At 44.0% G+C, this 144,179-nt stretch overlaps 3 protein-coding genes and 1 pseudogene across 3 annotated transcripts; all 4 read left to right on the top strand.

Annotated features, from left to right (window-relative positions):
- The first annotated feature begins 10,665 nt into the window (after window positions 1–10,665).
- Spon2 (spondin 2) lies at window positions 10,666–17,456 on the top strand. Its single transcript, XM_004656050.2, has 6 exons — window positions 10,666–10,984; window positions 11,519–11,744; window positions 12,178–12,401; window positions 12,476–12,667; window positions 13,253–13,427; window positions 16,758–17,456. Exons 2-6 carry the CDS (start codon window positions 11,522–11,524, stop codon window positions 16,940–16,942), a joined length of 999 nt encoding a protein of 332 aa, XP_004656107.1. The 5' UTR covers window positions 10,666–10,984; window positions 11,519–11,521; the 3' UTR covers window positions 16,943–17,456.
- A 24,269-nt stretch (window positions 17,457–41,725) lies between these two features.
- LOC101593494 (transmembrane emp24 domain-containing protein 11) lies at window positions 41,726–81,257 on the top strand. Its single transcript, XM_004656131.3, has 5 exons — window positions 41,726–41,861; window positions 59,072–59,172; window positions 79,285–79,410; window positions 80,141–80,287; window positions 81,108–81,257. The coding sequence occupies exons 1-5, from the start codon at window positions 41,726–41,728 to the stop codon at window positions 81,255–81,257; spliced, it is 660 nt and encodes a 219-aa protein (XP_004656188.1).
- Window positions 81,258–83,517: 2,260 nt separating this feature from the next.
- Rnf212 (ring finger protein 212) lies at window positions 83,518–131,221 on the top strand. The gene is made up of 12 exons (XM_045161798.1): window positions 83,518–83,645; window positions 90,137–90,198; window positions 100,905–100,979; window positions 108,200–108,256; window positions 110,373–110,431; window positions 112,533–112,585; window positions 112,692–112,734; window positions 113,431–113,473; window positions 118,152–118,215; window positions 124,312–124,384; window positions 126,417–126,580; window positions 131,109–131,221. The coding sequence occupies exons 1-12, from the start codon at window positions 83,537–83,539 to the stop codon at window positions 131,219–131,221; spliced, it is 915 nt and encodes a 304-aa protein (XP_045017733.1). The 5' UTR covers window positions 83,518–83,536.
- Window positions 105,601–107,583, top strand: LOC105943850 (annotated as a pseudogene).
- Window positions 131,222–144,179: the final 12,958 nt, after the last annotated feature.

The raw sequence follows: 144,179 nt of genomic DNA, 5'->3' as shown, positions 1-144,179 counted from the left end.
GAGAGAAAGAGGCAGACAGAGAGAGACAGAGAATGGGCACGCCAGGGCTTCCAGCCACTGCAAACGAACTCCAGACGCATGCGCCCCCTTGTGCATCTGGCTAACGTGGGTCCTGGGGAATTGAGCCTCGAACCGGGGCTCCTAGGCTTTACAGGCAAGCACTTAACTGCTAAGCCATCTCTCCAGCCCATATTTGATGTTTTTTGTGCTTCCAACTGAATTTAGGATTTTTTTTCTATTTCTGTGAAAAATTCGATTGGAATTTTGATGGGGATTGCATTAAGTGTGTAGATTGCTTTTGGTAAGATTGCCATTTGCACAATATTGATCCTTCCAATCCAAGAACAAGGGATATCCTTCCATTTCCTAGTGTCTTCTGCAATTACTTGCTTGGGTGTTTTAAAGTTTTCATTGTAGAGATCCTTCACTTCCTTGGTTAGGTTTATTCCAAGGTACTTCTTTTTCCTTTCTCTCTCTCTCTCTCTCTCTCTTTCTTTCTTTCTTTCTTTCTTTCTTTTTTTCTTTTTTTGGATGCAATTGTGAATGGGAGTACTTCTCTGATTTCATTCTCTGTGTGTTTGTTTCTAGCATATAGGAAGGCTAGTGATTTCTGTGTATTTATTTTGTATCCTGCTACATGGCTATAGGTGTTTATCAGCTCTAACAGTTTGCTGATAGAGTTTTTAGGTCCTTTATGTACAGAATCATATCATCAGCAAATAATGATAATTTGATATCTTCCTTTCCAGTTTGTATCCCTTTTATGAGTGTCTCTTGACTTATTGCTATGGCTAAGACTTCCAGTACTATATTAAATTAAAGTGGGGACAGTGGACACCCTTGTCTTGTTCCTGATTTTAGTGGAAAAGTTTCAAGTTTTTCTCCATTTAGCATTATGTTGGCTGTAGGTTTGTCATAAATAGCCTTTATCATTATTACTTCTTCCACTGAGTAAATATGAGAAGGCTCTCCACTTGTTGGGTCTTAAATTTCTTCTGATACTCTGTAGTTTGTAGTATACAAATCTTGCACTGCTTTGACTCAAATTCAAGTGTTTTATCCTTTCTTTAAAAAAAAAATATTTTAAGGCCAGGCATGGTGGTACACATCTTTAATTCCAGCACTTGGGAGGCAGAGGTAGGAGCATCACCATGAGTTCCAGGCCACCCTGAGACTACAGAGAGAATTCCAGATCATCCTGGGCTAGAGCAAGATCCTACCTCAAAAAATTTTTTTATTTATTTATGAGAGAGGAAGAGAGAGGAGGGGGGGGACGCATGCCAGGGCCTGTAGCCACTGCAAACAAACTCCAGATGCATGCATTACCATGTACATCTGGCTTACGTGGGTACTGGGGAATCAAACCTGGGTCCTTAGGCTTCACGGGCAAGTGCCTTGATTGTTAAGCTATCTCTCCAGCCCCACTTTTTTGTTTGTTTGTTTGTTTTTTTGTTTTTTGAGGTAGGGTCTCACTCTGGCTCAGGCTGACCTGGAATTAACAATGTAGTCTCAGGGTGGCCTTGAACTCAGAGCACTCCACCTACCTCTGCCTCCTGAGTGCTGGGATCAAAGGTGTGTGCCACCATGCCTGGCACTTTTTTTTTTTCAAAGTGGAGTCTCATTGTAGCTCAGGCTGGCCTTGAGCTCATGACAATCCTGCTACCTCAGCTTCCTGAGTTCTGGGATTAAAGGTCTGTGCCACCATGCCTGGCTATTTTATTCTTTTTGATGCTACTATGAATAAAATTGTTTCATAATGCATTTTCATACTGTTCAGTGCATAGAAATACAGCTGGGTTTTGTATAGTAATCTCATATCTCCAACCTTGCTGAACTCATTTGCTAGCTCTAATATTTTATATGAATTTCTTATAGGTTTATATATGCAACTATACATAGTTTGACCTCTTCTTTGTCACCCCATTTGCCTTGAATGTCATTTTCTTGCCTAACTTCTCTAGTTATGTGGGTGAACATTCATGTCTTGCTCCTAAACCTAAGTGGAAAGATTTTAGTCTTTCACTGTCAAGAATATGATGGTACATGCAATTTAGATGCCATTTGTTAGGTTGAGGAAGTTTGCTTCTACCTTATTTTATTTTTTATCATGAAAAGTGTTGAATTTATCAATTAGTTTTGTGCTTTTATGAGAAGATAATGTAGGTTTTAAAACTTCTATGTAAACTTCATGTTGACAACCTCTATACATGATCATGTAGTTTTGTCCTTTATACAAACACAGTACACTCTAGTGTACTGATTGATTTCCAAGGGTTAAACCAAACTTGCATTCATTGCGCACAATCTTTTTAATGTTACTGTATTCACTTTGCTGGTATTTTAAAAATATTTTTATTTATTTACAAGAAAAGAGTGCGAGAGAGGAGAGAAGAAAGAGAGAGAGAAAGAGGGGGAGAGAATGGGTGTGCCAGGGCCTCTTGCCACTGCAAACAAACTTCAGATGCATGCACCACTTTGTGCATCTGGCTTTATGTGCATCCTGGGGAATCAAATGCCGGTTGTCAGACTTTGCAAGCAAGTGCCTTAACTGCTGAAATATTGTTCCAGCCCATTTTCTCTCTCTCTCTCAAAATTTATTTATTTGCAAATGCAGAGAGAAAGAGAGGAAGAAAGAGCTAATGGACACATCTTCTCTTACTTTGCAATGATTTTTCCCTCCTTTTTCTAGTTTCTTTACATGGAAGCAAGCTTAGGTCATGGTTCTGAGGCATTATTGTTATTTAATGAAGATATTTGTTTAGCTTCATCACTTTTTTTTTTTTTTTTTTTTTGAGGCAGGGTCTCACTCTTGCCTAAGCTGACCTGGAATTCACTATGTAGTTTCAGGGTGACCTGTAACTCACAAAATTCCTCTTACCTCTACCTCTGCCTCCCAAGTTCTGGCATTAATGGCATGCACCATAACACCAAGCCCCAAGTTTTAATATGTTGTGCTTTCATTTCTATTTATCATGATATATTTTCTTTTTTCTTTTAGAGAGAAGGAAACGGGAGGAGAGACAGAGAATTGGCCGGCCAGGGCCTCAGCCACTACAATTGAACTCTTAGACTCTTGTGCCACATTGTGGGCATGTGCGACCTTGCCTCCCCTGCATCTGGCTAACATGGCATCTGGAGAGTCAAACATGGGACCTTAGATTTTACAGGCAAGCACCTTAACTGCTAAGCCATCACTCCAGCCCTCATGAAGTATTTTCTTTCTTTCTTCTTTCTTTCTTCTTTCTTTCTTTCTTTCTTTCTTTCTTTTTTTTTTTTTTTTTTTTTTGTTTTTCGAGGTAGGGTTTCACTCTAGCCCAGGCCGACCTGGAATTCACTATGGAGTCTCAGGGTAGCCTCGAACTCACAGCGATCATCCTACCTCTGCCTCCCTAGTGCTGGGATTAAAGGCGTGTGCCACCACGCCCGGCTTTCTTTCTTTTTTTTTTTTTAATTAATTATTTATTTATTTGAGAGTGACAGACACAGAGAGAAAGACAGATAGAGGGAGAGAGAGAGAATGGGCGCGCCAGGGCTTCCAGCCTCTGCAAACGAACTCCAGACGCGTGCGCCCCCTTGTGCATCTGGCTAACGTGGGACCTGGGGAACCGAACCTCGAACCGGGGTCCTTAGGCTTCACAGGCAAGCGCTTAACTGCTAAGCCATCTCTCCAGCCCTCTTTCTTTTTTTTAAATGAAGTATTAACTTGTGATTTTTACTTTGGCCCTTACTTACAAATGAACATAATTTAAAATTTCTCAAATTCCTTTCTGTTACCTATTTATGATCCATTCAATTTTGGTAAGAGAACATACTTTGCATGATTTCCATCATTTAAAATTCATTAAGATTTATTTCATGGCTTCTGTAGAATGTTCCATATGGCATGCTCTATGGGAGATTGCTGGGTCTGTTTGGTTGACTGTACTAGCTAAGTCTTCCCTTTCATTCTGATTTTCTGTCACATTGCTCTATCCATTACTGAAAATGGGCTATTGCAAACTGAAAGTCTCAATGATTGTTGTTAGAATGTCAATTTCACCCTTCATTATTTCTTCATTATTTTGGTTTTTGCTTCATGTATTCTGAGGATCTACTGTGAGTTGTTTGTAATGGCTCTATCTCCTTGATGGGTTTATCCTTTGCTCACTATAAAATGTCCTTTGTAGTAATAATTTTTGTCCTAAAGTCTATTTTTTTTGCTTCATGTTGTGTATCCAGTTCTCTTCTGCTTACTTTTTCATTTTTTTACTTTTAATTTATTTGTGTCTTTCAAGGGCATTTAACAAATAGCATATGGTTAGATCATAACTTTAAAAAAAAGAGATCTATTCATTGTCTTTCTTCATTTTTCCCTTATGGTTTTCTAAAATATTTTATTTATTTATTTAAGAGAAAGAGAGAAAGGAGAGGCAGAGAGAGAGAGGGAGAGAGCACAGCAGGCATCCTACCACTGTAAATGCACTCCAGATGCACACACCACTTTGCGCAACTGGCTTTATGGGAGTGCTAGAAAAGCGGACAAGTGTCTGTAACTGCTGAGCCATCTCTCCATCCCTCCCTTTTGGTTTTTAGAGATAGGATCATATGCAGCCAAGGCTGGCCTTGAACTCTTGATCCTTTTGCCTCTACCTCCCAAGTGCTGAGATTACACACACATGCTACCATGCCCAGTGTATTCAGTCTTTTCAATTTTTCAATTATTTTGATCTCTATTACCCTGGCTGGTCTTGAACTCCCTGCTCAAGTGATCCTTTCACCTCAGTCTCCTGGGGTGGACTACAGTGGTGCATCATCATGTCTGGTCATACTTTTGTTTATTTTTTTCATGTGTATGTGTGTGGTATGCATGCATGTCTTGTTAGGGCATGTATTTGTGCAGCTGTGTGTGCATGTGAGTGTGGAGACCAGAAACCAATACCGAGTGTCTTTCTCAGTTGCTCTCTATTTTTTTCTGAGGTAGGGTCTCACTCTAGCTCAGGCTGAGCTGGAATTTCCTATGTAGTCTCAAGGTGGCCTTGAACTCCTGGCGATCTTCCTAACTCTGCCTCCTGAGTGCTGGGATTGAGGCGTGCACCACCATGCCCAGATCTACCTTATTTATTTATTTTTTTAACATTACATTTATCTATTTTATTTATTTATTTGACACAGAGAGAGGGAGAAACAGAGAGAGATAGAGAGAATGAGAATGGGTGCACCAGGGCCTTCAGCTATAGCAAGTGAACTCCAGACACATGCACCACCTTGTGCATCTGGCTTACATGGGACCTGGAGAATCAAACCTGGGTCCTTAGGCTTCACAGGCATATGCCTTAACTGCTAAGTCATCTCTCCAGCCCTCTACTTTATTATTATTTTTTAAAAATCTATCCAGGCCAGGTATGGTGGCACATTCCTTTATTATTATTTTTTGTTCATTTTTATTTATTTATTTGACAGTGACAGAGAGAAAGAGTCAGAGAGAGAGAGAGAGAGAGAGAGAGAATGGGCATGCCAGGACTTCCAGCCACTGCAAACAAACTCCAGATGCATGAACCCCCTTGTGCATCTGGCTAACGTGGGTCCTGGGGAATCGAGCCTCAAACTGAGGTCCTAAGGCTTCACAGGCAAGTGCTTAACTGCTAAGCCACCTCTCCAGCCCTCTCTACTTTATTTTTTGAAGACAGGGTCTCTCACTGTGATGGCTAAGTTCTGTTGTCAACTTGATCTGATTAGGAATGCACAGGCAATCTTCTAGAGTGGGTCTCTGAGGTTGCTTCCAGGAAGGGCTGACTGAAGGAGGAAGTCCTTCCTCCAGAGTGAGCACTCCCCACAGTGGGCAGTCCTCCTGGTGGTGTGCTTTACATAAGGAAACCCTGAGAGAAAAGACCCCCTTCCTCCCACCTGCCTGTGGTGCTGCTTGCTGGTGAGCGCCTTTACTTGCACGTGCATCTACCCTGTTCAGCTATCCTTCCTCAGCATCGGAACCGAGCCTCCTCAACCCTCCAGCGTGGGCTGAAGAGCAGCAGCTCTCCAGAAGCCTCCAGGCCTTTAGTGCTGGATTGGCACTGCTGAGGCATCCAGCCTCGTGGACTGAGCAGCTACTGGGTTCCTTGACTCTCAAGCCCGCAGATTGCTATTGTTGGACTGCCATAAAGTAATCCAATAAATTCTCTTTTTAATCAACTTATTCTATTGGTTCTATTCCTCTAGAGAACCCTAATACTCTTGCTGAACCTGGAGCTCAGATTCCATCTAGCTAGTCAGGTAAGCAAGCCCCAGGGTCACCTGATTCTGCCTTCCCTAGTGCCGGGACTACAGGATAAGGCACCTTGCCGAGCATTTACATGGGTACTGGGAATTGAACTCAGGCCCTCATGCTTGTGCAATAGATTCTTTATCCACTGAGCCATCTCCAGTCTGGTACTTACTGTCATTTATGTAGTCTCAGGCTGGCCTCAAACTCACAGTGATCCTCCTAGCTCTGCCTCCTGAGTGCTGGGACTGAAGGCTTGTGCCACCACATCACTGTCTTTTAATTGGAGTGTTTAATTGATATTTGGTGCTGAGCAATGGTCTTGTTCACCTAGAGGAAGTATCCGGGCATAGCTTCAACTTGCTTTACTCGTCAACTAACATGGCAGGTGGAAATGGGCGCTGTGGCTCAGCTCACTCCCACCTTCCTCCTAGGTGCTTTCCAGACAGCAGAGGTCACAAGGCTGAACCCAGAACTTGATTCCTGGACACAGTTCAAGCTCTGAATCAGAAGTGCCATGTGAAATCTGACCCAGAATGGAGGCATATGAGGCCACGAGGGAGAAAGGAGTAGTGCGGGCCAGTAGTGCCCTGTGGGACAGTTCCTGAGCAGGTGGGGCCAGCAGCCAAACTAGGCAGCCCATCCGGCTGCACAGCTCTGGAAGTCATGTCTGGAAGCCTAGTTCAGAGTCTGCCTTCAGCCACTAATGCTGCTGTGAGCACTTAACACCCTGCAGCAAATCTTTTGCTATTTACTTACATGGCTGGGTGGATTTCCTTCTCTGCAGGAGCCACAATCAAAAGTAAGGCCAGGAAGTGAGCCCAGGGCATGGGTGAGCAGGTGTTCCCCTAGGCCAAGCAGTCCGCAGGATGTCTTCCTGAGACCTGAAACACTTGAAGCCCGGAGTGAAAAGAGCTCTTTAGCTACAGAGGCTGTAAGCAAAGACCCAGGGCTGGGAGGTCAGCACAGGCCGAAAGGGGAGGGGGAAAGCTTACAAAGAAGAGCCAGCCCGGTGGCCCCATTCCTAGGATACAACCCCAAGGGTTGTCTTTGGAAAGCATGTGTGTACAAAGACCACGGAGCCTGGCAGGAGCCAGCATGCCAATGAGTGAATGAGTGTGAGCCTGTGTGGACTGGCCTGTGCGGTATCTGCGGGTAAGGTTATAATGTGTACAGGCTGCCCTGGCAGCCAGACATGTCACAGAGCCTGCATGCACTATAGAAGATAGACACCCTATGGGTGGGGATCCCAGCCTGAGTCAGATCTGGTCTGTGATTGTTCCTCTGCCCAGGTCCGGCCTGGGGGGCCTATGACACACCCAGGAAGGGGCTTGAGTAGGCCCTGAAAGAGCAGTTGTTATGCCAGGCTTAGAGTGTGCCCTGTGCCAGCCAGAATCCAGACAGAAAAATGTAAGAGACTTCTTCTTTCCTAGCTGGAACCCCTGAATGCCTCAAGAGCCCTCCTGGGTGCTGGTGGCCACAGTCCAAGTTCAATAGAGTATGACCACACCATGGGTCAGGAGTGGAGAAGGCACTCAGCAAGCATTCTCCTGTGTACCTGCTCTGTGCAGCTTGAACACTCCCCCCCCCCCCGCCGCTCCGTGTGCCTGTGCAGATCCTCAGAGGAGCCCTACCTCCCCCCACCTCACAGAAGGGAGCTTTATAGGGCCTGTGCAACTCCCTTGGGTCAACAGACACCTTTCAGCATTGCCAGCGCCTTGGGTGTGTCAGCTACTCATACTATACACTCGCAGCAAGACTAGAGGGTGTCAGAGACAAGGTGATGGCCTCTAGGACCATGGCAGGAACAGGCAGTCCTGGAGCTGGGGGCAGATGGGGACACCAAGAACTGGTTTTGAAGGCACATGGCCCATAGCCTCAGCTCTGCCCACACTCCCTTGGAAACCAACCCAGGCCAGTGACTACAGAGGGACTTCTAGAAAAGCCCCAGACGTCAGACCAGACCCTGGCACTGGATAGCAGAACTCAGTCTACAGATTGTATCATCTCCACCCTAGACCCTGCAGCCTCAGGCCTATTGGTGTCATTTTGGTGTCCCTGTCTTTGAGATATAGGAAGTGCTCAACACCTGTTCAGTGAATGAATTTGCCATGGTGCGTGTGTGTATGTGTGTGTGTGTGTGTACAAACCCTTTTGTTTGTGAGGACACCTTGTGAAGTTCTACCTCATGTGGTCCTCAGTGGGAGGTAGGCTACAATATCCCGGTTTACAGGCGAGGGGCCTGAGGGTTAGCCGGGCTGAAAGCCCAGAAGTATACACCTCACCACTGCTGGTCAGATTCCTCCCCTTAGCCCACAACCAGTACCACCTGAGCCTGTAGCCCAGCCTGACCCAAGAGGCCACAGAGCGCAAGAATTAAGCTCACCTGTCCTCAGGCCTTGCAATGCCTGTCTCTGAGTACAGCAGAGACTTCCTATGTCCCATCATGTCCAGGAACCTTTCCAGGCATGGCTTTTCAGGGGCACTCCACCACTGAAGGGAGTTTCTCTCTGGCTACCCTCCCACCTGGCCCTTCTAAGGCAGTCCTGAATTTGCCTGCTATAGCCCTGCCTGGAGGCACCTGGCTTGGCCCCCTCTGGTCATATATCCCAGCTGACACACAAGTCACAAAAGCTTCCTGGGAAGGGGCTGAGAGAGGAGACTTTTGCCATTACTGGCCCTGTTTCTGCTATCCTTTGTTCTGTAGAATGGAGTGAGCCCCGAGGTCACTGTTGGACTCGGAGCAGGAGCTAAACTGGAGCTTCCCACAGTGACTTCCGGCCCATCAAGAGGTGGTCCCATCTTCTATTTCCTGTCTTCAACCAGCACCTGCCTCTCCCCAGAAGTCCATGTTCCTGGAGGTGGACACAGGTCTGGCTTGCTGGCTGGAGTCTCTCCTCCTAGCACTGGCAGACGTGGTAGAATAGGATGGCATGCATCTGCACATGCACATGCACATCCAACCACCTGCTTAAAAAGCACCGGCTTCACTGACACAGCTAGTCCCTCTCCAGTGACTTTGAAGGCACCCCAGGCCATACTTCCTTGGGAGCTCTTGTCAGCAATAAGAAGCATAGCTCCTGGGACCCACAGGGTCCTATTGTGCATTCTCAAACACAGGGTATGTCAGAGGGAAAGAGGACTCTCAACTGGATGTCAGCATTTGTGTGGAGCCATAGGGGTCCTTCAGGGACACAAGGTCAAGCCAGGCTCAGAAGAGCACCCTTCTACTCTTGTTCTCTGGAGAGGGATGTGGAGCATTACAGGTTGCCTCTGATGGTAACCGGCATTTGACAAGGGGAAGAAAATCCCTTTCCCAAAATCCACTCAAGGCTTCCATTTGTCAGCTTCAATCAACATCATCAGGATGGCTAGAAACAGGTATGACGTCTAGCTAGCTTCTGTTACGACAAACAGTAAAAGGATTTGCACCAGTGAAGAACCAGGCTATACTTCTAAATGTCAGGCCACATTTTATTTATAAAGTGTATGCTCTACATAAAACATGATGCAACTTATGTCAACATATAATAGCTTCATTTTGCTATTTCAAGTGAGTTAATAAGTGTTGAGGTAGAATTTCTCTTTGGCCTCAGTGTTCATAGCTACCCTCTGTGGCTATGGCTGCGTCATTTATTTGAAACACGGGTGAGGTCATTTGTTTTTGTTTGCATTCTATCTTTGTTGATTCTATTTATTCTCTCTCACTGTCTCTGTCTGACTCTGTGAAATACTGACCGTGTTGTTCCAAAACCCAGGATGTCTTTATTTAGGCTTAATATTCAGAGGCTTTAGCTCTCTGGATATGGCAGGGAGGAGGGCTCAGGGCTGAGCAAGACATCTCCATTCTCCTTCCTCTTGTAGTTCCTAGACTCCATGACAGTTCTGCAAGGATTTTCCCATCACTGGGCTGCACCAAACTCCAGAATCTGTTTGCTTGTACAGAAGAGGGGAAGTGGCCTGCACCTACCTCCAGCGTCATAGGCACAGCCACAGAGGACACGGCACACTAGTGGGGAGTCGTGGGGAGAGCAGCTCATGCCTGACCCTCTTGCCTGGTTCTGATTCCTGAGGAAAGGAAGCTATCCAGGACACTCTCTGGCTAGCAGTGTGGGGTGAGCCTCCATTGTTGAGCAGGTCCAGGACTGCTGGAAAAGCTGTGACTGTTTGGCAAAAGCCCAGAGCTCTAAAGTCTCGTATGGCCAAACTGTAGTTCTGGGGCTCCCCAACACAGTCTCCACACTTTAGGTCAAGTGGAGAATGTGGCTTTTAGGTCTCACCTATGGTAAAGTAGTGACAGGGCCCCCTGGGGCTCATGGCCCCAGGCTGCTTCTAAGTACAGAGCTCCTACAGCACCACCCAGTTAGAGGGAGGGAAGAGGGTGGAGAGAGGGGAGGGAGAAGGGAAGACAAAGAAAGGGGTGCGGCAGCCACCAGCCTGAGGGGCGGAGAGTGAGCTCAGCCTGGAGCAGGTCTGCTGCGGAGTTGCTGGAGAGTGTACAGTCACTCCAGCGCCTCCAGCAGAGAAGTGCCTTTCTCCCTTGTCCCACGTCCCTTCTGCTGCTCTCTGGGACCAGTCGCTGGGGTGCTGCAGACAGGAGGAACTGGGGCACAACGCACAGGAAGAGTTGGGACCTCTTGGCTGGCCAGAGGTGCTAACATCAGGCATAAATAGCGCTGGGCTCTCATTGAGACCAGCCTTGACTGACAGCCCTGAAGCCTGTAGTCTGCCCCCCACTGCTCCTGCCAGGTGAGTACAGTGTGCCCTGGGTCCTGGACGTACTGACCTAGAGAGGGCCTGGGACTCCTGGAACTTTCCTCCAGGCCCAGAAACCTGTAATATTTTAGACAGAGAGCACCTTGGGGATTGGGTGCCACCTGAGATTTGCTGGTTAGTCACAGCTAATGCATGAAGTTTACATACTGGGTCCCCAAGGTTCTAGCCCTGGTGGTGGCACAAGAGATCTGCCAAGAGGCATGAGACGCCTACATGTTGCACCCCAAGCAGAGCTAGCTGTAAGCCTGCTGAGCTCTATACTCTGGGCCGCGATCCTGGGGACTGGAATTTGTAAGTGACACTGAGGTCCTTGCAGACCAGCAGCGCACATAGTCATGCGCCCTGCGACCTGGTGCCCCTCCCTCCCTGGATGGGATTTGAGCAGGAATGCTCTGGGGATCAGGGGGTGTACTTGCAGGCACCTTGATGACCTGCTCCCACCCTGAGCTATGTGGACAGGGGCACCTGGGGACTAAATGTGTCAGCACTCTTCTCCCTCTGCTATAGGTGATGGAAAGCCCAAGTGCCACTGCTGCCCTGGGCAGGGCTCTCTGGACCCTCCTCCTGGCCATGCTGGGCTCCACTGTGGGCCAGCCACTTGGGGGAGAGTCCATCTGTACAGCCCGGCCTCTGGCCAAATATAGCATCACCTTCACTGGCAAGTGGAGCCAGACAGCCTTCCCCAAGCAGTATCCCCTGTTCCGGCCCCCGGCACAGTGGTCCTCTCTGCTAGGTAAGGACACCTCTTCTAAGCACAGGACACATTCAGCAGTGATGTGGATCTCCGGGAGCCAACAGGGAGGGAAGCAACACCTGGCAGCTGCAGTTTCTCACAGCATGGGGCACTCTTACCCCACAGACTTCAATGAAAGACACTTGCTAAGCACCTACTGTACTGGCGGGTGATGGAGGGCAGGGTAGCCAGTCATGGGGAGGCTGGCTGGATACCAGTCACCCAACCAAGTGTCCTGGTAATGTGAGCACGCAGGATGTCACAGTCTACACATGCCAGGAGGAGCTGTGGCTTCTTGCTATGCAACCAGGGAACTGAGGCTTGAGGTGAGAGGGATGTGGTGTCCATTGGGGTGACCGACTAGGATCTGAGCTTGCAGACCCACTACCACCCATCCCAGCTGGCTGCTCATGCAGTCGGGCCTTCTGCACAGGGGCAGCTCACAGCTCCGACTACAGCATGTGGAGGAAGAACGAGTACGTCAGCAATGGCCTGAGGGACTTTGCGGAGCGTGGTGAGGCCTGGACACTGATGAAGGAGATCGAGGCTGCAGGCGAGAAGCTCCAGAGTGTGCATGCGGTGTTCTCAGCCCCTGCTGTCACTAGTGGTACGGGGCAGACCTCCGCAGAACTGGAGGTGCACCCCAGGCATTCTCTGGTAAGTTGTGGCCAGCAGAAGGAGAGGGTGGTGTCCTGAGGCTGCAGCTGGCTGAGTGTCCTGGTCCTACCCAGGTGTCCTTTGTGGTGCGCATCGTCCCTAGTCCTGACTGGTTTGTGGGTGTTGACAGTCTGGACCTGTGTGAGGGAGGCCGCTGGAAGGAGCAGGTGGCCCTGGACCTCTACCCTCATGATGCGGGGACAGACAGTGGCTTTACCTTCTCCTCCCCAAACTTTGCGACTATCCCTCAGGGCACAGTGACTGAGGTAAGTGGCCCATCACCCCTGCACTGCCCTGCCCTGCCATTCCCCACTGTTCTGAATCCTTTGGCTAGAGAAGGTGGCTATCCTGGCTGGGAGGGCACTGTCTGCTCCTAAAGTCAGGGGAAAGGCTTTGTCCTGCTCAGCACTCTTGACACCCCAGCCATTTGCTCCCATTTAGGTAATGGTCCTCCATCTGGTGCCTGCAGGGAGTGGGGGAATGTTGTCCTGCCTGGGAACATTACTGGGCAGAAGAACAATAACATATAGGGATCTTGCAGAACCTCCATTTTCCAGCCTCTGTTTCTAAGCCTCCATTTTATGGGGCTGCAGTAAAGAGGGTCATGTCCTGACATGGTCCAATGTCTCAACTGAACCATGTGCTGCTGATCTGATAGGCAGAGGACATGACTAGCCTATCCTATCCCAGGGGAAGGTCACATGAGCACCTCCAACTTTGTTGGGCTTTGAATGTTGCTCAGATGAGGCCCGTGTTGGAGTGTTTGCTGGCATTGCCTTGCTGGACACTAGGTATGGGCGTAGGAGGTCACATATACACAAAGGTGTCAGCTCCCTTCTTCCTCCACCCAGATAACATCCTCATCTCCCAGTCACCCAGCAAACTCCTTCTACTACCCACGGCTGAAGTCCCTGCCTCCCATTGCCAAAGTGACACTGGTGCGGCTACGACAGAGCCCCAGAGCTTTTGTCCCACCTGCCCTGGACCTGGCCAGTAGGGGCAATGAGATTGTGGACAGCCTTTCAGGTAATGCCCAAGTTTCTCATCCTCAGACTGACAAAGAGGTTGCCATAGGCTTTGCCAGGTACCTGGTTGCCAAGGTACACATGTTGGCACTTCATGCCACCACTATCTGAACTAGGGGGCAGAAACCACTGCTGAGTTTGTGTCCTGGACCCTATGTGACATATGCCACCCAGTGACACTTCCTGGGGCCTCAGTGAGGAGGTGTGTGCCCTGTCATGAGAACAGGGCGGGAGGTCTGTGGTCCAGTGCCTCAGCTGAGGCTAACCTTGTGTCAGGCACAGCATGTGAGTCCTTCTATGTGCCAGGTTAGCCCTCATCCTTAATATAGTCCTTCACAGACGGTGTCTGCCAGGCCCCTGTGAACTCGCCTGCTGAGGGTCATGGAGAGCTTGAACCTTCATGTCATTCATTGTAAGATGTTGTTAAAAGGGTTAGGATTTGGTTGTTTCAAATGCTGGAGATTTAATTCTTCCATAATATCTGCAGTTTGCAGCATGTTGAATAATGAAAAGAGGCCCCAGAGATGTTTGAGAGATAATGTCCATCAGAAATGCACCCATAGTGTCCAGCTGACAGGGGTGGATGTAAGAATTTGCTGAGTTGGGTCCCAACTGTCCCCACACCGCCCAAGGTAGCAGAGGACAGTTGTGGAGGCATCACAGTGTCACAGTGCTCCCAGGGGTCTTGGGCCTGCCCTGTCATGGCCAGTTTAGGGACCCCACCTCACCAAGGCCAACTCAGGGTCTTCAATCTGCCACAACCAGTTTGAGGCTCTGTTAACAGGTACCTTGTCCATGACCTGAGGTGAGGCTAACTGCTCATCCCTTCGGAGCTACACAGCAGCCTCCAGTCAGTTGGAGGCTCAGCAGCCCTCACGTGGGAGTAGTGAATAGAGCAAATGAGTCATGTGGGGCAGACTCTCTGCTGTTCTGGACACTAGGGAGGGTAGAGTGAGCCCCTGTCTGCTGATAGGCCTCAGGATGGGCAAGAGCTTCTTCAGACAGACACAGCACATTTCCCTGAGGTGTGGAGTTGATTGAGATCTGGCATGCTGCAGAACCATTTCCACACTGCTAGCCAGAACTGAAGGAGGCTAGGTGGCCACATCATGCCTCTGCCCACCCAGGAGGGCTGCTACCTGACTTGTAGCCAGACCAGAGTCAGACAGGCAGATGATCTCAAATGCTGCTGAGCTACGCAGCGTGGAAGTTTGAGATGGAGCCGTGCTCCCAGCAAGCTCATCCCTTCTGCCCTTGCTCTCAGAGGACAGTCCATGGACATCAGATGGTAGCGCCATCCTGCCTCAGCTCAAGTGTGGTCAATCCTCATCTTTCTGAGTGGACAGGCAAGAGTCACTCATTCATGGCACTAGTCACACGGGCAGGGACCACACTCTGGCAGGAAGAACTTCTTAAGTGGGCAGGTCAATGAGAGGTGTCATTAGCTCCCACTATGTGGTAGTCAGCCACCTGATCAGGGCTGGGCAGTGAGCTTGCTGGAAGCAAATGGGCACTGCAAGGGAAGGGCAATTGGGGACAGTACATAGGGGACGAGTTGGAGAGGAAAGGGTGGGAATGGACAGAACCAGCTGTGCTGGCCTAAGGACCACATCTCTGATAACAAGGAATTCTTCTCAGAGCTGTCACTAGATGGTTCAGGAGCTAAGCTAAGCAATTCTCCAAACCCAACAGCCTAGTATGTCTGGGGATCACAATGTGGCACCCTGCCCCAAGGGATACCTCCACCCTGCGAAGAACTGTGGAACCTCCTTTCCATAGTAGGAGCTCCTCACATCCATCCATCTGACATGCCCTACCTCATTCTCTCACGCCCTCAGTCATCTCTGCTTTACCAACACCAGAATTTGGGGCCAGAATACCTGGTATACCCACATGAGTCTTTCCTAAAGGCAGGGGTTAGACTTGATCCATGGTGGGCCACTCAAAAAGCTCCCACGTGGAACACCCTGGCCTGCTCCTCCTCACAGGAATCTGCAGGATCCAAATGCCCATTCAGGAAGCCCTCCTACAGACCAGGGCTGTTGCAAGGATGCACAACCCAGGCTGAGGCTCAGACTACCACTTCACTGTCTGGAAGCTGGGAAGGACTTATGTGGCAGATATGGGCTCAGACATCCCACCCAGGCTGTCTGACTAGAGCCTTTGCTTTCAAGCAGGGCTCTTTGCAAAGATTGGCTCTGTCCATCTTTCTAAAGACTCAGCAGGTCCTGTTTCACTCTCTATACTGTAGAGAGGGCTGCTCCAGGTATGGGCCTTGCTGGAGCTGATAGAATATTCTAGGTACTGCACCCATCATCTTCAACCCCCTTCTCTATTCCCTGTTCCTTCCTGAATTCTTCTGATACACACCTGACTTCTTTCTGGATGTCTCCTCCATGGATTGAGGCAGGATAAGGGCAAGATGTGCAAGAATGAGTCCCTTCCCTAGGAGCTTCCAGCCTTGTAACTGCCATAGTGTCACCTGGTTCTGGTCCTCATGTGCACAGCAGGAAGCTGGGCTCCTGACCCACTGTATGTGACTGTCTCCTGGCCTGGCCTCAGAGACATGCTAGCTTTTGTTGTGCATATAGGAGCATATGCATTTTGCTTTGGAAAATGGAAATCACCAGGTTATTTAGACATAATCCCAAATTGATTATTTTCAAATTTATAAATATAAAGGAGATAGGATACATCATAAAAACCATACTGAGGGCTGGAAAGATGGCTTGGCAAGGTACTTGCCTGTGAAGCCTAAGAACTCATGTTTGAATCTTTAGGTCCATGTAGCTAGTTGCACAGTGACGCAAACACGCAATGTCACACATGTGTGACAAGGGACGCTCTCCCTGTCTCCCCTCGCCTTGTTTCTTTCTTTCTTTCTCTCTCTCTCAAAATAAATAAATAAAACCATATTGAAATATCTGAGTCCCAAGAGGGGATGGGATCCTGTGGCTCAAAGGCTCACTGGCATCTACAGGTTTTCAGCAATGTCGGTTATGCCGGTCACAATAGCCAGAAGGCTGGGTGTAGTTGGACACCTGCCCACAGACAGCTCCCCCAACAGCTGTAGTGCCTCATACTGTGACAGCAGGGACCCTAGACCTTATACTGTCATGAGACACATGAGGGCTTGTTTCCCCAAAGCCAAGGACACCACAGACCCTTAGTCTAGGAAAGGACAAGTTTGGTTGTTTTGTGAGGCTGTGTCAGTGACACCCATCATGCATCTTACTCTACCGCAGACTCTGAGGTGGAGTGCACATGTGGGACGGGGTCCCTCACATGGGTATGAGTGTTCATATGTTGGTCTTCCTTGTGCTTGATCCAGTTCCAGAAACGCCGCTGGACTGTGAGGTATCCCTGTGGTCATCCTGGGGACTGTGTGGAGGACCGTGTGGGAAGCTGGGAGCCAAGAGCAGAACTCGTTATGTCCGTGTCCAGCCTGCCAACAATGGGACCCCATGCCCTGAGCTTGAAGAAGAGTCTGAGTGCACCCCTGATAACTGTGTTTAAACCTAGAACCCTGCATCCTCCAGGACCCCTTGAGCCTCAGGCTCAGATCTGGGTTACAGAGGGCTCCCAGGAGGCCTAGGGCAGGCATCTTTGCTGACCACAGGCTGCGCTGAGGAATGTTTCCTGAACAGAGGACCAGGGACAGGCAGGGGACATCTATGCACAGGTTCTTTCCACTGGCATGTTAATCCCTGGAGCTCATAGATCTACTCTAAATTATGTCCCCTATAATTTATTGCCAAGGCAGGAGGCTGCCTTTGACGCGGAGCACATGCATAGGGCCGTGTGAGAGTGCTCACTGAGCCCGCGGGCCCCAGGCCTACACCTGTCAGATACCTCAGACCTGCCACTACCACACCTGCTCCCAGGGGCCAAAGCTGCCATTTATGCTGCTCCCAGACTCGAACAGAAGTGACCATGCAAGAAGTGAATGTAGAGGGGTGGATCTGGAAGCTTGGCACCCTCATGCCACTGATTTTTTTTGCAGTTGAATAAAAGTTGTGTTTCAGACAAATACAAGGCCATCCTTCCATCTTTCCTGGACTCTGTAGCAAAAGGGCTCTGGGGCGTGTATCAATGGGGGACACACATTCTTAAGGCATCTGTGGTACTGCTCTGGCTGCAAGGTGGGTCATGGGCTCTGGACTAGAGAAGAGGACATAGACCCCATGACCTGGGCAGAAGCTTCAGATCAGCATCAAATATGGTGCCGACTCATCACAGACTCCAGCATGTATGTCCAGCAGGAAGTGACAGGAAATTCAGAGCAGCTCCCTGAGACGGCCACAAGGAACAGCCCTGTTGGCCACAAATGGGTGCCTCTTGGGAAACTGAGCTCAGGAATCCCAATCTCAAGTATATTCCTTGTGTTAGCTAGGTTTCTGTTATTTTGACAAAGTACCCGATATAATCAACTAATAAAGAAGAAAGGGGGCTGGAGAGATGGCTTAGCGGTTAAGCGCTTGCCTGTGAAGCCTAAGGACCCCGGTTCGAGGCTCGGTTCCCCAGGTCCCACGTTAGCCAGATGCACAAGGGGGTGCACGCGTCTGGAGTTCGTTAGCAGAGGCTGGAAGCCCTGGCGCGCCCATTCTCGATCTCTCCCTCTATCTGTCTTTCTCTCTGTGTCTGTTGCTCTCAAATAAATAAATAAAATTAAAAATAAATAAATAAATAAATAAAAAATTAAAAAAAAAAAGAAGAAAGGTATATTTTGACTCAGTTTGAAAATTCTGGTACGTGGTCCTGTGTTTGGGGAGGCCTGTGGGTAGGCAATATAACATAAAATGAATGCATAGAGGAGCAAAGACATGCCTCTCATTGCTATCTCCTTCAAGGATACATTCACTTGGACCTAAGAACCCCATTAGGCCCTATCACTTTTGAGAAAAAAAAATGCTTATTCAAGAGAGAGTGAGAGAGATAAAGAGGCAGGTGGATATCCAGGCCATCTTGTGTCTGGAGGAACACATTGTAAGGAGTCCTACACTTTCTTTAGCTCTTACATTCTTTCCATGACCTCACAGTGCCTGACACTACCTACACAAGACCATCATAATAGGAGGAAAAAATGATGATGTCAAAATAAAAGAGAGACTGATTGAGATGGGGAGGGAATATGATGGAGAGTGTAGTTTCAAAGGGGAAAGTGGGAGGAGGGAGGGTATTACCATGGGTTATTGTCTACAATTATGGAAGTTGTCAATAAAAAATTAAAATCTGAAAAATAAAAGACAGAGAGAGAGAGAGAGAATGGGTGTACCAGGCCCCCTAGCCACTGTAAATGAACGAACTCCAAAACTCCACCTTGTGCCTCTGGCTTTATGTGAGTATTGAGGAATCAAACTTGGGTCCTTAGCATTGCAAGCAAGTACCTTAACTGCTAAGCCATCTCTTCAGCCTGGCCCTACCACCAAATATATATATATTTGTTTTGTTTTGTTTTCAAGCTAGGGTCTTGCTCTAGCCCAAGCTGTCCTGGAATTCACTATGTAGTCTGAGACTGGCCTTGAACTCATGGTGATCCTTCTACCTCTGCCTCCTGAGTGCTGGGATTAAAGGAGTGTGCCACCACACCCAGCTTGGCCCCACCACTTTTTAAAAATATTTTTATTTATTTATTTGCAAGCAGAGACAGAAAGTATGTATGGGCACATAAAGGCCTCTTGTCTATGAATTCCAACTGCATGCAACACTTTGTGCATGTGGTTTACATGGGTACTGAGGCCATCAGTCTTTAAAGAAAGCACCTTTAAACCCTGAGCCATTTCCCCAGCCCCTCTCTCCACTTCCTAAAGTTTACACCGCCCCACAATAGCACCACTCCAAGAATTAGCCTTTAACACATGGGCTTTGTGGATATTTCCAGATCCAAACTATAGCAAGCCCTTAAGAGCTCAGTTTGATCCATTGTGTACCTTTTTATCTCTCTCTCTCTGGTAGATTCCAGAGTCATCCTGGCATCTGACTCCAGGCCGGACATAGTTTGGGGGTGAGTGGCAATCAGAGGGCATCCTTCCAGCCCTCCTCTAGCAGCCCAGACACAGAGGCATGGGACCACAGAAGTGGAGGGCATGTCCTCCTTACTCTTCCAGTGGGCTGAGGTCCCACCCCTGACATTTCCAGAGTCAGACCCTAGGCCCACTTTCTATGACTGGGTATCCTATTAGTCTTGAACATTCCTAAACAAAATCACAGGGTTGTGAATCCTGAAGTTGCAACAGAGAGCTGAGAAACTGGTTTAAAGTTTTCTGTAAACATTTGGGATGTTAAAGTAAGAAAATTCTTCATGAGTTTGAGGGCAGCCTGGGCTATGGAATGAGACGGTCTTTAAGGGTAACAGCAGAAGCACTGGGAGCAAGGAGCACAAGCCTGCCTGGAGGCTGAACTGGAATGCGCCCCCAGGAGCATGTGGGAACCAAGCCATCACGCAGATGCCAGCCCTGATACCCTCAGCTGTGGCACTGGCAAATCACAAGATTAGACTGTCTGATCTACTAAGATTATCTGACCCAGGAGGTCAGGAGAGTGAACCACACCACAAGCTCAGAACCTAAAACTACACTAGGAAGGTGTCAGAATGATAGATTTAAACCCTAACAGATAGTCTCAATGTTCCAGCCAAACGGTAATGATGATGATAACAGATTCACAAAGCCTGACACCATGCTGATTGGGCCACGAAGCCAATGCTCTGTACTTAGTAAGGGGATGTGAAGAAGAGTTGCCACAGAATGCCTTCTTACCCCCAAGGTGGCCTCCAGTTTCCAACAGTCATAAGCGGGCAGTAGTGGGACCCCAAGACTAAGGAACAAGAAAAATCATATATTTGCATACATGTGGAGTTTTTTTGTTAGAGGAAAATTCTTTCTTTTTTAACCTACAACTTAAATGTAATAATGATTTTAAAAATAGTTTTGTTAGTGATTCTTTCTAAAACCATCTTTATTGAATTTTAACATATGAACATATTGTAATTTGATCATCATATTGCTGTTCTCTCTCTCTCCCTCTCTCTCTCTTTTTTTTTTTTTTTTTTTTTTTTTTGAGGTAGGGTCTCACTCTAGCACCAAGGTGGCCTGGAATTCACTCTGTAGTCTCAGGCTGGCCTGGAACTCATGGCGATCCTCCTATCTCTTCCTCCCAAGTGCTGGGGTTAAAGGAGTGCTCTACCATGCCTGGCATTCCTATCCTCTTTTGTTTCCTCTCCCCTACATCTCTTCCCCTAAGCACTTCCTTTTTCTTAGTCCTTCTATATTGATGCTCAGTTATTTGTCCTCCTTTGTCCTCTATGTCAGTTTTTGTAGAATTGTGCAGGTCTTGTGGGGACAATGACAATCACTGTGAGGTTATGAATGTACCAGTAGGTTCATGACCAGAGGACAGTGTCTCAAAGTATTCTTCCCATTCTAGGGCTCTCTCCCTCTTGCACAATGTTCCCTGAGGCTTGGAGGACATAATGGAAATGTCTTGTTTGGTCCTGAGCTCTCAACAGCCTTTTGTTTTCAGCTTTGATGCATTTTGAATCTCCTCAGTATCTACCACCATCTCCATAGGGAAACTTCGCTGGCTGGCAGAAAAGCAGTCCTAATTAATATTCCTTCTGCCACCTCCTATGCAATGTTTCCTGAGTCCTACTGGGTGTGATAGAGAGCACTTGTCCAGTGCTAAGCACTGGGCTTTCACTTCTCATCCCCCTTGATGAGTCTTGGGTCTCTCCAATATTCACCACCATCTGTAAAAAGAAGCTTCTTTAACCAAACATGAGAATAGCATAAATCATTGGGCAGAAACATAGACATTTAGGAGGCAATTGGCTGTGCTCAACATATCAATTTAGACACAGAGCAATGGTAGCGTCCCTCTAGTGCCTATGTCATTCCAACCCTTAGACATTTGACTTGGTTTTCAATACCAGACATGAATTTACTCCCATCAAGAGGGCCTTAAATCCAACAGAGCTGCTGGTTATTCACATAATTAATGTGCCACTATTGCCCTAAAGGCTTATCTTGCCTGCTAGTTTATTGTGTCTTGCAGGATCTACTGCTCGTTGGGACGATTGATGGCTTTTCTCCCCCAGCAGTCTGCATAATACTTTCCATCCCTAAAGCAGTTATCTAGCAGAGAGGTGGCTTCTAGCCAGTTCCATCTTGACTTCTCAGTTTCCTACAACCACAGTATGTGGAGTCTTCAGTAATAGGGTATTACCATCTAGTCCTAGTGAGTATCCAAGAGCATTGACAATAGCGTGTATTGTTTTGGGAGCCTTATGGAACTCCTTGACCAACAACTCACTAGAGATAGGGTATCCCTGACATTGGGATTTACCTGCAACACCCTGTGACTTCAGGGTAAAGCTTTCTCCATCCCTGCTCAGTACTTCTGCCTAAACTCCCTCTCTTTCTCTCTGTCTATATATATATATTTACATATATACATATATTTTAGTTTTTTGTTTATTTATTTATTTGAAAGTGATAGACAGAGAAAGAGGAAGAGAGAGAGGGAGAGAGAGAGAATGGGCACACCAGGGCCTCCAGCCACTGCAAATGCACTCCAGACGCATGCGCCCCCTTGTGCATCTGGCTAACATGGGTCTTGGGGAATCGAGCCTCGAACCAGGGTCCTTAGGCTTCACAGGCAAGCTCTTAACCACTAAGCCATCTCCCCAGACCTATAGTTATATATTTTTTGAGGCAAGCCCAATAGACTCCCTTTTTTTTAAAATTTTTTTATTTATTTATTTGAGAGCGACAGACACAGATAGAAAGACAGATAGAGGCAGAGAGAGAGAATGGGCGCGCCAGGGCTTCCAGCCTCTGCAAACGAACTCCAGACACGTGCGCCCCCTTGTGCATCTGGCTAACGTGGGACCTGGGGAACCGAGCCTCGAACCGGGGTCCTTAGGCTTCACAGGCAAGCGCTTAACCGCTACGCCATCTCTCCAGCCCTAGACTCCCTTTTTATGTGAGAGTGAGATAAAGAGACAGTGTGTGAGAGAGAGGGCCTCCAGCCGCTGCAATCAAACACCAGATGTGTGAGCCCCCTTTTGTGTGTGTGAGACCTTGTACACTTGTGTCACTGTGTATCTGGCTTACATGAGACCTGGAGAGTCAAACATGAGTCCTTAGGCTCCGCAGGTAAGCCCCTTAGCTGCCAGGCCATCTCTCCAGGCCTCATATTTTAAAAAATATTTTATTTATTTATTATTTCATAAACAGAGAAAGAGGGAGGGAGAGAAAGAACAAGGGCGCCCCAGTGTCTCTAGCCACTGCAAATGAACTCCAGATGCAAACACCACCTTGTATATCTGGCTTTACATGGGCACTGGGAAATCAAATCTGGATCCTTAGGCATTTCAGGCAAGTGCCTTAACCGCTTAGCAATCTCTCCAACCCTCATTACATATTTTTAATTTTTTTTTCCTCATTATATTTTTTAAATATTTTATTTTTATTTATTTTTCAAGTGGGGAGGAGAGAATTGGCACATCAGGGCCTTCAGACACTGCAAATAAACTCCAGATCCATGCACCACTTTGTGCATCTGGCTTTATGTGGGCACTGGGGAATCAAACTCAGGTCATTAAGCTTTGCAGGCAAGCACCCCAACTACTGAGCCATCTCTCCAGCCCAGTGTCTGTTTTTCACTACCTCATTTAGTATATTTTTTTCAAACCCACTTTCCTACAAATTTTGTAAGTTTTTTCTTTACAGCTGCATAAACCTTCATTGTGCATATGTACTACATCTTCATTATCCATTCAGTTGATGGCCATCTAGGCTGATTCCATTTCCTAGTTATTGTGAGTAGAGCAGCAATGAACATGGCTGAGCAAGTGTTGCTGTAGTAACATATAGAGTCCTCAGTGTATGTGGATACACACACACACACACACACACACACATATATATGTATACATATATACATACATACATACATACATACGTACGTACATATATATATACATACATACATACATATGTACATATATATACACACACACACATATATATATACACATGCAATATAGCTGGCTAAGATGGTAGTTCTATTTTTGGGGTTTTGAGAAACCTTCATAATGATTTCCATAGTGGCTAACACCTATAGTGCATCCCTGCATCTTCACTTGGTATCATTTAATTTTTTGATGATAGCCATTCTGACCAGTATGAAATAGAATCTCAAAGTTGTTTTAATTTGCATTGCCTTGATGAGTAAAGATGATGAACATTTTAAACATTATTTATTTATTTATTTGCAATCAGGGAGAGGGATAGAAAAGATAGAGAGAATGGGCAAACCAAGGCCTCCAGCTGCTGCAAACAAACTCCAGATGCATGCAACACTGCATCTGGCTTTTCATGGAAATTGAGGAATCAAATCGGGGTCATTAGGCTTTGCAGGCAAGCACCTTAACCACTAAGTCATCTCTCCAGCCCAATGATGATGAATATATGAACACAGTGGGCTTTTTTTTTGCCCATTGTATTTCCTCTTTTGAGACTATCTATTCATTTCCATGGCCCACCTTTTCTTACTGAGTTGTGTGGTAGTTTGAATGTGATAGTTTGAATGCATGGATCCATAGACTTAGGTGTTTTACTAAAACTGGGTTCGCAACTTGAGCCCCTAACAAGCAGAACCCTGCTACAGGAGGCATGTTACCGCTGGGCAGTGAGTTCCTTACATAGTCTAGACACTGCTCCCCTGTCAGATTATAAATGGTGAAGATTTATGTCATCATCTAGGTTGTCTCTTGCTTGTGTTGACAGTTTCCTTAGCTGTACAGAAGTATTTTAGTTTCAGGAGAAGCGATTGGTTGATTGTCTATTCTCTGGGTACTAAATACCTATTCAGAAAGTCCTTTCCTATGGGTTTATCTTAAATATTCTCCTGATTTTTTCCTTTAGTTGTTTCAGGACTTCAGGTCTTACATTGAGATATTTTTATTTTTATTTTTTGGTTGCTTTTGAGGTAGGGTCTCACTCTAGCCCAGGCTGACCTAGAATTCACTATGGCTGGCCTTGAACTCATAGCAATCCTCCTACATCTGGCTTCCAAGTGGTAGGATTAAAGGTATGTGCCACCACACTTGGCCCATGAATTTTTTCTATTTCCGTGAAGAATATAGCTGGAATTTTTTTTTTCTGTCATCAATAGCGTTTATTATATTTTTTAGAGAGAGAGAGACAGAGACAGGGAGAGGAGAGACTGAGAATTGGCACACCAGGCACAGCCGCTGAAATCAAACTCCAGACACTTGTGCCACCTAGTGGTCATGTCTGACCTTGCACTTGCCTCACCATTGTGCATCTGGCTTACATGGGACCTGGAGAGTAGACCATGGTTCCTTAGACTTCGCAGAAAAGCACCTTAACTGTTAAGCTCTCTCTCCAACCCATAACTAACATTTAAATGTTTCTGGCTTGGACTTGTGGTGTAACTCAGTGGTAGAGCACTTGTCTAGCATGCACAATATCCTGGGGTCAATCCCTAGCATCACAAAAAAAAGCAAAAATTATCTCTAGGGGCTGGAGAGATGGCTCAGCAGTTTAAGGTGCTTGCCTGTGAAGCCTAACCACCTGGGTTTGATTCCCCAATACCCACATAACACCAGCTATATAAGGTAGTGCATGCGTCTGGAGTTTGTCATGGCTAGAGACCCCCAGCACTCACATTCTCTATCCCTTTTTTTTCTTCCAAATGTTTATTAACAACTTCCATGATTATAAAAAACAGCCCATGGTAATGCCCTCCCTTCCCCCACTTTCCCCTTTGATACTACATTCTCCATCATACCCCCTCCCCATCTCAAATCAGTCTCTCTTTTCATTTTGATGTCATGATCTTTTCCTCCTCTTATGATGGTCTTGTGAAGGTAGTGTCAGGCACGGTGAGGCCATGGACATCCAGGCCATTTTGTGTCTGGAGGGAGCATGTTGTATGGAGTCCTACCCTTCCTTTGGCTCTTATATTCTTTCTACCACCTCTTTGCATTAGACCCTGAGCTTTGGAAGATGTGATAGAGATATTGCAGTACTGAGCACTGAGGTCATTTCTTTCCATCACCATGATACCTTCTGAGTTGTCCCAAGGTCACTGCCATCTAAAAAGAGAAGATTCTCTACCAAAAGTGAGAGTAACATTAATATAAGGGTATGAACATTAAGAGAAGTGCTTACTGAGCAGTTTGATAAGCACAGTATATACATTTAGCCAGACAACAGCAAATGTTACACCCCTAGGGCCCATGACTACCTCTGTTTTAAGTTTTCAGTATCAGGGATGTATTCCCTCCCATGGAGCAGGCCTCCAGTCCAATTAGGGGGCAGTTGGTTTCCCCCATAACAGATGTGCCACTATTGCACCCATTGGTTCATTTGGCCTGGCTGGCCAAATATAAGGCTTTCCATGTCCACTATTGAGTATCTTCACTGGTGATTTCTCTTTCTCCCATTGAGCTGCATGCAGAATGGCTTCTTCCAACTTTCTGGCAGCTGATCTACATGGAGGAGGTTATCAGCTCAGTTCCAGAAGGAATTCTCAGTGGCCTTGCAGCCCAAGTATATGGAGTCTTCAGCAATAGGGTCTTACCATCTATTCCTGGTAGGAAACCAAAGGCCTCGGCAATGGCCCATAATGTTTTGGGGGCCTCAGGGACCTCCCTGGCCAACAACTCACTGAAAGGTATCTCATCCCTGGCCCTGAATATTTTCTAGCAACAATCTATGGCTCCTGAGTGTTCCATTGTCCAAAAAAGTAGGATTCCATATGATTTATTTATATCCTCTTAGATTTTGATTAGCCCTCCCTCCACCTTTCCTTTACTCAATTTCTTCCTCTGACCTCATTTTGGGCCTTTTCACCCCCATTAATCTATTCTTCTTCTTACATATATACAATTCCATCCTATTAAATACCCCCTCCCTTCCTTTCTCTTCCTTTTATATCTCTTTTCTAGCTTACTGGCCTCTGCTACTGAGTTTTTTCCTTCTCACACAGAAGCCCAGTCATCTGTATATAGCTGGAATTTTTATTGGAATTGGATAGAATCTATAACTTTCTTTTGGTACATTTCTTTTTTTGGATTTTTTTTATTTGAACTTAAAAATTATTTATTTATTTGTAAGGAGAGAGAGAGAGAGTGAGAGAGAGAATGGGCACACCAGGGCCTCTAGCTGCTGCAAACAAATTCCAGATGCATGCACCACTCTGTGCATCTGACTCTATGTGGATACTGGGGAATTGAACCAGGGTCTTCAGACTTTGCAGGCAAGTACCTTAACCACTGGGCCATCTCTCTAGCCCTCAAAGATGAATTTTTAACCACCCTGCATCTGCCTTGCCAGCATGCTGCTAATTCCCAGAAATAGATATATTTCATTAATTTTACTTATGCTGTCTTTACATACTCCCTGCTGTTCTGCTCTGTTTAAAGGGCTGACATGTTGCCTGAATCTTTTCCTATCATTTCTACATGCAGTACAGTCAGAATCTTTCCTGATTCCTTCCTGTCTTCTCTTTTTTTAATTTTTTTTTTAATTTTTATTAACACTTTCCATGATTATAAAAAAAATCCCATGGTAATTCCCTCCCTCCCCCCCCAACACTTTCCCCTTTGAAATTCCATTCTCCATCATATTACATCCCCATCTCAATCATTGTACTTACATATATACAATATCAACCTATTAAGTACCCTCCTCCCTTCCTTTCTCTTCCCTTTATTTTATCTCCTTTTTAACTTACTGGCCTCTGCTACCAAGTATTTTCCTTCTCACGCAGAAGCCCAATCATCTGTAGCTAGGATCCACATATGAGGGAGAACATGTGGCACTTGGCTTTCTGGGCCTGGGTTACCTCACTTAGTATAACCCTTTCCAGGTCCATCCATTTTTCTGCAAATTTCATAACTTCATTTTTCTTTACCGCTGAGTAGAACTCCATTGTATAAATGTGCCACATCTTCATTATCCACTCATCAGTTGAGGGACATCTAGGCTGGTTCCATTTCCCAGCTATTATAAATTGAGCAGCAATAAACATGGTTGAGCACGTACTTCTAAGGAAATGAGATGAGTCCTTCGGATATATGCATAGGAGTGCTATAGCTGGGTCATGTGGTAGATCAATCTTTAGCTGTTTTAGGAACCTCCACACTGAGTTCCACAATGGTTGGACCAGATTGCATTCCCACCAGCAGTGTAGAAGGGTTCCTCTTTTTCTACATCCTCACCAACATTTATGATCATTTGTTTTCATGATGGTTGTCAATCTGACAGGAGTGAGATGGAATCTCAATGTAGTTTTAATCTGCATTTCCCTGATGACAAGTGATGTAGAACATTTTCTTAGATGCTTATATGCCATTCATATTTCTTCCTTTGAGAATGCTCTATTTAGCTCCATAGCCCATTTTTTGATTGACTTGTTTGATTCCTTATTATTTAACTTTTTGAGTTCTTTGTATATCCTAGATATTAACCCTCTATCAGATATATAGCTGGTCTTTTGGTATATTTCTTTTGGATCATTTTCATGATGTTGATTCTTCTAATCCATGAGCATAAAAGGTTTTTCAATCTTCTGGTATTTTCCCCAACTTCTTTCCTCAGTGTTTTAAAGTTTTCACTGTAGAAGTCTTTTATTTCCCTAGTTGTGGATATTCTGAGATATTTGACCTTTTGTGACTATTATGAATGGGATTGTTTCCTCAATTTTTTCCTCAGCATATTTGTCACTGGTATATAGGAAAGCTATAGATTTCTACGTGTTAATTTTGTAACCTGCTACTTTGGTGGAAGTGTTCATATCAGCTCTAGTTTTCCAGTGGTCTCTTTATGCTCTCTTTAATACAGAATCATATCACCTGTCATGTTTTGGAAATTCTCACAATATTTCAAATTTTCCCATTATTATTCTACTTGGTGGAGTATATCACCAATGTGCTGGTGAATTCATTCATAATTTCTATGTGCATTCTAAGCATGTCACTGACTGGCTATCCTTTACCTCTCTTCTTCTCCTTGAGTCTTCCTGTCCCCTGAGGACACAGCAATATTGAACTAAGACAATTAATAACTCCACAATGGACTGTAAGTACTGAAGTGGAAAGTAGCTGCAAATCTCACTTAAATAATATAAAATAAAACTATAGGGCTGGAGAGATGGCTTAGCAGTTAAGGCGTTTGCCTGTAAAGCCAAAGGACCCAGGTTCAATTCCCCAGTACCTACATAAGCCAGATGTACAAGGGGGCACATGCATCTGAAGTTTGTTTGCAGTGGCTGAAGGCCCTAACACACCCATTCTCTCTCTCTCTCTCTCTCTCTCTCTCTCTCTCTCTCTCTCTCTCTCTCTCCCTCTTTCTCTCTCACTTCTCAAATAAATAAATAAAAATTTTAAAAAAGAATTTAAAAAACATATATGATTAAGTTTGGTGAGGAATGTGTGCTGGAAACTGGGACAGGCCTAAAGTGACACATCTTACATCAAGCAGTTAGCTATGTTGTGATACAAAGGACAAGTTCTTGGGGGAACTTAACACAAAACACAAAGGTGACAAAAAGCAAAGCAGCCTATGGATGGTAAGGAAGAAGTTTCAGTGGTGACTAAAGATCAAACTAACAAGAGTATACTATAAGACTCAGGCAGTCTTCATGCCTGTGAACACAACGGCCTTTCTGCAGTGCCAGGATCAAGGCATCATTGTCTCTCAAGTGTTCCCTGAACCAACAGGAATCCAGAGCAAGACCCAGTTCTAGGAAGTCTGACAAGTGAGGAATCTGCAGAAAGAAGACTTGGCAGAGGTATGTGAAGGTTTTGAAAAAGAAGCTGTCTCCATAAAATAAAAGTGCCAGGCGAAGTAGCTGGTGGTGATGAGGAGGCCGCAGCAAGTTATCTGGAAGATAACAGAACTGAGGAAGGAGGTTAGTTCACACAGCAGACTGTTATTGCAGATGAAACAGCCTTGGAGGACTGTCCCAGCTATAGAGAAGTCAGTTCCTGGCTTTCAGGGTCTCAAAGGACAGGTGACTCTCTCATCAGGAGCTAATGTGGCTGCTGATGTTCCATGGAAACCAGTGCTTATGTGCCATTCCAAAAACACTAACGCCCAGAAGAAAGACACGAGATCTACTCGGCCCATGCTTATGACTAGAATGAAGCATGCTTTAAGCTCACTTCTTGAGACTTACTGCTCAGGAAAAATACATTCATTTGGTAATATTACTGCTCATTAATAATGAACCTGGTGACCTTAGAGTTCTGATGAGATATGCCGTAAGACTCAGGCTGTCTTCATGCCTGTGAGCACAATGACCCTCTGTAGCCCTGGAATCAAGGAATTGTTTTGTCTTTCAAGTTCTTATTATTAAGGAAATACATTTTGCAAAGGAATAGCTGATATAAATAGTAATTCTTCTGAGGGTCTGGAAAAGCCAGTTGAAAACTCCACTGAGATGAACTTGTCACTCTAGATGTCCTTAAGAACCTCCATACCAACTCACTACTCTGGTGCTGAGTTCAAAGCCAGCTTGTGTAACTTAGAGAACTCGTCTCAAGAGCTGGAGAGATGGCTCAGCAGTTAAGGTGCTTGCCTGTAAAGCCTAACAACCCAGGTTCAATTCCCCAGTACCCACGTAAAGCCAGATGCACAAAATGGATCTGAAGTTCATTTGCAGTGGCCAGAGGCCATGGTGTGCCCATTCTGTCTATCTCTTCTCTCTCTCTCTCTCTCTCCTTCTCTCTCTAAAATAAAAATAAATAAATAAAGAGTACTTGTCTCACAGTTTAAAGGGATGGGAGATGTAGCTGAGGGGTAGAACACTTGCCAAGCAGGCACAAGACCCCAGGTCCCACCACACACACACACACACACTCAACATTAAAAGAAGTTTAAAGGAAGTTGACTGTATATGTCATGGATAACTTTGAGGGGTTCAAACCTCAGTGGAGGAAGCACCTACAGGTGGAAAAGCAAGAGGTCTTGATTCAGAAGAGGAACTTGAAGATGAGACGGAAGGGCTGCCATGTCAGGATGGAACGTGACTATGCTGCTTCCCATGGAAGGACAAAGAAAGTGGCGTCTCAAGCTGGAACTCTTCCCTGCGAGGCAACGACAGCATAGAAGTTAGACCATCAGTAGTTGGAGAAGCCCACCAGGGCCTGGGAAGACTGGTTCCAGCTTTGGGTATGACACTGTCAAACAATGTTGCATGCCACAGAGAAATCTTTCAGGAAAAGACATCAACTAAGCAAGCAAACCTCTCTGTTGTCTTGTTTTAAGAACCTGCCGCAGTCACACTGACCCTCAGCAGCCACTGCTCTGACCAGTCAGCAAGAGGCAAAACAATCCACCAGCAACTAGGCTGCAGCTAGAGGAAAGCTCAGATGCTCATCAACATGTTTAGTGATGAGGTTGTTTTGGTTTTGGTTTTTTGAGGTATCCCAGGCTAACCAAGAATTCACTATGTAGTCTCAGGCTGGCCTCGAACTCACAGTGAACCTCCTACCTTTGTCTCCCGAGTGCTCAGATTAAAGGTGTGCACCATGACACCCAGCTAGGGATAAGGTTTTAAAATTAGTGTTTATATACATTTTACACATAATGCACCTAAGGTACTATGACAGTGAATAAACAATTTTTTATTTACAAAATATTTGCATTTATTGAGGTATGACAAAATTCAGTTTATTGTAGGGGTGTGTTGGGTTTCCATCACGATAGCAAAATTCCTGAATACCTGAGATAATTCATGTATAAAGAGAAAATGATGCTTTTCTTCACAGTTTTAGAGGTTCTTATTTACAGACAGATGCCCCAAGAAGCAGCCATTCAGTTGTACCCCCAACTCTTGGTTCTGTGGAACAGAAGACTTGCCTCCAGAGGTCCTAAAATTTCACCTACATAGCCCACTGGCTGCTGCCTCATATGGATGCAGTGTTCCAATCTAGTCTCTGTATGGCCCTGAGGCACTGACAAGCACCCCATCCTGCTAGTAAGCATGCAGCACCACCCACCCAAGCCCACTGGGGAGGCTCTACCCTCACACTCATGTTACCCAGGAGCGGACAGATTCCCCACACCCACTGTTGTATGCCCGGAGCTGCCAGTGACCCACTCTATATGGGAACTATGCCCAGTTGGCAGTACAGTCCCACAAACCTGCAGTCTGGACCCCTGGACCACCTGCTGACATCCCCAACATTGATTACAGCTAGAGATGCTTCAGTTTAGAGCCTGACTGGCAGCAGTGACAATGCATCCTAGCCAACTAAGACCTGTTGCCTTTATTATGAACAGAGCCTTTTTATTTTATTTTTTTTAAATATTTTTTTAAGAGAAACAGAGAGAACTAGGACCTCCAGCCTCTGCAAACAAACTCCATACACATGTGCCACTTTGTGCATCTGGCATACATGGGTAGTGAGGAATTGAACCTGGGTCCATAGGCTTTGAAGGCAAGTGCCTTAACCACTAGGCCATTTCTCTAGCCCCAGAGCCTATATTACAAATGTGACCCACCAAGTATACAAATACTAACATAGACATGGAGAAGCATGAAAAGCAATGAAACATGATTCCCATAGAGGAACAAAATAGCTCTGCAGCAACAGCCCCTCAAAGAAGGGAATTTGAGGAATTGCCTGAGAAAGAATACAGAAGACTGATTCTAAGAAAATGTAATGAAAAAAAATAAAAAGAAAGAAAACTTTATAAGCTATTAGAGAATGCACACAGACAACTCAGTAAAATTAGGGCAACTCACAATATAAATGAGAAATTCAGCAAAAAGACAGAGATCACAAAAAAAAAGAACTATCAGGAATCCTGCTAAAGAACTCAATGGTGGAGTAAAAACTACAGTGATCAGCTGAATAGCAGAACTGACCAAGCAGAAGAAAAAATAGGCTTAAAAAACAGATTTTTTAAAAATCTGTTTTATTTATTTATTTGAGAGATGGGAGAGGGAGAAGGAGAGAGAGAGGGACAGAATGGGCACGCCAGGGTCACCAGTCACTGCAAACAAACTCTAGATGCATGTGCCACCTTGTGCGTCTGGTTTACATTGGTCCTGGGGAATTGAACCTGGGTCTTTTGGCTTTGCAGACAAGTGCCTTAACTACTAAACCATCTCTCCAGCCCAAAAACGGATTTTTAAAAGGAAAAAAAAATATAAAAGAACAAAGGAAACCTTTAAAATCAGTGAAGTACCATTAAGTAAGTAAATATTTGAATTTTGGCCATTCACTAGAATGAGACTCTGCCTCAAAAAATCAATAAAATAAAATAAAATCATAGATGAAGAAGAAGACATAACAACTGTTATCACAGAAATATAAGGATCATTAGGGATGAGTATGCACAACTATGCGTGAACATAATGGAAAACGTAGAGGGAATGGGTGAACTTCTGGACTTGTTTGTTATAGTCAGTTTCACATTGCTGGGATGAATATCCATACCAGGCACAATTTGGGGGAGTAAGGGATTTATTTCAAGCTCACAGATCCAGGGTGGGGGAAGAAGTTCCACGAATGGCAGAAGAAGCTGCTTCCATACACCCAAGCAGAAAGCAACAACCAAACAGCCCACAAAACAAAAGTAGCCAGACATGTGGCACAGGCCTTTAATCCCAGCACTCAGGAGGCAAAGGTAGGAGAATTGCTGTGTGTTCGAGGCCACCCTGAGACTACATAGTGAATTCCAGGTCAGCCTGGGCTAGAGTGAGAGCCTGCCACAAAAAGCAACAAGCACTAATGGGCAGCAAATAGCTGGGACACAGCAGATCTCAAAACCTCTCTAGATGCCTTTTGGCTAGAATTCAGATCCACTCCCAGTGACACCTTAGGGCTAGACTCCAGGATCTACCCCTAGTGACACCTCCTGCAGTCAGGTGGCTGGAGACAAGCTTTAATAAAACACCTGAGTCTATGGGGACATACATTCAAACTACCACAATATCTAAGTTACCAAAACTAAATGACAGACCAGTAACAGGTAACAAGGCTGAATCAGTAATGAAAAGCCTATTATGGTGGTTTGATTCAGGTGTCTCCCATAAACTTATGTGTTCTGAATGCTAGGTACCCAGCTGGTGGCAGTTTGGGAATTAGATCATCCTGGAGGTGCTGTACTGTACCCATGTAAAGCCAGATGCCCAAAGTGGCACATGCATCCGAAGTTCATTAGTGCTAGTGCTCTCTCTCTCTCTCTCTCTTTCTCTCTCTCTGTATGTGTCTGTATTTTTCTACTTGCAAATAAAAATAAATAAATCCATTGATTTTGCCAGATGTGTGGTGTATACCTTTAATCCCAGCATTTAGGAGGTTAAGGGAGGAGGATCACCATGGTTCAAGACCACCCTGAGACTACAGAGTAAATTCCAGGTCAGCCTGGACTACAACAAGACCCTACTTCAAAAAATTTTTAAAAAGAAAAGAAAAAGATTATATACCAGGCATAATGAGGCATACTGTAATCCCAGCACTTGGGAGGCAGAGACAGGAAAATTGTGAGTTTGAGATCCACCTGGACTATTGAGTTCCAGATCAATCTGGGCTGTATAGCAAGACCCTGTCTGTGAAATAAAAAAAATTTAAGATTATATATTATGATCAAGTGAAATATATCTTTAGAATGCAAGGATGATCAAACATATGCAAATATATACATACATATATTACTTCACAGTAACAGAAAAAAGTTTAAGAATAGTTTCTGTCTTGACAGAAAAAGCATTTGATAAAATTAAATAATCCTTTTATGATGAAACCTTAAAACTTATACTGGGAAGATTGAAACTCAACACAGAAAGAACTATATATAACAAATTCATAACCTAAATTACATTGAATTGGGAAAAACTAAAAACATATACTCTAAGATCAGGAATAAAACAAGTATGTCCTTTTTTTTTTCCTTTGACTTTTCGAGGTAGGGTCTCACTGTAGCCTAGCCTGACCTGGAATTCACTCTGTAGTCTCAGGGTGGCCTTGAACTCATGGCAATCCTCCTACCTTTGCCTTCTGAGTGCTGGGATTAAAGGCGTGCACCACCATGCCCAGCAAGTATGTCCATTTTTACCAACGTTATTTAATATAGTATTGAAAGTCTTACCCAGGGCAATAAGACAAGAGAAAGAGAGTATTAAAGTAGGAAAGGCAGAGTCAAGTTATCCTTCTTTGCAAACATGATTCATAATACCCAAAGCAATTTGCTATTAAAAGCATTTCTACCAAAATATCAATAATATTCTTCACAGAAATAGGAAAAAGAACCCTACAATTTGCATGGAAACAATTCAAGTAGCCAAACCAATCCTCAGTAAAAAGAACAGAGATGGATATATTACAGTGTCTGGTTTCAAAATATACTACAAAGCAGCATGATACTGCCATAGAAACAGAGTCATTGGCCAATGTTACAGAATATGGCATGCAGAAATAAATTTGCATGTTTACAGCAAACTGATATGTTACAAATATACCAAGAGCCTCCACTGGAGAAAGATAACTCTTTAATAAATGGTGCTGGGAAAACTGGATATTTATATTATAAGAAACTAATCCAGTATCTTTCAGGATATAAAAACAACTCAAAATAAATTTGATTTAAATGTAATACCAAACAGTATTAAACGTCCAGAAAAACAAATAGGGGAAATACTTCAGGACCTTGGTCTGGACAAAAGCTTTTGGATATAACCCTAAAAGCATGGATAACAAAAACAAAGATTGCTAAATGGAATTGTGTCAAACTAAAAGGCTTTTTCACAGGATAAAAATAATTTATAGAGTGAGGAGACAACATACACAAAGGAAGAAAATATGTTTAAACTATTATTTGACAAGAGATGCAGTTACAGAAATATATAATGAGTTCTAACAAACCAATAGCAAAACAACAAAGAATTCAGTTGACATTTCTCAAAAGATATATGAATATCAAACAAGTATATGAGAAAAACCTCAATATCAGTACTTACCAGGAATATGCAAAACAAAACCACACTGTGATATTATGTCACCCCAAATTAGAATGGCAACTGTCAAAAAACAAAACCAAAAAATATTGAAAAGGAAATGGAGAAAGGAGTTCTCACATTGGTAGGAATGTAAAATAGTATACCTAGGACTGACAAGATGCCTTAGTGGTTAAGGCACTTGACTGCACAGCCTAAGGACCCAGGTTCAATTCCACAGTACCCACATAAGTCATATGCACAAGCTGGCACATGCATCTGGAGTTCATTTGTAGTGGCTAGAGGCCCTGATGTGCCTATTCTCTCTCTATCTGCATTTCTCTTTCTCTCAAATAAATAACTAAATAAATAAAATCTTAAAAAATATTTTAGGAGTTGTGGAGATGGCTTATTGGTTAAGGTGCTTTGTTGGGCTCTGAAAGGCCCAGGCGTGAGGCCTAGTGGAACTTCCTGAGCCTAGCTAAAGTTTGGCGACCTGTCTCTGACCAGCTATGACTCAGCAAGACGCCTAATGGCTTCTGGTCTGCCACTTCTGCGTGGTAATTGTAATTACCATTTCAATAGTTAAAGTTTACTATTGGCTCTTACCTCTTCTCCCATCCAAAAATCCCCGCCTTCGTCCCCAACATGATATAAGCAACTGCTCAGAGTAATAAAGCAAGTTGTTTCTGTGAGTTCCTGCATCGAAAAGACTCCCGACTCAGTGTGGTTTTTCTCTGGTGGCCAGGAGAATTCTGGGTCATCCGACACTCATCATCCTTCTCAACCTGTAGGGAGGAACCAGCAGGCCTGGTCCTTCCCTCGGAACTACCTGCCTGACCGGGAAGTAGCCCCACAGTGCTTGCCTGCAAAGCCTGAGGACCCAGGTTGGATTTCCCAGTACCCATATAAGTTAGATGCACAAGGCAGTGCATGCATCTGGAATTCATTTGCAGTGGCTGGAGGTCCTGGCTTGCCCAATCTTTCTCTCTCCCTCCCTCCCTCTTTTTCTCTCTCAAATAAATAATTTAATTAAATTTAAAAAACAAACTCCTAAGCCAGGGTGGTGGTGCACGCCTTTAATCCCAGCACTTTGGAGGCAGAGGTAGGATGATCACAGTGAGTTCGAGGCCACCCTGAGACTACATAGTGAATTCCAGGTCAGCCTCGGCTAGACTGAGACCTTACTTCAAAAAAAAAAAAAAAAAAATCTAAAATAATTTTAAAATAGTATACCTATCATTAAAGAAATAGTATGGCGGACTGTGGAAATGGCTTAGCAGTTAAAGCATTTGTCTACAAAGTCTAAGGACCTGGGTTAGATTCCCCAGGACCCACGTAAGCCAGATGCACAAGGGGGCATGTGTTTCTGGAGTTCCTATGCAATGGCTAGAGGCCCTGATGTGCCCATTCTCTCTTTCTCTCTATCTGTCTCTTCCTCTCTCATAAATAAATAAATAAAATATTTTTTAAAAAATAGCATGGAGGTTCCTAAAAAACTATAAATAGAACTACCATATGATCCAGCAATCTTATTACTGGGGATATGTCTATAGTGGTTTGAACATAAAATGTCCCCCAAAGGCTCATGTGTTTGAACACTTGGTCCCCTGCTGGTGGCATTGTTTGGAAAGGCAATGGAACCTTTAGGAAGTTGGAAACTTGGAGGAAGTGGGTCACTGGGGGCCGGCCAGGTCTCATTTCCTGTTTACCCTCTGCTTCCTGACTGCAGAAGCTGTGACCAGCTGCCTTCTGTACCTGCTGCAGTGCCTTCCTCACCATGATGGCATGGATCTCTGGAATTATAAGCTAAAATAAGCCTTCCTTCCTTAAGTGGCTGTTGCAGTTATCTCCTGATTGCTGGACAAATGTCTAACCAGAAGCAGCTTATGAGAAGCAAGGGTTTATTTCAGGCTTACAGAATTCAGGGGAACACCATGAATGGTGGAAGATACTGGCTCACATCAGCATCCTCAGCAGAGACAAACAGCTGCCAGTAACATCAAGCTCACCAGTTGGAGCTCCAACTTCCCTGCACTTACCTTAGGGCTGGACTTCAACAACACACCCCGGTAGCAGAAATCTGCCTGCTAGGGGCTCAGATTGCAAGTTCAAGTTTAATAAAACATCTGAGTGTATGGGGCCATACATTCAGACTCTCACATTCAAACTACCACAGTTTGTTTTGTTTTGTTTGGTTTTTGGTCAGGTGTTTGGGCACAGCAGTGAGCAAAGTAATTAATATGATATCCAAAGAAACTGGAATAAGAGGCCTGAAGTGATAGCTCAGCACTTAAGGCACTTGCCTGCAATGCCTAACAACCTGAGTTCAATTCCCCAGAACCCACATAAAGCCAGATGCACAAAGTGGTGCATCATCTGGAGTTCGTTTGCATTGGCTAGAGGCCCTGGCACACCTATTCTCTCTCTCTCTCCCTCTTTCTCTCCTTGAAAATAAATAAATATTTTAAAAATGAAGAAGAAATTGGATCAGGGTGTAGAGACATCAGCATTCACTTTTTTTTTTTTTTTTTTTTTTTTTTGTAGCACCGGTCTCAATAGCCACAAACACGCACACACACACACAAAAAAAAAAAAAAAAAAAAAAAACAAGCGTCCAGGGCTCATGTGCTTGTCTAGCATGCATGAGGTCCTAGGTTTGTTATGTCCAGTTCTCAGCGCCGCCAGTGACCACCAAGGAGAACCAAACACGCATGCAAAGGCAAAGAGCTTTATTTCGGGCTAAGCTTGGACTCTTGACTTCACCACAGCACAGTGGATCCATATAAGAACACGGAGTAGCACCAGGGCAGGGTTTTTATAGGGATTTGAACAAAGAAGTAGGGGGCAGTTACCTGATTGGTTGGTATAAACAGTAACTGTACTTGCATTCTTTTGATTGGCTGGGGCAGAGAGGCAGAAGGGACAAGTCTTGGGCAAGGCTTGGGCATGCCCAGACATGTCTAGAGGGCTGACTCAGGTCCTTTGCCTAAGCAGGAGTTTGCAACTTGCAACTTAGGCCTAGCTGGGGCAGCGCCTTATTAAGCCTGTCATGGCACCAGTCTGGTTTCCAGGTCTTTCAGATTCATTCCCGATTACTGCAAAAAAAAAAGGGGGGGTGAATGTGTGCAAAAACTCGTGAAGTCAGCATGATTTTGACATCCTATTAATTGCACTGTGCCAGAGCCCAACACCCAGCTTCAGTAATGCAGCCATGGAGCTGCTGTCATTCAGCTGCCTGGGGTCCTTTGCTCTACCCAGACAGAAAAGTAGTTGAGGAGAGCTTTTCCAGTGCTGGCAGTGCTGGGTCCTCAGTGCTTTTTCTGTTAAAGGGTTTATTTAAAAAGACAAAGAAAGTTGGGCATGGTGGTGCACACCTTTAATCCCAGCACTCGGGAAGGCAGAGGAAGGAGGATCACCATGAGTTCAAGTCCACCCTGAGACTACATAGTGGTCAGCCTGGACTGAGTGAGACCCTACCTCGAAAAAAAAAAGACAGAGAAAATCAATTCTAGAAGGATGCCATTCTGTGGAAAGGCCCCCCTTCCTGAGTCTGCTGTCCTTGAGACCAAAGGTCAACAATACTGGAAACGAAAGCTTCTAGTTCTGCATTTGGCAAAAGGTCCCTAAATCTTCTATTGCTTTAGGTTTCCCCTAGAAACGGCATCATTTTTATATTTTTGTCAATCATGTAAGAGTGTGAGGTTGAGCTCTTTGAGACACAGGACTCATATGATAGGGAATTAAAACCCTCATCTCCTGCTGGTGTGCTTTGCGTGCCTGAGCTCTTTAAAGGATACACATCCTTATACAGAATGAAACATTGCCTTGCCAATATACCTTGGATTGTGTGGTCATTCCCAGACCCCAGCCTCATTTCTAACACTCCTCTGCTAGTGCTCTGTCTGCTGCCACTTCTATCACCTTCTAGCCCACTCTCCCAAGGATAAAGATGAAAGTAGGCAAGTAAAGTCCATTCAAGAGAAAACTTTTATTGGGCCTAATGTTACAATATTAGAGGGTAATACATGGGCAGTGTGTTCTGGATGACTCAAAAAGTGAGAACAGCCTGTCTATATAGTCAGAAGGAAGGTGTGGTAAGAGTGCACCTCTCACAGCAGAGCCTCGGGCGAATCAGACTGTTTGCACCAATCACAGTACAGTTCCTCATGGAAGTGAGTGCGTGTGCACCAATCACAGGCCTTCTGCTAGGGCCAGGGGAAGTGCTTTCCCTCTGGCCTGGTGCAGGATTATCTAGAGCTCAAGGAGCTTATCTTGCTTAGAGTATTGCTTTCCAAAGCCCAGCAGGCTGTGGAGCATTCTTTAACCTTGCTTGCAGGGGTCCCCTGCAGCTCTAAAGTGTCTGTGGCCGTTGGCTATGAGGGCCAGTGAAAAAATGCTGCCTAGCTGGCAGCTCCCTCTCAAGTTCTGCTGGGTATGAGAGACAAGCCTGTCACTTCTCTGGACAGTTTTCACTATTCACAGAAAGCATTAACAGGTATCTAACATGCTCAGTGAAAGCTCTGCACAGAACAATTCTAATAGCATTCATAGTACTTAATATACTATTTAATAACTTAGTAGTGCTTAACTCCTGCCTCAGAGTCCCAGGGAGACTTGGTCCCTTTGGATTGTCACAGAGCTATCTCAGTCACCTTCTTTCTGTTTTTGCCACTTGAGAACTACACATATTTCATATTTCAAGATAGTAACTGTAGCAGGGACAAAACACCTGGCCAGCAGCAGCTTATGGAAGGAAAGAGTTTCATCATAGTGAGGGAAAGCATAGCAGGAAAAGACAGCATCACAGCTTCACATTAGTGGGAGAAAGCAGGAGAATGAGCTGAACACCCAGTGGGGCTGGACTAATAAATCTCAAGTGCTGCCCCCAGTAATCCTCCTTTGGCAAGGCTCCACCTCTAAAGTCTCCAGCAGCTGAGGCTTAATCACACACACATGAGGCTGTGCAGGACACACCACATTTAAGCCCCCACAATGGCATACATGTGTAATCCCAGCACTCAGGTGGCCAAGGAGAGAGGACTGGGAGTTTATTTTTTTTATTTTTATTTTTTGGTTTTTCAAGGTAGGGTCTCACTCTAGTCCAGGCTGACCTGGAACTCACTATGTAGTCTCAGGGTGGCCTTGAACTCATGGCGATCCTCCCACTCTGCCTCCCGAGTGCTGGGATTAAAGGCGTGCACCACCACACCCAGCAAGGATTGGGAGTTTAAAACCAAGCTGGACTGCATAGGAAGCCCCTACCTCAGAAGAAGGAGAAGGAGAAAGAAGAAAGCAAAGCTTAAGAAGAAAACACTGGATACCAGAGCTGAGAGTGTTGGGCCTTGAGAGGCCCGGACGCGAGGTGTAGTGGAACTTCCGGAGCCTAGCTAAAGTTTGGCGACCTGTCTCTCTGGCCAGCTAGGACTCAGCAGGGCGCCAAACTGCCTCTGGCCTGCTACTTCTGCAAAAAAGTTAGAGTTCCCACGCGTGCTTAGAACCAATCATTTCAAAAGTCGCGATATGCTACTGGCCCTTACACCTCATCCTTTCCTGAGATCCCCACCTTCGTTCTCAACATTATATAGGCAACAGCCTGTCACAATAAAGTGAGATCCTGCTTCAACAAGTCTCCCGACTCAGTGTGGTTTCTCTCCGGTGACTAGGAGAGGTGCTGAGTCGGCGACACTCACCGTCCCGCTCAGCCCCAGGAAGAGACGGACCGGCTCTCCCACAGCCCTACCTGCCGGTGAGCCCGGCGTGAGAGGACCTAATGGGTCACTAAGGGACTGTCTCTTCTTATGAGTGTTTCATGGTAGTGTCTCAGTTAAAATCCTTCACCACTTCTCAGTCCAGAACATTATCTCTTCAGAGCCTGCTCCTCCTCTCCTCACACCAGCCTCCCTCCTTTCATTAACCCTGTCCTGCCTCCTGCTGCTCAGTAGAGACAACAAAGCAATGGTTGCTTTAGGTTGGTCACAAAGACAAGCTCTTGGCTTCACCATAGGGTCCATTCAGTGCTGGGCATCAGGCTTCCTCCAGCCTCCGTGACTAGACACTGGCTGTCAGTCCCTCAGAACACTTCAAAATTTCATAAAGCAGCAGATTGAAGGGAACTCTGATGTCATACATCTAGAAGAGCCCTAAGGTCCAGTTGTCTTTTTATTTCCTTCATTGGGGTTTGCTGCAGTTTCCTGCCCACGTGTCTGTTCCAGGTGTCACTTCTCACAGAAATCAATTTTACAAACCCAGTGAAATGCAAACACCTAATAAAGTGTCACTTGCAACTGGCCCCTTTTAAAGAAAGGACCACCAAGAATGGCTACGGCAGTGGAAATTTTAGCCCTTCTTTTCTGTTTTGGCTTTTCACTTTCAGCTGCCTTTTATTTCCATGTAGGGGAGCGAGAGGAGAAGTGCATAATAGAAGACATTCCAAGCGACACGTGGATAACAGGTAAGATGGACGCTGCTGAAGACAGACGGGATGTCATTTTGTGGAATGCTAATCATTTAGAGTCTGTGCTTTTTGGCAGTGAGTATGATGTTAAGTGGCTTTCCTTTGATAGTTTATCAAGTTATACAAAACTGACATGAAAATTACAAGTGAATTGTACAAGTCATAGAACAGGAAGCCTAAAGCTGACACCATGGAATCCAGGCTTGATTTGTGTTCTCGGTTGTCAGAATTCCTTAAGTAGAAGAATCTCTGGTGTTGTTTTGCATGCTAATTGTGGCTGCTCTCTCAGAACATCTGTGAGGTCTTCAGACCAGTCTAATAAGCCAGGACACACAGCAATGAGTCTATGTGAGTGAGCCCCAGCCTATTGGGCCCACCACCATGGGGAAGGCATGCCAGGCAAACCCCAGACTGCATTCTGACCAAATTGTCCATCCAGGGCCAGAGAGATGGCTTGCAGTTAAGGTGTTTGCCTGCAAAGCCAAAGGACCCAGGTTCAATTTCCCAGGACCTACATAAGCCAGATGCACAAGGTGACACATGAATTTGGAGTTCATTTGCAGCAGCTGGAGGACCTGGTGCATCCATTCTCTCCTCTCTCTCTCTCTCACCTTCAAATAAATAAAGTTTTAAATTCAAGTTGCCCATCCAGCCTGTTGTTTCCTGTATGATTTCTGCATGTTCCTGGGTAAGAAGCACATCCCCACACAGGTGAGCTTCACTCATCTTCTAAGAAACAGATGAATAGTACATTCAAAATCATGTGGAAAATTCGTTGATTTAGCTAACATACAAGTCAGAACCAACACCAAATTCTCTGATTCATGACAAAGGGAAAGTAGAATCCAAATCTAGTGTTATGCTTTACCAATGATGATGATGTATGTCATACCTAATTTAATCTTGCATTGAATAATGTTAAATTATTTCAATTCATCTTGAGCAATCTTTACCCAGTGTTCTACTTCAAAGAATATTGACCCAACCTGCAAAAAAAAATCAAGTAATTGCAGCAAGCACATAGGCAGAGAATGGGGCAGGTCACAAGGTTGAGTTTGGAATTAGCAAAATGAAAAGGGAGGCTATGTTGGGCGGCCGAGTGGTGCTGCTATCAGCCACTAGGGAAAGAAACTATGTTTGAAGCAGTGTAGTCTCAACAAAACCCTTAGGTTCATGTGGAATCTTGAATGTAAAATGTCCCCCATAGACTCAAGTGCTCGAATCCCCAGCTGATGGTGCTGTTTGGGAGTGTTGTAGAGCCTTTGGTGGGGGGTGATGCCTTGTCACAGAGTGTGTTACTGGGAGCAGATCTTGGGGTGTTGTAGCCCAGCCTACTTGCTACACTAAGCTCACTCTACTTCCTCCATAGTGATGTGAACATGTGATATACCCAACTTTCTGCTCCTGTCATGCTTCCCCCACCATGATGAAGCTTCCCCTTGAAACACTATGCCAGAAATAAACCTTTTCCTTTTGTAAACTACTTCTAGTTGAGTGTTTTGTCCCAGCAATGAGAAAGTAACTGCTATAGTCCAGATGGCAACCCTGCCACCTGTGAGCATGCCCCTGCCTCTGCTTCTGCATCTGTAAATACAGTAGCAATGATGCGGTAGCTCCTGCTTCTTTGGGTTGTGAGGACAGTTATATTAATATGCATATGGTTTGAACAGGCACAGCATACAGAAGGCACCAGTGCCTGCTCAGTGCACCCCTGTGTGAATCCCCAGTGCAGGGGATTTTCCTGGTAACTCCCGAATTTTCAAACCTGCATTTCAAGGGGCCAAGGAGAGTAAGAGGGATGAGTGGTCCATTCATCCTGCCTGCTGCCCCACTAGTTGGCACATCTGTGGCAGCAAGCTAGATAGCCACTGGGCCTGGAAGTGTCTAGGTAGAAAGGCCAGTGCAGCTGGACAATGCAGTCCAATAGCCATGAGAGTCCTCAGTGTATCTGTCCTGTAGCCCCTGCTCTTGACATAGCACCTCATCAGAGTTGGAGTCCTTTAGTCTTTGTCCCATGGACACCACATCCAGCTCTTCCTTCCTTGCCTACAACCCAGGCTTTTCCTAAGCTCCAGCTTCCCTTGCCTCCAAACCTCTCTTCTCCATACTCTGTGGTCCCCTGGTAACCATCACCCCACACAGCTATGTAGATTTAGAGCCAGCTTCTTAAAATCCATTAAGCCACAGAAGTATTTGGAAACATGGTCAGGTCACAAATCATGAGACATGCTTTGAAAAAATATATTAAATGACTAAAAACCAAAAGAAGAAACAGGAAAGAGATGCACAGGCAATTCAGAAAGGGACTCAAATGCCTTTCAATATTTTATTTATTTTGAGAAAGGGGACACAGATAGAGAGAGAAAGAATGATCATGCCAGGGCCTCTAGCCATTGTGAACAAACTCCAAAAGCATACACTACCTTGTACATCTGGCTTATGGGTATTGGGGAATCAAACATGGATTCTTAGGTGTTTCAGGCAAATGCCTTAACTGCTAAGTCATCTCTCTAGCCTAACTTTCAACATTTTAAAGAAAATAGAGAAGCCAATAGACAAAATGAATGAAAATATGGAGAATTTTAAGTATCAGAATCATTTTATTTATTTGAGAGACAGAAAAAGAGAAAGAGGCAGAGAGAGGGAGAAAGAGAGACAGTATAGGCAGGCCAGGGCCTTCTGCCACTGCAAATGAACTCCAGATGTGTATGCCATTTGTACATACACGTATACTGGGGAATTGAAACCAGGCAGTCTGGCTTTGTGCCTTAAACTGCTGAGCCATCTTTCCAGCTCTGGAATCACTGTTTGTTTGTTTTTTTTAAAAAAATTTCATTTTTATTTATTTATTAGAGACAGTATGTGTGTGAAAGAATAGGCATGCCAGGGCCTCTAGCCACTGCAAACAAACTCCAGATGCATGTGCCACCATGTGCATCTGGCTTATGTGGGTACTGGAGAATTTAAACTGGGTCCTTAGGCTTCACAGGCAAATGCCTTAACTGCTAAGACATCTTTCCAGCCCTGGAATCACTAATTTAAAAAATATTTTATTTATTTATTTATTTTGAGAGAAGGAAAGAGAATGGATACACCAGGGCCTTTAGCCACTGTGAATGAACTCCAGATGCGTGTGCCCCCTTGTGTGCATGTGCAACATTGCACTCTTGCGTCACTGTGTGTCTGGTTTACATGGTACCTGGAGATTTGAACAGGAGTTCTTAGGATTCTCAGGCAAGTGCCTTAACTACTAAGCCATCTCTCCAGCCCTGGAATTACTTTTAAATAACCAAGTGGTCATGCAAGAAGCAATACAACATCTGAAACTAAGAACTCAAGTGATGAATTCAAGAGAAGACTGGGACAGGAGATTACTGAAGGAGATTGGGTAGCCCAGCCAGAAGAGAGGCTTTAGAGGAAAAAGGAATGAAATGCTAAAAAAAAAAAAAGTGTGAAAGACACAGTGGACCCAGTGGGTCAGCAGACATGTAACTGAAATCCTACATGGAAAAACAGGAGAGAATAAAGCAAAGAGGTTTGGAAACTGATGAAAGACAGCTACCCAAGGACTCACGGTGCTCAGTGTTCCCCAAAGGAGGATGAATATAAGGCATACCACACCTGGGCATGCCATAGTGAATGACTGAATGCTAAATATGAAGAGCTTCATATCTTTAATCATTGCTTGATGTGACAGATAACATTTCTTAAAAAAACAATCTCCTTTAAGGCTGGAAAGATGGATTAGTACTTAAGGCTCTTGCCTGCAAAGCCTGAGGATCCAAGTTTGATTCCCTAGGACCCACGTAGGTCAGATGCACAAGGTGGTGCATGTGTCTGGAGTTCACTTACAGTGGCTGGAGGCTCTGGCACACCCATTCTCTCTCTCTCTCTCTGTCTCTCTCACCAAGTACTGGGATTAAAGGAGTATATCACCACACCCAGTGCTTTTAAAAGAAAAAAAAATCTCCTTTAGTGAAAACATTTTATTGCATATTTACTTTTTTAGTTGTTGTTCATATGCTTTGAGTCCCATGTCTAAGCCAGGTTCAGTTCAGTTTGCTGTGTGAACATGTTGGTGATGGCTTCCCAGTCCTCTGGTGTCAGGCATGCCTGCGATGCCTGTGCTGACAGGGGACCTGTGCTCTTCACCTTACCATTCCACTGAACTCCTGCAGACCATTGAACTCCTCCAGGACACCCCTCGGCTTTACATAGTGCGCATGTCCACAAGTGCAGTGTCAAACACTACGGGGGGGCAAGAAGTGTGGATTACAGGAGACAGAGCTGTCAAGCACCGAAAGTGACTTTAAACCATCTGTCTCTGAAGGCCAGTCTTTATTCCTCGATGGTGGGTGGCCAGTTCCTCAGTTGCCTTGCCATCTGTGTTTAATCCTAATAACCACTGGCTGTGAGGTCAGCCCTCCTGAACTTGCCAGATGGGATGAATTTTATCAGACTCCCCCAATGCTAACAGCTGGAAGGAGAGACTGAACTGTCCTCTTTTTTTTTTTTGAGGCAAGACCAACAGACTAGCCTTTTTTTTTTTAAATGACACAGAGAGAGAATTGGCATACCAGGGCCTCCAGCCACTGAAATTGAACTCCAGATACATGTGCCCCCTTGTGCACATGTGCAACCTTGCACATTTGTCACTTTATGCATCTGGCTTGCATGAGATCTGGGGAGTCAAACATGGGTCATTGGACTTCACAGGCAAGTGTCTTAACCGCTAAGCCATTTCTCCAGCCCTTGTCTTAATTGTTTAAAAATATTTTACTTATTTATTTATTTATTTAAAGAGATAGAGAATGAATGTGCTAGGGCCTTTAGCCACTATGTCCCAAGGCTCCATAGAGTACAGCAAAAGTACATACCAAGCTGTGTTCAGTCTCTCCTTCCAGCTGTTAGCATTGGGGGAGTCTGATAAAATTCATCCCTTCTGGCAAGTTCAGGAGGGCTGACCTCACAGCCAGTGGTTATTAGGATTAACCACAGATGGCAAGGCAACTGAGGAACTGGCCACCTACCATTGAGGAATAAAGACTGGCCTTCAGAGACAGATGGTTTAAAGTCACTTTCTGTGCTTGACAGCTCTGTCTCCTGTGTGAACAGGAAACACAGTGCCCCTGGGCAGCAAAACACCTGGTGTGTCCCTGATCCGCTGCAGGTGCTCTGTCAAGGTTGGCTCTCACCTCGTGTGACCTTGCCAGCTGGGTTTTTGAGTGCTTGGTCTAAGCCTGCTGGAGAAGTAGGCGTGACCTCAATTCTAACCTTCCCAGGAAAGAAGAGAACTTGCCTCAGAAGCAGTGGCTGCTGGGAGCTCAGAGGAGAACAATAAGGCTTGTGCACCCAGAGCACTACCGTTGAGTCAGAGAAGCCGACAAGCCTTGCCTAGAAACTCCTGCACTAGCTACATTGTGTGTATTTGATCTTGTTTCTCTTAGCTGGACTCCTAACAATAAATTCTAGATAGTGAATTATATGTGAAAATAGGGAGGGGCAGCTTTGATGGTGTGTCTGGGGGAAGATAAGAGGAACAGGGAGGGAAACAGTATATGCTATTACACTTACCAGTGGTCCTTAGAGACTCTTTCCTTTTCCTTTTTCTTTTTCTCTCCTCTCTTTCTTATCCTTTTTTTTTTCTTTAAAAAACAAACAAGCAAGGTAGTTAGTCCCTTACAACAGGGAAGATTGGTAGATGGGAAGGGCATCAGGGTGCACAGTGCTCATCATGTGGAGACAGCTCATTAAAGAGAGACTAGTGCCAACCATGGTGGGCCCCTGGATGCTCTCTTCCACTGGGAAGTGCCCCAATGAGACCCCAGCCCTCTCTGCACAAGTACCTGTGATGTAGTCAGTTTTTCAAAACAAGTCTTAACAGACACCAGAAAACAGGAGGAAGCTGGCAAATTAAATGGGTACCATTGCTGAACATTCTAGCAAGATAAAAAATACCCTATTCAGGCCTTCATGGGTGACTTCACCGATTCCCAGCATTGCTTGGGTTGGGAGCTTTCTGAGGCAGAGCCTGAGTCAGTGCCTGTGACTTGTCATGAAGAGACTCTGAGGAAAAAGAAGAAACCATAGGATGGGTTTAGGTTCATCAAGCCCCATCCCAAGCACTATGGGAGCCAGGAGAGTAAGGTAACTTGATATATATGACCTGGCAATTCCACTCCTAGGTCTATATCCAGGGCCCCAAACAGAACCATGGGTGCCAGTGTCTTTGGTGGCACTCATTAGCAACAAAAGCTAAGCAGTAGAAATAACCTAAGTGTCTATCAACAGATGACAGATGAACCATTCAATTGCTTCTCCTTAGTGGTGATGAAAAATGATAGACATCTGAGGACAGCAGGAAGGTGACAAAATGCACTATCTCTTCACTGAATTGACAGAATGTGCTCACAGGACAGGAAAATGGACAAGAAAAAAATGAGTACTGGAGAGATGGCTTAGTGGATAAGGGGCTTGCCTGCAAAGCCAAAGGAATCAGGTTTGATTCCCCAGTCCACATAAAGTCAGATGCACAAGGTGGTGCATGCTTCTGGAGTTCATTTACAGTGGCTAGAGGTCCCAGCACACCCATTCTGTCCCTCCCCCTCTCTCTCTCTGACTCTCTCTCTCCCTCTTTCTCTCTCTCAGTTAAATAAATAAATAAATTTAAAAACGAACAGGCACTTACAGGAGAGACTGAGCAGCTAGGAAGGGGATGAAAGTTACTTGAGCCCTTTGGCACAGACAAGTGCAAAGCCAAGCCTACCGAAATGCAGTAGCTCCGACAATGCCGAACAAAGGCAACAGAAAATAAACGTGCAAGCAGATGTCAGTTCCTACACACGCCTGAACATGAATGGGCACCTCCTTTTGGCATCACTGAAGTTGAACATAGGCACACCCTGTGACCAACACAGGAAAGATCCAACAGAAATGCCTAATTTGTCCCCCAAACAAAATGCATAAGAATCTTTACAGCGGCACTATTTTAAAAAGCACAGACTGGATACACCCCAACTGCTCGCCAACAGACAACTCTTGATTTTACAGACTCCCAGGCTTCACTAAACTAAGTAACCAGAAGGGGATCTAGGAGGTGAGTTCTTCCCAGAGGCTCTGTAAGGCACATGGGCCAGCACACACGCCACTCTTCAGGACAAGGGCATGAGCAGGAGTGGGGTTTATGGTGGCCATTCCCATTTGAGAATCACCTTGCTGACTGTGACAGTGGCTCTGCCACTTACCCTGACACCAGTCACACAGCTGGCTCAGGCCCCAGGACTACCAAACTACAGGGGATAGCATTAAATAGGAGAGCTGATAAAAGCATTTTACTTTGCACACTTAAAATTCATCAATAAGGCTGGAGAGATGCTCAGTGGTTAAGGTGCTTGCCTACAATGCCTACAAACAGGGTTCGATTCCCTAGTACTTATGTAAAGGCAGATGTGCAAAGTGGTGCATGTATCTGGAGTTCATTTGCAGTGGCTAGAGGCCCTGCACACAAATTCATTTTTTCTCTTCCTTGCAAATAAATAAAATTTAAAAATAAAATATTTAAATCTAGTAATCTTGTAAAGATTATTCCTATTTAATCCTCTGAGGTAAAGCAAAAAATTAGCCCTATATTCCCATGTGGTATTGGTTTTCTGTCTCTTTTCCATGCTAGGCACTTCCAATTTCTTAAATTTTTTTCTTTCACAGCAAATTGTCATTTTTGTTTGTTTTGTTTTGTTTTTGAGGAAGGGTCTCACTGTAGCCCAGGCTGACCTGAAATTCACTATGTAGTCTCAGTGTGGCCTGGAACTCACAGCAATCCTCCTATCTTTGCCTCTCAAGTGCTGGGATTAAAGACATGCACCAACAAAAAAATAAATAAAATAAAATAAAAATATTTAAAAACTCGATAATAATTTGAGAATTATTTAGCAAGTACTTACATAGAGCTTGCACTGTTCTCAGCACTGACAGCACAAATACTAACTCATTTACTCTTCATCTCCTAAGAGAGATATATCGTTATTATCCTTACTTTATCACTAAGGAAACTGAGGCAAGAGCATTCTTGTATCAGCTGTGATGGCACATCTAGAATTTTGTGCCCCTGTTCCTAGTCAGTGAGCCCTGACGGTGCTCTTGCCAAGCTGTGAGCATCATTAACAGGGCAGTGCCCGTGTGCGAATGTTTCTGTCCAGTGAGCTGTTCATTCAGCCTGCTTGAATCTCTGCTGGTGCTGGGCCCATGAGCAATGCTTCTCTTCTGACATCTGCTGGCCACCCAAAGCATAACATTTCACTCTGTTCCTGCTGCCTGAGAGTCCTCAGGTGGACAAAAAGCAGGGAGAAATTACACTCACCCATTCTGATCACAATGCTGTATGCTACAAACATTGGTATGTAAGTAGGGGATCGGATGGCATTCATTCACTCAGAATCACTCATTGAGCATATACTCTGAGACACCCTTTCATTCATTCCACAAATATCTACTGAGAGTCTACCATGGAAGAAAAAAAAAAAAGATGACTAAAATGTCTCCTACTCTCTAGTACCTCACAGGGGGTAGATAAGTGTCATGACATGCTGAAAATATGTCTCCATGAGCAGGTGTAAGGATAGAAGCAAAAGTGTGGCCATTGACCAAACAGTACCAGCACCCCAACCATCCCCAAACAAGTAACAGGCTTCAGGGTGAACTTCAAGTGGGTGCTTGATGGTAGAAAAAGAGAGACCCTGAATCCAGCAACGAAGGCATGAGGGTCCTGAAGTGGCTCCACAGGAAAGAGAACAACAACTTTTCAATGGATTTCTAGGTGGTGGTGTATTTGGAAATCAATCTGCCTGGCTGTGAACTCTTCTCCCAGAACATTCAGCTGCTTTGGCAAAAATGCTGGACTGGGGAGTGGCTAAGTGATAAAGGTACTTGTATGCAATGCCTATTGGCTTGGGTTTGATTCCTGAGTACCCACGCAAAGCCAAATGCACAGTGATGTGTGCATGGAGTTTGTTAGCAGTGACAAGAGGCCCTTTCTCCCTTTCTCTTTCACTCTCTCAAATAAAATATTTTGAAAAATCAAACATTTTATTTATTTATTTAAGAGAAAATGAGAGAGAGATAAAAAGAGGAGATAGAAAATGGGTGTGCCAGGGCCTATAACCACTGCAAATGAACTGCAGATGCATGTGCCATCTTGTACATCTGGCATGTGGGTCCTGGAGTATTGAACCTGGATTCTTTGGCTTTGCAGGCAAGTGCCTTAACCACTAAGCCATTTCTCGAGTTTCAAATATGTTTTGAAAAATACTTCTTCACCTTTGTGACTTTGTTGCCTGAACTGCAAAATGTTCCATGTGCACTTAAAGAGCTGTATGTTCTGCTGTGGCAGACAATGGTCTCCAAATGTCAGGTTGGTCTGGTGAGGATACGCATGTTTCTACATCTGTGCTAATTTTTGAGTTTGTGCTTGGTTATATCTAGTACCCAGAGGGGTGCGGAAGTGCCAGCTACGTAGATTGCCTAGATGCCCTCTAGTCATGTCACTCTCAGGGCTCTCGCGGAGCACATTCGAAGCCCTGTAGTGTGGTGAGTTTAGGACATCTTTCTCCCAGTATGCAATGTCTCCTGCTGCTTCTGGTTTTTTCTTTGTTCTGAAGCCAACTTTATTTGAGACACTTGAGCTTTTTCACAATCCATGCCAGAACTGCATATCCTTTCTCATCTTTTTACTTTCAACCTACCAGTGCACTATGCTCAAAGCAATTTTCCCATAGACTGCATTATAATTGAAGCATTAAAATCCATTCTGACAATCTTTGTCTAATCTCTGTTTAGACTATATTACACGCCATGTAATTACTGATATCAGGAGTTAGGTCTGCCATTTTATTGCTTTCTTTTTATTCTCTTTTTGTCTACTGTTTTCCATTTCCTGTTGAACTGTGGATCACTTGAACATTTTGTAATATTTCATTTTATTTTATCTATGGTATTTTCACTGTATTCTTCTATGTACTTATCTTTTCTACTTATCTGCTAAAATAATTATTTTACCATCTCAAGGGTACTGTAAAAACTTTAACTCCCCCTCTATAATTGTCTTAAATATTACATCAATATACACTGAAAAGCACATTGGGCAAGGTTATAATTCTTTCTTTCAACTCTGAAACATTTAAACTGCCATTTCTAAAAACAGAGTAGTCTGGGCCAGGGAGATTGTTTAGTCAGTAAAGTGCTTGCCTCACATGAGTATCATTTTCAGAACACATGTTAAAAAAAAAGTCAGACCTGGTGCTGTGTGCCTGTAATCCCAGCACCAGTGAGGGAGACAGATGGATCCCTGGGGTTTCCTGGCTGGCCAGTACAGTCTAATTGTCGAGTTCCAGGCCTATGAGAGACCCTGTCTTCAAAGAAACAAAACAAAAATGAAAAGATGGGCAGCACCTTGGAACAATGCTTGATGTTATCCTCTGGCCTCCACACACACATGTGTTCATGTGCACTTACACACATGAATATGCACACACACACAAAGAGAATAGTCTGTTATGATTCTCCCCAGATATTTATTTACCCTTCTCACTGGTTTTCCTCATTCCCTCTGCTCTAAGTCTCCTTCTATTACATTGCCTTTTGTAAAAAATATTTTTTCTTTTATTAATTTGAGGCAGAAAGAGAGAGAGAGAGAATGAATGGGCATGCCAAGGCCTCTAGCCATTGAAAATGAACTCCAGACATGTGTGCCACCTCGTGCATCTAGCTTTAAGTGGGTACTGGGGAATCGAACCTGGCTTGCTGGCAATCTCTCCAGCCACTTTTTCTTTTCTTTTTCTTTCTTTTTTTTTTTTTTTTTTTTTTTTGAGGTCGGGTCTCACTCTAGCCCAGGCTGACCTGGAATTCACTATGTAGTCTCAAGCTGGCCTTGAACTCATATCAATCGTCCTACCTGTACCTCCTGAGTGCTGGGATCAAAGGCTTGCACATCAAACGCAACACGTTTTGTTTTTTTTTTTTAATTCCTTTGGCTTTCTTCCTCACCTCCCCTTTCTTCTGGTCTCTTCTCCTCCTGCCTCTTCCTCCTTCTCTTTTAAGATAAGGTTTCACTTTGAAGCCCAGGCTGGTCTTGAATTTACAATATTCCTGTGTCTACCTCCTGGCGCACATAAGTGTATACCACCATGCTATCTATAACAATATTTTAGAGCAAATGTTCTTAAATCTCTTAATCTGAAGTTTTCCTTGGTCTGAGAATATGGTACCTTCATTTCTCAAGGGCATACTTGTTGGATATAGGACTCTACTTGGCAGTTATTTGCTGTGAACTGTTGAAGCACGTGCTGCTGCCTGCTAGTGCCCATGCTCTTGCTATCATTCATCATTGCTGTTACTGTTTCCTCCACTATCTTTTGGATTAATTTAATTTAATATTTTTTATTTCATTTATTTGCAGGCAGAGGGAGAGGAAGGGAGGAAGAGAGAGAATGAATGGATGCACTAGGTCCTCTTGCCACTGCAAAAGAAATCCAGATGCATGTGCCACTTTGTGCATCTGGCTTTTAGTGGGTACTGGGGAATTGAACCTGGGCCATCAGGCTTTGCAAGCAAGTGCCTTTAACTGCTAAGCCATCTCTTCAGCTCTTAATTTTATTGGGAGCGTCAATAAATGAACATATTTCAAATTGGTCACATTCTCATTGGGTTATCCTCTTACGTCCTTCTTCCCCACTCTCTGGGCTGTTTTACTTGCCTTTAGCTTTGGAATTTGATTATGATACATGTAGTGATGGATTTTTCATGGGTTTACACTGTTTGAAGTATGCTGAGCTTCATGAATCTCTAGGTTTATGTCTTTCACAAAATTTGGGAAGTTTTTTGCCATAACTTTCAGCCTTAATTTTTTTTACACAAATTTTAGACCTGAAATAATTGCTCCACAAATCCATGAGACTATCAAAACCTTCATCTCCATTGCTCAGATGGGGTTATTTCTGTTGATCTGGTTTCATTCACCTCACTATTTTTTCCTACCATCTCTGCTCCCTTGTTGTTAATTATTTTATTTTTCTGTTCTAATATGTCCATTTCATTCTTCTTATATCTTCTACTTTTCCACTGATACATTATTTTTCCATCTATTTTATGAGTGTTCACACTGCTGATTGAAGCATTTTCATAGTTCTATATGATAATTACAACAACATCATCTTGGTATTAGTATTTAACTGTCTTTTCTTATTTTTTTATTTTTAAAAAAATATTTTATTTTGGGGCTGGAGAGATGGCTTAGTTGTTAAGGTTCATGTCTGCAAAGCCTAAGGACCCCAGTTCAATTCTCCAGGTCCCACATAAGCCAGATGAATATGGTGGCACATGTGTCTGGAGTTCGTTTACAGTGGCTAGATGCCCTGGTGCACCCATTTTCTCTCTCTCTCTCTCTTTAATAGATAAATAAATAAATAAATAAAATAAAATATTTTATTTTTAGTTATTTATTTATGAAAGAGAGAGAGGGAGGGAAGTAGGGAGAGAATGGGCACACCAGGGCCTCCAATGACTGCAAATGAGCTCCAGATGCATACATTACTTCATGCATCTGCCTTTACTTGGGTCCTGGAGAATCAAACTCAGATGGTTAGGCTTTGCAGGCAATCACTTTAACCACTGAGCCATCTCTCCAGACTCTTTTCTCATTTAAGTTGAGCTTTCCCTGGTTCTTAGTAGTTTGAGTGACTCTGGATTATATCCTGGACCTTTTGAGTATTGTGAATCAGGTTCTTATTTAGTCATTTAGATTTGGAACAAGCATCATAGCATTTGGTTTTCTGAGACTGCACTATATTCTGGTCTGCCCTGCTCATGCCCCAGCTAGAGGCCAATCTGAGCCCTGGGCAGTATTTCTCAAAGCTTGGGTTGCATTCTGGTTCTGTCCACTTTGCATGGGGTGTTCAAAGATGTAATATGCCCATGACTTCATACTCAGGTCTGACCTTTGTCTCAGGTTCCCTCTCATTCTCTGGTGCAGAAGAGAAGTGACTTTGTTGTTGTTTTTGTCATTGACTAAGTGTGAAGTAGGCTTGCTGCTGGGCCACACCCCATCACCACAGCTGAGGCATTCAGGTTGCATTAGGGCAAGTAGCATCCTGCAGAACACTCCATTCCAGACATTGGCTTGAGATCTTGGGCTCTCTCTTCCCATCTTTTCCCCCTCTTCCTCTCTCCCTTCATTTCCTCTATAGCTGAAAGTTCCAGATTGCTCTTGTTCTGAGACTGGGTCATAAATGATGGAAAATAAAGATGGCATCCCCTGCTGAGCTGTGCCTGAGTCCCTAGGTCCTTAAACACTTTACCTTCTTTTCTCCATCTTTCAATCTTCTGATAATTGTTTCATATCTCTTCCCCAGGTTTTAGTCTGGAATCATCAACAATACCCTTTTAAAAAAATTTTGTTTGCAAGCAGAGAGAGACAAAGAGAAAGAGAGAGAGAGAAAGAGAGAGAGAAAAAAACAGAGAGAGGAGAGAGAGATAAGATGGGCACGCCAGGGCCTCTAGCCACTACAAATGAACTCCAGATGCATGCGCCCTCTTGTGCAACTGGCATTATGTAGGTACTGGAGAATTGAACCTGGGTCCTTAGGCTTTTCAGGCAAGCACCTCAACCATTTTGTATGATCTTGTTGAGGTAGAATACATTATATGTGTGGTTCACAAACTTATGGGAGGGGATAGGCTTAAGCCTGAAGCCACTAAAATACAAGCAGGGACTGAGCGTAGGCAGCAGCCTTTCCACCACAGGAAATTTCCTACTGGTGTCAAGGATGATTTCACTTCCCACGGGTTGGCTTCCATGGTGGATGTATTAGTTATTTGTCTCACTGTGATAAAATACCCTGACAATGCACGGTAAAGAGAAGTTTATTTCAACTGGCAGTTCAAGGTTACCATCCATCATGGTGGGGAGGACATGGCAACAGCTTGAGGCAACTGATCATATTCAGTCTACATTGGGGAAGCAGAGAAAGATATACTACTCAGCTCACCTCCTCCTTTTTATTCAGTCGAGGACTCCAGCCCATGGAATGGTACCGCCCACAGTTAGAATGCATCCTTCAGTTAATTAACTTAATCCAGAAAATCCTTCACAGACATTTCCAGAGAATTGTTTCCATAGTGATCTTAAATTCCTGCTAAGGGCTGGAGAGATGGCTCAGTTATTAAAGGCTCTTGCTTTCAAAGCCTGATGGCCTGAGTTCAATGGCCCAGTATCCATGTAAAGCCAGATGCACAAAGTGGCACATGTGTCTGGAGTTTGTTTGCAGTGGCAGGAGGCCCTGGCATGCCCATTCTCTCTCTCTGTCTCTCCCTCCCCCCCCCCTCTCTCTCTTTCTCTTCCTTCTCCTCCTCCTTCTTCTTTCTGTCTTTATCTCTCTCTCAAATAAATAAAAATAAGATTTAAAACATATCTGTCAAGTTGACAACCAGAGATTAATCATCATAGATGGTATTCAGACTCAGGTTTCTTACTATCCAGTAAGGCACCTGCCTCCCTCTTGCCTTTAGGGACACACAATAGCCCGGAAGTGACAGTTTTAGAATCCAAGTTTTGGAACTAGACTGCCTCATTTCTAATTCTGCCTCTATAACTTATTAGCTATGCGACTTGGTGCTGTCACTTACCTGAGCCCCAGCACAAAAGCTGTAAAATGGGGCAAAACATAATCCAACACATTTATAACCAGCCATTTACAGCTTCATGGCTTCTACCTTTGCTCCTTCTTCAATCTTTCTTCATACAATACAATAGTGGAATAAAAATTTTTAGAGGAAAGTCACTGTGATAGTTTATATTGATTGACAGCTTGACAGGACCTAGAGTCACCAGTGAAGGATTGTCTAGAGGCAATGGGGTCACCATGGGCATGTCAGCAGGCACCCTGCTGATGGCTCATTCTCCAGCTCCTGTGGCCCCTCTCCCAGTCGCTGTGCCCACATACAGGGCCCCAGGAGCTCCTCCCTACAACCATGTACCCCTCAGTGGTGATCACCCTGCAAATCAATGTTTGAGAATGGAGCTATGCAGTCATCATTGAGTCCCACAGTTAGTGCTGTAGGCCTTGTGCCTCCAACCAGGATTTTCTTCTGAAAGCTCTTAGCTGAACATAACTGTGGCCTAGCCCAGCAGGTCCCAGCACAGCTAGTTGTCAACTAACTATGGATTGTTTTTATTGTTGTTGTTGTTTGGTTTATTGGTTGGTTTTTCAAGGTAGGGCCTTGCACTAGCCCATTATGTAGTCTCAGGGTAGCCCCGGACTCCTAGCAATTCTCCTACCTCTGAGTGCTGAGATTAAAGGCGTGTACCACTATGCCCTGCTTGGTTGGTTTTAAAGCAAATCCTGTTTTGGAGACTGCCTGGCAATTTTTTTTTTAGCTAACTATAAAGATAAAAAAGGGAGAGCCAGGCATGGTGGTGTACGCCTTTAATCCCAGCACTTGGGAGGCAGAGGTAGGAGGATCGCTGTGAGTTCGAGGCCACCCTGAAACTACATAGTGAATTCCAGGTCAGCCTGGGCTAGAGTGAGACCCTACCTCAAAAAAGCAAACAAAAAAAAAAAGATTAAAAAGGGAATATTACAGGCTGGAGAGATGGCTTAGCGGTTAAGGTGCTTGCCTGCAAAGCCTAAAGATCCAGGTTCAATTCTCCAGGACCCACGTAAGCCAGAGGCACAAGGTGGCACATGCATCTGGAGTTCCTTTGCAGTGGCCAGAGGCCCTGGCATGCCCATTTTCCCTCTCTCTCTCTCTCTCTCTCTCTCTCTCTCTCTCAAATAAATAAAAATAAATTTTAAGAAGGGAATATTAATCTATTCTGAAAAAAAAAGAAAATTAAAAAACTACTTTCCTTAAAACACTTTTTTGAGAATTAAATGAGATAAGTGTGTCTATGTTCATCACAGCACCTCTCACATAACAAAAGTTCAATAAGTGCTAGCTCCTTTTTTATTCTTGTGGTACCTTCTATGGGCAAAAGGGGAATCTGAGTCTTGCAATGGCTTCCCTAAATTGAGAAGAGAAAGTTGGAGGCTTTGTCAGTGACTCATACCTTAGCAAAAAGCCTAGGGGAACAATGAAATGAAGGATTTAACATGGTCATACTTGAGCTTTAGGAAGGAATCTACCAGAAGTATGTGGGGCTCAATTATGAATGGTGAGGCAGGGCTAGAGAGATTGCTTAGCAGTTAAGGCACTTGTCAGCAAAGCCAAAGGACCCAGGTCCAATACCCATGTAAATCCTTGTAAGGTTGGCACATGTGTCTGAAGTTCACTTGCAGTGGCTAGATGTGCTGGGGCACCCAATCTCTCTCTCTCTTTCTCTCTCTCTCTGTCTCATAAATGAATAAATAAATAAATAAAATATTTTTTAAAAAAATAAATGATGAAGTAGTGGACATGCGGGTTAGTTCAAGGAATTACTATGTCATGCAGTACTGATCTACACATAGCTTACATTCCAGGAAGAGCTCTTTCATAAGCCTTTTTGGTTTTGGGGGGGGTATTTATTTATTTATTTATTTATTTATTTATTTATATTCAGAAGGGGAGAGAGACAATGGGTGCACCAGGGCCTCCTGCCACTGCAAATAAACTACAGAAACCTGCCCCACTTTGTGCATCTGGCTTTACATAGGTGCTGGGAATCAAACTTAGGCTACCAGGTATCGCAAGCAAGTGCCTTTAATCATTGAGTCATCTCTCCAGCCTGGTTTTCTGTTTTTTTGAGATGAGTTCTCAGGCTAGGCTCAAGCTCATGGCAATTTTCCTGCCTCAGCTTCCCAAGTGCTGGGATTATAGGCATAAGCTATCATGCCTGACTCATAGGCTTCTTTTTAATAATCCTCACAAGTATAAGATTTAAGTGGGATATATATGATTATACTGACTTTTCTGAATAAGAAACTGAGACTGTACAGTGAAATAGCTCATGTCACCTACCTAGTCAACAGGAATGAGAGATGAACTGAGACTACAAGTCTCCCTCCATAATCGGGTCTTCCTACTGTGCTAGGTGATCCGGTCACTAAGACAAAAGCTGAGCAAACAGCAGTATTTGATGATGTAGATAAACTAAAAAGATTGAATTCATTTGCTTTAGCAGTAGTTACCTGTTGCTATTTCCTACATTTTATAATAAATGTCTTCTGTTTTTGATACAGGGACTTTCAAGGTACAGAAATGGGACAGAGACAGACATGACTTCCTCGAATCTGCTCCTGGCTTGGGAATGTTTGTGACTATTACAACTTATAATGATGAGGTAAAACATTCTTCCATGCTTTTCTTTGTTAAAAATGCACATGCAGCAGGGTGTGCATTTTTAATCCCAGCACTCGGGAGGCAGAGGTAGGAGGATCGCCATGAGTTTGAAGCCACCCTGAGACTCCATAGTGAATTTCAGGTCAGCCTGGGCTAGAGTGAGACCCTACCTCGAAAAAACAAAACAAAACAAAAAAAAAAAAAAAGCACATGTTTTGTCACCCTGCTTCCAGTTTGATATAGATAATTTGACAGAGAGAAAGAGGGAGAGAGAATAGGCACACCAGGGCCTCCAGCTGCTGCAAACTAACTCCAGACACATGTACCACCTTGTGCATCTGGCTTATGTGTGTCCTGGAGAATCAAACCTGGGTCCTTTGATTTTGCAAGCAAGCACCTTAACCACTAAACCATCCCTCCAGCCCCACCCCTGCTTCCAATTTTAAAGCTCAACATAAACACTAATCATCATTTACAATCCTTCACATAAGACTAAATAAAAGGCATGACACAAAAATACAGGAAGGGCTTACCCTCAAGGAACTAACAGTCTAGGTGATCTCATCATATAATATTTTGTTTGTTGTTTTTGTTTTTCTAGGTGGGGTCACCCTAGCCCAGGCTGACCTGGAATTCACTGTGTAGTCTCTGGCTGGCCTCAAACTCACGGGGATCCTCCTTCCTTTGCCTCCAGAGTGCTGAGATTAAAGGTGTGCACCACCATACCTGGCTTTCACATAATTTTTTTTTTTTGTTTTTTAAAAATATTTTATTTTATTTTTGGTTTTCAAGGTAGGGTCTCACTCTAGCCCAGGCTGACCTGGACTTAACTATGTAATCTCAGGGTAGCCTCAAACTCATGGTGATCCTCCTACCTCTGCCTCCCAAGTGCTGGGGTTAAAGGTGTGTGCCATCACACCCAGCTAAAATATTTTATTTTTATTTATTTATTTGAGAGAGAGAAAGAGGCAGAGAGAGAGAGAGAGAGTGCAAATGGATATGCCAGGGCATCCAGCCCACTGCAAATGAACTCCAGATATATGTGCCACCTTGCACATCTGGCTTATGTGGGTCCTAGGGAATTGAATCTGAGTCCTTTGGCTTTGCAGACAAGCACCTTAACTGCTAAGTCATTCTCCAGCTCTCACATAATATTTTTAAGAAAAATCAAATGTGCTTCATACAGGCTGGAGGCTAGATTGTACATGAGCCAGGCCTATCTGTTTATTTGTGCTGTAGCCTCACCAAAGCAGGAGGGCCACATAAGCTACCTCTTGGTATCCTTCCTCCTATAACGGCTGAGGCCTTTTGGGTAAGGCAGCCATACAGACCTCTTCCTCACGGGGGTTAGCAGAGGTTATAAAAGTCAACACAAAAATAAATATTTAAAAGTCTCCAAGCATGGTGGCATAGATTAAGTAAATAAAAATTTATAAAGCCATCATGGTCAAGTAGAATGTTGACCTTGAGTCAGAGCCAAGTTCATGTGCTGACTATAAGTTATAGCTGGGGGCAGTTATCTGACTGCTTTCCCCTCAGTTTTCTCCGGTGTATGATGAATATGACAGAGACGTCTATTCCCAAGTGTGCCAGCTGAGGCCTCTGATTTCTCAGTCCATTGACTCAAGCATAGTCATGCTGGACATGTGTTTGAGAGTTGCAGAATGCTACTAAACCAACGTCTCATGTAACATGATGGTCTCTAGCTGACAAGGGGAGGGTGCTTGATGAAGACAGGGCAAAGACCTGTTCTCACACAAACAAGATCACTGATTGGTTCAAGCTCAGGCTATGCCCTTTGACACCACACTCACAAGACATGAGAATTATTCCACTGAAGTCTTCAGTCCCACTAGGTTATGGCCCACTCCTGCCTGATTTAATAGTTTTCTCTCAGCATGCTGGACACCTCATGGACAATAGATCTACTGTGACCATTTGTCTAGATCCAGTCACCTGTTGGGACAGGTACCTTCTCCTTTCTACTATGCTATCTTTTATGCCTCTATGTCAAAATCCAATTCTTTCATTTTCTTTGTCAGTTAATCTTTGAGAACAATTGAAAATGTCCCCAAAGCTCATTGAATCAGAGTTAAAATATTCTTTTGGTTGAGTGGCTGGAGAGATGGCTTAGCAGTTAAGGCACTTGCCTGCAGAGCCTAAGTACCCATGTTTGACTCCCCAGATCCCGTGTAGGCCAGACACACAAAGTAACACATGCACATGGTAGCATACACATCTGGAATTTGATTGCATTGCCTGGAGGCCCTGTCATGCCAACACACTCTCCATCTCTCTCCCTCTCTCTCTCTCTCTCTCATAAAAAAATATAAAAAATAGAGCCGGGCATGCTGGTGCATGCCTTTAATCCTAGCACTTGGGAGGCAGAGGTAGGAGGATTGCCATGAGGTCAAGGCCACCCTGAGACTACATAGTGAATTCCAGGTCAGCTTGGACTAGAATGAGACCCTACCTCAAAAAAATTGTTTTTGGGTTGTGCTACAAAAAAAATTTCAGAATAAAACCATTTCATTCTTTTTAAAAGACAGAAGGGGAACTGGAGAGATTTCTCAGTGGTTAAGTCTCTAGCCTGCAAAGCCAAAGGACCTGGGTTTGATTCCCTAGTACCTATGTAAAGCCAGATGTACAATGTGGTGCATACATCTAAAGTTCACTTGCAGTGGCTAGAGGCCCTGGCATGCCCATTTGCTCTATCTGCCTCTTTCTCTCTCTGTTTCTCTCTCTCTCTCTTATAAATAAATAAGTGTGTGTGTGTGTGTGTGTGTGTGTGTGTGTGTGTGTGTGTGTGGTTTTTCAAGGTAGTGTTTCACTCTAGTCCAGGCTGACATGGAATTCACTCTGTAGTCTTAGGGTGGCCTTGAACTCAGTGATCTTCCTACCTTTGCCTCCCGAGGGCTGGGATTAAAGGCATGCACCACCGCACCTGACTAAATAAAAAAATTTTAAAGACAGAAAGGAACTTTTTCTGAGCCAGGCAGAGTGGCATGCACCTATAGTGCCAGCTCCTCAGAAGACTGAAGCAGGTACATAGTGTGAGCTCCTGAGTTTAAGGCCAGCTTGGAACCCCCCATCACCATTTCTTAGGACCCCAGATCCCTTTTGAGAGCCCTGCCATTGCCTCTGCAAGTGCTCTGTTTCTGCTGGATCCGATGTGTTCAGAGGGCATCCCTAAACATTTCCCATTCTTGTGGCATATGACTGACAACCTGAGTGAGGAACATACCAAGTGGCATTGGCGGTGCTGACAACAGCAGATATGGGCCATATATATCTCTGTATTCTGCATTCCATTTCCCATTTCCAATATTCCTGCTTCATTTTGTAGAGGAAATTGCATGGTTCTGTGGTTCTGAGGATAAATGATTGACATAATGTCAGTGTCAACAAGTGGCCACAATGAAATTCAAACTTAATCATGCTTTTGTCCAACACAGCAAGCCAATAAGCATTCAAAAACTGTTTGTTGGCCTGCAGAGATGGCTTAGTGATTAAGGTGCTTGCCTGTGAAGCCTAAGGACTCATGTTTTACTCTCCTGGTCCCACGTCACAAAGTGACACAAGCATACAAGGTCACACATGTGCAAAAGGTGGCCCATGTGTCTGGAGTTCAGTTACATTGGCTGGAGGCCCTGGTGTGCCAATTCTCTCTCTCTCTCTCATAAAAAAGGCCAATTTGTTGGGCTTGCCTAAAAAAAAAAAAAATGTTTGTCAAGTTAGATATTCACTAAAACAAGAGTCTACAGCACCTTGAATGAAAACCAGATCTTAGAAATTAAATTGAGTAGGTAATGAGTAATCATTGAATATTTTTTCAGGAAAGAGTTGCTATTCATGCAAAAATAGAAATAAATTACAAAACGTGATCCTTGACTGCAAATTTTCTTAATAAACTTTCCCTTTCAATGGCCTATTAAAGGAAATAAAGCATATGGTAAGATTCTTTCACTTTCTTCAAATCAAAATTAGAAGGCATTTTAAAAACAAATCTTTATGGCATTTTTCCATTCATGTATAAATACACATACATACATACATACTTGTTTTTCATATGATCTAAGACCATGTTTTAGAGAAGTTTTGGGTTCACAGAAAAATTGACATTCATGGCCTCCCCTACTATCAACAGCTCCCACCATAGTATAACATTTATTACAGCAGACGAACATACACTGGCACATCATTATCCCAAAGCCCACAGTTTTCATTAACTTTGGTGTAAATTTTAGACAAATGAGTTATAACATATACCCACTGCTTTAGTATCATACTAAACAGTTTCACTGCCCTAAACATCCTCTGAGGATTGCATATTTATCTCTCCCTTTCTTCAGCCCTTGGCAACAACCCACCTTTTTACTGTGTCCAGTTGTGTCTTTCCCAGACTCTCATAATGTTGCAGTCATGCAGTATGATACCTTTTCGGCCTCTTTTGAAGTGTTGTCAATCTCTTTCACTTCATATGCACTTAAGGTACTTCTGGGCTAGAGAGACTGCTCAGAAGTTAAAGGTGCTTGTTTGCAAAGCCTGATGGCTCGGGTTCTATTCTCCAGTACACATGCATCTGGAGTTCTTTTGCAGTGACTGGTGGCTCTGGCTCCACCCATTTTTCTCTCCTCCTCTCTCTCTCTCTCTCCCTCCCTCCCTTCTTTCTTTCTTTCTTTCTCTCACTCTCTTATATATATATATGTGTATGTGTATGTATATGTATATGTATATGTATATATGTATGTATATATATATGTGTGTATAAATATATATATATGTATAAATATATATATAATTTTTTTTAAAGATACTTCTGTGTCTTCTCATGGTGGCTTGATAGCTCATTTCTTTTTATATTTTTATTTACTTAGTTTCACGTGTGTGTGTGTGCGTGCACGTGCATGTGAGTGTGTATGCACATTTGCATGAATGCCAGGGCATCTTGCTGCTGCAAATGAATGCCAGATACTTGTGACACTTTGCATTTTGCTCATGTGGGTGGCTTGGAAATTGAACCTGGACTGGCAGGTGTGGTAGGAAGCTTCATGTTGCTAGGATGAACGCCTAAACTAGACACAGTTTATAGCGGGGAAGGGTTTATTTCAGCTTAAAGATCCAGGGGGAAGTTCCATCTATGGTGGAAGAAGCTGGCTCCCATTCATACAGCCAAGCACAGAAAGAAAACAAAAACAAAAACAACAGGACTGGAGAGATGACTCAGTGGTTAAGGTGACTGCCTGCAAAATCTAATGACTAGAGTTCATTTCCCAGTACACATGTAAAACCAGATGCACAAAGTAGTGCATGCTTCTGGAGTTTGTTTGCAGCAGCTAGAGACCCTGGCATGCCCATACACTCTCCTTCTCTCTCTCTTTCTCCCTGTTTGTCTCTCTCTGCTTGAATGTAACACAGTTTATATATTCACCCATAAAAAGACGTCTTCATTGTTTCTAAGTCTGGGCAGTTATTTATAAAGCTGCTATAAACATCTCTGTATAAACATCTGTGTGAGCCTAAGTTTTCTTGATCTTTTCGAAGAATCTGCTGATAGTTTTACTATTTTGCTATTTATTTGTAATTTATTTCTTCTCTGTTTTGTTATGTTTTGTCATCTGCTTACTTTTTATTTAATTTGTTCTTCTCTTTTCAAGCCTGATGACTGTAGACTTCCAGATTCCACATAACACTGGACACAGTGATCTATGTCTCTGTAATCCCAATGCACCTATGGTAACAGGAGGCAGAGTCAGGAGAATCCCAAAATTTACAGGCTAGCTAGTCAGTGGCAAAAAAGAAAGAAACAGAGACCTATCTCAAAACAAGGTAAAAAGCCAGGCATGGTAGTGCACACCTTTAATCCCAGCACTTAGGTTATTTTTTGCTTCACATACTTTGCTGCCTCACTATTAGGTCCATATATACTGAGGAGTATTATGTCTTCTTATGGAAGTGGTTCCTTTATATAGTGCTTTGTTGTGGAATTAGGCCTGATAATTTTCTTCACTTCTTACATTTGCTATCTGACACTAATGTAACTATTCTAGCTTTCTTTTTTAGCATATTTATTTATTTGAGAAAGAATACACGAGATGCAGATGAACTACAGATACATGCATCACTTTTTTTGTCTGGCTTTATGTGGGTATTAGGGAAATGAACCCAGGCTAGCAGACTTTGCAAACAAACATCTTTAATTACTGAGCCATCTCTCCAGCCCCTAGCTTTCTTTTGAGTTAACATGTGCCACCATGCCCAGGTTAAAGTGATTTTTTTAATAATTTTTTTGGTTGTTTTTTGTTTTTATTTTTACTTATTTGAGAGTGACAGAGAGAGAGAGAATGGGCGCGCCAGGGCTTCCAGCCACTGCTAACGAACTCCAGACACGTGCGCCCCCTTGTGCATCTGACTAATGTGGGTAGGTCCTGGGGAACCAAGCCTTGAACTGGGGTCCTTAGGCTTCACAGGCAAGCGCTTAACCACTAAGCCATCTCTCCAACCCTAAAGTAATTTTTTTCTTTTTGGTTTTTTGAGGTAAGGTCTCACTCTAGCTCAGACTGACCTGGAATTCACTATGTACTCTCAGGGTGACTTCAAACTCATGACAATTCTCCTACCTCTGCCTCCTGAGTGCTGGGATTAAAGGCATGTGCCACCACACCTGGCTTAAAGTAATTTTTTTTGTAGGTAACATAGAGTTGAGTCATTTTTTTTCCCACCCATTTTGAAGATCTTTTAATGGGCATACCTAGAAACAAGCACCTTTAACCATTGAGAAATCCCCCTAGCCTTTAATGGATGTATTTATACCACTGACAAGTAAAGTGACTGTGGTAGTTTGAATAGATTGTCCCCAATATATTCAGTGTTTTATTAGTTTGTAGTTTGGATCTGTAGCCACGTGATTGGAGGAGGGGTCACTGAGCAGATCTTAGGGTCCAGCCCCAAGGTGTAGTGGTGGAGTTGAAATTCCAGTCTAAAGATATTCAAAGTTCCTAGTTCCATTTAAAGTTCCTGAAGGATGCTGTGTGGTTTTTGGCTTTTTTGGCCTGTGGTTTCTCTCTCTCTCTCTGCTTGGACCTGTGAAAGCAGGCCAGCTTCTTCTGCCATTATGGAACTTTCCCTGGATCTGTAAGCTTCAATAAATATCCCTTCCTCCATAATTGTGCCTGGTCTGGAAGTTCATCTCAGTGAACCTGAAGCTGTCTAGTACAGTGACTGATAGGGTTTTAGATTATTATCTACCATATTTGTTATTGTTTATATTGATTGGCTTTTTAAATTATTTTTTTAATAAAAAGGTTGTACTCTTAGACCCCCCCATTCCCACCCCAATTCTGCTGAGGGTCTTCTTCAGTGGAGTTATTGATATTCATGTAGAGACCAAGAGGTCTCAGTCAGTCTCTGGGGGTGGGGACATGGTGCCTCAAGCTATGTCCACCACTCTGAGGCTCTTAACAATCTTTCCATCCCCTCTTCTGCAATGTTCCTTGAGTCTTAGTGTGGTGGTGGGTTTCAGATTTCAATCTAAAGATATGCAAAGTGGGGCTGGAGAGATGGCTTAGCAGTTAAGTTAAGCTTCAGGTTCACTGAGATGAACTTCCAGACCAGGCACAGTTATGGAGGAAGGGATATTTATTGAAGCTTGCAGATCCAGAGGAAGTTTCATAATGGCAGAAGAAGCTGGCCTGCCTTCACAGGCCCAAGCAGACAGAGAGAGAGAGAAGCACAAGCCAAAAAGCCAAAAGCCACACAGCACACTTTAGGAACTCCAGCTAGGCACACTTTGCATATCTTTTTTTTATTATTATTTATCCATTATTTATTTATTTATTTGACAGTGACAGACAGAGAGAAAGACAGATAGAGGGAAAGAGAGAGAATGGGCGCGCCAGGGCTTCCAGCCACTGCAAACGAACTCCAGACATGTGCACCCCCCTTGTGCATCTGGCTAACATGGGACTTGGGGAACCGAGCCTAGAACTGGGGTCCTTAGGCTTCACAGGCAAGTGCTTAACTGCTAAGCCATCTCTCCAGCCCCACTTTGCATATCTTTAGATTGAAATCTGAAACCCACCACCACACCTTAAGATCCACCCAGTGACACTGCCTCCAGCCAGGTGGCTGCAGATGCAAACTACAAACTAACAACTGAATATATTGGGGGCCATCTATTCTATTCAAACCACCACAGTGAGCAAGATAGGAATCTGGTTTAGTGTTGTTTTCTCTGTAGCCTCTGGATATCTGGGGTTTTTTGTTTTTGTTTTTGTTTTAGAGAGAGCAAGAGAGAGAGAGAGAAGAGAGAGAGAATTGGTGATCCAAGGTCTCAGCTACTGCAATTGAACTCCAGATGCTTATGCCACCCTAGTGGGCATATGTACCTTGCCATTGCCTCATCTTTGTGCATCTGGCTAACTTTAGATCTGGAAAGTATACCATGACTCTTTAGGCCATCTCTCCAGCCCTGGATCTCTGTTTTGATGAGGTTTGAGTGACACAGTGTCTGTCACCATCTCCTTGGAAATGGTTTTCAGGCTAACCATGTGAGCAATATTCATGTCTCCACTTCACCTTCTGGGCTTAGGGCAGATGAGGTGGACGTGACCCATCTCATGATAGACAGTAAACTCTCTATTCTTTAAATTTCTTTTATTTATTTTTAGTTATTTATTTGAGAGTGACAGACAGAGAGAAAGAGGCAGATAGAGAGAGAGAGAGAATGGGTGCGCCAGGCCTCCAGCCACTGCTAACGAACTGGTGCATCCCCTTGTGCATCTGGCTAACGTGGGTTCTGGGGAATGGAGCCTCGAACCGGGGTCCTTAGGCTTCACAGGCAAGTGCTTAACCACTAAGCCATCTCTCCAGCCCAAACTCTCTATTCTTGATGTGTTGCTGTATCCTGGTTCTCCCTAGTATTCTCTACCATCTGCCCTGCACAAGCACACCCTGGGAACCAGCACTTTCTCACCTGCCTGATTGGCTTTTTGTTTTTCAACTTTTGATTTCATCTTTTTTCTGCTATTGGTGGTTTTAGCTGAGCATTTTCTATAATGGCATTTTCTCTCCTTTAAAAAAAATATACTTATTTATTTGTGAGAAGAGAAAGAAAGAGAATAGGGCCTCTTGCCACTTAGATGAACTCCAAATGTATGTGTCACTTTGTACATTTAACTTTATGTGAGTACTGGGTAATTGAACCTGGGCCTGCAGGCTTTGCAAGAAAGTGCCTTTAATCTTCTCTCCTTTCTTTTCTTTCTTTTTTTTTTTTTTTTTTCTGAGGTAGGGTCTCACTCTGGCTCAGGGTGACCTGGAATTCACTATGTAGTCTCAGGGTGGCCTCAAACTCACAGCAATCCTCCTACCTCTACCTCCGGAGTGCTGGGATCAAAAGCATGTGCCACCATGCCCAGCTCTTCTCTCCTTTTAAAGCATTGTATACCTCCTTAAAAGTTTCTTAAGTAGTTTCCCTGGAATTTGCAATATACATTTAAAATGGGCACATGCCTTTAATCCCAGCACTAGGGAGGCAGAGGTAGGAGGATCACTGTGAGTTCAAATCTACCCTGAGACAACATAGTGAATTCCAGGTCAGCCTGAGCTAGAGTGAAATCCTAGCTCAAAAAACAAAAACAAAAACAAAAATTAATTAATTAATTAAAAAAAATAAAATGAAGCCAAGTCCACCTCAAATAGCACTCTACTACTTACAGGTGATTTAAGTGCTTATAACTAGCAATTCATAATCTTCCTGTGTTTTATATCATTGCTGTTATGAATATCACTTATGCATAAACTGTTATCATCAGAGAATTTGTTGTTAATATTTTAGAAGAAACTATTATCTGTTGTATTAATTGCAATGGATGAAAAGTCTTAAGCTTACCTCCTCTTATTTTGTCCTTTTGTCCCTAGGGCTCATGCTTGGTGCAGATTTAATTTTGTGGCTTACATATTCTGTCTAAAGGATTCCTTTCAAGTTTCGTACAGGGCAGTTCTACTGCTGACAAATTCCCTGTTTTTGCTTTTCTGAGAAAGTCTTTATTTCTGGTCAGCCCTAAGGATAATTTTGCTGAAGCTGAGGTTGGTGGAGTATTTCCCTTCAATGCTCTAAATATTTCACTTTACTCTCTTCTTGATTGTATGATTCTGAATAGTTAGAAGTCATTCTTCTCTTTGATCCTCCATGGGCCAGGCATTTTTCCTCTGGTTCCTTTCAAGATCTTTTCTTTAGCTTTTATTTTCTGTCATTTTAATATATGATGAGGTAAACTTTTAAAATATTTTATTTATTTATTTGAGAGAGATAGAGACACAAAGAGAAAGGCAGGCAGACACAGAGAGAGTAAGGATGCACCAGGGCCTTCTGTCACTGCAAACAAACTCTGGATATATGTGCCACTTTGTGCATCTGGCTTTACATGGGTACTGGGGAATCAAACCTGGACTGATAAGCTTTACAAGCAAGCACCTTTAACTGCAGAGTCATTACTCCAGATCCTAAGTGTAACTTTTATTATTACTATATTTATTTATTTATCTTGGCTTTTTGAGGTCTCACTCTAGCCCATGCTGACATGGAATTCACTATGTAGTCTCAGGCTGGCCTCAAACTCATGGAGACCCTCCTACCTCAGCCTCCCAAGTGCTGGGATTAAAGACATCCACCATCATGCCCGGCTTGTTACTATTTTTTTTCTTTTGTATTGCTTTCAGCCTTAACACTTCATGGCGTTTCCTGAATTCCTTACATTTGTGTTTTGATATCCAATATTAATTTGGAATTTTGATTTTTGCTTCAAAATTCTTCAAATTTTGCTTCAAATTTTTAATGATTTCTTTAAATATTTCTTTTTCTTTCTGATTTTTCATTTTCCGATATTTCCATTATGCATGTTGAATTTTTTTTGTTTTTACCTAAGTTGTTTGATATTGTGTCTCATTTATTTTTTATTATTTCTTTATTTATTTTGCATTTCAAGCTGTAAGATTCTTTTTCAGCTATGACCGATCTACTAATAAACCTATTAAAGGCATTCTTCATTTCTTTATTCACTGTGTTTTTTAATTATTTATTTATTTAAGAGAGAGAGAGAGAGAGAGGTATATAGAAAGAATGAGTGTGTCAGGCCCTACCTCTAGCCACTGCAAATGAACTCCAGATGCATGTACCACTTCATGCATCTGGCTTTACATGGGTACTGGGGAATCAAACCTGGGTTCTTAGGATTCACAGGCAAGCACTTTAACCATTAAACCATCTCTCCAGTCACTGTGTTTTATCTCTATCATTTATTTTCATTTTCTTAGATCTTCAATTACTCACTTCTTTACTGCATGTTGTTTACTTTTCCATTATATTCTTTAGCATGTTAGAATTTGTTTAAATTCCTGACCTGATAGTTCTAATATCCTTGGCATATATGTTCTGGTATAGTCTCCTCAAACTATGATTTTTTCTGTCCTGCAGCTATGCCAGTCCCAACTTTTCACAGTCCCACTGTGAAAGGATTGCTGAGGCCCCAAAATCTCATTTCTTTCTGTGATGCTCTAGGACTGTCTCCATGTAGGAGCTGAAGGGAAGGTAATAAACCTGAGGGAACAGTGTTACTAGAATGCACACACTGGAATTCTGAAGTAACAGTGGGTGGATACAAGGGGTAAGCCGGTGGTGCATGCAAACCAGGTTGTTACGGGGCACAAGGTAGGACGTACTAGCATTTGCGGTGATAGTACAGTTATAGAGTTGTTTAAGGTGAGGGAAGCTATCTCATTCTCCTCCTGTTCCTATCACACATAGCCCTTTTCCAGTTACAGCTTGAAGGGTAAGGACCCAAAACCTTCCTCAAGAGCATCTCGGTGGGCTTTCTGAAAGAGATGACAGATTTCCTGTGGTAGTCCAGCCAGTATAATATGAGGGCCTGGGGTCTAAGCAGAGCCAGCAGTCCTCTCTGGTGAGGTTAGTGGTGGACTTGAGGAAATCAAAGGTGAAAATGAGTAACCCAAATAAAATGGACAAATCAGGGGCCCAAGCGGAGCATGATTAACCAGGGGGTGACTGGGTCCATGGAGGAGAAGGTGCCTGAAACTAAGACTGGTGCCTCAGGTTTTAGAATGGGCAAAGCCGGAGCTGCTGGCCCTATAGCCATGGGGGGAGACCTTGCCAGGATAGCCTGTTTCTGGATCTGAAGGAGGAGTCCCTATCCCCTCCTGCCACATACAGCCTTAGGCCCTAAATTTTTCCAGCTCCCCATCCTCTGGTTGTTTGTCCCTTCTTTATCATTGAGATGGAGATGGGGTTTCTCTTTCCCAGTGATGTCTGGGTTTTTTGTTCTACTGATCTGGATAAGATCCCAATTATTTTTCCCAAGGGCCATTGGTCTCACATCCCCATTTATAGCAAAATTTCCTCACAAGTCCCATAGTCATTTGTCCCTGGGCAAACATAAAATTGCACAGTTGTAAGTTTTTGTCCCTGGCAGTCATCTCTGCAGGTTGCCATGATGTTTTGTCGGTTGGCATAGGACCAACAATTGTCTGCCCTTTGGACTTGGATGTTTCCATATGGAACCGGCCAGGGCACAAAGATCTAGGTGGAAGATGAGAAAAGTGGTACTCACTGGACCCGTTATTGTCAAAGTCTGCACTTCTCTCCCTAGGTCTCATGGGGAAGTGTCAGGGCCCCGAAGTATCCATTTGGTAGTAACAGCTCAGTGCAGGTTAGTGTCTGATGTGGTCTGAACCCCAAGCAGGGCCATCCCAAGGATCAGGTGGATAAAGTTTTTCTTTTTCTTTTTTGCTTTTAGTCTCTAGGGCATGGCAAAAGGTGTGGAAGGTAAGAGTTTTTGGATCTTCAGCTTGAGTGGATCTTGTGGATGGGCGACAGCTCACCACAGTCTTGGCTACTCTTTGGGTACAGTCCTCTGGGTCTACATGTGGGTTGACAGGCTTGGTGTGTGAATGATGTGTCCAGGCTGAGATGCTGTCTACCTTGATGGCTATTGGAGTGGTCAGGATCACAGTGTCCCTTCAAGCCGGGTTCAGGAGTCTCCTTCCAATGTCTTTTGACAAGTACTAGGTCTCCTGGTTTGAACCCATGGGGTGGAGGTGTCTTTTCATAAATGGCCTGCAGTTGGGGCCAGATATGTTCTTGCACCTGAAATAAAGCTTGTAAGGAGGATATAAATCTTTCATCATCAAATTCAGTTAACATTTCTGCTTTTATATTAAGCAACAAGGGTGGGGATCTTGCATACATGATTTCAAAGGGGGTCAGTCCCATGGCATAAGGGGAGTTTTGATCTTGGAAAAGGGCAAAGGAAAGGAGAGACACCCAGTCACTGACAATTTCAAGGGTTAATTTAATTAGGGTCTCCTTTAGGATTCGATTCATTCTTTCTACTGTCTTGAACTCTGGGGACAATACACACAATGGAGTTTCCAATTTGTCCCCACAATTTTAACTTGGGTTACCAGTGAGATGAAGGCTGGTCCATTGTCTGACCCCAAAAGAACACGTAAGCCACACCTTGGAATGATGTCATCCAATAGGTTCTTGGCCATAGTTGTGGCAGTCTTATTCTTGGTTGGAAAAGCCCCAGTCTATCCTGAAAAGGTCTCTGTAAACACCAGTAAATACTTGTATCCACACAAACAAGGTTTTATCTCTGTGAAGTCAATTTCCCAATTTATTCCTGGTCAGGTTCCTCTTTCTCTGATTCCCGATCAAGAAACTCCACTTTTTGCATTTACCAGGCAGCAGGCATGGCATTGGGCTATGGCTCCTGTTGCCTTTTGCCTCAAGTCAAGAACTTTAAGGCAGGCCCACCCAAGTAAGTCCTCAATCTTCTGTTGACCTAGATGAGCCTAGATGAGTACTCTGGTGTATTTGTCTAATGAGTTGGCTAGCAAAGTCTGATGGGAGGATGATCCTTCTGCCAGGGGTCTTATACCATCTTTGTTCCTTATAGGCTGCTGTACAGGTCTTAATCCTCCATTGTTCTGTGTCAGTATAGTTTGGTGTCTCTGGCAAGGTTGGAGTCACCATTGGAGGCAATTTTGCCACCAGGGTAGTAGCAACCTGGAGGGCTGCCTCTCGTGCCACTTTGTTATCCCTGTTGTTTCCTTTAGAGTAGGCTCACCTCCTTTCTGGTGCCCGGGGCAATGCATGATTGATACCTCCCTAGGTAGCCATATGGCTTGTAGGAGATCCATAATCTCCTGTTTATTTTTAATGGCTTTTCCTTTTGCTGTCAATAGTCCCCTTTCTTTATAAATGGCCCCATGAACCATTGCAAAGACATAATGGCTATCAATATAGATATTAAGTCTCTTTCCTTGGTCTAGTGGTAAGGCCTTGGTCAGGGCTATCAATTCTGCTTTTTGGACAGACATACCTGGAGGGAGGGCTTCTACACATGCAGTTGTCACTGCAGCTCCTGCATACTGGACACCATCCTTAAGGAAGCTGCTACCATCTGTATACCAGGTCAGCTCTGTCCCTTTAAGGGGAAGGTCCTTGAGATAAGGTTGGGTCCCTTGTAAACCACTCAAGATCTCCAAGCAGTCGTGTATGGGACTGTCCAGGTCTGGTTCAGGTAATAGTGTTGCAGTATTGAGGGCCTGACCAGCAGCAAATTGGACCCATGGGGGGTTGAGAAGAGCTTGGTAATGAGTCAGTCTGGCATTGGTCAACCACATGTGAGGGGACTATTTTAGCACTCCTTCAATAGTGTGAGGAGTAGTCACTCTCAGGGTTTGGCCCAAAGTTAATCTGAGTCTTTAACCAATAAGGCAGTGGCTGCTATTATTCAGAGAAATGGGGGCCATCCTGTTGCACTGGATCTAATTTCTTTGATAGGTAAGCAATTGGCCTCTTCCAAGGGCCAAGAGTCTGAGTCAGTACCCCTTTAGCTATGCCTTTGTTTTCATCAACATAAAGATTGAAAGGTTTGTGGATACCTGGCAAAGTCAATGTTGGGGCTTCAAGGAGGGCCTCTTTTAATTGGAGGAAGGCCTTCTCCATGTCTGGGGTCCATTCTAGGGAGCTTTCTTGTCCCCTCTTGGCCTCATAGAGAGGCTTGGCAATTTCTGTGAATCTGGGTATCCAGAGTCTACAAAACCCCACCAACCCCAGGAACTCACATAACTGTTGCCAGGTTTTGGGGTGGGGGATGTTGAGGATTGTCTCTTTGTGGGCTAGAGACAACAGGCATTAGCCCCCTTTGAGTATGTACCCAAGGTAAGTTACTTTCCTCTGGCAGAGCTTCACCTTTCTGGCTGAAACTCAGTATCCCATGCGGTCCAATTCTCTCCGCAAGGCCTCTGTGGCTGAGCGGCAGGCTTCTTCATCTGAGGCTGCTATAAGGAGGTCATCTATGTACTGCAAAAGGGTTATTTTGGGATGGGCTTGATGGTACTCACCCAAATCCTCATGGAGTGCTTCATCAAAAATGGTGGGTGAGTTCTTGAATCCTTGTGGCAATCTGGTTCATGTTAATTGCCCATTGAATCCATGATATGTATCATTCCATTCAAAGGCAAACAGAGGCTGGCTGGCTAGGGCCAGCAGCAGACTGAAGAAAGCATCATTAAGGCCCAGAATCATTTATACATTGTATTCAGGTGGCAAAGTGTTTAGCAGAGTGTACAGGTTTGGCACCGTGGGGTGGATGTCTTCCACTCATATATTAATTTCCCTCAAATCCTGCATGTGTCAGTAGTAATTGGAGTGGGGCTTCTTTACTGGCAGAAGGGGAGTATTCCAGGCAGACTGACAAGGTACTAATATCCCTTGTTCTCAAAGTTGGTTTATGTGAGGCATTATACCCAGTTTGGCTTCTTGGGGCATAGGGTATTGGTAGACTTGGATTGGGCTGGCATTAGCCCGCAGTTGGACCACAATTGGGGCTCGATGATTGACCAGCCCAATCTGATTCCTTTTTGCCCATACACCTGGAATCCTTTCCTATAGTTCCCTTAGATATGGGCTTTCAGGGGTAGCTTGGAAGGGTGAGGTATAGAGCTTATATTCTTCCTCCAGGGACACAGTCAATACATGTACAAGACCATTCTGATTGAGAACCTGTACTCCCTTGGGGTTGAAATGGATTTGTGCCCCCATTTTATTTTATTTTTACTTTTATTTTTTGGTTTTTCAAGGTAGGGTCTCACTCTAGTCCAGACTGACCTGGAACTCACTATGTAGTCTCAGGGTGGCCTCGAACTCATGGTGATCCTCCCTCCTCTGCCTCCCAAGTGCTGGGATCAAAGGCGTGTGCCACCATACCCAGCTTGTGCCCCCATTTTAGTCAAAAGATCTCGCCCCAGGAGTGGATATAGGCACCCAGGGATGACCATGAACGAATGGGTTACCCATCCCATTCCTAACTCCACTTCTTTTCGGGTAGTCCATGATTATTGACTTGTTCTAGTGGCTCCCTGAACCCATATCCTTTTAGTGGACAGGTGTCCCATAGGTTGTTTCAGTATAGAATGCTGAGCCCCAGTATCAACCAGGAAAGCTACTGGTTCCCCTCCACCATCAAGGTTACCCAGGGCTCATGGAGGGGACATGAGCCCTGACACCCTCAGCCACTGAGCTCTCCTATTTCCAGGTTTTTAAGATTATTTTCCTTTTGTCCTTTTGTACATTTATTTTTCCAATGTTCCATCCCTTTGCAATAAGCACATTGATCCTGTTGGAGATGGGGTCAGTATTGTCCTTCCACCTCCAATTATGGGGCTGGTTTGTTCCTGTCTCTCCCATAAGCCATGGTTTTTTATCCCCTTGGGTCAGATTTTCCTATGGTGGCCAGTAGTATTTTGGCTAATCCTCTAGTCTATCTTCTGGATACTATTATTATAAATTTTTTCTGCTATTGCTACAAGTTCTGACATCTGTTTACCATCCAGTTGTTGGAGTTTTCTGCAGATTTCTGGTGCCACCTGGTTGACAAAAGCCATGTTCATAGCAGACTGTTTTTTTCTTGCTTCCAGGTCTCTCTAAAAAGGTCCCTGAGCTCTCCTCCTTACCTTGTATAACCTGTCCTACCTTAGATAAATTTGTGGGCTTCCTTGCAGCCTCTCAGAGACCTTCCCATCAGAATCTGGTGGTAGACACTCAGTCTCTTATCTGCAGGGCTGTTGGGATCCCAATCCAGGCAGGTTAAGGGAAAGGCTGCATCCATGTCAGCCTGCACAGTTGTGGGCTGACCATTAGGTCCAGGAACTAGCTTGTGGGCAGCGGCTAGAATTTGCTCCCTTTCCTCTGTAGTAAAACGAACCTGTAAGAGCTGCTGACAGTCATCCCAAGTGGGCTGATGGATTATCATTGTGGAATATAACAAGTCTAGGAGGGCTGAGGGCTTGTCAGAAAACTTCGGATTCTGCATTTTCCAATTATATAAGCCACTGGTAGAAAAAGGGATATGAGTCACGATCTGTTGGCCATCCAGACCAGGGGGTGGGGTAGCAGTTGCCCATAGAGGTAGCGCAATTGTTGTGGAGTCTACCTGTCTCATAGTCTGGGCCCATGTATGGGGAGGACTCATCACATTTCCTCCTTCTTCCCCTGGGCCCAGATCGACAGCTACCACTTGCAGTACAGGTTCTGGCACAGGGCCAGGTACATAGGGAGGCAGGTAGAGGTCCTCCTCAGGAACATAAGGGGGAAGAGCCACCAGCTTGCAGTCCTTTGGTGGTTCTAACTCCTTGGCTGACAAGATTTCTGAAGCTAGTAGTAAAAAGGGTCTCAGCCAAGGAGGGGGCCTTTCCACTAGATAATACCAGACCATGATGTATGGGACCTGGTCAGGATGCCCAGGAATCCCATACATAATACCTTTAACTTTGTAAATGGCAGGGGTGTTAAGTTATCTCCATCTGGCCATCCCACATTGAAAGTTGGCCATTCATTCCTGCAAAAAATGGTTTGTTTTCCCGACCTTACTGTTAAACCCAGATTGTCCGCCAGGCATCAGAAATCCTTGAAGTGTGACTTGACTAGGTCCAGTGGGGTGGGACTTACTGTCTGTCCCATGGTGTCTGACAAGAAAGTAAAAAAGGACAAACAAGACACAAACACAGAAACAAATTTACCAGGAAGTGAAAAAGAAACCAAAATGATGCTGACAGCGGCCTATCCCATGATCAGGCTCTGCCAGACAGTCACTACCCATCAGTATTTATCAAAACCAGAGTCAGACTGGAGCTCTCAGGCTCCAGCAGATTGGGGTCCAGAGCGTCCTCAGAACCCACTGGCCCAGAGGCATTAATTGGCACATCTGCCTGACCTTCCTGGGCCTCTAGATTGTGTCTGGACACCAGATTTACCAGAGAAACAAGGGGCAGAGTAGAGCAGGGACACACAACACAGAGGAGCACCCCAACTCACTGATCTGTGAAGAACTAATTGTTCGCCTAGAAACACTCCACTATTGAGTTGTGGGGGGGGGTCCCCCAGTGATCCCAGATGAGCCCCCAAATATAAGAATCCAAAAATCCCTGAAGAAAGATCCCAGACTCAAATATTATGTAAAAACAAAGAGTGGTTATTTTGCAGAATCAGCCAGCATGTGGGGAGTCAACCATTCATACAAAATGGTGACCCTAAAAGGAACATGCAGGGTCCTTTTAAGCACAACTAGGGGAATTCCAGGCAGGTTAGGTAATCTTCTAACATGATTGGTTAGGCAAGCAGCAGTTCCAGTTATACGTCTTTGATTGGTTGGAACAAAAGGGACATGTCTGGGCATGTTTGGACATGTCTCCAGGAACTGATTCAGGCTCCTGGGCAGCTATCTTCCCCAGCCACATATCAGGGTCACTGTTGATTAACAGCCCTTTGTTTGTGGTTTTTCCCAGAAATCTTGAGTCTTGCCTGCCTCTCTGGGGAACTGAAACTTAGGCCTAGTTAGGGTGGCACCTCATTGAAGCCTGTCATAGCGTCAATTTGGTCCCTTCAGGTTCAGCAGTTAAAGTGCATACCTTCAAAGCCTAACAACCCAGTTCAATTCCCTGGCATCCATGTAAACTCAGATATACAAAGTGGTGCAGGCGTCTGGAGTTTGTTTGCAGTGGCTGAAGGCCCTAGTGTGCGCCTCTCTCTCTCCTCCCCCTCCCCCCTCCTCTCTGTGCTTGCAAATAAATAAATTTTAAAATGAATCCTATACAGACTTTATCTACTGTAAAGTAGCCTGGAAAGCTGAGTTGTGGCACACCACAATCCCAGCACTCTGGAGATTGAAGCAGGAAGATCGAGAGTTTGAGGCCAGCATGTAATACATAACTGAGGCCTGCCTCAACTAGCCCCCCCCAAAAAGCATGGAGATGTTTAGCATACACATGGGTTCAGTATTCAATTTCACTTCTATATAATGTTCCTTCAGTTGGCTTTCTTTAATCAATTGTCTACTGAAAAGTTATTTGCTATTTATGCACATGCATCAGGAGTTTGTTTGCAGCAGCTAGAGGACTTGGTGTATTCATCATTCTCATTCTTTCTATCTCTCTCCCTCCTTGCAAATAACTAAATAATAATTTTTTAAGTGCAATCTAGTCAGGCATGGTGGCACACGCCTTTAATCCCAGAATTGGTAGGCAGAGGTAGGAGGATTGCTGTGAGTTCAAGCCCACCCTCAGACTACATAGTGAGTTCCAGGTCAGCTTGGGCTCGAGAAATATCCTACCTCAAAAAGCAAACAACAAAAAAAGTACAATCTTGCTATTATAAATCAGATTGCAGTGAATATCTTTTTATGTGTAACTTGTACATACTCACAGAACAAGTTTTTACAGTTAGAATTGTTGGGGCAGTGATTATATATTTTTTAAAGTTTTAGTACAATAGCCTAACTGCTCTCCAAAAATGGTTGCTCAATCCCATTAAGAATGTTGGTTTATTTCTCCATGATATTCAAATACTTGTAAATCCTTACCGACCTGACAATGAACAAGGAATGTTTTGCTATATCTGAATTTTCTATTCCTTTTATTCATGTTTATTTGCCATTTTATTTCTTCCTTAGGGCCACATAAATTTAATGCACTTATTCTTAAAATAGAAAGTAGAGAATAATAAACTGAAACTTATCAAAATCCTCAACCCTAGGTGCTATTATCCAAGTTATATGGTGCACAAGGGACATTCTATTTTACTTCCCATTCACCTGGTGAACACATCATTTGCTTAGAATCTAATTCTACACAGCTTGTGTCATTTGGAGGGAGTAAGCTGGTGAGTACATGCCTCCCATGTCCTTGTTGATGAACATGGCGTCACTATTCAAGCATGACATTGGTATGCAGAACCATTACATTTAGAATGACTGGAAACTTATTAAAGTTCTGTGCCCAGATCTCAGCTTACAACTAAAGAGGGAGCTGGAGAGCTTGGAAGGCGTTCAAAGGAGAGCCACAAAGTTGATTAAAGGGTTTTAAAAATAAGAGATGTAAGGGAAGGTTAAAAGAACGGTCATTATTCAGGCTTGAAAACAAGTGAATGCTGACGGGTGAATTAATAATGGAATTCTAATAAATAAAACTCTTACACAATAGATGGTGATTGGCTATTTTCTTTCTAAATGTGTTGAGAATAGCTCAAGAAAATTTGTACTTTGGCATATAAAATTCAACTGTGTGTAAAAAAAACATCTTTCTGAGAACATTAGTCAAATTTCTCAGTACCAAAGGCATTCATATGATAGTAAATTTGTTGTGCACGGATCGATAGGTTACCACTTAATGCATTGTTATTACAAGAAAGACTACTGAGTAGATTACAGAATAGAGGGCAGTACAGGCAAAAATAAAAAAGGTAGAACAAGAATGAAGTGGTAGCCCACTCAAGAAAGGAGGGAAGTGAGAAAAGGGAGAGAGGAAGAAGGCAATAACAAAGAGTAAGAGATACAGGAAAAGACTAGAGCTTTTCTAAAATATGCATTTCTTCCTTTTTACTGTGTATTCAGCGTATCCACTTAGATATTCGAGTCGGAGAACATGACCTTGATGCAGCAATTGCTCAAGCAAAGGACAAAGTTAATGAAGTTACCTTCAAGCTTGAACATCTAATTGAACAAATTGAGCAAATACTCAAAGAACAAGACTATCAAAGGGTCAGTCTGTCTATTCAGCTCATTTTATCTCTTCCTGCCAGGAATGCATTTCTCAACAGAAAGGCCCTGGACCAAGGAAAGAATGGTTGCCTGTCCTGCAGTCTAAGCTAGAACTGTGTAGGTATGCAGAGAGTTAGGAGAGAGCAATCTTTTGTCAATCTGCTGGGCCAGGATTTCCTTTAGGAAAGGGGTATGAGGCTCATTTACTTCTTCATCTCCCATACCTGCCTAGCAAAGTATCCATCCATCAGCAAAAGGGTGTGAGCTTATATAACAAAGGAATACTTCCAAGCATGCTCCATATATTTATAGAGATCCAAGCAGGAACACATTCTGGATCGCACTTTTATTTTTGTGACATCAAGGATTTTCTGAGTCACTATGCTTGGTAAATGCTAGGCAGACATATGCTCAAATCTGCTATGCCACTCACTAACCTTATGTCATCATAAGTTTCAGTTTCCTCGCCTGAAAAATGTGGATAACAATGGGTGATGAGGGAAGGAAGCACTTGGCATAATGTCCAGGACAAAGAATCAAATAATGAAAATATATCACTATTGGGCAATGTTCAATTTGCCTAATGGTAACAAATGTATAAAATAATAGATCAAGTTTCTGAATCTTACTCCAAGATACAAGAATATGTTTTCTAAGTTACTGTATTACACTTGGCTAAGGTTTAGGCCTAAAAACTAATTATGCTTTCCCATAAGAGATTAATTGGGTAATATTATATACCTAAAACACACACAGCAATCTTCTCTGAAAACCACCGAGTATTTCAAGAAATTAAACCATTTCTTTTTTCTCTGCATAGGACCGTGAGGAAAATTTCCGAATGACCAGTGAAGATACAAATAGAAATGTTTTGTGGTGGGCTTTTGCACAAATATCAATCTTTATTTTAGTTGGAATTTTTCAAATGAAGCATCTTAAAGACTTCTTTATAGCTAAGAAGCTTGTTTAAATAGTATCAATAAAGCAAATAATTTGTATAATGTTTGAATTAATAAAATCAATGCATAAGTGTGTGTTACTTTATTTCAAAAATATCAAAAGTTTAAATTAATATTACAAAATTGAAACACTGGTAAAATGTTAATGTAGCCTCTAAAATTTGATAAAATAAGCACATCATCTTATTTTAAATTTGGTATAATTCAATACTGTCCAAGACATAAAGTATGAGCTGCACCTGTCATTTAATTTTTTTTTCTAATCCCACATTAAAAGAGGATTTTACAAGAGTATAATTTTAACCCTCATGTCATATATTTAACCCAACATATCAAAACATACAAAAATACAATCAGGGACTAGAGAGATGGCTTAGTGGTTAAGGCACTTGCCTGCAAACCCAAAAGACCAAGGTTCAATTCCCCAGGACCCAAGTGAACTAGATGCACAACGCAGCACATGCATCTGGAGTTTGTCTGCAGTGGCACACCATTCTCTTGCTCTATCCCTTTCTCTTTTCTCTTTTTCTCAAATAAATACAAGTAAAATATTAAAAATATATAATCAGGCCAGGTATGGTGGTATAGGACTGCAGTGACAGTGAAGCAAGCATATTCCTTCAGCCTACAAGTAGAACTAGTATGACAACATAAGGAAATATCTTCAAAAAATCCACAAAGAAACAAAAATACTTTCATTTCAAAGTGCACTCAATATAAATTTATTAATGAGATTTATTTATTTATTTATTAGAGAGATAGGGAGGGAGAATGGGCATGCTAGGGCCTCTAGCCACTGCAAACGAACTCCAAACACATGCACCATCATGTGCATCTAGTTTATGTGAGTTCTGGGGTATTGAACCTAGGGCTTAGGCTTCACAGGCAAACATCTTAATTGGTAAGCCATCTTCAGCCCTATTAATGAGATATTTATATCCTTTTATTCATATCATGTTTCAAGTGCCTAATGGTCACATGAAGCTCACAGCTATATTACTATACAGAACAAGTAGTACATAACATCCTTTCCCTAAAACCTTCCACCAAGAAAGTCCATGAATCTCTGGTTTTTCTTAATTCCCTGAAAAATAGTAGCTTTTCTCCACACAAGTAAATGGGTCAGAAACTCTTACACAGCCTTCACTAGTACTTGTAGATTTATATAACCATTAGAATCTAGCATCATGTAAGGAATATGACTGCCAGTCTGGTCCCTGACATATAACTGGTGGTTCGGACATAGGCAGTGCCCTGGCAAGCCTACGCTGTCTGACTATGACTATTTTTTAGATAAACTTTCTTTTTAGCTTTTGATTTTGATATAATTTTAGGTTCACCAGAAATTGCAAAACTGGTCCCTTCTCCCATCTATTGCTTTTTTGAGAGTGACAGACACAGAGAGAAAGACAGATAGAGGGAGAGAGAGAGAATGAGCGCCCCAGGGCTTCCAGCCTCTGCAAACGAACTCCAGACGCGTGCACCCCCTTGTGCATCTGGCTAACGTGGGACCTGGGGAACTGAGCCTCGAACCGGGGTCCTTAGGCTTCACAGGCAAGCACTTAACCGCTAAGCCATCTCTCCAGCCCCCATCTATTGCTTTTAAAAGGATCTTTCCTAAGTAAAGCCCTTTCATGAGAGCATGTTGGAGGCACACAGGGCTCTATCTCTGCCCTGTTCTAATATACTTGTATCCCATGGTCCACTGTAATCTCTCCCAATCCTGGTTTATTCAGTCCTCCTGGTCACCCTGGCCTGGTTCATACCACTGCCCCATCCTCTTAGTAGTTCCTTTCTCTCTCTCTCTCTGCCAGAGCATCTTGGCTCCCCTCTGGTCTCATTTCTGTCTCCTCTGTCACTATATGGTGGGTACAAGTGGCCTTGGCCCCTGATCTACCCAAAGGTATGATCCACCCAGTCCAGCTCCACTGGGTCTCTCTGGCCATCCACTTCCTCGTATGGACCAGAAGTCTCAGTCCTGGACTTCTGGCCATCTAGTCCCTCCTGGTACACGGAGACCACGGTCCCAGCCCCACATGGCATTGCTTCCCCTTCACCAGCCGGGCGGCCTTCCTGCCTCTTGAGTGTTTCACCCACCCTGGGGCCGTGCCACCTCTGCAGGCCTGGAGCAGCTGCGGGGTGCCCACGAGTTTGGGCAGGAAGGTACGCGGTGGCGCACACGCGAGAACCTGTGCACGCGCTTGAGATGTGCGCACGCGCAGAGCCGCTTGCCTCCCCCACCCCCTCCCTCTAACAGGTCCTTCCCCACGACGGAGCGCGCGGGCCCAGCATGGCCAGCTGGGTGTTCTGTAACCGTTGCTTCCAGTCGCCGCACAGGAAGTCGTCCTTCAGCCTGACCAGCTGCGGGCACGTGTACTGCGAAGCCTGCCTGCTGAAAGGTGCGGGCCGCGAGGCGGGGCGCGGCCACCGCGCGACTTCCGGTGGCGCTGAGGCGGACCGCGCGCCCCGGCTGGGCCTCGGCGTCCAGGGCGGCGCCTGGGCCTGCGTGGGGGAGGTGGAAAACTGCCTTGACTGCCGGGGATCACAGCCGGCGACCCTTCTGTGAATATCTTTCTGTAAATAGCTTATAGAGGAGGAGGGGGGGAAACAAAATGGCAGAATGGGTGTATTTCCACGAGGTGGTCCCATTTGTTTAACTTGGGCGGCATAGGATCAAGTACACCTCTGGCCCTCAGAAGGCTCTTGGGGAGGACTTCAGGGTCCTAATTGGTTGGGATTCACGTTGACTGTGAGCTTGCACACAGAATGGATGTGTATGTGTGCAGGTGTATGGTATACATTTGAGGGTGTCGCAGGCATACGGAATTCTGCTGTCTGGTGATGACACACCCCCAGCTTACTTATCAGGTGGACTGAGAGACGTGGGTGGTTTATCTGTAACAGATGATTCTACTGTGAACACTGTCATGTCATTGGTGAGCACAAGCATACTTGTGCAGTCAGGAGTAGAATTGTTGGGCTTTGGGTGTATAATCAAAAAGGAAATCTGGGGCTGGAGAGATGACTTAGAGGTTTAGGCATTTACCTGCAAAGCCAAAGGATCCCGGTTCAATTTTACAAGACCCACGTAAGCCAGATGCACAAGGTGGCTCATGCATCTGGAGTTCATTTGCAGTGGCTGGAGGCCCTGGTATGCCCTTCTTCCTTCCTTTCTTTTCCTTCCTTCCTTCCTTCCTTTCTTTCTCTCCCTCTCTCTCCCCACCTCCTCAAATAAGTAAATAAATAAAATATTTTTAAAGATACTTCTTTTTGTAAAAATAAGGAAATCTTGGTAAATTCCAGGTCAGCCTGGACTAGAGAGTGAGATCCTACCTCGAAAAACAAAAATAAAAATAAATTTTAAAAAAAGGAAACCTGGGGTCAAGTGTGGGATGTGATGGTTTGAGGAAAGGCTAGGTAGATTCTGCAGATGAGTCAAGAAAGTAGGAAGCAGGGTTTTTGATGTAAAGGGGAACTAATAGGATGGAGGGAGAAGCTAATGAGCTCAGCATCACCATGGACCTTATCCTGTGGCAGCTGTCCAAAGAAGAGACAAGAGGCAGGTGTGAGGAGGTCTGAAATTCAGACGATCCAGAAATGTACCTGAGGAGCCAGGACTGAAGATACTAGAATGTGAAAAGTGTCAAAGAGGTAGGTAGTGTGGGAAGAGTGTGAATAAAATAAATGAAGACAAGAGAAAGATGTTACACAAAAAAGAAGAAGAAGAGATGTAGATAATCTAGACTTCTCCTTGAGGTCAAAGAATCAGCATTTGAAATTATATACTGGGTCAGTGGCAGAGGCTCTAAGATGATATCAGAGTGATAGATATGTGTGCCTTCATGGTATTGGAGGTTATGTGGCTAGCAATACCAGTGTTGGAAGGTGACTGGTCTAAAACCTGTAACAAAAGGGGGGGGGCGGGACTTTAGGTACTTCTGACTTGAAGTGTGAGGCCATTCTTCCAAAATGCCACAGACAAAGTTGGAAGCATGCCAAACCCGGGGCTCTCAAAAAGTTGAGAGAGGGATGAAGGTTCTGGGCACAGCCCTGACTTAGCTGCCTAGTGATAAAGTGACCATATACCTTTTTGTTTTTCTGACCTGGAATTTATTATGTAGTCTCACAGCAATCCTTCTCTCCTACCTCTGCCTCCCAAATGCTGGGATTAAAGGCATGCACCACCATACCTGCACTTTTCTTTCTTCTTAGTATTATTCATGTAAGGAGTTGCACACCAAGGTCTCTTGCTGCTTCAAACAAATGCCTCCCAGATTTATATAGATGGCTGTGGAATTGAACCCAGACAAGCAGGCTTTGCAAGCAAGTGCCTTAGCCACTATACCATTTCCCCAAATCCCATATATATTTCTTAAGCTCTGGTATATATCCTTTTAGACTTTTTTCAGTTGATACAAAGTTTGTAAGCAAAAATGGTGCAGTAGGTATGCTGTTTAGTAATGTGCTTTTATTGCTTACTAGGGAGGGCATTAGCCTGCTTGTAAAAATAAGTCTGGATCATCATGTTCAAGGTTGTAAAATATCCTTCAGTTACTGTATGTTATTTAATTCCTCACTGAAACACATTTATATTTTATGACATTTAGCTATTAAACACCATTTCCACTTAATTTTTGCCATTAAAATACATTTATGGAGTGGAACTACTAAACCACAGACATTAAAGTGGGCCAAACTGCTCTCCTGAAGAGCTGTGCCCATTTGGATTCCCTCCTTCACAGATCCTCTCCACTTACGCATCTCTTCTCAGTGGCCTGGATTTTCTGGGGTTTTTAAGCTCATAGTATGAGACTACACTAAATTTGTTTATTTATTTGTCTGAGAGAGATAGAAAGAGACAGATAAGAGAGTGGGGGACTGGAAAGATTGCTTAGCAGTTATGGCACTTGCCTGCAAAGCCTAAGGACCCAGGTTTGACTCCCCAGAAACAATGTAAGCCAGATGCACAAGGTGGCACATGCATCTGGAGTTCATTTACAGTGGCTGAAGGCCCTGGAATTCTATATCTGCCTCTTCCTTTCTCTCTTCCCCCTCTCAAATAAATAAATAAATAAAATATTTAAAATTTTTTTTTTAAAGAAAGAGAGAGAGAGGGTGTGCCAGGCCTCTAGCCACTGCAATGAACTCCAGTTGCATGTGCCACCTTGTACATCTGGTATTATATGGGTACTGGGTATTCCTGAGTCCTTAGGCTTTGCAGGCAAGCACCTTAACTTATGAACCATCTCTTTCCTCCATTTATTGGCTTCTTGTACTTTCACTGATTGCTCAGTCAGGACCCCTCACAGACTGCAGTGCTCATTTTTCAAAATTGTCTTTTAAACACTACATACTAAATATCAACCATTTTGTCAGTGAGCTGCAGATGATTTTGTCTCTGTTCTTTCTCCATCTCCCCCAGTAGAATGCTTGGGTTTTTTATAAGTTAGCTTTGTAATATTTTACTGTGTAGCTTCTGACTGGAATAGTGCAAAAGAGGAATTTCCTTTTTCCAAGCCTGGGGTGGGGAGGGCTTGCCATGGAGGGTTGGTGTTCATGGGCAGTAACTTGAGCCTGTTTGTAAGAAAAGAGGGAAAGAAGCCACAGGAAACTGTTAGGAGGGGACCACTTGTTCCACATGAGGCTGCCACTTTGTAGGGTGCTATAGGCTATGAAGTGAACATGACCACCTGGATGTGAGTCAGGAAATTCCCCCTAGGTTAGAAGGGAGTGACACAGAGTGAGTCCGATGGTTCTCTGTTAGACAAGTCAGAGGAAAAGGCAGGAAAATTGAAGTGGGCCATTGGGGAAGGACTTCTTCATTTAAAGAAGATAATATGAAGTTCTTCATTTATTGGTGAGGAGGAGGCTATCCAAGAAAAGCATATGGGTTGTCCAGCAGTGTATAGACCCAGCTGTGTTGGGACCCAAAATTATATGCCTCTGTTTCTAAAATGTTTCCCTCCCAGTTCTTGACAGTGTTGGATCAGAACAGGAGATTGGGTAGACAGACAGCACTTGGACTTGCCCAGGTTTGGATTGGGTGTGCTCGCTGAAGGATAAGTGTGGACATGGTGAAGTAACGGGTTAATCCTAAACTCTGAGATGACTAGTAAAGAAACCAAGCTGGATGTAAGGAAGTGGCAGGACCAGGTTGATAGACTCCACAGCTCACCGGAAAGGAGCTGGGTGCTGTAGAGATCCAAGACTTGATAGCAACAGAGGTGCTGACATGGGGTCTGGGAGTAGATGGGGCTGAGGACCATTATCCAGAGATTTCAGAATGGTGATTAGAATTTCATGGAGAGAAACATGGCGAAATAGGGACAGAATCAATCTGAATCTGCAGTTTGGACCTAGAGCATGAGCAGATGGAATAGCTGGATGCTAGCAGGTAGGCATATTAACCTTTTATGCTTTCCTAGGTAGCAAGAGTCAGTAGGATATGTGCCTAATGATACCTAATGAGTTAAGGGAGGACTTTCTTTACACATACATACCTTGAGTGATATGGTAGAAGTGACCAAAAATCATCTTATCTTTTGGGTGGTCTTAGAGTAACTGTTTTAATTTTAAATAGTTTAAAATTTTAAGATAACATTGTAAACTGAGTGTTGGGAGGCTGAGGGAGAAGAATCTCAAGTTCAAAGCCAGCCTAGACAACTAGGCAAGACCCTATCTTAAAAAAGAGAAAAGAAAAGAAATTTAGGGCTGAAGAGATGACTTAGTGGCTAAGGAGCTTGCCTGCAAAGCCTAAGAACTCATGTTCAAATCTCCAGGTCCCATGTAATGCAAGTGCATGTGTGCACAAAGGGGCATACATGTCTGAAATTTGTTTGCAGTGGCTGAAGGCCTTGGCACACCTATTCTCTCTCTCTCTCTCTCTCTCTTTCTCTCTCTCTGCTCTTTTACACACACTCTCTCTCATTTAAAAAAAAAAAAAAAAGATTTAGGGCTGGAGAAATGACTTAGCGGTTAAGCGCTTGCCTGTGAAGCCTAAGGATCCCAGTTCAAGGCTCAATTCCCCAGTACCCACGTAAGCCATATCCACAAGAGGGCGCATGAGTCTGAGTTTGTTTGCAGTGGCTAGAAGCCCTGATGTGCCCATTGTCTCTATCTCTCTCTGCCTCTTCCTCTGTCACTCATAAATAAATAAAAATAAACAAAAAATTTTAAAATACATAAATGAAATAAGAGACTTAGTGGGGGCTAGGGCACGGCTCAGTGGGCAAAGTGCTTGCTGCACAAGCATGAGGACCTGAGTTCACATCCAAAGCACCCACATAAAAGCCATGCATGGCAGCATGCACCTATATTCCCAGTACTAGAGAGGCAAAGACAGGAGGATCCCTGGGACTTGCTGGCTACCTAGTCCAGCTGAACCAAGAAGCTGTAGGCTCAGTGTGCGTTGCTGTCTCAAAAAAATGTGAAGTATGTGTAAGGAAGACACCTGACATTGACCTTTGGCCTCCCATATGCATGATGACACTCCCCCACCCACATAAATATATGTACATGCCACACCATGCCCACATTTACATCCAGACATTAAATAAAACTTTTCAACTTTTCTTTCTATCTTTCTTCTTTTGAAGTAGGGTCTCACTCTAGCCCAGGCTGAACTGAAATTCACTATGTAGCCTCAGGCTGCCATCAAACTCAAGGCAATCCTCCTTCCTGTGCCTTCTGAATGATGGGATTAAAGACGTGCGCCACCACACTAGGCTAAATAAAACTTTTTAAAAAGGCTGTTGAGGGCTGGAGAGATGGCTTAGCAGTTAAGGCATATGCCTGCAAAGCCTAAGGATCCATGTTCAATTTTCTAGGTCCTGTAAGCCAGATGCACATGGTGGCACCTGCGTCTGGAGTTCATTTGCAGTGGCTAAAAGCCCTGGTGCGTCCATTCTCTCTCCCTCCCTCCCTCCTTCCCTCCCTCTCTCTCGTTTTTTTCTCTCTCTCCAATAAATAAATAAAAAATAAATCTTTAAAAAGGGCTGTTGATTAAACATAATAGTAGAGCACTTGCTGTAGTGTCCTTGGGTTCAATCCCCAGGATTACACACACAAAGGGAGGAAGGGAAGAGGGCGGAAATAAAGGGGGAAAAAAGATATCACTGTAAAACAGTGAGAACCAAGAACAACCATAATCTACCAAGACAAGAATAAATATCGGACTCCCTGACAAGAGATGAACCATTCCTCACATGGCAGCCAGGGCCCAGGTGAAACCATGGAGGAACTGGCAATATGAGCAAGGGTGCTGCTTCCACAGTGAGCCTGATAATGCAGACAGACACTATGGATACTCAAAATGCACCAAAGCAGAAATCCAGAAGCTGCTGAGAACTCAAAACTAAGGTAGAATTAAAGCACACCCACCAAGGCTCAGGGAAGTTTGTAGAAGAGGGAATGGAAAGAATGTAAAAGCCACAGGGTGGGAAGGTGACATAGCCCTTAGCACAATAACATACTGCTGCTCTCACAACTCATAACTTATAGCTACATGGTGACTACTAGTAATCCCACTAAGGATGGCCCTCAGTGGAGTGGGGACAGGGTGAAGGGAAATGATGGTACCAACATATGATCTGTCCATACAAAGTTTCTACTTAATAATAAAACAAAAGATATCACTGTAAGCTAACTATAATAAATGTCTGGAATTATTTAAACTTAGTATTATTGACATGTATAGTCATGGTTTTGGAGCACATTTGCAAAACAGGAAAAGAAGTTGTGTAGATTGTTCAACTGTATCCACAGCCTCATCCCATCTGAATATGAAAATATTTATATACTATAATCCTGCATTCTAATTCAAAGTCTATGCTCACACATATTTCAAAGCACTGATCATTATAATGTAATTACACCTGCTTTTGTTTGACAGGTAAAAAGGATGAATGCATGATCTGTCGAGTTCCTTGTCATACAGTTTTACTCTCAAAACATGTAAGTAGAAATCTATAGAATCTGAATATTAATCATGGCAACATTTTTTTTAATTTGGAGGGGTTGTTTGGTTTTTTTGTTTGTTTGTTTTTAATGAGAGAGCACACGAGAGAGAGAGAGAGAGAGAGAGAGAGAGAGAGAGGGAGGGAGGGAGGGAGGGAGGGAGAGAGAGAGAGAACTCACACACCAGGCCCTCCAATCGAACTGCAGACACACAAGGTGGTGCATGTGCGAACTTGTGTGCTTCATCTTGTGTGATTCATCTTGTGCATCTGGCTTACATGGGGTCTGGAGAGTTGAACATGGGTCCTTAGGCTTCACAGGCAAGCACCTTAACCACTAAGCCATCTTTCCAGCCCACCTTTCTTTTTAATTTAAAATTAAGTTTTTAGTCATTGTGCCAGCTTAAATTTTTATTCATTTTGCTAGATTGAATAGATTTTAACCATGCCATCCTGAATGCACCCTATCTCATCTGATCTCAGAAGCTAAGCAGGGTTAGGCCTGGTTAGTACTTGGATAGGAGACTAGATTTTATGAGACTTTTGAGTAATAAAGTACAATAGGATTTGGTTTTGTTGTTTTATTTTGAGGTGAGGTCTCACTTTGTGGTCCAGGATGGCCTTGACTGAGATTCTCCTGTCTCAGCTTCTTGACTGCCAAGATTAGAGGCATGGGCTGTCACACCTATCAGGATTTGTTTTTAAAACCCCATTATAACTTTCTTTCTTAGCCATAGGTTGGGCTTATTCACAGTTTATTAGATTGTGCTGTATCCTTGGAATTAAAATGGAATAGATTTCTCTTTTTAATATTTTATTTATTTATTTATTTGACAGAGAGAGAGAGAGAGAGAATAGACACACCAGAGCCTCTAGCCACTGCAAACGGAGTCTAGATGCTTGCGCCCCCTTGTGCATCTGGCTAATGTGGGTCCTTGGGGAATTGAACTTGGGTCCTTTGGCTTTGTGGGCAAATGCCTTAATCACTAAGCCACCCTTCCAGCCCTAGATTTCTCTTTTTTATTATTTTTATTTACTTGAGACAGAACAAAGCAAAGAGAGAAGAGACTGTGTGTGTATGGGTGTTTATGGACATAACAGAGCCTCCTGCTGCTATAAAGGAACTCCAAATGCATGTGCCACTTTGTTCATCTGCTTTTACATGGATACTGGGGAATCAAACCTGGGCCATCAGGTGTTGTAAGCAAATGCCTTTAATTGCTGAGCTCTCTCTCCCATCCAGGATGGATTTCTTTAGTACAGCATTGGCTTCTTAATAAGGCAAGTTTAATTTCATAAAAGTCATGTGCATAAGTAAGAAGGTTGTTCATATTCTTATGGATGCAGTTGGATTGAACAATGCCATTGGTCCTATATATAAAATACACCAGAATAAACTAGCCATGGTGGGTCATGCCTCTGTGTAATCCCAGTACTTGAGAGGCTGAAGTAGGAGAATCATCCTGTGCTAGAGAAGACCCTGTCTCAAAAAATAAGAAAAATTTATATATATATATGTGTGTGTGTGTGTGTGTGTGTGTGTGTATACACATATAGATCAGATTAATATATATAAATTTAGTATCAAATTATTGCCCTTTTCTACGCATGTTCTTCAAATGTACATTTGACCTCATATTTATAAATACCATAATTTTTAAAAATATTTATTTGACGGAGAGAGGGAGAAAGAGAGAGAGAATGGGTGCACCAGGGCCTCCAGCCACTGCAAATGAACTCTAGACATGTATGTCCCCTTGTGCATATGGCTAACATGGGTCCTGGGGAATGGAACCTGGATCCTTTGGCTTTGCAGGCAAATGCCTTAACCGCTAAGCTATCCCTCCAGCCCCTAAATATCATAATTTTTTAATAACAAATACAATACTTTATAGTTACAATACTATATAGACAGCAATACTCAGATAACATAGAAAGCCATAGTGGAGAAAGTGGAAGTCTCTCAGATCCTTCTTCCCAAAGATGACACCGTCCAGGAGTTTGGTACATGTTCTATGCATCTTACAGCTTTTTCCTTTTTTTAAGTTTATTAATTGATTTATTAGAGAGAGGGAGACGAATAGAGAGAGAATGGGCATGCCAGGACTTCTAGCCACCGCAAACTAACTCCAGACACATGTGCCATCTTGTGCATCTGGTTTATGTGGGTACTGAGGTATTGAGCTTGGGTCCTCAGGTTTTACAGGCAAGCACCTTAACCACTAAGCAATCTCTCCAGCCCTGGCTTTTCTTTTTTCATAAAATGTTGTCCCACCAGGCATGGTTACATATGCCTGAGGTAATAGTAGGAGGATCACTGTGAGTTTGAGACCAGCCTGGGGCTATAGAGCGAGTTCAAGATCAGCCTGGGCTAGAGTGAGACCCTACCACTAAAATGTTTTCCCAGTTGATTTTATGTTTTGGATGCATTCTTTATTATTTTTTTTATGAGAGATAGAATTGGTGCACCAGGGCTTCTAGCTCTTGCAATCAAACTCCAGATGCACCTTGTGTGCATGTGTGACTTTGTGCACATACATCACTTTTGCATCTGGTTTACATGGGTTCTGGGGAGTTGAACCTGGGTCCTTTGGCTTTGCAGGCAAATGCCTAACTGATAAGCCATCTCTATTCTTTTTTAAATGACTTCATAATATTTCACAGTTTTTCTTTTAAAGAGACTATGTTTGTTTTTCAGCTTTACACACACTCATAACCTTACAGGGCTGAGAGATGGCTCAGCAATTAAGGTACTTGCCCACAAAGCCTAATACCTAAGTTCAGTTCCCTAGGACCCACATAAAGCCAGATACACAAGGTAATACATGTATCTGGAGTTAATTTGCAGTAGCTGGAAGCTCTGATGTACCCATTCTCTCTCTTTCCTTGGTGTAATGGTGCGCACCTTTAATCCCAGGACTCAGAAGACTGAGAAAGGAGGATTGCTGTGAGTTCAGGGCCAGCCTGAGACTACAGAGTGAATTTTAGGTCAGCCTGAGCTAGATTGAGATCCTACCTTGAAAAAAAAAAAACAGAAAAATAACAACGAAAACAATCTTATATGATGAGCATGGTGACGTTCATTATGATTCCATTATGATTCCAGCACTAAAGAGGCAGAGTCAAGAGGCTCTCTAGACTTGCTGGCCGTCTAGCTAACTTGATTAGCTCTAGGTTCAGTGTGAGACCCTATCCCAAAAAATAATGAGGAGCCAGGCATGGTGGCGCACACCTTTAATCCCAGCACTCGGGAGACAGAGGTAGGAGGATCACTGTGAGTTCGAGGCCACCCTGAGACTACATAGTGAATTACAGGTCCGCCTGGGCTAGAGTGAGACCCTACCTCAGAAAACCAAAAATAAAAATAATAATAATAATGAGGAGAGCAACTAAGAAACACCTGATGTCGACCTCTGGCATCCACATATGCACATGCACCCACATGCACATATATGCCCCACACATATGATCATTTTTACCAATCACTGTTCACAATTATAAGTATGTTTTGTGGCATAAATTCCTACAAGCAGAAAAACAAGGGCAAAGTATTTAGGCATGATTTTTTTAATAGAAAGTACTTTATTTTCCTCCAAACATTTGGCAGTCTGAACTGTCATATTCTGCTAGTTATGCAGCTCTTTAGTTCCCCTTTCTGCTACAAGGCCAGGGTTTAGGCTGGAGGGAGGGTCCTTGACCCTTCTCCAGCTTCCTGGATTGACTGTTTAGGCCATTTGTTTTCTTTCTTCTTTCCAACAAATGTATTGAAGACTAGGTTGGGGAGATAGCTCAGTGGATAAAAAGGGCTTGCTGTGAAGACATACATGGAGCAGTAAACAATGAACAAGGAGAGATCCTACCTCAAAACATGGTAGAAGGCAAGGACTGACACCTGAAAGTTGTACTCTGACCTCCCCACACCTGCCATGGCACACATGCCAGCACTCACACAAATGAGCACGTACCAAAAAGTATATTTATGACCATGGATTCATGCTTTCTGTTATGTGTTCTGTAACTCTATATCACTTTAAGCACTGCTTTTCTGAAATCATTCATAACTAATTTTATACCAAAGGCTAAGTTAATTGAACATCTTTTATAGATGGAACTAAGGCAGATCTTCTTGGAGGTATCACACCTTCATGAGTCCTGAATAAATTCTGACCTGTTCTTTTTCTTTTCTTTTTTTAAAATATTTTATTTTTATTTATTTATTTGACAGAGAAAGAGGGAGAGATAGAGAAACAGAGAGAGAGAGAGAGAGAGAGAGAAGGCAGGAGGGAGGGAGGGAGGGAGAATGGGCACGGCAGGGTATCTAGCCACTGCAAACGAACTCCAGATGCTTGTGCCCCCCCCCTTGTACATCTGGCTAATATGTGTCTTGGGGGATTGAACCTGGGTTCTTTGGCTTTGCAGGCAAATGCCTTAACCACTAAGCCATCCCTCCAACCCTTCTTTTTGTTTTCCAACTCAAGGATTATTTGAAAGAATAATCTTGGAGTTGGGTGTGATGGTATATGCTAGTAAGCCTAGACCTTGAGAGGCTGAATCCATATTACTGTGAGTTTGAAGTCAGACTAGGATACATAATGAGACTTTTTCTAAAGAAGAAGAAGAATGAGTCAGGCATGGTGGTGCACGCCTTTAATACCAGCATTTGAGAGGCAGAGGCAGGAGGATTGCCATGAGTTTGAGGCCACCCTGAGATTACATAGTGAATTCCAGGTCAGCCTGGGCTAGAGCAAATCCCTACCTCAAAAAACCAAAAAAAAAAAAAAAAGAAGAACAAGAACAAGAAGAAAGAGGAAGAAGAGGAAGAAAAATACGATGATGACTCATTGGTTAAAAGCACTTGTGCCAGGCATGGTGGCGCACATCTTTAATCCCAGCACTCGGGAGGCAGAGGTAGGAGTATTGTCATGAGTTCAAGACCATCCTAAGAATACACAGTGAATTCCAGGTCAGCCTGAGTTAGAGTGAGACCCTGCCTCAAAAAATAAAAGCACTTGCTATGCAAGCCTGGCAGCCAGATTGGGGATCCCTAGAACACACACAAAGTCAGATGCAAGTAATTTATGTGTCTATAATCTCAGCACATTTATGGCAATGGGAGGTACAGTCAGGAGAATTCTGAAACTTGCAAGCCAGCTAGTTGTGTGTTCACAGTGGCAAAACAACAAGAGAGACCCTATCTCAAACAAGGACCAGCACATGGAGGTTATCCTCTAACTTCCACATGCATGCTGTAGCACAGACCCATGTATACACACATGTCATACACACACATGCACATATATATGCAAAAAGAAAGGCAGAGACAAAGGAAAGGGAAAGTCTTGAACTTATATGTTAGTTTCACTGACATCTCTATACTTAATTTTTATTTCATGGCATTGTGCCTTTGGTTATACAGCGTCATTTTCTAATTATCTGGATTTTCATTGTGTTCTCTTGATGCTCTGTCATATAACAGAAAGAGCAGCTGATATATATTTATCTGTCAATTTGTCATTAAAATGGGAAATTATACCAGGCGTGGTGGCATACACTTTTGATCCCAGCACTCAGGAGGCAGAGGTAGGAGGAGCTCTGTGAGTTCGAGACCACCCTGAATGCAGAGTGAATTCCAGGTCAGCCTGGGCTAGAGTGAGACCCTACCACGAAAAAAAAAGGGGGGGGGGAGAAAATGGGAGATTGCTACTCCAAAGAAGAAATGCAGCATAGATGCTGTATTAGTTAGATGCCTCCAGGGGGCACCTGGGCCTCTAGGAGGGTAGCCACCAGTTGGACACAGAGCAAACAGGTATGTGTGACTTGGAATCTGTCTCCCTGAAGAATCACAAGGAAAGGGGAGTTTAAGACAGATGTGGCTGGTTTTCAAGCAAGGATAGAAAGGGATAGCGACTTTAAGAAGATAAGAGGCTGTACAGGATTGGAGAAACCCCTGGTTTTTGGACTCTAGGTGATACAGCTGTATCTGCAGTGATGAAGATCCAACAACCAGGGTAGGATGCACTCTTTACACCCATTTACCTGGAAGCATCCCCAGTGGGCAAAACCAGGGCTGGAGATAAGGAGACAAGGATTCCCCAAAAGGCAAACAAGGCTGCTTTCTCTAGCCAAGACCCTCCCAGAAGATGAGCCCCCTAAGGCCTGTGTCCTCTTCTCTCTGAACTATTGGCAGTGTTTCTCCACTTGGCTCCATTGGATGCTGGGCTATGGTGAGGACCCAGAGAAACTTTTTGTTTATAAATTACAGACCAAATCAGAACCTGAAAGGACCACACATCATGAGAAGATAAGCTGTGACATGGACACAAAGACAGTGCTATTCAGGATGTTCTGCTGGATGAGTGAGTGTGGATGTCAATAGCTAGTGACAAACCCAGGCCACAAAAGTGTTGTCCCTAGACTTGCTCCCTTTCTTCTGCAAGTTCTTTGTGAAAGAATCCAGGCAGAGCAAGAAAGGCCATTAGCAGGTCTGGCCCCTAAAAACAACTTCATAGACAGCCAAATTGTAAAGGCCAATCACAGAACACAGCCTTGAACTGTCACATGGCAAGAAAAAATGTCCCATGTTCCTTGCAGTGAGTCATGGACATTGGGTTGTCTGATACACCAGTTGGTCTATATTAGTCATGCACATCTATGTGGTTTTGGAATCACTTCTCAAACTTGTCAGTCGCCACACACATCCACAATTTCATTACAATTTTTATTTTACACTTAGTGAGGGGGAAACCCAATGTAAAGAGAATTAACATCTGCAGTAACCTATGAGTGCAGCATGTGCTTTTGTTCAGATGTTCACTCTCCTCTCAGTAAAGGCCAAGTGCTTCCTGGAGGCCTCATAGTAGCTCTGCCCTCAGGCATTAGCTGCCTTGGAAAGCTACTACAGTAGCTTTGACAGTTTCTTCCTTTAATCATTTATTGCTAGTATGCAAAAATGTAGTAGTTTTCTTGACTTAAACCAGTGACCTTGCTAAAGGTCATATTCTTCTAGAATATTTACATATGTTATTGTTTCTCTGCAGTCATTGGCAGGGGCTCCACTGCAGGGCTGAGTAGAAATGCTGGCTAGAGCAACCATTCTTGTCTCTCAGTATTTAACCATCATGTATACACTAGTTTGCTAAAGGTTTTTTTTTTTTTTTTGAGGTAGGGTCTCACTTTAGTCCAGGCTGACCTGGAATTCACTATGTAGTCTCAGGGTGGCCTCAAACTCACAGCCCTTTTCCTAGTGCTGGGATTAAAGCCATGTGCCATCTCATCTGGCACTAATGGTATTGTTAAAATCATGAATGATGCAGAATTATGTTGGTATTTTTATGTAAGTCTTGATAGTATTATTCTTCTTACCATGTTTTGTTAATGTATATTGCATTTACTTTAAAAAATATTTTTTTTGTTTTTTTGAGGTAGGGTCTCACTGTTGCCCAGGCTGACCTGGAATTCACTATGTAGTCTCAGGCTGGCCTCGAACTCACAGCATCCCTCCTACCTCTGCCTCCCGAATACTAGGATTAAAAAGTGTGCACCAGCTACTTTAAAAGTTTTAAATGTCACCTTGGATTCTAGGAATAGAGACAACTTGTAGTGATGTAGCAAAACTTGTATAAATGGAGTCAGTGTACTGCTATTTTGCTTGGAAGTTTGCACTCAAGTTCACATATGAGTTGGACTTGAAATTTTCCTTTCTTGTCATTGCATTTTCAAGTTTGGGTATGGCTTCACAAAAGAAATTAGAACTTAACTATTTTTTCTCTTCTCTGAGCTGTTTTTAGAAGATTGGGTTTACTTCTTTAAACATTTTGCAGAAGTCAGAACTGATTGATGCCTTTTGGGCCTAGAATCTATGTGGATAGATTTTAAGTTAGTAATTTGACTTATATAATATATATGGTACTATTCAAAATTCCTAATTTGGGAGAACAATTAATAACAAAGTATAATGAGATTATATGCCACAGTAAAACCCATCATATTGAATGCTAACTAAAAAAATTAATAGAAACATTACTAATTTTTCTTGGGCCAATTGGAATAAATTATGCTTTTCTAGGAACTTGTATATATTTATCTGAATTAAAATTTTTCTGGGGCTGGAGAGATGGCTTAGTGTTTGGGGCACTTGCCTGCAAAGCATAAGGACCCATGTTCAATTCTCCAGGTCCCACATAAGCCAGACATATGAGGTGATGTAAGTGTGCAAGGTCACACATGCACACAAGATGGCGCACACATCTGGAGTTCAATTATAGTGGCTTGAGACCCTGGCCAGTTCTAACTCTCTCTCTTTTGTGAACACATGCATGTGTGCTCTTGGCTCTTTCTGTCACTCTGTTGCATTTAAAAAAAAAAAAAAAAGTCCAGTCTTTTGGGCTTGCCTGAAAAAAATTTTTTTTTTCTGAGCTGGACAGATTGCTTAGCTGTTAAGGTACTTGCCTGCAAAGCTTAAGGGTCCAGATTCGATTGCCCAGTACCCATGTAAGCCAGATGCACATGATAGCACATGCATCTGGAGTTCATTTGCAGTGGCTAGAGGCCCTGGAGCACCCATTCTCTACCCCCCCCCCATAAACGGAAAAAATACACTGAAACAATTTTCTTCTCAATGGATTGGCAGTGCTCTTATGTTTTTTGTTTTTTGTTTTTTTTTTTTAATCTTTTTTTTTTAATTTTTATTTATTTATTTGAGAGTGACAGACACAGAGAGAAGGACAGATAGAGGGAGAGAGAGAGAATGGGCGCGCCAGGGCTTCCAGTCTCTGCAAACGAACTCCAGACGCGTGCGCCCCCTTGTGCATCTGGCTAACGTGGGACCTGGGGAACTGAGCCTCGAACCGGGGTCCTTAGGCTTCACAGGCAAGCGTTTAACCGCTAAGCCATCTCTCCAGCCCATCTTATGTTTTTTTAATGTCTACAAAGTCTATAATGATCATATTTTCATTTTAATAGTCAGATTTATTTTACTTATTTGAGAGAGAGAGATTGAGAATGGGTGCACCAGGGCCTCCAACCACTGCAAATGAGCTCCAGACACATGCACTACTTTGTGCTTCTGGCTTACATGAGTACTGGGGAATTGAACCTGGGTCCTTAGGCTTTGCAGGCAAATGCCCTACCTGCTAAGCAATCTCTCCAACCCATGTTTTCATTTTAATGACTGTTTGAATTTTTTAGGGGGGTAAAGAGAACTGGCACACCAGGGCCTCAGCCATTGCGATTGAACTTCAGAGGCTTGTGCTACCTAGGGGGCATGTGCAACCTTCTGCTTCCCTCATCTTTGTGCATCTGGCTTACATGGGATCTGGAGAGTCAAACATGGATCCTTATGGCTTTGCAAACAAGCGCTTAACCTCTAAGCCATCTCTGCAGCCCATCTTTTTTTTCATGAATGACCTTGCCAAGTACTTTTTGATTTCTATTAATTAGTATTTTCAGAACACTAGTTTTTGCTTCTATTTATCATCTCTATTTTGTATTTGTTTTGTCCTGCTAATTCTCTTTTAGCATATTCTCTCTCTGTCTCTGTCTTTTGAGATAGAATCTTACTATATTACCTAGGCTGGCTTTGAACTCTTAAATCCTCCTGCCTCCAGTCTTAGGATTACAAGCAGTACCACCATGCCCAGCTTCATGTCTTTTAACCTTGTTATTAAAGATGGAGTGCTTGGCATCAGTTTCCCATCTTTCCTTTCTGATAGTTACATTATAGGGCTATAGTTTTCCCTCTTTGTTCATCTTTGCATCGTATGTATCTGGCTGTGTTGTAATTATCTTGCAATTTTGAAATTTATGCTTGGTTTCTCTTGTGACTTAATATGATATCTAGAAGTATAGTGTTTAATTTCTAAATGCTTAATAATTTTAGTTATTTCTGTTAAATTTTACTGATTTTTATCACAAAGAAAAGTGTAACGATTGTAAGTGTATATCTCAGTGAATTTCTCATGGCCAGAACATACCCAATGTTAGCTTCTGGTTGTTATGGTTTGACTGCCCCCACAAAACGTGTGTTAGAAACTTAGTCCCCATAAACAGCATTAGGAGATGGGCCCAGAGGAAAGGGTTAGGTCATGAGAATCTATTTCATGAATGGATCAATGTAAATTATAGAAGGCTTGAAGCAGAAAGGTGTACCCTCTCTCATTTTCTACTATGGTTATTCTAGAGTTTGCAGTAGGCAGCCTTGGCTCTAAAGAATTACCTAGGTTGTATTTTCCTGACAATGCAGATGGTTTCACTCCATTGACTTCCCGCCTTCCTGTCCCTCCTCTGATGGAATATTGGCTGTTCTTTGTGCTAAACCCACAGCATAGCACTGTCACACATGGCTTCTCCACACTGTTCCTCTGCTCTTTGCTGCCTTCTGAGCTCTGCTTCTGTCAGGAATTATTTTCTATCTACATTTCTATCTTCATTAGCATTTATCTTTTGATAAGAAATCCTCTTGATTTTTGTTTGCCTGAAAAAAATGTCCTCTCCCCTTGTTTCATCTTCATTTTAAGCATGTTTTCACTGAGTATAGAAGGATGTATGGCTCAGTGGCTGCCATTGCCCTGTATGGGTCTTAGAGAAGCAGCTGCCTTCCCAGGAGTGAATTGCTGTTTGCTGTGTCATCTACATTTAACTGTAAATCTTCAATATTATTTACCTAATGGCCAGGAAGTTTTACATAGTCATCTGTTTTCTCTTCAGACCGACTCCAATATCCAGGAGTTCTTTCTGGGCATAGATGGTCTGTGTAAGAAGTACTCCCAGGAGACCTCTCAGGTGAGTTATGATCTTGCACTTGGCTTGGTGATGCCCAGAGCATATTGTCTCAGGGACCCTATGTCTCTTGCTGATGTTGGGTATGAAAATATTTTCTTCCTTCTCTGGGATTTTTGTCCTTCCAAGTAGTAAAGTATTTGCAATGCAAAAGTTTTCAGTGTTTACCTCATCTGGCTGATATTTTGTTATTTGTGCTTTGGTATGACATTGAGACACCTGTGGGCTCAGCTCAGCTCAACTATGGGCTCCTTTGGGTAAAATGCCACATAGGTACTCAGTTATGTTCATGAGTATCTTCAGCAGAAAGGCCAGCTCCTCCTGGGTCATGCTGCCTGAGTTCAGGGCACTGGGTTTCTTCTTGAAGCTATCCTTTGTGGATGGTCACCCAGGGCCACACATCTCTGCTTTATCCTATTTTTATGATGGTATGTACATCCATGGATTCTTCCCCTGCTTCTTGTGAGATCTGCCTGTACACCTGTTTCTTTTTTCCCTTCTCCCCACTGGTACACATGCCCCTGGTACCACCTGTGGTCATGGTACTCTCATTTGACCTAAGCTCCTTGCATCATGTATATGTGTCCCCCTATACTGAGCCCCAGGTTCCATGCCATTTGCCTTACTTCCTTGGATGCCACTGGACAGCCTGTAGTACATTGGCTTTCAGGGGGAGTTTCTCAGGAAAGGGGTCTTCCCTTGACCCTCAGCCTGTGTTTCTTGTTCTGTCTCTTAGCTGTGCTTCTTATCCTATTGGCTACTTCCTACTTGCCTTAAGGGAAAGAAGGTAAGTTCAGGACAGCCAGAAATTGCCTCAGGTAGGGCAGGAGCTGATGGAGAGCTTGATTCTACCCCAACAACCCCAGATATGTCCCTCCCAGCTTTTGATCCCCACAGTTAGGCTGTAGCCAGCCAGGCCTTCACCACCTCTTCGCCTTCTCTGGGAGGCTGTTCTCCATAGCAAGACCTGAACTGTCCATAATACCAGGGCTGTTCCAGCATGATTCCCATCTCAGATAACATTCTCTAGGGAAGCACCAAAAGCTGGGTACATGGAAGCACAGGGAAGATAGAGAGATCCCAGATCACAGGGCAGCATAGCATGCACACCTGCACCAGGACACACCGACCTGCTCTGCCTACAAGACCCACATTCAGGCCAAGGACTCTTTCTAACCAGAAGTTACCTGAGTACAAAATGTGAAGGTTCTCACAAATATTGGAGCCACATACATGGTTCCCAATGCAGCCTCCACAGGGGCCAGGGCCTCTCAGAAGAGAAGATAATGCCCCTGTCTCTTGCACCCACTCAGCTTCACTCTGTTCCTATGCCTCTCAAGCTTCAAGAAAGATGGTGGAGGCCACTGGCTCCAGCCTGTAACAGTACAGGCTCTTCCCAGTGACCTTGCTCCCTGCCTTCTTGTCAGGCTGCTTTGTAGGTATTCTGAGGCAGCATTTGCATCTTCATCTCATGGTTATAGCTGGAAGTTTTCAGAGAATATGTGACCTCTGACAGCACAGTTTGTTATTTGTGCTAACATAAAAGGGCTTCTTGTTTGTTTTAAATGAGCTTATAAATATATTAAGTTTCTATCAGTCTCATTTTCTGATAAATATTGACAGATAAAACCCATGTGAACCAAGTTCTTTAGAGTGACTAAAGAGTGTAAAGGTGGGAGGTAACATGCAGTTCAGGGCTTATCCAGTAAATACAGGTACCATGTTTGTCCCTAGCACTGGAAAGAAATAGTGGGTAAGGCAGGAAACTTAAGAGAGGACATGCAAAGCTGGACTGAGACCAGCACAACTGGCTCAGGCCCAGCCCCCTAAATAGTGTCAGAATACCTCAGCCAGGACCTTCCTAGCCTTTATAGCAACTGGACTCTCATTTCTTAACTACCTCCCTAAGATCCCTTCTAGTCTGTACATCCTCTGCCTAAAGAAGTACTGGCCTTCACTGAGTTAGTAGGCCCAGACCTGATCACAGAGAAAGCAGGTACATACTCAACATGCTCAAGCTCCATCTGCTTTTCCTTGGTGCTGAGTAAAGTGAGGAGGACTGTGTTCAGACACACTGCAGTACCACTTATGCCTACGCCATTCCCAGACCTTCTGGCCCCATTGAAGGAAACGGCTCCACTGGCCTGCCTATCCCATGGCTGTTGCACTGTCATTCTCTCTTTGGTTTGTGTCTATGGACAAAGGACCCTTCATTAGGGAATGTGGATGGTGCATTGTGGGATTAGCCATCACTTATGGGTAAGAGGCAATGTCTCTGTACATATTGTCCCAACTTAAAAGACTCACAGTTCCTTTAAAAACAATTTTTTTTTGGAGGCTAGGCATGGTGGCGCATGCCTTTAATCCTAGCACTCAGGAGGCAGAGGTAGGAGGATCGCCATGAGTTTGAGGACAGCCTGAGACTACATAGTGAAACCCTACCTCCAAAAACCAAAAAGAGAGAGGGGGGGAGGGAGACAGGGTCTCATTATGTAGCCCAGGCTAGCATGGAACTCACTATATAGCCCAGGTTAGGTTCAAATTTGTGATCCTCCTGACTTAGTCTCCCAAATGCTGGGGTACAGTTGTGTGTCACCATACCCAGGTTTCCCATTTTATTTTGTTTTGCTAATAAAATCTCTTCAAGGTAGCAGCCAGCATCTCTAGTCCCTGGAGCCCAGCACTATGCTGTAGTACAGATCAGAAAAATTCATGGACAGTTTGAGAGTATAGAGCCAGACAAGACCAGGGGACTGGAGACCCAGTGACACAAACTCGTGGAGTGTGTTCTACCCACCTTACTCCACAAGACTAGTCCCACCTACAGGTCAGGCTTTGCCCATCCCTGTGACAAGCATTCTGGGATTTAGGGCCTCCTTCCCTAAGGCTCCATCCTGGCTGCAGCTCTGCCTCTTCTGCCAGATCAACATCTGCTGGGACAGAACAGGGTCAGCCACAGAGGTCCACTTGCTGCCTAAGGTCCTTCTCTAAAAAATACCCTGCCAGGACAAAAGTAACTTTTCCCTGTCGACAGGCCTTGCCAAAGTCCAGTGTCTACCACATCAGGAGTCCACACCCTGAATGGTACTGCAGAAATGTGGGTGAGTGTGACAATTCTCCAAGTTTACCTCCTGTGAGAGAGTAGCTTAGCACATGAAATTACCTCTTGCCACTATTGCAAGCCATACTGAGAAGAAAAAAAAAAGAACAAGAGACTGGTAGCCAGCAGACTTGTAGTTGCTAAAGGCAGAAGGGGCATCAGTCTGCTGCCAGAACTCTTGTGAGCTCTACCTGACCCTCAGGTAGGATCCAGAACATGGATGGCACTGTTTGGCCTTCCCTACACAAGTCTGAGTGAAAAAGGAAAGGAGAAAAGAGGAGAGGGGAGGGAAAAGAAAGAAAAGAAAAAAAGGTGAATCCTCCAGTCACAGCTTTGCTCTGTTCAGACATGACACCATCAGGTATATAGTCAGGGCTGGTGGATCTGTTACAAAGTACCTCCCATGTGTGTCAAGAGTCAGACAGAGCAGCACCTGCAGGCAGGGAGAGTGTTCACAACATAGCCTTTGGAGCTAGGCTTTGAAGGGCAAGGGCTACTGGCTTAGCAAAAGTGTTCTGGGCTGGGCGTGGTGGCGTATGCCTTTAATCCCAGCACTCGGGAGGCAGAGATAGGATTTCCATGGGTTCAAGGCCACCCTGAAACTACATAGTGAATTCCAGGTCAGCCTGAACTAGAGTGAAACCCTACCTTGAAAAGCCAAAAATAAATAAATAAGTGTTCCAGGATATGGCCTATGACTCCAGCAAAGATTCTTGCAGGGTGACCTGAAGAGTCTACACTACTTTGTGTGGGCAGCACCCAGGCTGTTGTCCCTGCCTTGCCTCAAAAGGCCAAGGGTTCTCTTTGAGACCCTTCCCAAGACCTAAGCCACATAGAAAATGCAGAATCAGGCTGGAGAGATGGCTTAGCAGTTAAGGCATTTGCCTAGGGACCCTGGTTCATTCTCCAGGTCCCACATAAACCAGATGTACATGGTGACGTATGTGTCTGGAGTTTGTTTTTAGTGGCTAGAGGCCCTGGTGTGCCCAATCTCACTCTCCCCCCTCCCCAATAAATAAATTAAAAGAAAAGAAAAGAAAGAAAATGCAGAATCAAAGTTCAGGGGCCAGAGGAAGATGCCATCCCTACTGACCTGAAGACTGGTGCCCAACACAGCCCCATCTCTGGGGTAGCCTCTCATAGTGGATGGGACATAGGCTCTGTAGTGGGTTGTTCTTTTCCGCAACAGAACTGTCTCCCCCTCTCTGTACTGAGTCTAGCTGTGGAGTGAATACAGGATGCCCTCCTGTCTGAACTGTTACACAGAAGGATAAAGGGAGCCTTAATATACATTACTGTTACCTATAGTCAACCTATATCTGTGGGTCTGGCACTGAGTGGTGGCAAAACTAGGTGAAGCAGTGACAGATTAATATTTCAACTGAGTTGATGACACCATAGTCTCAAACTCAGCTTTCTTCCTTTGAGTCTCAGACCACTGCTCACTCACACTGGTATTCTCAGAAGCCCAGTTCAAACTATGCATAGCATATGTGGGGGTTCCTGTGAATTGGAAGGCCAGCGATGGTGCTGCTTTCAGGCTCTGGAAGTCCATACAAGGATGCCAGGTACTTGGTATTTGCCCACTCTTTGTGCTGGACTTTTTTGTTTCAGCTCTTTCTACCTCCTCAAAGCCATTCTAGTTCATGCATTAGATTCACTAGTTGGGCAAGAGGTGTCCCTCAGGCCAAAGTGATAGCACAATGCAATTTACCCAGCAAGGAGATGTGTCCTGTCCAGAGTGAGTGCACCATTTGGGGAAACTTGGATCAGAGACAGAGTAACGATGTTTAGATTTCATGTTGGACAGACCTGCCTGCATTAGCATTTGACAGCCTACCAGCATTCCCTCCCTCCTAGAATACCTAGACTGCATATCTGGGCATCAGCCTGGCCAGATACTGACCACTGGCAGATCCACCCTGGGTTTGCTCTCATGGGAGGAGACTTTGGTCTACTGGGGAAGTTCTACTGGGGAAGTCCATGTAAAACAGAAACAGAGCATGCAGGGAGGGAATTACCATGGGATATTTTTTTATAATCATGGAAAATGTTAATAAAAATGTAAAAATTAAAAAAAAAAAAACCAGAGGCAGGGCCTCTGCGGAAGGCTCGTGCCCAGTTAGTCGTGCAGAAGCACCTGAGGCGGTCCTGGAAGGGGCCTCGGCGGCGCTCCGGACGACCCAAAGCCAGACCGAGAGGAGAGGTCTCCTCGGCAGGTACGCGTGGTCGGGACAGCTGCCGCTGGTCGCCTCTGAGTCAGGACGAGTCCGGTTAGTGTCCCTGCGCGGAGTTCTCTCTCTCATCTTGCTCGGCTGCGGGAAATCAGGCTGAAGCGACTGAGTCCATGATGGAGGGGAGTGCAGGGAAAATGATTTTTTTTTTTGATCCTGTTGCTCTGAAAATATGGCTCCAATTGCCGGGCGTGGTGGTGCACGCCTTTAATCCCAGCGCTCGGGAGGCCGAGGTAGGAGGGTCGTTTTGAGTTCGAGGTCAACCTGGGCTAGAGTAAAACCCTACCTCGAAAAACAACAAAAAGAGGCTCCAGTCCTTTATTTTGGGCATTGAAAACTTTAGAAACTGTTCCTTTGGAGAGGAAAAAGAGAGAAAAGGAACAGTTCCATAAACTCTTCATTGGTGGCTTAAGCTTTGAAGCCACTGAAGAAAGTTTGAGAAACTACTACGAGCAATGGGGAAAGCTCACAGACTGGGTGGTAATGAGGGATCCTGCAAGCAAAAGGTCAAGAGGATTTGGTTTTGTAACGTTCTTGTCCATGGCTGAGGTAGATGCTGCCATGGCTGCAAGGCCTCATTCGATTGATGGGAGAGAGTAGTTGAGCCAAAACACGTGGTAGCCAGAGAGGAGTCTGGAAAACCTGGAGCCCATGTGACTGTGAAGAAGCTATTTGTTGGCGGAATTAAAGAAGACACCGAGGAGCATCACCTTAGAGATTACTTTGAAGAATATGGGAAAATTTATACTATTGAAATAATTACTGATAGGCAATCGGGAAAGAAAAGAGGCTTTGGCTTTGTTACCTTTGATGACCATGATCCTGTGGATAAAATTGTATTGCAAAAATACCACACCATTAATGGTCATAATGCAGAAGTAAGAAAAGCACTGTCAAGACAAGAAATGCAGGAAGTCCAGAGTTTTAGGAGTGGAAGAGGAGGGAACTTTGGTTTTGGAGATTCCTGTGGTAGTGGTGGAAATTTTGGACCAGGACCAGGAAGTAACTTTAGGGGAGGATCTGATGGATATGGAAGTGGACGTGAATTTGGGGACGGCTACAATGGATATGGAGGCGGACCTGGAGGAAATTATGGAAGTGGAAATTACAATGATTTTGGAAATTATAACCAGCAACCTTCTAACTATGGTCCAGTGAAGAGTGGAAACTTTGGTGGTAGCAGGAACATGGGGGACCATATGGTGGAGGAAACTATGGTCCAGGAGGCAGTGGAGGAAGTGGGGGTTATGGCGGGAGGAGCCGATACTGAGCTTCTTCCTACTTGCCATGGGCTTCACTGTATAAACAGGAGAGGATGAGAGCCGAGAGGTAACAGAACAGCTTCAGGTTATCGAAATAACAATGTTAAAGAAACTCTTATCTCGGTCATGCATAAATATGCAGTAATATGACAGAAGACACCAGAACAGATGCAGAGAGCCGTTTTGTGAATGGATTGGATTATTTAATAACATTACCTTACTGTGGAGGAAGGATTGTAAAAAAACGCCTTTGAGACAGTTTCTTAGCTTTTTAATTGTTGTTTCTTTCTAGTGGTCTTTGTAAGAGTGTAGAAGCATTCCTTCTTTGATAATGTTAAATTTGTAAGTTTCAGGTGACATGTGAAACCTTTTTTAAGATTTTTCTCAAAGTTTTGAAAAGCTATTAGCCAGGATCATGGTGTAATAAGGCATAACATTTTTCCTTTAAAATTTTTAAGTGCGTGTGTAGAGTTAAGAAGCTGTTGTACATTTATGATTTAATAAAATAATTCTAAAGAAAAAAAAAAACAGAGCATGCATAAAGTTTCTTTCAGCCTTTTGCTTCCACAAGAGACATGCCATGTTCCTATGCTCTCAGCAGCTCCTCAGATTGTGTTGTTTCCTCAGATTTCAGAATTTCAAGAAAAACACAGGAGAAGATTGGTGGCCTTCTATAGAGAAAAGGTAAATGGACCTGATCGGCTGGTCCTTAATTTGGATTGTAATTTCAGTGTCAGAGTTTTAGCAACTCCTGGCTTCTGAAGGAATGAACTGGCAGATGTGAAATTTGTTTTCCTTTGCATTTAGTTGGGGGACATGATTATTTCTCCTCCTGACCATCAAGTTGTTTGCCTGCCATCTGCCAAGGAGCCTTTGTGCTCTGGGTATCCCACATTGGCTATCTACTCTGTCCACCAGGGCATTAAGACTCAAGACTGATACCAAGGCCTCAGGAGCATGAAAGCAGAACAGAGGAACTCTGATCATCCTTCTTGAGTTTTTTGTTTGGTTGGTTTGTTCTGGGTTTTGGCATTTCAAAGTAGGTTTTGTTCTTGCCCAGGCTGACCTGGCCTCAAACTCACAGCTGAGTGCTGGAATTAAAGGCATGTACCACCATACCTAGCCCTCCTCTTGTTTGTTTGTTTGTTTTTTTTAATTTTATTTTTTATTTATTTGAATGTGGGTGCATGGGTGGCTGCATTGGTGTCTCTTGCCACTTCAAATGAATGCCAGACACCTACACCACTTTTTGCATCCAGCTTCACATAGATGGCTTGGGAATTGTGCCCAGGTTGTCAGGCTTTTCAAGCAACCACCTTTAACCATCTAATCCATCTTCCAAGTCCCCCTTCTTAGTTTTTTAACAAAAGTCCTTTTTGAAAATAACTATTTTTTAAAAATATTTTTTATTTATTCATTTATTTGACAGAGAAAGAGGTAGAGAGAGAGAAAGAATGGGTGTTCCAGGGTCTCCAGCCACAGTAAATGAACCCCAGACGTGCATGCCCCTTTGTGCATCTGGCTAATGTGGGTCCTGGGGAATTGAACCCGGGTCCTTTGGCTTTACAGACAAATACCTTAACTGCTAAGCCATCTCTCCAGTCCCCCCAAAAAACAATTCTTGGAGCTGGGTGTGATGGCACATGCATTTAATCTCAGGACTTGGGAGATCGGTAGGAGGAGCACCATGAGTCGAGGCCACCCTGAGACTACATAGTGAGTTCCAGGTCAGCCTGGCCTAAAGTGAGACCCTACCTTGGAAAAACAAATTAAATTAATAAATAATAAATAACTATTGGGGCTGTAGAGATGGCTTAGTGGGTAAGGCACTTGCCTGCAAAGCCTAAGGACCTAGGCTCAATTGCCCAGTACCCATGTAAGTCACATGCAGAAGGTGGTGCATGCATCTGGAGTTCATTTGCAATGACTAGAGGCCCTGGTGTGCCCATTCTCTCTCTCTCTCAAATAAATAAAATATTAAAAAAGAATTCTAAACCAGGTATGGTGGTTCATGCCTTTCATCTTAGCACTTGGGAGGCAGAGGTAGGATTGCCATGAGTTTGAGGCCAGCCATAGTTAATTCAAGGTCAGCATGGGCTAGAGCAAGACCCTACCTTGAAAAAAAAGAACAACAACAACAAAAAAAATTATAAGTATTACAGATTCAATGAAATAAGGAGCCTGGTTTTAAAGCCACAGAGTTACACAAGCCTTCAAGGATTCCCTGGCTCACTGTCCCTCTCTGCACAGATGTGATAGGCATGTAGGACCCTCAGTTTCTATGTACAGTCTGCTAGCCTGCCCCACCCTGGTCAGCCCCATCTCCCTGGAAACTCCCTAGAATCTAGCCTGAAGGCTACTTATCTCCAGCCAAGTGTTGCTTATACCTTCTTAAACATCCCAGAAAACCAGAGGTCTTACAGACACCACGAAAGGATTAGAGACCTGAGGTCTTGTAGGTGTCTGGTGGCACAGCCGGGTCCAGTCCCTGAAATGTAGTAGACTGCATTTTGAAATCCCCTGTGTGTTTAAGCAGGTGTATCTCAGACTTGACATCAAAGTCCCTAAGGAGCACTTGGCAGAGATGACGTTCTCTGGGCTTCTGTCAACTATCTCAACCCCTCTGACTTGTGGAAGCTGAACTGAATATTTGCTTCAGAGCTCAGCCTGACTCAGCTCTGACAGATGGGCCTGATGAGCCAGGTTTGCTGCAATGTGGGATTGGAGAAATTTACACAGCCCAAGTATTTTTTTAAGCTGCTTCTTGGCATAGCCTATAATAGAGTCATTTTGTGTTCAGATTTCTCAGTTGGAAGACTCTCTCAGGAAGTCAGCGCTACAAATTGAGCGGCTGCAAAGGTAAGGGCCTCTCATGGAAATAGTCAGCAGACTATATCCCTCTAAAATACACAAAGGTTACAAACCTTAGAGCAGAAAAGAATGCACTTTTGTTCACTGTTAAAGCAAAAAAAAAAAAAATGTAAAACAAAAAGAACATAGAAAAAAGTGGTAATTGGTGAAGGATTCCCCTGGATGTTCTCCAGTGATTCCTGAGGCATTGGGAGGGGACATAGAAGGGCAGTGATCATAAGGCAAGTGGTGACTGCAGCCAGGGACAGCAGGATCCTGTTTGTGGGACATGGCAGCCATAAAGAGGGTGAGCCTGTGCTCCTCACAGTACTGCAATTGACTAAGCCATTGTAATAGTAACTCTTCTCATTGTTGTAACATAATGCCTGACGCAAGCAACTTCAGAGGGAAAAAGGAGTTATTTTAGCTCCCATTTGGAGGGTACAGCCCATTATGGCATGGGAGGCATGGCAACAGGAGCACGAAGCATCTTCTCGCCTTGTAACCACAGCAGGAATCAGAAAATGATGGATGCTGGGATTCAGCTCACTTCCTTCTTTTTTATTCAGTCCAGAACCCCAGCCCATGGAATGATAGTGTCCACATGAATTAACCTAATGTGGGGTGGGTCTTCATTTAACTCAGACATGCCCAGAAGTTTGTCTCTTAGGTGATTCTAAATCCTGTCAAATTAACAATCAACATTAACCATCACAACTATTCATTAGAGGGAAAAATTCCAAGATGCTAGAACTAGTCAAAAATGGTGACCAAAAACATTATCTTTCACTATCTGGAAAACAGCCATTTAAAATTCTCATTTCTTGTCCATTTTAGTCAGTGCCTTCCCCATATTGCAGCTATTTGAAAGCTATTTGTTTGCACTTGATGTTCCTGGAACATGGCAACCATAATACACAAAATTAGCCAACAGCAATACATAGACAGTGTGCATGCTGTGTTCAGTGATGTCCTTATTTTTTGAGTTAGGGTGCAGTTTCCTACTAAGATTTTATATGTGGAATTGTCACATATTAGTTTGAAGATCAAGCTATTGATAGCCCTCTTGGAACTACTACCTTCACTTGTAGCATGAGTATGTAGCTGCCTACTGGCATGTCTCCTATCTAAGTAGCTAAAGGTGGCATGACTGTATTGGGCTTGGTGTGCTTGAGGCATCATTCGGGACTTCAGCAGTTTGTACAAGTTAGATACACCAGGCATTTGTCCTCAGGGAGCTTCTATTTGAGGGAGGGTAGAAAATGAACTTACATGTCTGGCAGGGACATAAGCTGTTAGGATGAATTGTAGTGGGTGAGGGCTGGAGGAGGATGTGAATGCTGTGGCTTTGGGAGTGACCTTAGAGAAGAAGCCCAAGTCACAGTTTTTCCATACTTGCCTATTCTTAGCTTGGTTGGCCCCAGACTGGACTTGCTGAAGGCACAGACTGTCTTTCAACTTTCTAGTCTAGCGGTACCTCATTTGCATTGTTTGGGCACCTCCTGTGAGTCTGTGTAAATAGATATGCTTTGCCCACATTCACACGCTCGCCCCAGTATATCTACCAGGCCAAGTACACAGGGAAGCCTGGGGTGCAGCAGCCTACTGTGATGGGAACTCATAGCATGCAGCAGGCCTGAGATGGCATGCTGACATCAGACATCAGGCAATGCTTCTGCCCTCTGTCACACAGACCCAGGGCTTTTCTGAGCAAAGCAAAACAAAAAAGACATATCTACTCATTCCCATTTCTTCTGCTGACCTTCTAAATTTTATGTATTAGCAGTTCTTGCTGTCATATCTGAATTTCACCTATATTTAACACTTGCCTGCCAAAGACCACTTGTAATAGCTGCAGCAACAAGAGTCAGTTATGTACATGGTACCTAGTAGTATTGACTTCACCTTGCTTTCAGGTTGGAAAGGATTGAGGCAATGGACTGGCAGAACATGTGGAGATCTATTAGATTCAGATGACATGTGCTTCTCAAACCTTCTAGAATACTTAGCTGCTTCAGAGTTGTGGGTTTTTTTAATGCTTTCAATTGAAATAAATTAGTGGTAAATAAATTTTGTTGCTTAATTCAATACCTTTTCTCCATCTGTTTAGTACAAGACCATCACAACAACCAGCTTTGAACACAATAAAAAATTCAGTTTCAAGTAAGTAAAGTCTTAACAGAAAGTAAAACACAAAGAAAGCTGTCTATTACTGTATCACATGAAATATGCATGAATGTAAAGATTGTTTTTGTCATCAATCTTTTAGCAAAGCCAAATGGATATCTGCTTCTGCCACCCAACTCTGACAGGTATGTGGCTGACATAAGAGTGTGAAAATTAAGTGACCCACATCCTTCCTGGGTACATGTCTGCATGTCTCTTCCCATCTCAGTCTCTATTCAAGTCCCCAAAACTCATTAACCCAGAACCTGGGCATTTTGCTGGATGTCCAGCTACTTTAAGACTTAATGTACATTTGTGTGACATGTAAATCCCAGAGTCAGGACTGTGGCCTGGCCAATAAGGGCACTCCCTGCCTATAACAATGGCAGAAAATTGAAGAGGATCATGTGTCCCAGTGTCTTTGACCCTCCAGCTACATTGGGATTGTGAAGCCAGAGCAACTGTCACCCTTGCTTTGCCTAGAAAGGAATAGGGCTGGTTGTGAGTATTCACGGTATTGTCCTTGCACCTGATGGACCACTTAATGCCAACTTGTCTGACTCAAAACCATAGATCCCTCATTTGGAAAACATTTTAATGCTTTCTATGCCCTGTGGTCTTTGTCTGAGAAGTAGTGATGGGGACCTCCTGCAAGTTCTTAGTGCAATGGAGAGGCTGAGCACTGAGCAGCCAGTACAGTACACAGGCAGTGACTAGCTGTGACTTACCATGCCCTGACAGTCCCGTGAAAGAACTCAGCCATTTATTCCCAGTGTCCAAACTGGTACTTTTAAATTATAGAAAAATTTGAAGCTCAGTTAATGTGTTTTACCTTTTAACAGAGTGGATGCAATGGAAGTTGACCTGACTCCTCCCACAAGAAAAGTAAGTACTGGGCTGCTATGTTGCTCAAGCCTCTAGCCAAGCTCTTGGCTGTGTGCTGACGTCAGGGTGAATGGGTGGGTTGGAGTTCTAAATAAGGTCTTGAAAGACCCTATAAGGAGCAAGAACATTCCTTTCTGCCCTCACATCTGGGTCTTTGGTTATGGGGAAGGCAACAGAAATAGCAGTGGTCAGTGGCCCTGTACTTCACCGGCTCTTACCCATAATCTCAAGACGGGACAGAAAGCACTGCATGTGCTAAACTAAATTCTTTCAGCTCAGGAAGAAAAATGGGTCAGAAATTTGAGGACTGAAAAACAAAAAAAGACAACTACAAATTGGAAAGAAATGAAAATAAAGGGTGCACAGCCAAAACTCAGGAAGGTACCATATAGGCTGCTCAACTTCCCAGTTCATGCAGGGCTGTGTCTTCTGCGTGCCATATCATCCAGGCACCCAGCCTTCAGAGAAGAGATGGAGAAGACTGTTCCACAGGGTTGGGGCAGTACTGGGTGGGCTGTAACTGGCCAGATGGAGCAAAGGAAGGAGGCTGGGTACACTCTGATGGTACCAAGTATGTTTCTTTGGCATACATTCATTAATGCATCCAAAGTCAAGAATCCTTCATAGTTCTGCCTTACCAGTAAGTTCTGTTCTGAATGTCCTGTAGACATGAACTGTCCTCCAAGTAGCCCTCCAAGGTAGAAACCACCATGTTGACTTGTTAGTCAAAGTCATGTTTACTTCCAAGGGAATCACCTGAACCCACTTATGAAGGAATCTGGGTTCCAGAGTAAGAAAGTTGGACTTTTATTTAGGAGGAGAGGAAGAGCTATCACAGTACTGGAGAAAAGATATCCTTGGTGATTGTCACAAGCTGCCCCTTCCTGCCAAGCTTACCTCCTGTCCATGCCTGCATCCTCCAGGGCACACTCACTCTGCCCTGGTCACCACCAGCTTTGGGAATTCTCAAAGCTTGTAGATCCCTGCCATGTGTCTTGACTCTTTGGAGGCTAGTCACCTGCTCCCATGTGTGCTTGGTCCACCTAAGGTCTTGTTTCAGGGATGGACATGTACTTGTGGTTTCTGGGTACCCTTAGCATGGTGAGGAAAGGTTCTTTTCTGCCAGGTTAAACATCAGGTTTTCCTTAGGGCCCAGGCAGTTATAGTAGGCTATATTTTAGGACAACAGGCTTACCTAACCTATACACCATTTTGCAGCTAAAAACCCAGAATACAGTAAGGTGCCAGAATGGGTATGGGAGAATGTTTTCTGAAAGGAGCCAGGTAGTAAACATTTTGGACTTTGCAGACCAGAGGGTCTGAGTTGCAGTTACTAAATCTCCTGTTGAGCCTAACAGTCATAGGCAATATGGACTATCCATGAGATGAAGAATGTGGCCACCCTCCAGTAAAGCTTTTAACAGGCTGTAGGCCATAGTTTGCCAATCCATGGTGCTACACCAGAAGGTAAAGATTCAAGGAAAATGCCTCAAACTAGCTTTCCACCTCCCCAAGCTCTTTGTGCATTTTGGATTAGATCTGCATTAGGGTTTCATCTGAGAGATTAGCTTTATAGCTGAATGCCCTCCCTAAAGAGGCAGAATAAGAGGTGCTCCCACAAAGCCCAAGCCTAAGAAGAGGTCCTGGGGAGATCTCCTGAATTGTCCACCTGGGCTTAGCTTTCACTCTTACTGGCTGACCCACAGAGAGGAGCATACATTGTTCTCAAGATGAACACCCACATGGATGGGGCTTTGGAGAGTAGGGAGTACTGGCTGGGATAAGGAATGAGACTTGGCCACTGTCTCTGCTCAAAGCTTTAGCCTTAAATGAGCATAGAGCTTTCTGCTGTGCACAGCTGGCCAATGCTGATAGACCATTCTATAAAGAAATCATGAACCAGGCGTGGTGGCTCATGCCTTTAATCCCAGCACTTGGGAGGCAGAGGTAGGAGGATTGCTGTGAGTTCGAGGCCACCCTGAGACTACAGAGTGAATTCCAGGTCAGCCTGGGCTAGACCTCAAATAAACCAAAAAAAAAAAGAAGAAAAGTAAAGAAATCATGGCACTCAGATATAAAGTGACTATCTCTCAGGTGCTAATCATTTAATGATAAGGGAAAGTAGTAATATATGAACACTAGTGCCAAGGAGACTGCAAAGAGCAAACACACAAGCACATATGGAAGCTACAGGCAGATACAGTTTTCTTCCCACATGTGTGGCAGAGCCCACTATGGTTTGTAGGCAAGAATCCTCCAGCCATAGGACGGCTCTGGTCTAGAGGGACTTTCATGTCTTTTCTGTACTCAGAAACATCCCGGACCTCATTGGAGTGTTTGTTTTGTTGCAAGAATTCCCCCCCACCCCCAACACTACCCCTAGCTAAGCTGTGCTTGGGGAAAGAATGCAGTGTATTTGCATGTTGAGAGCTAACATCTGGTGTGCTAGTTACAGCCAAGCAGGTATCAGGGAGAATTGCAATCGTGGGATAGATGTCCAGGACAGAGAGGGTTTGGGATGGCTCTCTGATAGCTTTTAGGAGAATTAGGGAGAACTTTAAAGAAGGTTTTGAAAAGTCTACTTCACCTCCTCTCTGCTACTTGTACTGAGTCAAAGGTCCAAAGGGCTTCTTCTCATGTTTCTCATAGACACCCAGCTTTCAGCAGGAAGGAAGGGCACACTGGCCACAATACAGACTTACGTGGAACTCCTTGCTGAGCTTCTTGATGTGATCTGGTCCTGCACTCTATTGGACTCATTGATCCAGTTGTCACAATGACACTTGCTGGTGCCTGGTTCTAGAGTGACCACTGAAGCCTGGTGCCAATTAATGCAGTGTCACTAGCTCTCAGACAGAATCAGAGGATGGAGTGCCATGTAGTATAATCTTAGTGCATCTTATTCCACAAATCCCCGACTGAGACAAAAGTCTAGCAGTAATAAATTGTTCAGTGGCACCTGAATAGTCCTTTCTAGGCCTATACCAACCTCTGCCATATTCCAAGCCCCACACTCCCTGCTAGCTCCCTCAGTGTGATCCATCATCCTGAACATTCTGGCCTCTTAAAATTCTTCTTGATTGAACTGTTACTTGGCTTTCTCTTGACAGGGTACTTGAAAACTGTTCATTTATTTATGTTTACAATACTAGGAGTTGAACTCAGGGGCTCCCACATACTAATCAAACAGTCCATCATGGAAACTACATCCTCAGTTCTTTTTAATTCATTTTGAGACAGGATCTTGCTAAGTTATCTAAGCTGGCCTTAAACTTTGGATTCTCTTGCCTCAACCTTCCTGCAGTGTGTGCTGTCAGGCCTGGTTTAGAAGCCTCTGCATAAGCTACATATGAATATACAGTTCACCTCATCTGAGTCCTAACTTTTCTCTAGAAAATTTCAAACAATGAGTTCATGTGATCTGCATGTACCCGGTGGTGATCTGTAGAATGCCTGGAGGTGAGGGCCATGAGCTAGAGGCACAGGATTGGGTGGGATCTGGAAAGGTTGTTGAGATGTGAGCAGCAGACCTGCCTGTGTGTTTCCAAGACCCATTGAAAAGGAGATGGCACAGTGATCATCAGGCACCTAGACACCTGCACTTAATTAGCAGTGGCCACAGAATGACAGCTGCATGGGGAAGGGAGAACTGACCAGCACTGGGACACATGGAACTTTCCAGGAGGTGAATGGAATGGAGTAGTGAATGGATTGCAGTTCAAGTGGGAGGTTACAGGTAGCATCAGTGAACTTCAGGAAGTGTCTAGAAGTAATGGGAGGAGAACACTTCTGGCAGCTGAGAAGAAGCATCCAGACCAGCCCTGTGAGGCAGGAACTGTCTGATGTGTTTTCATAGACAGAGGCCCTGGTGCAGGGAGAAAAACTCTCATTCCACCTTTCCATATTAAGAAGGAGACAGAGTGGACAATGAGACAGTGATCTTCAGGGCACTAGAGGCCATTTATGTCTCCATCCATGGCCTTTAGAGCTAGAGTGGAAGTGCCCATAAGTCCAAGGGGCTGTGTAGTGGTGTGCAGGGAAGGTAGGCACTGAGATCTCAGCAACACACACTGTTGGTCATGGAAGAGTCTAGGGCCCAAGAGGGGAGGTAAGAATCCTGGGGCAGAAAGGGCAGAAATACCAGCAGTGGGAGGGGAGCTGAACAGTGAGCCCAGAAGGGACTACTGAGGGAATACCCCCAGGTCACACCCAGTGTGAGAGCAGCGTGATCTAGGCCAGTGACTCCTGAAGCCTCCTATGGGTCAAACAGTGCCTGTCTCATGGGTGCCTCTGGGGGAGTGGTAAGAGGGCCCAAGCAGAGTCCAGCCTGTCAGCTCCACCCAGGAGGATGAGTTGGGATCTTATATGTTCCATTATCACCAAGAGCTTGGTATCCTTTCCTCTCTCCTGGCACTCTTAAAGGCACTTAGTCAGGTTCCACATCCATTTACCATTTCAGGCTCTAATGGAACAGAATGATCCTCTGGCCTGTTCTTGCACCTACTTGTGGGGCCATGTTCTAGCCAGCAGGAAAAGAGGGACATAGAACTGGGCCAAATGTGTTGGTCAGAGGTGATGAGACTGCAGAGCTAGAGCTCCAAGAGGTGGTTCTAATAGAGTCTGAATCTCACATGTGGCAGTTGGGGAATTTCACCAGTTGTTTTCTTTGCATTCTTAGCCAGAGATCGCAGTGGGTCCTTCAAGAATCTCTCTGATTAGTCCACCACAGGATGGGCGCATGGGTGAGTAAAGGTTACAGTGATTGTTAAAAGTATATTTGCAGGGTGTGTGTGTGTTTGTTTGTTTGTGTGTTTGTATGCACACATGTGTGCGCACGTGTGTGTGTGTGTGAGAGAGAGAGGTATGGAAGTCAAAGGATAGCTTTCAGGTCCATCTTCATCTTCCACCTCATTTGAGACAAAGCCTCTTGAAAAGTTTCTGGAAAATTATCCTATCTCCACCTCTCTTCTCACCATAGGGGCCTTGGGATGACAGAATGCCATAGCTTCTGGCTTTTGCATGAGTTCTGGAGCTTCAAACTTAAGTCCTCAGAGTTGCAAGCACTTTGCCCACTGAGTCATCTCTTCAGCCCTGGGTTCCTGTGATCTTACTTCCATGTACAAACTAAGATGTGCTCCCTGAAAAGTTGTATTTCATTGTGTATGAGTTGGGTTGGAGAGATGGCTTAGTGGTTAAGGCATTTGCCTGCAAAGCCCAAAGATCCTGGTTTCAATTCCCCAGGACCCACATAAAGCCGGATGCAAAGATGGCTTATGCATCTGGAGTTTGTTTGCAGTGGCAGGAGGCCATGGAGTCCCATTCTCTCTCTCTCTCTCTCTTACTCCTTTCTCTCTCAAATAAATAAATAGAGAAAAAGTAAAAACAAAAAAAAAAAAGTTGTATTTCATCAAAGCTGTCAGAACTTACCCAGTGAGGGCTGCCCTGTATTAGTTACCTGGGAAGCTACACATTCACCGCAGTGCTGGGATTTGTACCCTCTTAGGGAGAAATTTGGCATCATATCATGGAAGAAGCTGGTCCTGTTTCACTATCTTTTTGTAGCTTTAATCAGAAAGTTCCTATTTGCATCCTGGTAACTGACTTAGGTTGCTGGTATATTCTGTGGCTTGTTCTGGTCTACTGAGCCCTCCAAGCCCTGGTTCTTTCTTTAAAAAATATTTATTTATTTATTTATTTATTTATTTATTTATTTGAGGGGGCAGATAGAAAGAGAGAGAGAATGGGCACACCAGGGCATCTAGCCACAGCAAAGGAACATGGGGCACATGTTGACACCTTGTACATCTCACTTTATGAGGGCACTGGGGAATTGAACTTGGATCCTTAGGTTTTGTAGGCAAACCCCTTAACCACTAAGCAATCTCTCCAGCCCCCTGGTTCTTCTTACATAGGATTTCCTACTGTCTGTAGCCCCCTTCCTGCTCTGAGTGTAGGAGCTCTCATAAACAGATTGGGCAAAATCCAAGGCCTGTGTCCCACAGTGCTCATGGGAAGTCCAGAGGAAACCCCATGGTGGGCCAATATAAAAACATGACTCACAACATTTTACCAGTCACCTGGCTGAGGTCCTTTGCTCTACCTGGATAGGAATAGTGGGCAGGTGAGGAGAAGCTCTGCCAGTCCTGGTCCTTGGCAGTTTTCCTAACCCTTGGCTTCCTCAGGTAGGAGCAGGTGGCGCCCTCTAGTGTGACAGTTATTGTGTAGGCTTCAGGTTCTGGAACCCTTATTGCTAAGGTGACTACAGTTAGAGCTTTTGGGCAGGCCTAAGAAAAGGATATTCCCCAGCTGTAGGGCACCAGGATTCTCCACCTGTTAGGACTAGGATGTGTGAGATCTTTGCCTTTGTGGTCTAACCTATCTCTAGAATTCTTAAGGTTCCTCTCATCATTTTTGCCACCATCTCTGCTGTCACTGGAGGGGCAGTTGCTGTCATTTCTGCTGTTGCCACTGCTACTGTCTCTGCTATGGCTACTGTTTTCTCTGCAGTCATAACCATGGCTCCTGCCATTGCTATCACTGTTACTGTCACTGGTGCCATGGCTGCCACTGCTGTTATGACTGCTGCCACTGCACTATCTCTGCCAGTGCCCTAGATCCCACTGTTTTCGCTGCCACTCTTTTCTTCGTGTTATGTATTGAGCCTGCTCTACTAATTACAAAGATCAAAACCAAACCACTTGAAAAAAGCCTTTTATTGGCTCTGACATTTCAACAGCAGGGCACAGCACAGGAAAGTCTATCCAGGCTGACTCCAGAAGTGAGCTGAACACCTACAGCCAGAAAAAGGGTTTGCACCAGATAGAGCCACTTTGGAGCAAATGACATACTGCATTTACACCAATCATAGCATTGTCCCTTTTGTATCAGTCACAGCAGTCCCTCTGGTAGAACACAGGAGGACACTCTCTGACCTGAGCATAAATGATTATAGAGTCATCTAGATCTTATTGAGGTTTGTGATGAACACAGAGTTTGGCATAGCTGTTTAAGACTGGGGAAGGAGGGCTGGAGAGATGGCTTAGTGGTTAAGCGCTTGCCTGTGAAGCCTAAGGACCCCGGTTCGAGGCTCGGTTCCCCAGGTCCCACGTTAGCCAGATGCACAAGGGGGCGCACGCGTCTGGAGTTCATTTGCAGAGGCTGGAAGCCCTGGCGCGCCCATTCTCTCTCTCTCCCTCTATCTGTCTTTCTCTCTGTGTCTGTCGCTCTCAAATAAATCAATAAAAAATTAAAAAAAAAAAAAGACTGGGGAAGGAACATTCTTCAGGGGCCAGAATTATTCTTCAGCAACAAGCAGCTTCAATTGTCATATAGCTTTTACAAGGCATTCATAGGAGTGTTCAAAGCATCCAAAGTTGCTAGGCATGGTGGCACACGCCTTTAATCCCAGCACTCAGGAAGCAGAGGTAAGAGGATCACCATGAGTTCAAGGCCACCCTGAGACTACCTAGTGAATTCCAGGTCAGCCTGGGCTAGAGTGAGACCCTACCTCAAAAAGCCAAAAAAAAAAAGCATCCAAGGTACCAGGTTGGGGTCTGACAGCTGTCAATCACAGAATCAAAGTCCCCCATCTGCCAACATCTTAGCTTATTTATAGAAAAAATAAACATTAGGAGTGCTTACAGTAAGATTGTATCACTAACAATAATAGTGCTTTTAACAGTGTTATATACTTACCCAGCACCTCAGGAAGAGATGGGTTCCCCTGATCTGCTTACCCATTCCCTTAGCATTTATTCTAGAAGGGCTGCGATACATGTGATACTTTTGATGTTTACTGAGCAGTGTCAGAAGGCCTGTCCCACTCATGGTTCTCCAAGAAGTTGATCACTGCTCTCGAAACCTTCTCAACACCACTGTGCCACATGATTCAGCTTTGCCAATATAAGAGGAGAAAGGTCATGCTGATTTTCATTTTTGTAACTCTATGTATGAGTTTATGTGTATGATGTTATCCTTAACATGAAGGATATTGACCTTTTTCCCCAGTTTACTTTGTTTGTTTTGTTTTTCGAGGTAGGATCTCACTCTGGTCCAGGCTGACATGTAATTAACTATGTATCTCAGGGTGTCCTCGAACTCACGGTGATCCTCCTACCTGTGCTTCCCCGGTGCTGGGATTAAAGGTGTGCACCACCATGCCTGGCCCCAGTTTACTTTTAATTTTGCATTTAATCTTTGATTTTTCAAAAGTTTACAATTTTTATTTTTATTTTATTTTGTTTTTGAGGTAGGGTCTCACTCTAGCCCAGGCTGACCTGGAATTCACTGTGTAGTCTCAGGATAGCCTCAAACTCACAGTGATCCTCCTACCTCTGCCTCCCAAGTGCTGGGATTAAAGGCATGCGCCACCATGCCCAGCTTGTTTTAGAAAACTTTTACTATATTGTTGCCGTGTAAATTCATTGCTGTAGCATGATTAACTTATTTTTTACATATTTTTTTATTTTCAAGGAGAGAGAGATAGGATGGGTATGTCAGGCATCTCTACCAGCCCAAAATAAAAGTTAAAAAAATTTCTGCCAGGTATGGTGGCACACGCCTTTAATCCCAGCACTTGGAAGACAGAGGTAGGAGAATCACAGTGAGTTCCAGGCCACCCAAGTACTACATAGATAATTCCAGGTCAGCCTGGCTAGGGTGAGACCCTACCTCCAAAAACAAAAGCTGGGAGTGGTGGCACATGTCTTTAATCCCAGGTCAGCCTGGGCTAGAGTGAGACCCTACCTCAAAAAAAAAAAAAAAAAAAAAAAAAGGCTGGAGAGATTGCTTAGTGGTTAAGGTGATTGCTTGCAAAGCCAAAGGATCCTGGTTTAACTCTCCAGGGCCCACATAAGCCAGCTGCACAAGGGGGCGCATGCATCTGGAGTTCGTTTGCAGTGGCTGGAGGCCCTGGCACGCCCATTCTCTCTCTCCCTCTTTCTACCTCTTTCTTTCTCTCTCCCTCTTCCCCCAATCAAATAAATAAAACAAAACAAAAAAATCTGGGGTTGGATAGATGGCTCAGTGATTAATACACTTGCCTACTAAGCCATCCTTAGGCTTATCAGGTTCACTTTCCCAATACCCACGTAAGCTAGATACACGAAGTGGCACATACATCTAGAATTTGTTTGCAGTGAGTAGAGACCTGGTGTTCCCATAAAAATATTTCTTAAATAAAAAGAATTTCTAGGACTGGAAAGATGGTTCAGTGGTTAAGGCACTTGTCTGCAATGTCTAACAATCCAGATTCAATTCTCCAGTACTCACATAAAGCCAGATGCACAAAGTAATGCATGCATCTGGAGTTCACATGCAGTGGCTAGAGGTCCTGGTACATCCATTCTGTCTCCTCCCTCCCTCCCTCCCTCCCTCCCTCCCTCCCTCCCTCCCTCCCTCCCTCCCTCTCTCTCTCTCTCTCTCTCTCTCTCTCTCTCTTTCTCTTTCTCTTGCCTTGTGAATAAATTTTGGGGGGCTGGAGGTATGGCTTAGTGAATAAGATACTTGCCTGCAAAGCCTAAGGACCCAGTTTGATTCTCCAGTACCCATATAAAGTGAGACCCTGTCTGCTTACATGGTGCTGCTACATTACCACCCCAGGTTACTGGTGAGAGTGAGGACTGAGACTTCAAGTCAACAGCAGGTTGGGTCCAAGGTAGGAGGATAACACATCCATTAGCTGTAAATGTGAATCTGTAGGATATAGCCCCAGCTGGAGAGAGCAGGAGCAGTCACTGAAATAGGGAATAATAGACCCAGGGGAGGGTTGCTACCCATATAACATCAGTGGGCATGGATAGCACAGTCATGTGCAGGCGAGATCTAACAAGCTGGTGGGTGAAGACTTAATATAAAGGGGGCTTTCAAGTAAATGTTTCTCATCTGTAGACTGCCTAGGGTTGACTTCTAGAGACCCAAGTGAATTGTTTTTATACTTGTGTCCAGTGAAGATCTGTGCAGTACTTCATGCCAGCAATGTGGCAGGGGCCACCAGCAGCACTTTTTCAGTTGCAGGTCGCATTTGTCACATTGCTAAGTTAGTGCAGTGTTGCTAGCTATGGGACTGAGCATCCAAAGAGGAGTAGCACATCCTTCCTTTGTGCCCCCCGGGAGACAGAAGCATCTGCTGTGTGTGTCACCACAGGGATGTGACTTGTTCTGTAGATAACCAAATACATTCTCTTTAAATGTTGTAGCCTGTTTGTATAGATTTTTTCAAATGAGAATTTTTTTTAAAATTATTGATTTATTTGCAAGCAGAGAGAGACAGAGAGAAAGAGTGAGAATGGGTGCTCCAGGGCTTCCAACCACTGCAGTGGAACTCCAAATGCATATACCACTTTGCATCTGGCTTTATGTGGGTACTAGAGAATTTAACTCAGGTCAGTAGGATTTGCTCCAGCCCACAAATGAGAATTTAAAGTGCCTTGGGCACTATCCCTTTCCTGAGTAGTTGTCACCATACCTAACTTGACAGTGTCTTGGGAACAGGCAAGCCTCTGATCTGCTGCTGTTTCATCAGCCTCTCAAGGGAACCTCTCCTTCTGTTGGTGTCCTTGCTTTGCCTTGTGCCCCATGGGCCAGCATCTCTTAAAGTGTTCTACAGACCATAGGGCCCTGGCCAACCACTACAGCCATTGGGACCTTCACCTTGTACTGCCTGGGAGCACTGTCTTCACACTCAGGGGAGCAAGAGGTCAGTGGCTACCCAACTCGAGCAGAGGGAGCAAAGAGCCCTGGAGGAGCTTTATAGGCCTCTGTGGGGAGAGAAGAATGTATTCCAGTAATCACTGAGACATCTCTCCAGCCCTGAACAATGTTTCATTCTACCTCCCCAGGCAGTGTCTCCTGCCGAGGCTCCCAGCATCTCAGCTTGACGCCCAGTCATGGAAACATGGTAAAGGCTCTCAGGTGGGTCTTCATTAGGATAGAGCACAAGCCAATCAAAACCTCAAACTACTGTTGTAGTTAACATGCTTCCTTTGATCCTTTTTATCTAGATTTGAGCAAAGTTATATTGCATATCCACTTTATACTTTGAGTTTTTGAAGCCAAGGTATGACTGATATATCTGACCTGTTGTTAAACACTCCAAAAGAACTACTAAGTGGCTACATACTCCCTCCTCACAGAGTTTCTTATAAAGGGCAAGAGGTAAATATTTTTTATTCTTGTCAGCCAACTAGCTATTCAGTTCTGCCTTTGTATGAGGTAGAGGTATCAGGTAGCATGGGAGCCAGCAGGGTGACCGCAACAGTAAAATTGCCCATGGGGCAGGCGATAAGCTGGCTTGTCCTATAGCTGTCGTTTGATGACCCTGAGGATACATGTTTCACTCAGCTGTTCCCTTCTCAATGGACAGGTGGGCATCCTCCACTTCTCTGTCACACATAGAGCTCTTTATTTAAGCACTCAAAGGCCAGGCAATCCCCAGAAAGCAGACCCAGTTCTGTCAAGTCAGGGCCTAGGCCCTTGATTATTCTCCAGTGCTGTGCTCATATGCATACTTACTGCCCCTGGCCTGTAGCTTCTCCCCTGCCACCTCCCGTACACCCAGTACAGTGAACACGTGGCCTGGTTCATGTAGCCATGCCTGCCCCTTAGGTGCTAAGGCCATTTGCATTGGTCTGCCTGAAGAAGCATCAGTGACTAAGCTTTGCTCACCCTGGAGACTTGTTCTCTACTTCCTTGGTCCTTTCTCACCCTGTGGCACCAACCCCACCTCATTTGCTACTGGCTTTCATATCCCCCTGGGTGGTGATGTGCTGTGTTGTCATGGCCTGGGCACCTCCAGGCTCCCTTCTGAGTGTCCTGTGTACTGTATGGATACACACAGAGGGCAAGCAGGTTGCTGAGTGCCTAGGCTCTGTTTGAATCAACTGGCAGGATGATGGCAGAGGTGGCTGCTGGGAAGAACATATTGTCATCTTATTTTCCAGGAGAGGAGCAGGGAAGTATGTGCATGGGCCTGTGCTGTGCTTGTTATGGAAGGCTAGTGGCTTAGGGTTGGTGAGTGTGGGTAACTCCATGGGCAGGAGAGGCAGAGCTCGGCATGTGTGAGTTTGAGGAAGGAGGATGGGGTTCTGGGTGGGTGGGTATGCCTACAAGAGGAGTGCCAATGGGCCAGCTGGTCCTGGGCTACGGGAATTAGCCACCCTGGGAGGAGCAATATTTCCAGGACCTCTAAGGCCCCAGGATGTCCAACCACCATAAAATCCAGAAAGGAAAAAAAAAAAAAAAACCACAGATGAACAAAGAAGGGAGATCACACTGGATGCAGGCTGGAAGCTGGGTTTAGGTAAGATGCTTATATACCCTGGAGGTCATGGTCAAAAAAATGTCTAGACAAACTTGCCAAGGAAGCTTCCAGAACCTTAGGGGCTGAGGGTAGACCCTGAAGCCCTTGGTAACTAACAGATAGTAGAGGAGGAGCTACAGAGGAGGCAGAGTGGACCATGTGAGAAGCTGTTGCAATTGCCTAGAATTGCTGGAAGGGATGGAGATAGTGAGGTGGCTTCCAGAAACAGCACACAGGCTAAAGCTGGTCTTGGTGACAGAAAGGTTAGGGAGTTGCAGAGAGCCTGGCTCCCTTGTTCCTATTCAGCTTTTCGTTGTCATGGCCACTGAGGAATGCTTAAATGCACCTTGACTTTGGTGAGCACCTATACAGGAAGGCCCATAGACTAACTGACAGCAACTGCAGCCCCTGGACTACCAGGAGCAATGGCAGCCTCCTGGCTGGTCCTGTTCACATCTTCTCAGCCAGAGCAAGCCTTCTTGAAGTGGCTACCTTCAGGGACCATGTAGGCCTTTCTGGTCCTGAGTTCTCAAAACATGGTTTTAAATTAACAGATGGCCTTTAAAACCACACAATAGTCAGCACTTGGATGACTGTGTCACCAGAGACATCAGAAGCATTTATAACTATTGCATTTATTAGCAGGGTCACACCACTGTCGATGCCCTACAAAGGACCATCTCCAGCTCCAGCTTCCCAGCCACCCAGTAGAGGGACACGAGGGGTCTCCCCTAGCCTCAGCAATTCACAGTCTGTGCCACCCCGTCAGCCCATCAGCATCTCAGGCCTGCTTCAGAGGCAACACTCAGGCAAGTGCTCTACTGAGCCAAGAGTGCTCTTCGAAGATTACATACGTGAAAAGGTATTTGTATAAATACATGTGCAGAAGGCAGAGACAAAGTGCTAAAATCTCCTCAGCTTCTCATCAGTTCAGAAGCCCAGTAATGCTTACTCTTGTTCCTACTGTGGGTTTTAAATTATGACTTTGAAAGGATTAACATGATACCTCAAATTTTAAAATCATACATTTTTAAACTAGTGAATTCTTTCCTTCCAACTTATTTTTCTTCTTTTCTTTTTTCTTTTTGGATTTTTGAAGTAGGGTCTCACTGTAGCCCAGGCTAACCTGGAATTCACTATGTTGCCTCAGGGTGGCCTTGAACTCATGATGATCCTCCTACTTCTGCTAGTAGAATGCTGGCACTAAAGATATGCACCACCATGCCTGGCCAACTTTTTTTTTTTTTTTTTTTTTGAGGGAAACCCAACAGACTGGCCTTGTTGTTTTGTTTTTAATTTTATTTTTATTGACAACTTCCATAATTGCAAACAATATCCCATGGTAATTTCCTTCCAACTCCCACTTTCCCCTTTGAAACTCTACTCTACATCATATCCCCTCCCCTCTCAGTCTCTCTTTTATTTTGATGTCATGATCTTTTCTTTCTATTATGATGGTCTTGTGTAGGTAGTGTCAGGTACTGTGAGGTCATGGATATCCAGGCCATTTTTGTGCCTGGAGGAGCACATTGTAAGGAGTCCTACCCTTCCTTTGGCTCTTACATTCTTTCTGCCACCTCTTCCACAATGGACCCCAAGCCTTAGAAGGTGTGATAGAGATATTGCGGTGCTGAGCACGACTCTGACCCTTCTTCTCAGCACCATGGTACCTTCTGAGTCGTCTCAAGGTCACTGCCATCTGAAAAGAGAAGATTCTCTAATCAAAAGTGAGAATAGCATTAATATATGGGTATGAACATTAACAGAAGTACTTATGAGGAAGTTTGGTGAGGATGGTATGTACATTTAGCCAGACATCAGCAGACGTTACACACCCTGGGCTTATGACTCCCCCTGTTGTAGGTTTTCAATATCAGGGATGTATTACTTCCCATGGAGCAGGCCTCCAGTCCAATTAGAGAGTGGTTGGTTTCCCCCATAACAGACATGCCACTATTGCACCTGTTGGCTCATTTGGCCTGGCTGGCCAAATTTAAGGCTCTCTGTGTCCACTGTTGAGTATCCCCACTGGTGATTTCTCTCTCTCCCATTGAACTGCATGCAGTGTAGCTTTTTCCAGCTTTCTGTCAGCTGGTCAACATGGAGGAGGTTTTCAGCTCAGCTCCAGCAGGATTTCTCAGTGACCTTACAGCCCAAGTATATGGAGTCTTCAGCAATAGGGTCTTACCATCTATTACTGGTGGGAAACCAAGATCCTCGGCAATGGCCTGTTATGTTTTGGGGTACAAGAGACCTCCCTGGCCAACAACTCATTGGAAGGTATCCCATCCCTGGCACTGAAAATTATCTACTAACAATCTATGACCTCTAAGTGTTCCATTGTCCAAAAAAGTAGTTTTACATATGACTTATTTATATCCTGTTAGATTTTGATTAGCCCTCCCTCTACCTTTCCTTTGCTCAATCTCTTCCTCTGACCTCACTTAGGCCTTATTACCCACATTAATCTGTTCTTCAATTTACATATATACAATACCATCCTATTAAGTACCCCCCTCCCTTCCTTTCTCTTCCCTTTATATCTCTTTTCTAGCTTACTGGCCTTTGCTACTGAGTTTTCTTCCTACTCACACAGAAGTCTAATCATCTGTAGCTAGGATCCATATATGAGAGAGAACATGTGACATTTGGCTTTCTGAGCCTGGGTTACCTCACTAAGTATAATATTTTCCAGATACATCAATTTTTCTGCGAATGTCATAACTTCATTTTTCTTTATTGCTGACTAGAATTCCATTGTCTAAATGTGCCACACCTTCATTATCCACTCATCAGTTGAGGGACATCTAGGCTGGTTCCATTTTCTAGCTATTGTGAATAGAACAGCAATAAACATGGGTGAGCAAGTATCTCTTAAGGTAGCGAGATGAGTCCTTAGGATATAGGCCCAGGAGTGGTATTGCTGGGTCATATGGTAAATGTATTTTTAGCTATCTCAGGCACCTCCACACTGATTTCCACAATGGCTGTACCAGATTGCATTCACACCAACAGTGTAGAAGTGTTCCCCTTTTTCTGCATCCTCGCCAGCATTTAAGGTCATTTATTTTCATGATCGTAGCCAATCTGACAGGAGTGAGATGGAATCTCAACATAGTTTTAATCTGTATTTCCCTGATGACTAGGGATGTAGAACATTTTTTTTTCAATGTTTATATGCCATCTGTATTTCTTCTTTGGAGAACTCTCTATTTAGTTCCATAGTCCATTTTTGAGTTGTTGTTTCATTTCTTATTATTTAATTTTTTGAATTCTTTATATATCCTAAGTATTAATCCTCTATCAGATGTGTAGCTAGCAAATATTTTTTTCCCATTCTGTAGGTTGCCTCTTTGCTCTATTCACAGTGTCCTTTGCCATACAAAAGGTTTGTAATTTCATGAGGTCCCAGCAGTTGATCTATGGTTTTATTTCCTGACCAACTGGGGAATATATTCAGAAAGTCTTTGACAATACCAATATGTTGAAAGGTCCACCCTACTTTTTCCTCTAGCAGTTTCAGATCTGATATTAAGGTCTTTGATCTATTTGGACTTTAATTCTTGTGCATGGGGAGAGATAAGGATCTATTGTCATCCATCTACAGATACATATCCAGTTTTCCCAGCACCATTTGCTGACGAGGCTGTCTTTTCTCCAATGAGCATTTTTGGCATTTTTGTCAAAGCTCAGTTGACTATAGCTACCCGGACTTACATCTGGGTCCTCTATTCTGTTCCATTGATCTCTACATGTCTGTTTTTGTGATAGTACCATGCTTTTCTTGTTAAAACCTGGTATGGTGATACCACCAGCCTTATTTTTGTTGCTCAATATTGTTGTTTTAGATATTCAAGGTTTTTTATGTTTCCAAATGAGCTTTTAGATTATTTTCTTCTATTTCTATGAAGAATGCCATTGGAATTTTGATGGGGATTGCATTAAATGTGTAGGTTGCTTTTGGTAAGATTGCTATTTTCACAATATTGATTCTTCCAATCCAAGAACAAGGGATGTCTTTCCATTTCCTAGTGTCTTCTGCAATTTCTCGTTTGAGTATTTCAAAGTTTTCATTGTAGAGATCCTTCACTTCCTTGGTTAGGTTTATTCCAATGTACTTAATTTTTTAGGCAATTGAATGGGATTGATTCTCTGATTTCATCTAACAGTTTGCTGGTAGAGTCTTTAAGGTCCTTTATGTATAGAATCATGTCATCTGCAAATAATGATAACTTAATCTCTTCCTTTCCAATTTGTATCCCTTTTATGTGTGTCTCTTGACTTATTGCTATGGCTAAGACTTCCAGTACTATATTAAATAAAAGTGGGGACAGTGAACACCCTTGTCTTGTTCCTGATTTTAGTGGAAAAGCTTCCAGTTTTTCTACATTTAGTATTATGTTGGCTGTGGGTTTGTCTTAAATAGCCTTTATTATGTTGAGATATGTTTCTTCTATTCCCAAGCTCTGTAGGACTTTTATCATAAAAGGATGTTGGATTTTGTCAAATACTTTTTCTGCATCTAATGAGATGATCATGTGATTTTTGTCCTTCATTCTATTTATATAATGTATTATATTTATCAATTTGCATATGTTGAAACATCCTGCAACTCTGGGGTAAAGCCTACTTGGTCAGGGTGAATGATCTTTCTGATATATTCTTGTATTCTGTTTGCCAATATTTTGTTGAGAACTTTTGCATGAGGGAAATTGGTCTGTAATTTTCTTTCTTTCTTTCTTTCTTTTTTTTTTTTTTTTTTTTTGGTTCTATCTTTGCCTGGTTTTGGTATCAAGGTGATGCTGGCTTCATAGAAGTTTGGTAGTAGGATTCCTTCCTTTTCTATTTTATGGAAAAGTTTAAGAAGCATTGGTGTTAGTTCTTCCCTGAAGGTCTGGTAAAATTCACCAGTGAATCCATGTGGGTCTGGACTTTTTTTAGTTGGGAGATTTTTTTATATATAACTGCTTGAATCTGCATACTTGTTATATGTCTATTTAAGTGGCTAATCTCATCTTGATTTAATTTAGGTAGGTGGCCTTGGTTTTTTTAATGTGAGGGGGAGAATTCATACACCAGGATCTCCAGCCATTGCACTCAAACCTAGATGCACATGCTGCCTTGTGCATATGTGCAACCTTGGGCACTGCCTCACTTTGTGCATCTGGCATACATAGAACCTGGAGAGTTGTACATGGGTCCTTGGGCTTCAACAGGCAAGTGCCTTAACCTCTAAGCCATCTCTCTAGCCCCAACTTAGTTTTCTTATTTGACATTTGTATTCTCATTTGCTTCAGAAAGCTAACATCTGGTTATATCTCTCAATGCTTCCTGCAGGGTCAGCTTCCCCTGGGAGGATGGACACTCAAAAGATGAACCCATTCTTGTCCTCTATGTCTACTGATCTTCACTCTGCAACCAATCCCTGGTATGTGTGCACACATCGGTGAATATGTCATTCTTGAGATGATTAAGGTAGCCTAATAAAGTAGGTTTCTGATTTTCTGAGTATCCCTGTGGGACCTTTTGGCAGGTGCACTCCTCCTGACCCTGCACAACTCCCCCTAGTGTGAATGTTGGAGACACAGTGAGGAGCCTCCTGTAGCTCACTGCTGGGTCTCTGAGATTTGAGTCTGCTGTGCTTGAGCCTGTAACACAATGTGTACACAGATCATCCACCAACCAAGCTGGCAGTTCAGGGCACCTCGGGTATATCCTCAGGTACAGGGTGGCTCAGGTACATCCTTGCCAGTCAAATAGTGTTATTACTTGATGCTCATGTCAGCGATCATGTAGTGCTGCCACTAGATTGATTTGCAGAGATGAGTTCTACACCTGAACCCACCTTGCAGGTAAAGCCTGGAAGCATGAAGCATGTTACTCTGTCATTCTGCCAGGCAGTGGGTCTCCCTTCAGGAGACTGTGGTTCACAGGGAGGGTGACATGTTCCTCAATGTCAGTCAGTCTCTCTCACAAGGTAGCACCATGCTGATCTGAGAAAGGAGTTTGTGGGGCTTACTCTAATTCATTATTTTTGCTTTACCTAAAAACTGTCAAAGAACTTGGGTTAGCTCTGTGGTGGGCTTAACAGTGAAGGAATGAGCACCCACTCTCAGGTGGGTGGAGGTGCAAACATGCTGCACACTGGACTGTCTTCTCACTGGGCTATTCCATTACTGTGAGACCCTCATGATTGCTGCTGTCACACCAGCTCCCTGGGCACCTCCCCAGACTCAAGACCCCATGATGCCTGAGCTGCAGACAGGAAGGAACTCTACCTTTGCTCCCCAGAAAGCACATTGACCCAGGTCTGTCCCTGCCCTACCTCCTTTAGGAGTTTAATTGGTCCCAGAAGCATGTGATGAGTGTTAGAGATCTTGTAGTCACATATCTGTTCTATGTTACTTCCACTCCCAGAGACTCCTCAGTATCATAACATCTATAGGAACGATATAGATGCTTTTCTCTAATGCACCCCACTTCTTTATCATGCTCATAGTGCCTGAGTGTGGATCTTGAGCAGCATTTGGCTTTTGGGCAGATGAACATGGGCTGACTCTGCAAAGGGGCACAGCAGAGCTCCATGCTCATGACTATGGTGTTGCCCAGGAACTTTGAAATCTCTGCTAAGAAACCCTCTCCCATGGAGTACAGCCAAATAGCCACCTCTATCCTTGAAGAGCACTGGGTCCCTGCTGTAGAGGCTGATTGTGCCATAATTTTAAAATTCCACAACTTTCTACTCAACTTTAATACCATGATATTAACATTGCACAGTTATTTTTTCACAATTGAACTTTTGAGAGTCATTTAACTCCAGGGTTCATATGCTTGCCACTGTTGGCCCTGTTATCAGCATTTATCATCATGGCACCAACACATTGGTTGTCTTTTCCTAGTCTCCACTTAAGTAATCATGTAGATAGTCTCTCAAGCCCTTCTCCATATACAGATAGTGACACTACCAAGGTTGATCTTCTGGGTATCACTGGTTGGTTTTAAAAGCCAAAATTCAACCCCCAACAATAGTACAGGGGCTCTGAAAAAGTGCATGAGAGTGTGGGTTGTAGTACTTGGCATGGACATCAAAGAAATGAGACAGTGGAGGGACAACACCCAGTTTTAACAATCTTTACCTTGGACTACAGTGCATTTCCTGCCTACCCAGATCTCACCTGTGGTGCATTGGCCACTAAGCTGTGCTGTAACCTGCCCCTGCCATGGTAACTTATAGTCTGGCCTGGAAGCAGTGGCATGCCATGTCATGTGTGGCCACACTCTGACCACCAGATGCCAGGTTTATGGGCTTTTATTGTGTACAGTCACTGTGTAGCAGAGTTTAAGAGGTCCCCTTTGGCTCTTCCCTAGCCAGCTGCACAGATTCACAGACTCCCTTTTCCTCTGATCATTCCTTTCTACCAGCAAGTGAGAGCCTTCCTGAGAGATTAGAGGAATGCAGCTGCCAACAAGGGTGTTTTGCACTCTCTATGTGTGTTACAGAAAACCCTTTCACAAGCCAGGGAAGTGGACATATTTGTCAGTATAATTTTTCTTTTTTCTAAGTTTGAGGAAAAAAAAAATCTTTGAGACAAAAGCTAATATTGGGACTCTGGTTAAAAGTGCTTGCTTGCAAAGCCTGCTAGCCTGGGTTCAAGTCTCCCATAACAATGGAAAACCAGATGCATAAAGTGGTGCATGGAGTTTGTTTGCAGAGATAAGAGGCCCTAACATGACCATTTTCTCACTCCTTCCTTCCTCCCCTACCTCTTTCTCTCTTTCTCAAATTTTATGTATTTGTCTGTCTGTTTTGTTTTGTTTTTCAAGGTAGGGTCTTGTTATAGCCCAAACTGACCTGGAATTCACCATGTCATCTCAGGGTAACCTGGAACTCACAGTGATTCTCCTACCTCTGCCTCCCCAGTCCTGGGATTAAATATATGTGCCACCACACACAGCTTTCAAATAAATAAATTTACTTTAAGATTTTATTTTTATTTATTTATTAGAGACAGACTGAGGGAGAGAGGGAGAAAGAGAATGGGTGTGCCAGGACCTCTAGCCATTACAAATGAACACCAGACATAGGTGCCACCATATGCATCTGGCTTATGTGGAACATGGAGAATTGAACCAGGGTCCTTAGGCTTTACAGGCCTGCTCCTTAACCACTAAACCATATCTCCAGCCAAGTAAATAAATTTTTTTTCTCAATGCTTATTAACATTTTCCATGATTATAAAAAATATCCCATGGTAATACCCTCCCTCCCCCCACTTTCCCCTTTGAGATTCCATTCTCCATCGTATCCCCTCCCCACCTCAATCAATCTCTCTTTTATTTTGATGTCATGATCTTTTCCTCCTCTTATGATGGTCTTGTGTAGGTAGTGTCAGGCACTATGAGGTCATGGATATCCAGGCCATTTTATGTCTGGAGGGAGCACGTTGTAAGGAGTCCTACCCTTCCTTTGGCTCTTACATTCTTTCTGCCACCTCTTCCGCATTAGACCCTGAGCCTTGGAAGGTGTGATCGAGATGTTACTCAGTACTCCAGTCACTTCTTTCCATCACTATGATACCTTCTGAGTCATCCCAAGGTAACTGCCATCTGAAAAGAGAAGATTCTCTTCCCAAAGTGAGAGTAGCATTAATATAAGGGTATGAATATTAAGAGAAGTACTTGCTGGGCAGTTTGATAAGCATAATATATACGCTTATCCAGACATCAGCAGATGTTACACCCCTAGGGTTCATGACTACCCCTGTTTTAAGTTTTCAGTATCAGGGATGTATTCCCCCCATGGAGCAGGCCTCCAGTCTAATTGAAGGGCAGTTGGTTTCCACCATGACTGATGTGCCACTATTGCACCCGTTGGCTCATTTGGCCTGGCTGTCCAATTATAAGGCTTGCAGTGTCCATTGATGAGTATCTTCATTGGTGGTATCTCTTTCTCCCATTGAACTACGTGTAGAATGGCTTCTTCCAGCTTTCTGTCAGCTGGTCTACATAGAGGAGGTTATCAGCTCAGTTCCAGAAGGATTTCTCAGTGGCCTTGCAAGCCAAGTATGTGGATTCCTCAGTAATAGGGTCTTACCAAGGGCTATGGCAATGGCCTATAATGTTTTGGGGCATCAGGGACCTCCCTGGCCAACAACTCGCTGGAGGTATCCCATCCCTGTAAATAAAATTTTTAAAAGCTAATTTTTATAAAAAGGAATTTCCTGCCAGGCATGGTGGCGCACGTCTTTAATCCCAGTACTGGGGAGGCAGTGGTAGGAGGATTGCTGTAAATTCAAAGCTACCTACCCTCAGACTACATAGTGAATTCCAGCCTGGGCCCTACCTAAAAAAAAAAAAAGATGGGCTGGCGAGATGGCTTAGTGGTTAAGTGCTTGCCTGTGAAGCCTAAGGTCCCTGGTTTGAGGCTCGATTCCCCAGGACCCACGTTATCCAGATGCACAGGGGGGTGCATGCGTCTGGAGTTCATTTGCAGTGGCTGGAGGCCCTGGCGCGCCCATTCTGTCTCTGTCTGTCTCTCTCTCTCTGTCTGTCTGTCTGTCTCTCTCTCTCTCTCTCTCTCTCTTTCTCTCTGTCACTCTCAAATAAATAAATAAAAATACCAAAAAGTAATTAAAAATAAGAGTGTCACTAGTTCCATATGGGTTTCAGAGGAAATACTCTAGAAAGGGATGGCCAGAAGGTATTTAAATCTGAACTTTCATTCATAATGGAATGTTCTTTGGGAATATATTAAAAATCTTGTTGAGATTGGACAAACTCTGTTTCTTTTGATATGTATGCTGTTTACAATACTGCTGTATACAAATTAATGGGAAGTGCAGTGTGCGAGAGTTAAGTCCATTGCTAGCAAACAGATAAAGTACTGCTGGGTAATAGTGGTGTCTCAAAGCACATTTGAATCCATTCACATGGTCAGCTCCCTCTTGGAAGTACTACGGCTCTGCTGCAGCACACCTCTGATGCACTAGAGGGCGTTGGACAGAGCACGCCAGAGCTCCTGTGTCTGATGGACTCATTTCCCAAGAAAACAAAGCACTGATTGAGCACAGGGCTGCAAAAGCTTTAGGTAATTGATGAAGCTCACAAAGAGAAAATGGGACAATGAGATCAGACACAGAGGTTCTCTAGTGCCCTGGCAAGTGCTTGAATCTCACTGCCCAATTGCTGCCACATTTATCAATGACTCCAGGGGACCAGTGACAGCGAACAACTGGGCATCTCTAAAAGTACACCTTAGAAGCATTTTCTGTGGAACAGCAGGACAGCTAACTCAAAAGTAAAGGCTGAAAACATTCACTGGGGAAATGACAACCTCTTTAACAAGTGGTGCTAGGAAAACTACATGTAGAAGGATGAAATAGATCCCTTTTTCTCTCCATGCACAAGAATTAACTCTGAATGGATCAAAGTCCTTAATATCAGACCTGAAACTCTGAAACTGCTAGAGGAAAAAGTAGGGGAAATGCTTCAACATTTAGGCATAAGCAAAGACTTTCTAAATAAAACCCCAGTTGCTCAGGGAGTAAGACAACTAATCAATCATTGGTACCTGATGGAATTAGAAAGTTTTTGTACAGCAAAGGACACTTAACAGAACAAAGGAGCAGTGTACAGAATTTTTGCCAGCAATATATCTGAAAGAGGATTAATATCTAGGACATACAAAGAACTCAAACTAAGAAACAACCTGAACAAAAATGGGCTATAGAACTGAAAAGAGATTCTCAAAAGAAGAAATGCAGATGGCCAACAGACATCCAAAAACATGCTGTGTATCCTTAGCCATCAGGGAAATGCAAATTAAGACTACTTTGAGATTCTATCTTCTGTCAGAATGGCTATCATCAAGAAATCAAATGACAGGAAATGTTGGCAAGGGTGTGCAGAAAAAGGAGCCCAATCCATTGTTGGTGGGGATATAAACTGTTACAGCCACTGTGGAAATCGGTGTGGAGGTTCCTGATATACAAAAAAGTAGACTTACCCATATGTGGTAGTTTGAATGTATGCCCCCCATAGACTCAGGTATTTCATTAAATCTTGTATCTTGGGACTCCAGCCTCTTGGCTGGAGGAGGTGTCACTGGGGACAGATCCTGGCATCCATTCCAAAGGTGTGTTTAGGAGTGGATCTGAATTCCAGCCCAAAGGTATACAGAGAGGTCGGAGCTCTGGTGAAATTTGTGCTTGCTGCTTTTTGGTGTTGCTGGATGCTGGTGGTTTTTCTCTCTGCCTATATTTATGGATGGGAGCCAGCTTCATCCACCACTGATGGAAATTTCCTTGGATCTGTAAGCTGAAATAAATCCCTTCCTCCCTTAGACTAGGTTTGGTTGGATGCTCATCCCAGCATTGTGTAACTAACTTCTATACCATATGACCTAGCTATGTCAGTCCTTGGCATGTTCCCTAAGGACTATTCATTACTATAGAGATACTTGATCATCCATGTTTTTACTGCTAGAGTCACAATAGCTAGGAAATGGAGCCAACCTAGATGCCATTCAACTGATGAATAAGTAATGAATATGTGGAGTATTGACAATGAAGTTTTATTCAGCTGTAAAGAAAAAGGAGATAGCTTAGCAGTTAAAGCACTTGTATGCAAAGCCTGAGCACCCAGATCCTATTCCCTGGTACCCACATAAACCAGATGCACAAGGTGGCACATGCATCTGAACTTCATTTGCAATGGCTGGAGGCCCTGGTGTGCCCATTCTCTGTCTGTCTGTCTGCCTCTCTGCCCCTCCCCCCCTCTTTCTCTGCAATAAATAAATAAAAATTTTAAAAGATAGACAGAAAAAGGAATTATGGCTGGGTGTGGTGGCACACGCCTTTAATTCTAGCACTTGGAAAGCAGAGGTAGGAGGATTGATGTGAGTTCAAGGCCACCCTAAGACTACATAGTGAATTCCAGGTCAGCCTGGGCTAGAGCAAAACCCTACCTCAAAAAAAAAAAAAAAAAAAAAAAAGAACAAAAAAAGAGGAATTGTGAAATTTACAGGACAATGAATGGATCCAGAAAAGTTTAGACCTAAGTGAGGTAATCCAGGCTCAGCAAGTCAAACACCACATACTCTCTTTCATATGTGGATTCTAATTTCGAATGTTTAGATTTGCATGTGAGTAGAAGTAAAAGTCAGTAGCAGAGGTCAGGAAGCTAGAATGGGGCTATGAGGGAAAGAGAAGAGGGGTGGGCTCAAGGGAAGGGTATCATTAATATGTAAGTAGAGAATACTGAGAGTGAAATGGCCTAAGTGGCGTCATGGGAGGGGATGGAGAAGAGGGGGTCCTGGTAGGAGGGTGAATCCAAATTTAAGGTGTTAAAAATAAGCCATATGGAAACCTACTTTTTGGATAGCCAATAATATGTATGTTTAAAAAGAGAGGGTTTGGGCAGAAGTATCCTGTGAAAGTGGATAATGTTGTACCCAGAAGCCATAGATGGTTTTTGGAAAAATTTCAATGACAGGGGTGGTATACCTTCCAGTGAGTTCACCAGAGAGACTCCTGATATCCCTAAAATACAATAGGCTATTGCCAAGGCTCTTGGTTGCCTACCAGAACTAGATGGTAAGAGCCTATTGCTGAAGATTTCACATGTTCGGGCTGCAGGTCACTGAGAAATCAAGGAGGAACTGAGCTGAAAGCCTCCCTATTGACTTAACTGCATGATGCTGGAAAGAGCTATGCAGCCTGTTGGGGGAGAAAAGTCACCAACTATTTTAACCAACAATGGAGCTTGCAAGCTTTACAGCTGGCCTACAAGGCCAAATATACCAACCAGTGCAATGATGGCTTGTCTATTATGGGGAAAACCAACTGCTCTCTGATTGGACTTGAGGCCCACTCCACCAGAGGGAATTCCTGCCTGGTACCACAAACCTAGGTCATAAGCCATAGGGGGAAATCCACTGTTTTCTGGCTAAATGGATATATTATACCCACTAAACTGCCTTCTGAACACCTATGTTTATGCCCATATATTAATGCTACTCTCACTTTTGGTCAGAGAAGCTATCTTTTTCAGATGGTGATTATTGCCGTGAGTTCAAGACCAGCCTGAGACTACATAGTGAATTCCAGATCAGCCTTTAACCACTGAGCCGTCTCCTCAGCTCTGTCCTTAAACTCTGGATCTTCTTGCCTCAGCTTCCCGACTGCTGGGATTACGTACATGTGTCACCATGCCTTATTGGGACAGGTTCTTCATGGTGCTACTGATAGTGAACCAGGGTGGTTCAACTGTGCCTCCCTTCTCTTGTTAGAGTGTACAGTGCCACTCTGTGTCTGTGGCTGGTGGGCTGTAAGATGTTATCTTGTAATAAAATCAAGATAATAGCCAGGTGTGGTGGCACACACCTTTAATCCCAACACTTGGGAGGCAGAGGTAGGAGGATCACCGTGAGTTGAAGGCTACCCTAAGACTACATAGTGAATTCCAGGTCAGCCTGGGCTGGAGTGAGACCCTACTTAGAAAAAAAACAAAACCAGATAATGAAGTCATAGAAGTTGGGCATAGTGGTACATGCTTTAATCCCAGCACTTGGGAGGCAGAGGTAGGAGGATTACTGTGAGTTTGAGACCACCCTGATACTACATTGTAAATTCAAAGTCAGCCTGGACCAGAGTGAAACCTCGAAAAACTACAAATAAATAAATAAATAAAAACAAAAACAAGATAAAGAGCCATGGTGGCACATAACTGTAATCCAAGCCTGGGCTACATGATAAGATCTTATCTCAAGTAATAACAACTACAACCAAAAACAAGAAAAACCATGATGGTAGGTAAGGGTGAATTACTGACTACCTCCTGGGTGTGGTCAGTTACGTAGATTAGGTATGAGATACAATGATATTAGGAGAGGTTGACTACCAGTTCAAGGATAGGGCTGAGGAGATGGCTCAGTGGTTAAAGGCTCTTGCTTGCAAAGCCTGTTGGCCCTGGCTCAATTACTCACTACTCATCTAAAGCCAGATGCACAAAATGATGTGTCTAAAGTTGGTTTCCACCCTGTCTCTCAAATAAATAAATTATTTTTAGAAGAGTTCAAGGACAGACTAGGTTATATAACAAGAGCATATCTCAAATAAAACTGGGCATGGTGATGCACACCTTCAATCCCAGCACTCAGGAGGCAGAGGTAGGAGGATTGCTGTGAGTTTGAGGCCAGCCTGAGACTACATAGTAAATTCCAGGTTAGAGGTTAATCTACAAAACCCTATTAAAAAAAAAAAAATTGCTGAGGGGGAGGAAGAAGGCAGGATGGAGTTAGATGTGATGGCCCAAGTGACGGTGCAAGTCTGCTGATGTTCTCCAGTGGCAGAGACCAGCTTGTTCAGAGCTGTGGCCAGCCTTGATGGAGAAAATGCCTACTATAATCTTACTATAAAACAGAGTCCAAGCCGGGCGTGGTGGTGCACGCCTTTAATCCCAGCACTTGGGAGGTAGAGGTAGGAGGATTGCCATGAGTTCAAGGCCACCCTGAGATAACAGAGTTAATTCCAGGTCAGCCTGGACCAGAGTGAGACCCTACCTCGAAAAACCAAAAAAAAAAAAAAAAAAAAACAGAGTCCACACCTGGCTTGAGAGGTCAACATAGGGTCCAAGGTAAGTGGGCCAAAGATTGGCCCCATCTTTATCCTGCTCCAAGAAGTCTGGCAAAAGACACTATGTGGATGTCCACCCCCACCCCGCCACAGGGCACACATTGCTGCCCATTTTAAAGACTGACTTTCTATCGGCTAGTTTATTGCTCCACACCACATGTGCAAGATTCTGAAGTCATTCTTCCAAGACCCTTAGCCTCTACCTTTTTCTTCACCAGCTCCCTTCCTGAACTTGACTAGGTCTCCATGGTTTGTTCTGCCATCTTCAACATGTAGAGGTACACATTCCCATCTGTATCAGAAATGACTAAAGGCACGAGACACTTGCCATGCTGCCCACATCCTGTGGCCAAGTCTGCCCCCATGCAGGCAGCAACAGCTGTGCCTCTGTTACCTTTCCTGGGATTTGCATGCCACAGTATTTCCTCTGCCCTTTCTCACTTTTTTTCCCACATCCCAGGCACTACACACACACACACACACACACACACACACACACGTTGGCCTTTCCTGCTGCCACATCCGAATCCCTGTTTCCAATGGCTCCAGCACTGGCTCCTCTCACATGGCCCCTTGGAGCCGGCTGCACACCCGCCAGACTCTGGGCTCATCCTGGACCCCCACCTCTTTCTTGACTTTCCAGCACTAAGAGTCAAAACTGACTGCCATCTGGCAGAGATTTCATTTTTAGCTTTAAATTTTCCATGGATGAAGACTGTAAAGTTAGGTATTACTTTACACTGCTTAGTGTGCTTTTGAAAGGCAAGAGAATGCACAGCCAAGCACTGTTTCCCATCAGCAAACAGGGTCGACTGACAGTGGGCTACTGTCAAGACCACAGTGATCAATCTCAGCAAAGCTGACACCCATGGACACAGTGCCTCTTCCAGCCACAGTATCCAGGCAGGCTACTTAGCATGGGTCTAGCATCAGGAACCCAGCAATCATGAGATGGGCCTAGGAGGAAGGGTATCAGTGCCTGGAGACACCTGCAGCCTCCCACTCACCAGCTCCAGCTGAGCATTTTATTAGAAGAACAATCCAGAAGCCCTAGAACAGACAGGAAGCCCAAAGACCTAGGCTCAGGAAGTGGGTAGGCATTCAGGACGTGAGGCCAGCCAAATTGGCCCAGGGCCTTCTCAAGCCACCTCGACTGACCTGTCACCACAGGATGCTCCATCCCTTCCCCTAGGATCCTGAGTCACCCTTGAGTGGCCCTCTAGGCAGGAGCATTGCCCAAAGCCAGGCCCAGAGTCATCATGGGCACCTTATCAGCTTCCTAGGGCAGCACCATGATAATGACCCAACCTGAAAGCCAAATAGAATAGAGGTTGGCTTACAGCCTGAGGTGCTAAACCCATTCCTCAGAAACTCACACACAACCCTTAAGAAACCATGGCTGCTCTGGACAGGACAAAAATTCTTTCAAATCCAAACAATTGTAAATACAAGGAGAGGTGTTGAACAAGTTTTCTTTTCAGAGTAAGAGGAAATTCCTAAAATTCTTAGGTGGTAAACTTAAGCTTTAATACTGACTTCACTGGTGCTGGGTTCTGTTGGGTGGAGATGGCATGGAGGGGGGGTCAGGGGGAGGAGAGCATGGAGGTGAGTGTGGCCTGTAGCCCAACAGCCTTTTCCACTAACACTGACTTGGTTCACCCTGTCATGGTCCCCTCCCTCAGTGCAAACCAGTCTCCAAAGCCTGGGAGAGACCTTACATGTGGGCCACTGATGCCCATAGAGGTGCCTGGAATAACCAAGCATGTACTGTCCTCACTGAGTCACACACACATCACTATAATCCTGGGTCTCCCTAGCCAGGACCCTCTTCCACCCCACCTTAGAGTCTGCTTCATGTTCCACCTGTGCCCATCCTTAAATCAAGACTGCCACTGGTTAATGTTCAGTTCAGGATGAATTTCACAAGGACAGAAAATTTAGTGTGGCTATGGATACAAAGAACCCAGCTATTGACACCATACTCAATGTGTTCATATTTGCATTTGCACACTTATGTGTATGCACTCACACTCCTACATACATGTGCAATACCCCTGCAGTGCAATGCACTCACACTCCTGCACACATGTGTACAAACTCCTGCATGTGCTCACACATGCATGCACACACTTGTGCTCTTGTGTGCACACATGCATGTGCACATATACACTTGTACATACACATCATTTCTTTCTAAAGCATTTGATGGTTTCTGGTTTGGGTATGTGTTTCTTTTTAATTTAAATTTATTTTTATATATTTATTTGAGAGAGAGAAAGAGAGAGAGAATGGGCACACCAGGACCTTCAGCCATGGCAAACAAATTCCAGATGCAAGCTCCACTTTGTGCCTCTGGTTTATGTGGGTCCTGGGGAATCAAAAGTGGGTCCTTTGGCTTTTCAGGCAAGTGTCATAAACTCGGAGCCATCTTTCCAGCCCTGGGTATGTTTCTTATAAGTGACTTTGAGGGTAACCACAGACTGGACTTCTCCCCATGGCTGTGCCCCAGGTGGTCCAGCCCAATGCATCTGGGTCAGGTCTAGTCTGGAATTTGTGCTACACAATATGCCTCCAGTGAGTTTGAGTCGAGAACATTTCTATAACTTGTCCTTGTTTTATGATGTTGATGGTTTTGGACAGAGAAGGCCTCATTTTTTAGAGTGCCCAGAGCTTCAAGTCAATATTCATCTGCTGCCCTAGCTGAGGGTGCAGTAGGCCAAACTCACTGTGGCAAAGGATTGTTTACCCTTAAATTTCCAACCTGTCACCAAGCAATACTTGGGTGAAATACAGTTAAAATTTTGCTAGATAATAGCCAAGTGTGGTGGCACACACCTTTAATCCCAGCACTCGGGAGGCAGAGGTAGGAGGATCACCAGGAGTTCAAGATCACCCTGAGACTACATAGTGAACTAGGGGGAAAAAAATTACTAGATAATGAAATTTTACAAGATACAAAGTACAAGTACAAGTCTTTCTAGTAATTGCTTATCTCATAACTTCCTCACTATATTCAACTGATGTAAAACTGTGGACAGGTCTGAGCCACAGTTTCTAAAACACACCCTCATGCTCTGCATGTCCTTCTAGGGACAGTCACCTGCAGCTCATGGCTGAACAGTAGCCAAGACCACACCTAGTGGCCCTTCTTATAAGCTCATAGTGTTGCCCCAGGGTTGGAGAGACTTGTTTCTTTCTTTCCAGGTCCCTCTCCTTTAGCACTTCTGCCACAACCTCAGGTGATCCTACCTGGGCTGTGAGGATGCCCCTGTGTGGAGGTTAGGAAGGGAGCAGGTCAACATCCACTCTAGCCTGGCTCTCCTGAACTATATGCTGCAGGGGCAGGGCAGCCCCTCATCTGGCTGGTCAGTCCGAGAACACAAGTATCTTGGCAAGATGGAAGCTTGGAAAGCAAATGACACCTTCCTCAAGGACTGGCCTGATACCTAGGGACAAGCCCAGGGTGTCACAAACCAGTGTGTTAGGAACTGCCTTTGAAAACACCCAAAAATGTGAGTGCCCTTAAGTTAGAACTAAATGCTCCATCAGGGGAACTGGGTAGATGGCTTGTCAGTTAAAGGGGTTTGCTTGCAAAGCCTGCCAACCTAGGTTCAATACCCCAACTAGCCATGTAAAACCTGACCAAAAAAGTGGCACAAGTGTCTGACGTTCCTGATTGCAGTGACAAGAGACCCTGGCATGCACATGTGCAAACACATACATACAAATAAACACACACAAAATGCTCCAACAGAACCCAAAGGGCAATGCTTGA

The sequence above is a fragment of the Jaculus jaculus genome, chromosome 11 (assembly GCF_020740685.1).
Source record: "Jaculus jaculus isolate mJacJac1 chromosome 11, mJacJac1.mat.Y.cur, whole genome shotgun sequence".
NCBI lineage: Eukaryota > Metazoa > Chordata > Mammalia > Rodentia > Dipodidae > Jaculus > Jaculus jaculus.
Note: the sequence above shows the minus strand (reverse complement) of the source record. Positions and strands in the feature narration are given on the sequence as shown.

Coding starts and splice junctions, on each gene's coding strand:
- Rnf212 (XM_045161798.1), top strand. CDS start 83,537: ATGGCCAGCTGGGTGTTCTGTAACCGTTGCTTCCAGTCGCCGCACAGG. Junction 112,586..112,691: donor AATAAAAAATTCAGTTTCAA/GTAAGTAAAGTC, acceptor TCAATCTTTTAG/CAAAGCCAAATGGATATCTG. Junction 126,581..131,108: donor GCTTCAGAGGCAACACTCAG/GCAAGTGCTCTA, acceptor TGCTTCCTGCAG/GGTCAGCTTCCCCTGGGAGG.
- Spon2 (XM_004656050.2), top strand. CDS start 11,522: ATGGAAAGCCCAAGTGCCACTGCTGCCCTGGGCAGGGCTCTCTGGACC. Junction 11,745..12,177: donor ACAGTGGTCCTCTCTGCTAG/GTAAGGACACCT, acceptor CCTTCTGCACAG/GGGCAGCTCACAGCTCCGAC. Junction 12,668..13,252: donor CTCAGGGCACAGTGACTGAG/GTAAGTGGCCCA, acceptor TCCTCCACCCAG/ATAACATCCTCATCTCCCAG.
- LOC101593494 (XM_004656131.3), top strand. CDS start 41,726: ATGGCTACGGCAGTGGAAATTTTAGCCCTTCTTTTCTGTTTTGGCTTT. Junction 41,862..59,071: donor AAGCGACACGTGGATAACAG/GTAAGATGGACG, acceptor TTTTTGATACAG/GGACTTTCAAGGTACAGAAA. Junction 59,173..79,284: donor TTACAACTTATAATGATGAG/GTAAAACATTCT, acceptor CCTCAACCCTAG/GTGCTATTATCCAAGTTATA.